This window comes from Suncus etruscus, chromosome 16, assembly GCF_024139225.1.
Source record: "Suncus etruscus isolate mSunEtr1 chromosome 16, mSunEtr1.pri.cur, whole genome shotgun sequence".
Taxonomy (NCBI): Eukaryota; Metazoa; Chordata; class Mammalia; order Eulipotyphla; family Soricidae; genus Suncus; species Suncus etruscus.
In genome coordinates, this window is record NC_064863.1 from 57,092,076 (window position 1) to 57,236,254 (window position 144,179).

Below are 144,179 nucleotides of genomic sequence, written 5' to 3' on the forward strand. Positions count from 1 at the left end.
CCAGTAACGCTCAGGGGTTACTCCTGGCTATGTGCTCAGAAGTTGCTCCTGGCTTGGGGGACCATATGGGACACCGGGGGATCGAACCGCGGTCCGTCCAAGGTTAGCGCAGGCAAGGCAGGCACCTTACCTTTAGCGCCACCGCCCGGCCCCATGATGAGTCGTTTCTATCTCAGCCCAGTATCTAATGTCCTTCCAGGTAGTATCTAGACATTTTGAGAATCCTAAATACTGTGCATTTATGTAGTCTTTATGTCTTTGATAAAATCCTCTCTAGAAGTCTTTCTTACATCCAGTTATATGTTTTAATTTAACTATCTACCTTACCTATCAGTCTGTCTATCATCTATCTATTTATCCATCTGTCTAACACCTTTCTATCATCTATTTATCCATCTGTCTATCACCTTTTTCTCCATTCATCTTAATTTTGCCTGTAGCAACTTAGTCTACAGTGTCTACTAAAATTAAGTTCAGATTTAAAATTTTCTTAATTTTGCTTGGATTAGTTAGTTCTAAATGAATCTAGGATATACTCAATCTCAAAATAAAGGGGAGATTAAATACAACTCATGAAAGGCAATTGTGAGCATAAATGCTTTAGAAATGAAATTTTTCCTCTATAGCAGTAGTTCTCACTTGGGGATAATTTCACCCTCAGGAGAATTTTGTAATGTCTATAAATCTCTCTTTCTATTTCTCTTTCTTTATTTCTCTTTCTCTTCATCAATGTCATACTCAGAAGAACTCAAGGGACCTGGAGGTTACCCTTGAAAACTCAGTTCAGTCATCAGACTTAGTCTGGACTTGGGAGTTGCACCCTAGTAGGGGGTTTGAGAGGGGTATGTGCATGTTAGACATGTGTTTTGCAACTAGAGTTGTATACCTTATGAACTTTTGTGCATTTTTTGTTTCCTACCACTTGGTTATTATTGGCATCTCTTTAGTGTTCACTGTGGAGGAAACATTTGAACATTGAATTTATATGAGATGGCTGATGCCTTTCCATTACCATCCCTTTTAAATAATTATCTCTTAATAAATATGTTTTCCAAGGTTGAGAAATAAAATGGCATAGTGACAAATCTTAGAAAAAGCCAAATTTTATTATTATAAATATATTTTGATGTTTACAATATAATATTTGATGGACAAGTGACATTGATATAAAACTCAAAAGAAAATATTTATTAAAAAAGAAAATTTTAACACAATACTTCATGAAATTAATTGTAAAAGGAGAAAAGAAACAAATAAAGGTTTAAGTGCACAGAAAATTACTTACATTGTTGAATACTACTCCAACGTTATGGACAGAGATGTAAAATATTCATTAAAATACTAAACGTATCTTATTGTGTATGTGTCTCATTCTATTAAACCTGTACCAGGAGTTTTGAGTCCTATATATTAAACTATTTTTCACAGAATGGTTAACATTTCAATAGTAAATTAAATATAGAATACATTATTTCACAAATTTCTCATTAAATCATCTTAAGTGAATACTTAGTTGCATGTTAATTTATTATATAAGTTTTCTATAAATACACAGTTTATATTAACTTCTTTTTCTTTGGATCTCTTAATTGTGCTGGCATTGATTAAAAATCAAACTTTCAAAATTAAATTGCATTAGAAGACAACCAGAAGTAAAAACTCAATTTACAACATTATTGGGGGAGTTGGAAATGGCTCCTTACTAAGCACTTTATTCTTTACATTCCACTTAATTAAAAAAAAACTCATATTTTATAATACCAAGAGACATTTTTACATAATTTAAAACAGAACTCCGCAAGATATAATAGTTCCCGTTCTCCTTGTCTGATCCAAGTATTTATTCATTGAAAAAGGTAAACATCAGTTTAGATATTTAATATTTTAAACCACACTAGATGACATAACAATGATGTTACTTTGCATAGCTTTGAAGGAGAGGTTAAATGCATAGTTAAGGTTATTACTCACTGAAGTCATTATCTAAATTCCATGTTTCTGATTGGTGTCTTTCTATGTTTGCAGTGTGCTGGCTAAAATGAATTATTTTGAATTGTCTAAGGCAGTCAACCTTAGATTCTTAGTGAGGATTGTTCAGTGAGAAAGAGAAAACTAAAACTGTACAGTCAGGGAAGGGCGCATGCTCTGTCAGGAGAAAAAAAGCAGCAGAGAATGCTGAGCTAGTTGCTACCTATCAGATGAAACTTCTATTATTTTACAATTAGAAGTGTGTAGTTAGGACCAGAAGATGAGCAAGATATTGATCAGAGAAACTTTGCTGCAATGCTCTGGAATTGAATGTTATCTCGTATGTTCATTGTAAAACACTTCAGGCATTCATTTTATTTAAGCAGAGAATTGTGCCATTTTCTTCATCTTGAACTCAGTGAAAATATGCTGTAGCACAAAACACTAAACACACTTCCCTGGTGACCACACATGACATTCAAATTTTGGATGTGAAAATTGCTGTTGCTTCAGATGTTAGTTTTAGATTTAATCCAATCACGGTAATGAGTCACTTTGGTATAGACTCCAGGCTTGTTTTCTTTTGCGCAGCCTATTCCCCAGCTTACAATTCCAACAACATACCAAATATTTCTGTTATGAGAAATAACCAGTGGTCCTCCAGAATCACCCTGAAAAAAAAGAAAATATATCATTTATATAAAACAGGAGAATCAATATGCATGAATATAATAGAAATGTCAAAGCTTGCTATACTATGGGGCACAATGAGAGGAACAATGGTATAGTCCAGTTATAAATGTGGATTCAATTTTAATGTCTGTGTTTTCTTATGTAATTTCCACAATATAATTTACATACACAAAAAGGGGTGAGGAGGCTGAGAGTATAGATATTTATTGACAATCAATAGTGGTGTATTTTCATAAAATAAAATTATTTACTATGTGAAAATTATTAAATCATCAAAATTATTCTTTTATCCTCCAAGAATTGTCTAGTTGTTGGACCTTGTTTCAAATGTTACTGGTAAAATTTGTAAAATATTTTATTACTTTATATAACAAAACTTATGGCCAGATGTAATAGAGATAATACAGGTCCTTGCCTATATTATTATATATTAGCACTGTACATGTTCCTCTAAGAACCACCAGAAATACTCCCTAAGCACAGATCCAAGAGTAAACTCTCACCACCATCAATAATAGCTTCAAAACTAAAACAAAATAACCAAATAGGCAAATTTTAAAATTGGTATTCTCCTTAAATGTTTAAAATTAATGTATTATATAATGAGATTATATTATTTAACTGGTTTATAGGCATGATTCATGAGGTAAATTTTATTATAGATAAGTTTATAAATACATTCTGCTTCCTAGAAGTATAACTAATATTCTATCTGAATATATGCCAATTGTAGTAATAGTTCAAAGACTTTTGTAATGATACTTGCCTATGGAGATACCTGCAATCCCATTTCACAATATTTTATATCTAGGAGAGATTAGATTGCTAACTAGTGATTTATGCCTCTGTCTTGAAGAAATAATTGTGTAGCTCCATTACTTAATTTTTTGTGTTTGCTTCCATTTGTTTAATCTATTCAGATTCCTAATTGCAACAGTGATGATTTTTTTATTTGCCATTATGGGCAATAATAGGATATGGGTGAGAAGTTTTCCATAATTTTTTCACTCTTCTTTTTTATACCCCCTCCTTCACATGTTCTTTGCTTAGCATCATGTGAAGCGACATTTATTCATGGTTAGTATGATATGCTTATTTTTTATGAGCCAGTTCTTACCTCACAGGCATCATGGTTTCCTGTTAGGAATCCAGCACATAACATTCCTGATGACACAGCACCACCATATACATCAACTTGATTACATTTATCATTACTTATAATTTTTAGTTCAACCTCTCGCAGAGAATTGGGGTAAAAACCTAAAGAAGAAGTAAATAGATGGACAGTTTTCACATTTTAGGATATGACCATTTGTTGTATCTTAGAAAAAATGAATCAGTGGTAAAATATGTCACTAAGTTGTAGTATTCTGTGTTTGATGACATGTCATAATTTAAGCTATAATTTTTGGTTCTGTTTCACTTCAGTTTTTGAAAATTTATTATATTATTCTTTTTTAAAACTAATATCTTTAGTTAAGCACCATGATTACAAACATGTTTGTTGTTAGGTACTTATACTATTCTTAAGCCATACAATAATCACTAAGGATAGTTAAAATTTTGAAAAATGGGAACTTGGGAAATAACTCAAAGGTCCATAGCACATGATTGATGTGGAAGTGCCAAGTTTAAGTCTAGCAACTCATGGTTCTTTGAGCACTGCTGAAATGGTCCTGAAGAGCAGTTACTCTATATTGAGACTATGTACAGAACCATCATGCCCACAGGATAGGGTTAATTACCAATGGGAGTGACCTCCATGATACTCTGAAGACTGCCTAGGAAACCCCCATATACTTATATTTTATATGAGAAGATCAAAAGTCACCTTTATTAATCCTGTCATGATTGCATAGTTAAGTAGAATATTTTGTATATCCTAAGATGTTTGGATTAAAATTAAATTAATATAAATAGTCATGATAGAATCTCATTTTAAATTCTGTTTTCAGTCAATGAAAACATAATAAATTATAGAGTTTAGGATAATATATATTTAAAATCCCCAAGGTCTCAGATCTGCATTTTACTGTTTCTAGGGATTGTTAATCAGGGTAAAAGACCCACAATATATTTTTCTGTAATGATTATTCTACTAAAAATAAATCCAACATTCCAATAGTCATTAAAGAGCATGGTCTTTCTTGGGCCAAAGATATAGTAAAGGGGTAAATATCTCTAGGGTATTTACTTCCCACAGCCAGCCCAGTTTGATCCCAATAACCACAGGAGTTATCTTTTAGTATAGAGTCAGAAGTAATCTTTGAGCACTGCTGGGAATATCCCCCAAACAAAAAATATATAAATAAAGACTTCACCTAATTATTTTTCTTTAAAGTGTCAACTATTTTGAATTAGAGAGATATGATGAGAAGCAGACACAAGGAGTGGGATGTGAGAACAATTTCTTTTTCCTAAAAACACTAGTTAAAATTCTCATGTGAAATATAATTTTCCATGTAACAAAATTAATGAAATTTTCATTGAGTATATTATAGGTTGAGATCAATATGAAGTGCATATTAAAAAAAAGAAAATTTTTGTAAAATATCAACTGAAAGGCTTGCTCTTTGAGTTCATGTTCTACCCTGAACACATATCTTGCTTGCTTGTCTCAATGTTTCTTTGCTTGCCCGTTTCCACACTGGAGAAGTCTGTGTTGTCACTCAAACATGTATTTATCCTTTTCTTTCTCCTAATATTTTTCTAAAAAAATTTCAATAAAAAATATTTTGTTTCACACATAACACACCCAACTAATAAATGTTCAGTAAAGTCTTTGTACTTAGCATGTACATAAATAAGGTGATGAATGCATAATAAAAATTTGAAGCAACACCACAAAGAGTGATGAGTGCAGTTAGAGAAATAACTACATTGAGAACTATGATAACAATGTGAATGAATGAGGGAAGTAGAAAGCCTGTCTAGACTACAGGTGCGGGTGAGCTGGGGAGGAGGGAGATTTGGGACATTGGTGATGGAAATGTTGCACTGGTGAAGGGGGGTGTTCTTTACATGACTGAAACCCAACCACAATCATGTTTGTAATCAAGGTGTTTAAATAAAGATATAAAAAATTAGTATAAAAATTTGAAGCAAGATTAAAAAATTCAAGTCTATCACCATACATAAAATATAGCTACATGTAAAAAGTTCAAGAAGAGGCAGAAGAACTGAAGACTCAGATCGGGATCTAAAGATCTATCTTTGCAGGTTTTTTCCTGCATTGTAGTAAATGTTTGGCTATTGATTTTTAATAAATTCTCCTCTTAAACTCTTTTCCATAAATAAGTGGATGAGATAGATCTATTTAATATTTTACAGCAAGAAGTTCACATAAATTATTTGCTGAAGGCTGTTTGTTCGTTCGTTTGTTTGTTTTTAAGAAAAGAAATAGAATATGTTGAAGAGCTGGAGTGGTGGTGCAAGCCATAAGGCATCTGCTTTGTGTGCACTTGTATGCACAGTTCGATCCCTCGTCATCCTATATGGTCCCCCAAGCCAGGACCGATTTCTGAGCACATAGCCTGGAGTAACCCCTGAGCGTCACCAGGTGTGGCCCCCTAACCAAAAACCAAAAATAATAATCATAATATGTTGAATGATAACAACCATTGGCATTTCTGTGGTGCATAGGTGCATAAAGAAACAAAACAATGACAAAGTCTTCCCTTTGATTACAAAACTCATTACCAAGTAGCGCTGGAAGGGAAGGAAAATGAAAAGATACATAGATTGGGTGGTGAGGAAAACGCAGTAAGAATGCCATAAGTATAATAAAGTTTAACATTATTGTAAACATGTGACCTAAACTATGATAAAATAATGATAAAAAGTTATATAAATTTTAAAACATAACCAAAATTGGCAAGAAACAAAAGACAACGGGAAAATAAAGGGTCAATTAGAAGTCACATGAAGACATGCCTGAGGTGGAGAGCCTCAGGCACTTTGGTGGTAATGATAAATATCAAAGCCATAAACGTTAACATTTTTGCAACTATAAAACACAAACTATCGAATTATTATAACAACACAAAAAATTTGAGGGAAAATAAAAGCCAAAAATGGCTAGATTTATATAGTTGAATGACAACATTATAGAATTTAATCATTAGTATGATTCATAAATAGTACAGTTATTATCATAGAATCTACATTTGAAAAGAACAAATAAAAAATTTTGGAAATTACTTTAATAATTTTTGAAAATAAATGTATAGCTCATTTTCAAAATAAACCATAAAAAGACAATATATAGAGACTGTAACCCTAGTACAGCCTATAGGGTGTTTGCCTTGCATACAGCTGACCTAATCTTAATCTCTGGCATTTCATATAGTCACCCAAGTGCATCAGGAATGAGTCCTGAGCACAGATCCAGGAGTAATTCTGAGGGCTTTGGGTGTGGCCCCAAAACCAAAAAAAAAAATAAATAAAAAAAGACAATATATGTAAACATGATGTAAAAGTAATTATAAAATTATCGTGGCCGGGCGGTGGCGCTAGAGGTAAGGTGCCTGCCTTGTCTGTGCTAGCCTTGGACAAACCGTGGTTCGATCCCCCTATGTTCCATATGGTCCCCCAAGCCAGGAGCGACTTCTGAGCGCATAGCCAGGAGTAACCCCTGAGCATCACTGGGTGTGGCCCAAAAATAAAAAAAAAATTATCATTAGACAATATGTCTGTTTTTTAACCTCTTCTTGCCAAATTTTTTTGGGTGGCCACAAAGTACTCAAGGTTCACTCCTGGCTTTGTGCTAAGGGATTCCACCTGGCAAGTGCTGGAAACTCTTTGGGTGCCTAGAATCGATCTGATTGGCTGCATCCAAGGCAAGCACCCTAATCTCTCTATACTATATCCCCAGCCCAGTTTTTGTCATATTTTTATGTGGCATCTCTATTTTTTAATCTTTTATTTAATTTATCTTTTCATTTGCAGCATTTTTATATTTGTTCAAGTAGAAACAAGTTACTAAGTATTTGCTTGGATGTTCTACTGAGATACTCACCATCTGGTGACAATGCTCCCCATCCAGTGACAAACACTTTATTTTCAGGCATGACTTCAAAATTAGTATCCGGGAGACAAACTCTGTGCACATTACTTGAAAATGTCACGGGGGTGGAGAGCTTCACCACAGCAATATCACCATCATGCTTATGAGGAGCATATTTTTCATGGAGGACAATTGACTGTACTTCTCTTCGCATTAGTGCAGGACTGAGAGTTGTTCCAAAACTAACTGTCCATACTCTTGGGTTTTTGTTTCTGGTCAGAGATGAAAGAGAAAAAATTGGCTATATTTTTTTGTTGATGTTGTTGTTTTAGGTTTTTGGTTGTGGTGCCATACTCGGCAGTGCTCATGGGTTACTCCTGGCTCTGTGTTCAGAAATTACTTCTGGCAGATTTGGGAGACCATGATGCCAGGGATCAAAACTGAATCTTGGGGCCCAGAGAGATAGCACAGTGGCGTTTGCCTTGCAAACAGCCGATCCAGGACCAAAGGTGGTTGGTTCGAATCCCGATGTCCCATATGGTCCCCCGTGCCTGCCAGGAGCTATTTCTGAGCAGACAGCCAGGAGTAACCCCTGAGCACCGCCGGGTGTGGCCCAAAAACCAAAACAAAAAACCTGAATCTTGGCTGCTTGTGCAAGGCAAGCTCCCTACCCTCTGTGATATCTCTCCAGTCCTGTAAATGGCTTGTTTCTAATCTGAAGTTTTCCAGAATTTTGAGTGAGCATAAACATGAGGGTGAGTAGGTGAAGGGTAAATTGATGAGGGTGATAGTTGAGTACACTTTTAGACACTGACCCATTTGATATTTCTCTCTCAGCAATGCCTTGTTTTATTTTTATTAAAAGCAAATGTTCCCAAATTAAGATATTTTACATAGTGCTCACTTCGGCAGCACATATACATACTAAAGTTGGAATGATACAGAGAAGATTAGCATGGCCCCTTTGCAAAGATGGCAACCAAATTCGTGAAGCATTCCATATTAAAAAATAAAAATATATTTACACCACTCTCTTAGAGGGAGAGGTTTTGTAATTTAAAGAAATGCTGTGTTATTGTCATTTTAATGTAGAAGTGATGCAGATTTGAAAGAAAATTTATAAGTAAAATTTAGTATATATATATACACACACACATTCACATATGCATTCCTATTTCTGAACAGGCTATAAATACCTGCATATCTATCTATCTATCTATCTATCTATCTATTATCTATCTATCTATCTACATTAAAGATATAAATACATCTATGTAAAAAGTGGTAGAATGAAGGAAGAAATAAAGATATAAAATTAGAGCTATATAAAATATAATATATTATATATGTATATATATATATATATATATATATATATATATATATATACGTTTTGGGGAAGGGTTTAGGCACAGCCAGAAATACTTGGTGATTATCCCTGACTTTATGCCCAGGGATCACTCCTGGTGGATTCAGGACACCATATGGGGTATTAGGAATCAAACACGACCAAATACAAGTAAATAATCTACTCATTGTACTATCACTACAGTTCCTGGGACCATATTTTTGTATGTTTGTTTGTTTGTTTGTTTTTGTGGTGGTGGTGGGGTAGTGGTAGTGGTGGGGCTATATTTTATATATTATTATTTTATCTTTCTTCTTTGTTGAAATCTTGTAGAAAATATTTTCCATTTCAAATCATTTTCACTAGGGGTCGGAGACATAGCATAGAGGTAGGGTATTTGTCTTGCATGCAGAAAGATGGTGGTTCGAATGCCGGCATCCCATATGGTATATGTTTCCTGAGCCTGCCAGGTGTGATTTCTGAGCATAGAGCCAGGAGTAACCCCTGAGCACTGCCAGTGTGACCCAAAAACGAAAAAAACAAACAAACAAAAAAAACAAACAAAAAAACCCCAGATAGTTGTTACTAAAATTACCATATATGTTTAATATCTCATATAAAATATATATGTCACATGAAGTCTCATGTAAAATGTTAAAAACACGTAAAGGTCTACATATGGAATATTATTTAAGATAATTATGTACAGATTTGTGAGTTGAACTATTATTAAACAGAGACTTTTAAAAAATACACAATATATTTCAAGAAAATTTGAGTATGTTTAAATTCTGACAGTGTAGATATGCTTTTTTAGATAATCATGAATGCTTGTGGGAAGCCTAAGATAATTATGGAAAAAGGGCTGAATTGCAAGAAGGAAAAAAAGAGAAAAAAAGAGATGAAATTGGTGATTTTATTGGTGGAAAGTGGTTTGTAGATGGATGACTCACATGTCAAAACAGTGAGCAGCAGTGAGGAGCCACTTTTCACTAATCAAAGATGCTCCACAGAAATGAGTGCCATCTATTTGCAGGCTGGCTTGCCATGGCCAATCAGCTTTCTTTGAAATTTTACCATCAGCAATCCTATCCATGGATGGAAGCTCCTTTCCTAAGCCACAACCTGTTTGAAGAAAATCAGGTGGTTATTTCCAGTACCATAGGTATGTTGACATGCTTAATACATAAAGATGGAATGTTTATGGGTTTACCCTGTCATAAAAAAATCAGTCAAATTATATAGTAGGATAATGATTATACACATTAAAATTATCATTTATTTAATACTTCCCTTGGTATATTATAATTTACTTTTGGTGTTTTTTGTTTTTGTTTATTTATTTTTTGGTTTTGGGGCCACACCCGGTGACACTCAGGGGTTACTCTTGGCTATGCCCTCAGAGGTCACTCTTGGCTTGGGGGACCATATGAGATGCTGGGTATTAAACCAAGGTCCATCCTAGGTTAGCACGTTCAAGGCAAATGCCCTACTGCTTGCACTACGGCTCTGGCCCCAATAGTGGATATCATTTTAATAAAGTTTTTATTTTAGTAAGTAATGAAATGAAAGGAATAAAATGAAATTAAAGAATTGGTAAGGGCCGGAGAGATAGCATGGAGGTAAGGCGTTTGCCTTTCATGCAGAAGGATGGTCGTTCGAATCCTGGCACCCCATATGGTCCCCTGTGCCTGCCAGGGGCGATTTCAGAACACAGAGCCAGGAGTAACCCCTGAGCGCTGCCGGGTGTGAGAAAAAAATAAAAAAATGAATTGGTAAAATAATATAATTCTTTAGGATATTTTTTCTGGAAGAAATACAAAGCATGCCTATAAAATTTTTTTCCCAATTTTTAGTCATTATTTTCTCTTTTGGATAATGTTAAGTAATATATTCATAGTTTTGTAAAATAGTAAAGATGAATACAGAAATACTCTGAAATTGTCATGAAGTTTTTACTTGGTTTATAAACATTTTGATAATATTTTTTTAAACTTACCACTGTTCAAAATGTGCTCTGCTTGTACTTCACTCACATCTGAAAAAAAAAACAGTCATTTTTAGTGGACATTTATAGTGTAAAATGTCATTTCATATACATGTTTTACATATTTAGGGTAATCTTAACTACTTGGGAAATTTTTAATTTAAAGATAATATAATAAAATCATATAAAGAAAACCCAAGGCCTAGAATAAATTAAATTCTGAGTATATGTTAGTTCTGAGAAAATTATGTTTCATGATATAAGTTCTTTGGCATGGAGAAAATAATTTGCCACTGAAGAGAATTTATCTAATTAGATAATTATGCCATATCAATCAGTTAAACTATTGGTAAAACAGTACATAAAGCCTCCTTACATTTAAATTGTTCATATTTTTGGAAACTTTCTGTCTGTGCTCTTTTATACAGTAGTGCTATGTTTATGATAAAAATTCAAAGTTGCAAAACTTCATTGATATTTGGCACCCCACATTTGTTACCAGTACAACAAAAATTTATTAGCATACTAAAAATTATAAAATGTTAGTTTATTTTCTCAGTGAAGTCAGAGAACATATTATAAATCTCAAAATTGTATAAATTATTTATTATGCTTTCTAGTAAAATAATTAGTTTCTACCTACATTTTGATAAGATTAAAGCTAATAAACATATTATATTAATATCTATAGATGATGTTGGGTTTCGGTATACATGGAGAGTAATGATTCTTTCATTCAAGTCAGAATTTAAATAGGAAAATTTATTTCAGTATTAGAAAAATATGCTGGGAGAGTTAATAAATAACTTAAAATACTATTTTTCCTATGATAGAGACTTGTCTGATCTATAATTAACACTCATATCCTATCTGACTTGGTCCTTAATTATGTCTTTGGTATATTTACTCTTGGTCTTCTTAGTGGCTACGTTGGCCTTCCTCTTCCTTAAATATGTCTGACAATATGTTTCTACCTTTGCTTTAGTTGCTCTTTTTACCAGGAATACTCATTTCTTGACTTTATATGGCTGATTTTCCATTGTCATTAATATTTCATATTAAAAAATATGAACATTGCCAGGTAGAGCTCTGGAGACCAATGAAGCTCAATAGGATGGTTTGAATAATACCTAGATTGAATATCCTGACTACAGAGGTTATTTGGTTCCTGGTTTGACCTGATTTCACACTGGCCAATGGTCCCTATTATAAATTAAATAAGAGAACAGGAGATTTCACTCTCATTGAAGATTAAATGATCTTCAGAGTCTCTTCTTTAGGAAACATTTCCTGGAGATGAATGTCTCAAAGATTTAGAATGAATATATGACCTGAAAATTAATCATCGGCTAGCCCCTAGCCCTTGGCTCAAGATGTAAAACACCAAGACCAAATGAAGATTAGCAGCCCAAATCTTTCATTGAATCCCCCTGATGGCAATTCAGCATGAGCATGAGATTCTGAATAAGAAAAACCACCAGATTAAAATACATTGGCTAATTGGCTCTTAATCTTCCTAGGTCAACTCATCTTTGAAAAACCCTATTGGACCTTATTCCCTAGGTAATTCCATTTTGTAATTTCCCATACTTGTTGGCCCTCCATTCTGGGGTTACCCACATCCAAATTAGGATGTGTAAGGTTTGTCCATTTACTTAAAGCACTATGTTATGAAGTTATCCACACAATCACAACTCTGTAGATGAGAAGATAATGATAATGGTAAATTCTAGCAAGAGAAGAAAATGTTAGTTCTTACCTCTAAGATAAGGTAATGAAGTATTTATCTTCAAGAAGCTTTCATTTAATTCAAAATTCTGATGCAAAATATTATTAACTTGACTTTTTATTGCATTTGCATTACGAGAAACAAAGCGAAATTTTAGCAATACATCTGCTTTCAAGTCATCATTACTTGACCTGAAAAACAAAAACACTAGAGTAAATATGCGAGGTTATATGTAAATTGATCATCATTTTATGCATTTATTAAATATTCGACAACTCTATAGAAAAATGCAGCCAAGATATTTTCTGTAATTTACTGTCATGTATTGTTTCCCTTATTTTTCAATATTTATTTAAGGTTTATAATATCTGGCTATTGCTAAAGAAGATAAAATTTAAGAGGAGCAGTTTGTGATTGTAAGAGTATTTTTTTCTTTTTAGGGCCACACCAGATGGCTCTCAGGAGTTCAAGGGTTACTTCTGGCTCTGAGCTCAGAAATAGCTTCTGACAGGTTTGGGGACTATATGAAATGCTGGGATCGAACACAGGTCTGTCCCAGGTCGGTCGTGTGCAAGGCAAACACCCTACCACTGTGCTATTGCTTTGGCCTTGATTGTAAGAATCTTTAACTGAAATGCAATAGTTTTTCCAAAAACAATTATAAATACTCAAGTTAAACTCTTTTCAAATTGAGGTCTGGAGCAATAGTACAGCAAATAGGGCATCTGCTTTGCCTACATAAAGCTGACCTGGTATATCTTCAACATTTCCTAAGAGCCACCAAAACTGCCAGGAGTCTGGCTGCAGAGCCAGGAATCACACCTGAGTATGGCCAGGCATGACCTCAAATCAAAACTAAAACCAAACAAACTCTAAGTTTAAAAGATAGCTCAGTTGTCAGTAAAATAAGCACCAACCAAATTTGCACTCCTGTACCACATGGACTTCAGAAATCCCTGGGCGTAACTGCAGACTGTTCTGCCAGGTCTTGATGAACAGAGTTTAAGCAGCTCCACACGCGCTGGCCCTTGTATTTGAACTGCCTAGTAGAATTAACTGAGCATCAGTGGCAGTGTACCTCAGATTCACTGAGCACTACCTGGGAGTCCCTCCAAAGAGAAACTATAGAAGTGACAATCACTTTATAAAGGAGAAATACTAATTAAATGTTACAGTATTGTTGGGTTTGCTGTTGAATTATGTAAGACTTTTACGTTCTATTTACTGGTTAATAATATAATAACATAATGTTGAGTTTTAATTATGAAAATTAATTAGTTGTTATTACCTAAGGTTGAAAGCATGAGCACTGGTGTATAGATGACTTAAATCGGAACTTTTAAATACATTATTCACCTGAGAAAAGAGAAACAAAACAATAGCATAGAATCTATTATATATATATTTTAGACATTTTAATATACCACAAAAATGCTTATTTAAAACGTGCAGTTATACAAACATTTATTTCTAAGCTTCTTTGTAGTTGTCAGTTTATACCAGGCACAAATCCAGGATATAGTTTCAAGTAGAACACTTGTCTACCATGTACAAGGTCCTGAATTTATTCCCAGGTACCATATGGCCCTAGTGGTGGAACCATGAGGGTGAACTTGGTGGTCTCTGAACATCACCAGGCTCAACAATGAACCATAGACCCAAGTTACCAGACAGCATTACCTAAGTACATTTGTCTGACATTTGTAAAAGATATGCAAAAAGGTGTCAGAGAGCTAGTACTGGAGTTACAATGTATGTCTTGCATGCTCCTAACCCCAGTTCCACCTCCAGTATAATATTATATGTAACATTGCCAGTGTATAACTCTAAAGGCCCCTATGTGTCACTAAATATCTGAGTACCTCCAATATGAGATAACATATCCTCAGGTCTTCATATTGATCCAGCAGCCCTATCAAGCAAGAATCATTAGATGTGACCCCTGGATCTCTTGAGCAATTGTTGGTAAGATCACTCATTATATATGTGTGTGCGTGTGTGTGTGATATTATATATCTATATATTACACAGAATTGGAGATATACACAATATTTAAAATGTGATAATAGTGAATTTATACAGTATTACTTAAGATTAGTTATAATTTTCACAAATTATTAAGTTACTAAGACTCAGAATTTTAGGCTTTAGTAAAATTTTTTAAGCTAAGCTTTTATCCAGTGGCATATACAAAAGGAATGAATTTCACATTTATTTTTATTTTATAAATGAAATCATTAATCAAGATGAATGCACAGAAATTACTTAGGATAACATGAAATTACATATGTAATTTGAGTATCATTTTAGACTTCCTGTAGCGGGTAATTTCTCTGTGGTATAAATTCCTAGAAGAAATTAGTTATTACTAAAGCCACTCCTTGCTACAGAAACTGTGGTTTCATAAGCCTTTTTATTATCATTGACTCATCAAGCTAGCTTCACAGGAATAAAAAAACTGATCACAGGCCAAACTTTAAGTGAGAATACCTCTTAATTAGTTCCACAAATAAGGGAATAACTACCAAATTGTAAAGATGAGTAATAGGGGACAAGTGCTTCTTCCATTAATCTGACTGAACTTATGAAATTTTTTTTTTTTAATTTAAAGTACGGAATATTTTTTTAATTATGTTGTTGCACTTTATTATTAAATATCAATAGTTAGGTAAAACAAACTATTTTTCCTTTCTAATTCACACTTTGAAGGAAATGAGCTTTAAAAGACATAGTTTTATTTATACATACACATTTATATGATAAACTTAGTGTATAATGTTTTGTAAAGAATTACAAACTGAAAGTAACGAAAATGAAATTATTAAAATAGTTTCAAAATCAATATACAAAACTTCATTTTGGTCATAGGTACTTCAATATTTCCCATATATAATCATGCATTTATAGATGTACTTATAGATATATTTGTACATATATAATAAAAGTTATTATAAAATTTCTTCTTGCCTCTATCAGTTTTATGTTTATTTTTCTTTAAATCAGTTTGTAAACCATGAATTTCCATGGTAAATGATTAACATTTAAATTATTAAATGTCTCTTGAAGTAATTTAAGTACTGGCTTTAATAGTCTAGTTAGAACCCTTATTCATTAAATAACTGGAGTCATTCAGGATGGCAAATTAGGCAACTGTTTGTGTGTATAACTTATATTTTCAAAATAGTATTCAAATTTTGTAAAATTTTTTGAAAATTTCAAAAAAAGAAAAATGTGCCAGAAATTTTTCAATAATTTTACTTTGAGTGTCCATAATAAAGTTATTTTTGACTGGATCCACATATATTTAAGGATATATTTTTATAACTGAGTTTTGTATTACAATAAAATTTTTGAGCAGTTGTAGATGAACAGTATCACCATCAATGTCAATATGTTTTGTTTATTTGTTTATTCGTTTGTTCATTTTTAGTTTTTGGTCTGCACCAGTGGCACTCGGGTCTATCTCCTGGCTGTGCACTCAGAAATTACTCCTGGCAGTTCTTGGAGGATGCTGTGGATAGAACTGGGTTAGCCTCATGCAAGGCAAATGCCCTACCTGCTATTCTATTGATCCAGCCCTGCCAATAATATTTATCTTCTGGTATTTTATAGAAAAGATTTGTTAAGTCCTGGTTTAAATTACTGAAATTTTCTTATGTTTTACCAACTTCAATATTAGAACATCAATATTAATTAAATATTTGTCTCTAACTCCTTGAGGAGCATATTTTTGTCGATGTGTTTGGTAAATTGTATGTGCAACTTTGCTTTGTCTAGATGATTAAATAATGATTAATTTACATATAATATTAATAAAAGCTTTTTACTCAAAATACTTATTTTTTATGTTTTATTATTAATTTCAAATGCATTTGTCCTTTGTCCAATGTAGTTTTCCAATTCTTAAAATATATTAGTTAAAGGATATGTAGCTAAATTTATCCAAAATAACCTGCATTTTCCCTGGAAACCATAACACAGAAATAATTTGTTATCTTCTCTATTTTTTAGGATAGATATATATGTGTACTCTTCTCTTATTTTTTATCTCATATTTACAATCATATTGCTAAGGTGAAATAATTCCAGTAAAGTTTAATCTTACCTCATCATTGATTTTTTGTTCTAGGTCATCCCTAGTTTTTGAATGTTCTAATAAATAATCAGAATTATATTCAATACTGGGGATGCGAAAAGAAGTTTCATAATAGTGAGACTTCTGATCTGAAAGACAGAAAAAAGTCTTTTTAATTTATTTGAATTGTAAGATATTTAGACTTAAATTCAAAATTTTATAATTAGTGAACTTCTAGAAATTAAAGTGCCGTAGCTGTATCCAATCCCTCCCTAAATCATTTTTGAAGATTCCATATTCACAGTTTGATGGGGGTAGTTGTGTTTTGTCACAAATATATATGTCAGTGATAAATCATAAATTTAATATTTCTATTCATAGAAACTAACATTTCTCATACAGTATCTTCAAACTTAGATTTTTTTAAAATTGTTTTTGGGGTCACACCTGGTGCTACTCAAGTGTTACTCCTGCTTCAGAGTTCAGGTATTACTTGTGGACCATATGAGACACGAGGATCGAACCCAGGTAAATTGGGTTTCAGGCAAGAACCTTTTCACTGTACAATTTCTCTGACCCCAAATTTAGAATTTCTATTAAACTTACATTCTGCTTTCAGTAAGATCAATTAATTATTAAACCATAAAAGCATATAGAATATAAATTTATTTCATTGTTCAAGATATAGTAACAGTTTTTATCTAAATAAAATTATAAAATCTTGAAGTGGTTTGTAAAAAAGATGATCATTTCTGAATTGGATATATACTATATAAATACCATAAAAACAAATGATATACATTGTGGAAATTAATGTCACAACAGAAATTGGTCTAAACGACATTATACAATATTAAGAGTTTGAAAGCAATATAGCAATTTCAAATTTTCGAAACATAATGATATAGTTACTTACCAAATACTAAAAAATAAACGAGGAGACCAATAATTATTGCCAAAACCAACACAACTGCTGAAACAATTAGAGCTATCATCCATGGTTTTAATGATTTTGTTCTTCGTATTGCTGGCCTTTGAGAGAGAGAGGGGGAAGGAGTTATATATTAAGAGTAAATAGAATCTGGGCTGAAGAAATAGAAGGTAGGAAGGGCACTTGCCTTGCATGAGACTGATCCAGCTGCAAACCCAGATACCAGTGGTTCAAATATCAGAAAAAAGTAGACACTAGAATTTATATTTTCTATATATATAATAAAGTTTTATTCATGGTTAGTTAAGGTTGGCTTTGGTATCAGTTGACTACTTTTTGTGAAAAATATCAAAAACTGTCAATAAAAATACAATTAAAATTTTACTTTATATTTTCTAAAAGGTAATCATTATTTTGAAATTTACTATTGTTTTACATACTTCCTGAACCATTATACTAAGTTTTTAGATATATTTTTATTTGTAAACAAGTTAAGAGCATAATTTGTCTCATATTTTTCAAACCACTATTTTTCCGAAGGAATGTGGTCACATGGGTCACTCCTGTCATTCCAGCATCAAAAGAGGCTCAGAATAATCATGTAACTTCAAAGTATGAATTTTGGAAACTAGAACTAAGGATTAGATTACTGGGTATCTTTTATATTTCTGTACTTAAATACCTATTCGTCATTCAAAAATTAAGTAATTTTATTATATTTACAAACAATTAAAAAGGGCAGGTTGAGGAAAATAGATGATTATTATGTTGGGTGAATAATAAGTAATAACAAATAGAGATCATTAATATAAGTAGATAAATAAATAATAATGACTCAGTGTTTTGAAACCAGGAAACCATAAGCTGAGATAAATACGTAAATACATTTTATGTTGTTATAATAAAGCTATGTTTTTATAGATAAGACCTTATTTGTGTAAAGAACTAATTTAAAAGAAATATTAAGTTATTAACAGTATGAATTGTGTAAAAATGGCAAAACAAATTCAAATGGAATTTAAGTTTCTAGTCTTGGGAATATATTGGTTAGAAATGAAAAATGGAAATGTGACAAAAGTTTTATTCCCATCCTAGTGTGAGGTAAGTACTCTAGAAAACAAATCAGAATACTTGGAGAGCTGAGGTAGGCTAGAATAAAACAACCGGGAACATGATTCAGAAATTTACGGGTACTGAAGAGAAGTAATTATCTTCCCAATCACTGTAGCTGCTTGAGATAATGTGGAAAGTAAACTACAGCTAAATAGGTGAGGATAATTAATGTGTACTATTTTCATCAATGATCTGGAAAGAGTAATGATATGTTTACATCCTTAATCTGGACAAATAAAAGAAGGCATTTCCTCATATCGGAGCCATCAAACTGTTACAGCTATCTAAAATACCACTCGTTCTAAGTTGTGTGTTTTTGAAAGAATATAGTTATTATAATTTTTTATATTTTGCTTGGCAGCCAGACAAATGTGTCATAATCATCATACTTTTTAAAATTTATTTTTGGGCCACACCTAGCGGTGCTTGGGTTACTCCTGGCTCTGCACTCAGAAGTCGCTCCTGGCTGACTTGGAGGACCATATGGGACGCTGGGGATTGAACTCAGGTATGTAACAGGTCAATCACTTGCAAGGCAAAAGCCTTACCACTGTGCTGTGACTCCAGGTCCAATCATCATACTTTGAAGTGAGAAGAGTTGAGTTCTTGAGTGGGAGAAATGGTGAATCAAGAAGGGCATTTGTCTTGCATGTAATTGACCAGTCCCAGGCATGATTCCTGAAACCCACCAGAAGTGATCAGGAGCACAGTGCCAGTAATAAATCCTGAGCACAGCAGAATGTGCCTCCCAAACCAGAAGAACAATAAGAAAAATAAGAGCTGAGATTTATCTTAGACACATGAGTATATTTATCACCTAAGTTAATTAAAGGTAATGGGCAACCATAAACTCATTCAGTAAACATTAACTGTATTTCTTCTATGTGACAATTTTTTCCTGTTTCTGATTGACAGATAATAATCAAGACATACTCTACCTTCAAGAATGTGAAATCTAGAATAAATTTATTTACTATAACAAAAGGAATACCATTATAAGATTTGTCTAATATGTTATTAAGTGGGATACTTGTTCAAAGGAGAACAAGAGCTTGAAGAACAAGCAAAGTTTAAGGATTTTTTTATGTTCTACTTGAAGAAACAGCTCATCTATGAAAGTAAACTTAATTAGTTAATGTATTCATTAGTTTAGTTCATCTAGTATAAAATAAACAAAATGAACAAGAGTTTTCAATATGTCTCCATATCAAGGAACTCAAAATCTTACAGAGGACTACAAAGAAAAATTACTTGCTACCAGGGTTATAAATTATTTCTAGGACAATTTTGAGAGATATCAATTCTCTCTGGAAAAGTGGTACTATAAAATATGTATCAGTTTTTTAAGAACTTAAAAAAATTAGACTTTTGTCTCCGGTTTAACTTTAAAATAATTCATAAAGACCCAGTTTATTTAGCAATGAAAGTTTCATCTTCAAAGGGTATGTTTTTTTTTTTTAAAACATCCCCTTTCTAAGTAGAAGAAAATAATTGTGATTTAGTCAGTCTTCTGTATACGTTATGGTAAAAAAAAGTTTGAATTTATTTTCTTAATAAAGATATACCCTAGGGGCCAGAGAGATAACATAGCAGTGTTTGCCTTGCAAGCAGCCGACCCAGGACCTAAGGTAAGGTTGGTTCGAATCCCGGCATCCCAAATGGTCCCCCGTGCCTGCTAGGAGCTATTTCTGAGCAGATAGCCAGAAGAAACCCCTGAGCACTACTGGGTGTGGCCCCCCTCTCCCCCCCAAAAAAAGATATACCCTGTAACAATTATTAACAGAAATTTCATCTTTAATCTCCCTAAATTTTCTTTAGAACTAATCTAATTTCAATTTAAATACTGATTAATTTGAACTATTAATTTAGAGATTTATTTCTATGGTGTAAGGAATTTCTTCTAAATTCTTTATCTACTAAATAAAAAAAGAAGTAGGTAGCTCTAAATTTTTATAACTCAAAAGCATTTTTAGTAGAGTTTTGCTAGAAACAAATAACTTCAAGCATAGTAAGAGGAGAAATAAAATTAAACCTTTAGCTAGAATAACCCTGTTTTCTCCCCTTCATGTTTTATATAATACCCAAATTATTTATATTTATTGATTAATATCATCAAGACAGTACAAGAAATTTGAATCTTAGAAAAGGTTTTGATAATTAAAAGAAAATTATAAGTGATCTCACATTTAAATCAAAAATGATCACAGACCTAAACGAACCTTCTATAGTCAAAATATTTTTGAGAAGTTTTATCAGTTTAATACATCCCCTACATTCATTTAATAACTCTGACAGCTGATATCACAGCAGAAAGGGCTTTGGGCTTGCATGTGGTTGATCTGGATTCAATCTCTGGCATCCCACCACCAGAAATGACACCTTTAACTAGAGCCAGTAGTAACCCTTAAGTACCGCTGATGTGCCCCTTCATCCCCCCCCCCAAATAAAAACTCTGCTATCTTATTATTCTGACTCATGGGGGTATTGGACCAAACCTTAGTAAATAAAAATAATTCTCTTGCCTTTTTAAATGTTAGCCATTTTCTTTCAGTATTACAATCTTTTAACAAGGCACAGCTTCAGAATTCTCCCTCTTAGGTAGCTCTACAATCATCATTTACTTTATGTATTTATTTCAAAAGCATTATTTTACCAAAATACTCATGCAAATATTCAAATATTAAGAACAAAGATTTTTTCCCCCTTTCACAGCCACAGCTACTTATTTTAAAATTCTTCTAAACTGAGAAAAGTTACTCAACATAGTTGTTAAGAGTTTGAGTTTAGAAGCTGAGTTGAGTCAAATGCTAGATAATATGCTTGCATTTTGAGGTCTGGTGTTTGATGCTTGGCACTGCATTCCTCCTCTCTCAGTACCTCTAATAGTAGCTCTGTTAACCTTCACCCTGGATCCTTTAATCAGTCACAGGAGTATTCCTCATAATTAACAACAGCAGAGCAACAATAACAACAAAAATGAGTAATGATGGTCATGCTCTCTTAGGTCTTATCCTGATTCTCCTTTGTAGGTTGATCAAAGTCATCCAAACCCTGCATCTCAGAAACTGCGGAAATAAATTAGGGGTGACAATTCCCTCTTTGTGGTTTTATTGCAAAGACAGTATGAGTCAATATATGTAAATGCACTTTGTTTTGGGATTACAGGCTCAGGCCTATTTTACTGTTCCTACTCAGGATTCACAGCTGGTGGTACTTGGGAATTAAGTCTGTGACTCCTGTATAGATTTATGTGCCTTAGACTACTGAACTCTATCTCCAACTTAATAAGAACATTTTGAACAGTATTAAACATAAAATTTACATAATTTTTTATCCAAACTCATTGACGTATGCTCTTATATAAAGTAGAGGGTACTGGTAAAAGTTATGTACTGGATAGTAAGAATATGCTCTAGAAAGAAAATTGTGCTTAGAACTTCATAATATGAATGGAAAAAAATAAACCCAAACTATGAAAAGACTGAGAAGCAATGTGAAAGTATATTAAAGTCGTATTTATCTCCATATTAACAGATATAAGTAATTTTAAACATTAGAGAAGGGGAAACACCAGAAACTTTGAAAGAAACCACTGTATTCAGAAAGTGTCATTATCATACTTTGGAACATTCACAGGGAAAGAATTACTGAGCAAAAATAATGGGTCTAGAAAAATAAAGCAAGTTGGATGATGGATCTAATAGTAGTGGATTTAATGAAATGATAGGAGTGGATCTAATAGAATCTAATCTATTTTTAGAGGAAATAGACTAAGTAAAAGAGCATTGTTTTACAAATACAAGGAGATGAAAGTGTTAGTCAAAATAAGTGATTTATTTAGCAGTGATCATGATCATTTTAATCAGCCCATCAAATATTATAAAACTTTCATATGAATCTGTATGTGAATAAAAAAATTAAATAAAAATGTACTTTTTATATTTCATAATCTGACAAAGTGCATTTTCGTTTAATAACTTTTTATGTAAAAAATAGTATTTCACAAATGGAAAGTTGGTCATGTTTAATACGTAATTAAAATAGTTGGCGTTTTAGTACATGAAGTTCAAAAGGATGCAATTAAGGGGAGAAAGCTGCTATTCAAAGTTCTGCTCTGAAGGTTTCATTTTGGAGAGCCATGAAAATCTGTTCTTTAATAACATTTTAGAATGCTGAGGTAAGTAAAACTCAATTAAAAACCAAATGAAGTGATCTGGACTTCTTAAAATATGACAAGTGTGCATCTTTCTAAGCCAACATACTAAGCCAATTTAATTGTGTTGATACACTCTCCTACCTTTTTATATATGCCTCTAATTATTATTATTTATCCTAATCACATCTCTTTTTACAATTTCCTATGTAATAAAATATAATTTCGTTTGTCACAAGAAAGAGATGGAGACTGGAGTGATAGTATAGCTGGTAGGGAGGGCATTTGCCTTGCATGTTGCTATTATATCTGGATCTGCATTCAGAAATCACTCCTGGCAGGCTCAGGGAAACATATAACGTGCTGGGGTATGAACTGAGGTCGGTCCCAGGTTGGCCACGTGCAAGGCAAATGCCGTAACACTGTACTATATCTCCAGCCCTTTTCTCCGTTTTTTTTTTTTTTTTTTGGTCTTAGCTAATGATCTTGATTTCACTTAACTGAGAAAAATAGAAGAAAAAAGAAATAGATATTTGAGTTTGTGGGGCACTTAACTAAAGATGTAAAGTACTTATACAAAGGAAACTACAAAACCCTTCTTCAAGAAATAAAAAAGGACACGCGGAAATGGAGACACATACCCTGCTCATGGATTGGCAGGATTTCCTTTTCCTAATTCTAAAATGTATTACAAAGCTTTAGTCATTAAAACAGCATGGTTTTGGAATAAAGACAGATCCTCAGATCAGTGGAATAAATTAGATTAATCAGAGAATGCTCCCCAGATAATCTTTGATAAAGGGGCAAGAAATGCAAAATGGAGCAAGAAAGCCTCTTCAACAAATGATGCTGGGATAACTAGGCAGCCACTGGCAAAAACAACAACCTCAGAACTCCATCTAACACCCTGCACAACGGTCAAATGCAAATAGATTAGAAACCTTGATATCAGACCTGAAACCATAAGGTATATAGAATAACACGTAGGTAAAACACTCCATGACACTGAAAGTAAAGGCATCTTCAAGAAAGAAGCAGAAATCTCTGAACAAGTCGAAGCAGAGATTTAAAAAAAGGGGGGGGGGACTATATTAAGCTGAGATGCTTCTGCACTTCAAAGTAAATAATGCCTAGGATACAAAAGCACCACAGAATGGGAGAAGCTATTCACCCAATACCCATCAGATAAGGGGCTAATATCTAAGATATACAAGGTACTGACAAAACTTAAGAGAAAAACATCTAATCCCATCAAAAATGGGGAAAGAAATGAAAAATTTCTTAAGAAATACAAAAGGCCAAAAGGCACATGAAGAAAACACTTCACATTACTCAACTCATCATCAGGGAGATGCAAATCAAAACAACTATCAGGTACGATCTCACACCACAGAGACTTGCACACATCACAAAGAACAAGAACAATCAATGCTGGTGGGAAGGTGGAGAGAAAGGAACTCTTATTCAGTGTTGGTGAGAATGTCATCTAGTCCAGCCCTTATGGAAAACAATATGGAGGTTCCTCAAAAAACTGGAAATTGAGCTCCCATTTGATCCAGCTATACCACTCCTAGGGTTATATCTTAGTAACTCAAAAACGCAATACAATGCTATGTTCTGGTAAGCCTCTCATCATCAATACAAACCCTGTTTTCCAGAGGGTTGCTCTACTGGCTGTATTTGAAAATCACTAATAAACAAATGCAATTCACTCTAAAAAAAATTTCTTCCTCACACCTATATTCATTGCAGAGCTATTTACAATAGTTAGACTCTGGAAACAACCAACATGCCCTTCAACAGATGAATGGCTAAAGAAACTGTGGTACAGATACACAATGGGATATTATGCAGCCGTCAGGCGAGATGAATACATGAATTTTTCCTATATGTGGATGTACATAAAATCTATTATGCTGAGTGAAATAAGTCAGAGGGAGAGAGACACACAGAATAGTCTCACTCATCTATGGGTTTTAAGAAAAATAAAAGACTGAAATAATTCCCGTCTGGAAGGACTGGCTCAAGGTATGAGGTTCACCACAAAGAGTTGTGAGTACAGTTAGAAAAATAACTACTCTGAGAACTATCATAACAATGTCAGTGACTGAGGGATGTAGAAATTCTGTATTGAATACAGGCGAGGGGTGGGGGAGGGAGGAGATTGAGACATCGGCGATGAAAAGGTTGCACCGGTAAAGGGGGGTGTTCTTTTTATGACTAAAACCCAACTACAATCATGTTTGTAATCACGGTGTTTAAATAAAGATATTAAAAAATAAAAAAAGAAAAAAGAAATAAAACTTAGCTTCTACTAAACTATTTGTACTCCCATTGTGTATATATTTATGTCATATTTAGATGTCCATGTTCTTTTATTTTCTTCTTGTTATTACAATAATTTATACATAATTATTGGCCCAGTGCAGGTGATAAATTCTAGTTAGTTCATTGAACTAACATTGCTCGGTTATTTACAGACAATGAAATTTCTATATAGAATATTGAATAAAATAATAAGTTTTATGTTTTAATGGTTGAGAGTTAGACTGATAATCTAGAATGAAATTTCCCACGATATCATTATTAGACTTGATTAAAAAGGAGGTTGTCTCTGGCTAAAACTGTTGAATAAAAAAAGATGGTTTGAAAGCTTAAATGTTTGAGAGTATTTTTGACCAGAGAAGTCAAACCAGTCAGTAGAAATTGCACTCTCTTTTGAGGACTCCTATTTCTATAGTAACTAAGGATCTATGTCCATGTAATTATCTAGTAGTTATCTAGTCCCCAGTTTCCTGTTACACACCTTCACCATCAGGAAAAAATACTTGCCAGAGGATTATTATAGCATATCAAATATAAATGACATCTGTATGTCTATCTGATAAGCTATCTTCATTGCAAGGAACCCTTCCTGTTTTTGTTGGTAAAATTGTGACATAATCAATGGCCTCATGAAATGTGTGCAGAAAGTTTTCAGGCCCTGAAAAGTAGGGAGTGATCCTTTAGTCAGTGTTGCCCCACCTTATTCCAAGCATGTTTGTGAGGACAAAACTTGAATGTCAGGGTGAAGCACAGGTCAACCCAACAATGCTTCTGATAATAACAGCTTTCATTTACATAGAACTTTATATTTCTAAGAACTTTAAAATATCTTGTAACACCTGTTCTACCTGACACATGTCAAATTCACATAATAAAAAAATCATATTTGTCAATTATTTAATAAAACATTTCCCTAAAGAGCATCAAAGTACAAGTGGTCTAAGCCTCCTAGGTCACCTGCATTATGCTAATTTCTTCTATAAAAAACATTCTAACATAAAATTACCACAGAAATGGCAATGTAGCATGCTAAGAAAACAGATCAATATATTTTTATGAATATAAATATTCTAAGCTAGTTAATATTCTATGATTATTGATGTCTAGAAGATTAGCTGAGTAGTACGTGACAGTAGTTAAGAACATTTAGTTCTCAAGTAGGAAGGGAATGCCTAGGTCACACAAAGTGTGTCCTAACAAGGTAAGATCTTTGGCTGCCTCAGCTGTGACTTTCAAGTTACCTCCTTTCAAGCCCAAAGCGGCAGTGGCCCCAAAATTATTATTCTTGTTAAAGATGCCCCCAATCATTTGTGAGGAGAGTTAATTCACTTACAAATGTCACTTAATAAGCTATTTTATTTGGTCTAACCTCAGAAATATAGTAAGAATCTAGATGACAGGCATTTAACAAACCTATAGAAAATCACTGGGTCATTTGTTACACAGATATCTCTGACAAGGTTCATAATCACATACTACTTTAATGTATTGCTCAGTGATACCTCCATGGGGTTCCAAAATAGCAACAGGTATTTGGATTTAAAATCATTTGTCACTGAACATTATTACAAACAATGGGATAAAGAAACATGGCTATTAACTTGAAATATTGGAGGGGGCATTGTTTGGGTCACATCTGGAAGTGCTCAGGTGTTACTATTTATGCTGAGGTAAGAAGTTACTCCTGGGGCCGGAGAGATGGCATGGAGGTAAGGCGTTTACCTTTCATGCAGAAGGTCATCGGTTCGAATCCCGGCGTCCCATATGGTCCCCCGTGCCTGCCAGGAGCAGTTTCTGAGCACAGAGCCAGGAAAAAACCCTGAGCACTGCCGGGTGTGACCCAAAAACCAGAAAAAAAAAAATTACTCCTAGTAGCACTCAGGGAACAATTTGGGCATCTTCAACAAGGATTCTTGAAGTCATTAATATTTTGTGAAGAAATTATTATTTGAACTTTCATTGCAAAAGGTATAGTTTCAGAAATATGGGAAATTTGGCAAATTTAGTGCTTGTTAAAAATGTAATATAGTGGGGCCGGGCGGTGGCGCTGGAGGTAAGGTGCCTGCCTTGCCTGCGCTAGCCTAGGACGGACCGCGGTTCGATCCCCCGGCGTCCCATATGGTCCCCCAAGAAGCCAGGAGCAACTTCTGAGCGCATAGCCAGGAGTAACCCCTGAGCGTCACAGTGTGGGTGTCCAAAAAAAAAAAAAAAAAAAAAAAAAAAAAAAAAAAAAAAAATGTAATATAGTAATATAAAAATAATAATAATTAAATTTAAAATAAATGTATTAAAATGTTCCTGTCTAGTTTTTATAATTACTGAAGCATTAAAGTATCTCTACAATAAACCCAGAACATCATATGAGTTTTATAGAGATATTTTGTAAATTTCAGTTTTCTTGAAGTAATCAAGTAGTCAAAAACCAAACAAAACACCTATGGTATTAAAGAGTTATATATTGTTAATATAATAATTACAGATTGGAATTTTTATACTACCCTACTTATACATTATTCAATATGTGTTATTATATCTCTACCTAAAATAATCTCATATGCCATATACCCTGTTCTTTTAGGTAATGCTGCTAAAAGACATTTATTTAACCTGTGCTGCACTTTTATTAAATTCTAAACTTAATTATATTTGTTACTTCCATATCATTTTATTGATTTTAGTCTCTCTTCAATATACCCAGTTTCAAGTCTTGCCCTTAATATTAACTTTTTGTTATTAATATTTATTTAATCTTACTATATTTATATTCTTTGCTGATATAAGAAATATACCCAATTACCAGAGAGTACAGACTAAGGGAATATAGCAGAAAAAGTGAGTAGAGAAAAATAGATAAAAGAATACCTCTTACATATTTGCATTATTGTCTTATAGCATTATTCAGTGATCTAAAAAAGTGGCTTCATTGTTTAGAAAGTTATATTCTCTATAAAACTTATTCTTGAATGAGTTGATAAAAGAAATAAGAAAAAATATATTTTAAGGAATTTAAGACAATATTGAAAATTTTGTCCAGGTACTACAGTTGTGCCTTTCAAAAGTTACTTTCTATATTTGATTCCTGGAACCACTTAGCCCATTGTATGCCTCATGCCCTCCCTTCTTTTCCACCTCCATCCTCAGCACTGGCTGGAGTAACCCTGGTCCCTGAGCTGGGATCTCTACAGCTAATGAGAAGAAAAAGTTTGCTAAAATGTAATTAAGAAAAGCAAAAATGGAGGCTGGAGCAATAGCAGAGTGATAAGGCATTTGCCTTGCACAAGGCCTACAGGGACAGACCCAGGTTTGATCCTTGGCACCCTGTACGGTCCTCTGAACCTTCCAGGAGCCATTTCTGATCACAGAGCCAGGAGTAACCACTGAGTGCAGTCGTGTGTGGCCCAAAACAGAAACAAACAAACAAACAAACAAATAAAAAGCAAAGATGCATGTGTAGAGTCTGAATAGAAGGTTTGTGCTAGCAGCTGATGGATATAAAGAATTCATACACTGGAAGATCTAAGGTATTAAAAAATACATGAGTTAGATGTTTCTCAGATTATAAGAAATAAAGTTATAATGTCAGTTGTCCAAAACTATGATTCAGAGAAAGTGATTTCAAGTCATGACAAAATTGAGGGTGTGTACATGATGCTAGCTTTTAAAGGAAAGATTCCAAAAATTTCCTTCTGGTCAAGAAAATAAATTATTCATATATTGCATGACTTTTTATTCTGAAGATAAAAGTAGAACTTGAAGTAGAGAAAAACTGTCAGTATATGCTTTGATAAATGGAAGTCATTAAATATGAGTCTTGAGAGATAAAATTAAGAAAGGAACATAGAGAATATAATTATGAGAGCCATAAAAGAAAAAGACAGTTTATATATGGGGGGTGACATTAAAGAATGAGGGACAAAAATACTATATAAATAATAAACTCTTGAAAGAGTTGTAAAAATTATGTGATTTAAATATATCATTTCATTGAATAACTTTTATTTTATTAAACATTTTTTTTTATTTGGGATCACACTTGGTAATACTCAGGGCTTTTCCCTGAAATACTAACTTTGCTTTACTTTCAGGAACATTTACTGTGCTGGCATCAAATTTGTGTCAGATCTGTGCAAGGCAAACAGTACCCATTTGTGTATGCACTTTTATCATTTATACTAATTCTCTATCTCCTTTAAATATTTAAGTATATCATAAAATACATATTTAATATACATGTTCTGATAAAATATTAATTGCCATATTAACTTAAAGTAATGCTATCTTAGAGCTATTAATCACTTTTATTGAATTTGAAGAATAACTTTCTTCTAGGATTTCTGTAATTAATGATAGTCCTGTATTAATAGAGCTGAATTCCTAGAGTCCAAGGTACTTTCCTTGAAAACAACGTGATCCTCTCAATTAACAAGTTGTTTACAATTTAAAATAATTATTTCTCTTATTTACACTTATAAGCTTTCAATTAACCAAATATTTTCATGCCTGTAATTACAAAACTCAACATTGTAACAAATGAGTTGGGAATAACTCAAAATTAATTTATGGGGGCCCGGAGAGATAGCACAGCAGCGTTTGCCTTGCAAGCAGCCGATCCAGGACCAAAGGTGGTTGGTTCGAATCCTGGTGTCCCATATGGTCCCCCGTGCCTGCCAGGAGCAATTTCTGAGCAGACAGCCAGGAGTAACCGCTGAGCAACGCTGGGTGTGGCCCAAAACAAAACAAAAAAAATTAATTTATGGGTATTAACTAAATACAAATATTCCTATTTTGGGTTAAGAGAAACGTACAAGATTAATAACCTCATTGAGGTAGTAAAGTTAATGTAAGGTATCTCATAGTTACTCATTTGAGGAAACTGTTAACAAGATAAAATGTTATCTATGCATTGTTTCTCTTCACATCACTTAGAGAGTAGGTTACTAGGGAAGTAAACAAAATACTTGTGTAAAGAATTAAATGCCACTACACATTTAATGAGATTTGAATCTGTCCTCCTAAAATAGACACACCTCTGTAAACCTACAAATATTACCTCAATTAAAAATTTTATAAATAAATAAAATCACTTAAAAAGGAGCCGGAGAGATAGCACAGTGGTAGAGCGTTTGCCTTGCAAGCAGCTGATCCAGGATGGATGGTGGTTAGAATCCCAGCATCTCATATGGTCCCCAGAGCCAGCCAGAATATATTTCTGAGCACAGAGCCAGGAGTCACTCCTGAGTGTGGCCAAGTGTGACTCAAAAATCAAAATAAAAATTATTTTAAAAAGATACTTCTTTTTAATTTATTTTATTTTATTTTTGGATTTGGAGTCACACATAGCAGCTCTCAGGGGTTACTCCTGGCTCTGCATTCATGGCTGGCTCAGAGGACCATTTTCTATGCCTGGAGAATCGAACCAGATCTATCCCGGTCAGCTGCTTGCAAGGCAAATGTCCTACTGCTGTGCCATCACTTGGGTCTTCAAAATGATAGTTCTAAATGAAAAAGATACTTCTGAGACACACTGCTTTTAAAATTAGCTATAAATAAGAAAAAATTAATCTGTTGGGAAGATTGTAGAATTTTGTATTGCAAAATTCACATATTATCTTTAAATTTAGATTTAATTGAAATTTTCTCTATAACACATTTATCCAAATATAATCAATAAAGAAAAGTATAGGTTAAATGAAATATTATTATAAAACACTTGTAGTCATTTCATTATTTTGAATAATTTGTACTAAATAACTATGTGTACAATATTTCAACACTCAAAATTAAGAAAAATCAGAATGGATTACACAAATAAATGGGCAGAAAAACTTAGGAATTACTTTATATAGGTTTTCTTATAATGAAATGTAGAAAGCTTGATCTATTTATCTGTTGCTTATTGTTTATAGTGTTATGTAGATATTTTGTTAAAACAAACTTTAACTTTTTGTTTTGTAAAGAAGATTAAAATTGCTAATCTCTTTTTAACTTAATTATATTGATAAATTTCAAAAGGTTGTTTAAAGATTTCCATGCAACTTATGTTTTTTCCTCCATATCAATCTATTAAAATATTTTTAGATATCAATTGTCTATATTCTAAGCTAAGTGAAAAAAAAAAGTACATTCTACCTTGTCCCATCCTTCCATCTTACAAATTCATACAATTGAAACCTCAAGCTTGGTTCTCCTTTCTCTGTGTTTACTTTATTTTCACATTTCATGAACGTCTAAAGATTAGTAACTTCCAAATACTAAGCATAAAATTCCTGGCATATTTTCTATTAATATGATCATTTTGTTTATATATTTAAGCACCCTGGTTACAAATTTTTCTTTAAAAATTAACCTTAGTAAAAAATTAATAGTAATTTACTCCCAATTCAAAACTGTAAACTCAGTATAAAATTAATTTTTCAAATAGAAAATTGTACTTACTGATACATCACGTTCTTGTGGAACAATGCAAACTTCTCCGCCTCTGTGTTGCTTGTGACTTCTGGTCAAATGAGTAGCATCCGGGGTATTTTCAGACTAGTAGACTGACAAAAGGAAGAATGCTAAAAAGGATTTAACATAAACTTGTTTAACAAGTTGGGATGGATAAACTTTAGCCAATAGTATGGTTTGTGGTGAAGAACTACTTGATAGGTCTTTGTTGTAGGAAATAAACATTTTCTCGTTCTGGCTACTTAAAATTAAAAGATTGTATACAAAATCTAAGCAATGTACTTGAAATCTTGAATAAGTAGTTTTTCATGTGGTGACACTTCCATCTGAGTCAGTGCAAGTCATGGTCTGCCATTCTTTCAGAGGCAGGAATGAAAAAAAAGATTAAAAGCTTTTCTTTTTAAATGATATGATAGCCCTTAACTTCAATAACCTTTGGTTTGCTTTTCTTAGTGCAATGACATATTTATTTATTCATGTTTGACTTCGGAATTCTTGTGTGTGCTCTAAAACAGTATCCACCTTTAAGATAGGAAAATAAAAATATATTTGTGCTAACTGCTATATTATATTTTTATTGGGCATCCCAAACTGTTCTTAAACTACTTAGCAGGTGATTCAATATGAGAATTAGGTGTATGAATTCACCATGTCTGCTGTACAGTTCTGGCTTTGTGATGCTATGGTGAGGGGTCTCCCGCTAGGGCTGCACTGTGATGTTAAGGCATATTTATCTGAAACCCCTGTAGCATTTGACAAACCAAGATTATTTTAAAGGGCGTTACCAGCCAACTGTTGTCACACCACAGCAAGAGGAATTTCAAGATTTCTAGAGGAGTTTTGTCAGAAGACCCACTAAGATGTTCTTCCCTGTGGGTGGCTGATTAGAAACTCCCGAGAAATATATCATCAGCAGGCCCAATGAGATGTCTTCGTGAGGATAGCTCACTAGAATTCCTGAGAAATATCACATTAGAAAGCTCACTGAGATGTTTCTCTCAGTGCTAAGGGCTAATGAGATTCATATTATGGTACTGACTTTCTGCTACCTTTATAACGAACATTTAATTGGCCTATAGGTGATTCTCCCCTCTGCTGTGTGTATATAATCAAACCTTGTACTTACTAACATAAGGATTTTTACAGGCAAATATAACCTTGATTAAATTTCTCTGTACCTGGAAAAAAACTCAGCACCAAAAAAAGACACTTAGAAACAATTTTTTTCCTCTATCTTTAAGATGTCCTTGCAGTTCCTGCTTTCGGGGACTTCTCTAAAAGGAACTTGATTTCTTGTTAACTAACTTTTACCTCAGAACTTACATCTAAAAGGTTAGGATAGGATGTAGCTTTAAGCTGTTGAACTTTTACCAGGAAAAAACTTTTACCTTTTTGACATAGTCTGTCTCCTTCAATTTTCCCCTTAAAAGTAAAACCTCTCGCCTTAGAAATAGGAAGTATGAAAAAGAAACTCAGCTCCTTGCTAATTCCCTAATTTATATCTGAGGCTAGCCAAACAGGAACTGCGTTGAGATACTAAGATTAACCTTCTCCTTTGTAACTCAGGACGCTGAATACAATATATCATCATTAATACCTTATCATCAGGTCTGCTTACCACTCTAGCCAGGTGAATTGTTTTGTAAATCAAACAATGTTACTATTAATGTTTCTGTTTACTAGAAGATGTCTGTGCTTTGCAAATGGGAGCAATCTTTTCATACTTGGGACTGGCAATATACCTCATTTATAACCCTGGTTCTGACATTAAAATTTTAAATCATGCTGTTTTCCCACATGCATTGTGTGGTCTCTCATCTCTTCATATATTGCTGTTCATGTCATCCACTCTCCTCGAGGGAACTCAGAGAAGTTCTCTAACTTAACTGGACCTAAAAGCTAGATGCAGCAAACTGTCTTTTCTCCATGAATTCCACTTTTTGGCTGGGGAAGTATCTAACTTCTTTGACTTTGCAGAACTCTGTTTTTAGTTGATCCAGTCTTTTCTTTTTCTACCTGTAAGTAGGCCTGAATCACAAAGGTCAGAGCTAACAAATGCTTTTGTGATATAAAGAAAATCTACCCACTACCCATGGGATAGGAAACTGCTTCAGCCTCTAAGTAAAATTGTATCAATTTTTTAATATTAAAAACTGACTTACCATATGATCTAGCAATAACTTTACTAGATATTTGTTGCAGGTGATTTTTGCAAAATGGGGAGAAGACAGGTGGCATCTTTGAAAGAGGTGTCTACTGTTTCTCTCATTATCCAGCTCTGTCACCAGGAGAAATGCTTGAATATTTTTGTATTGATGGAATTTTACTTTGTGCATAGACCTTACATCTCACCAACTTTGTGCCAAAGTAACCAATGAGCTGCACTTGTCACAGGTGTTCTACCTGGCATAGGAAAGTTATCATAGCTACATGATTTCTTGGAAAAGCTGAGCTCAGGTTGGTGCAAGTAATTGTTCTTTATATAAAAAAGAATAGTTAGTCTTAATCTTTGCCCAGAATTTCCAGGAACATAGCTTACCCTGATAAAACATAATTTCAGGAGGACACAAAGTGAAATAAAGCAGTTTTATTTAGAGATTATAAGGAGACAAAGAGAAATAAAGGAGAGAATGTGGGTTTCTCCAGAAATGAGAGTTGAGATTCCTACACATCTCAAGTAGAAATATAAGTGAACAAATCTATACAAAATGGAGCAGCCAAACTTCGTCTCTTTGGAAGCTATATTTAAAGTTTTCTCCCAAACTGCCTTCACCTTATCACAGCCTTTGTTTCTATTAATGTGTATTTGCAGTAGCCTTGATCTGAAACAACCATGGGGCAACCAAATTCCAAAAGCATTTGACAGGGATTCTGTACTATATACTATTTATAATTGGACTTAAAACAAGGAGTTAAATAAATTGTCAAAGGTTTTTCCTAAGATGTGAATTTTGGCTAAAATTATAGTATAGCAAGTAGGGTATATGCCTTGTACATGGCCTATCCAGATATAATTACTAGCATGCTGGGAAGATTTAAGCACTGAAAGTAGTGACCCCTGAATATAGAACCAAACCAGGAGTAAGCCCTGAACAATCCCCTCAAAAGGCGAATTTTACACACACACATATACACACACAACAACACAAAGTGCATATTACCAAAGATCTCAAAATGCAAGAAATAAAGTCAAGATTTTTTATAACCATAGTATATTTGCAAAATTCACAAAGTAATATTGATAAATAAAAATGCCAACACTATAAAAAAAGTTTCTTTACAATCTTACTGTAGTCACAGCATAAGTTTCACTGATTTTAGTTTAAAATAACACACTTTGCAATTTATGGGTAGGTTTTGAATATTCCTTAATTTTTTAACTTTATTTTTTCTTCCAGAAAGCCTCACATTAATGCCATGAGGTAGGTAGCTTAATGTTCCGTGTGGTAGCTGGAAGGCATGAAGGTATAAGGTATGTATGATTCTTACAATAACACTTGATATTTCATATTAATGTAAAAACATAACACATATATCCTGTTTTATAGAATTTTCCTTTTCATTTCTCAGATTATTCTTTGTCTTTATATTAATCCTCTATTTTGCAGTAAAATATTAGTAAATTAAATTAATTTAAATAGACATTCATAGTTTTCAAACATATGCAAAAAGTCACAGTATTATGAAAAACAGAGCTACTCAAAGCACATATTTATTTTTACATTGCAGAAAATTATTTTTGATATATACAAGATGCAGCATTGATTGTACCAAAGTTTATATTTAGATTTCAGAAGCTAGAGTGATAGCACAGAGGTAGGGCATTTGCCTTGCATGTGGCCAGCCAGGACAGACCCAGGTTCAATATCTGCATTCCATTTGGTCCTCCATGCCTGTCAGGAGCGATTTCTGAGCATATAGCCAGGAGTAATCCCAGAGTGTCACTGGGTGTTCCCCCCAAAACAAACAAAAAACAAAAACAATCAAAGTTTATATTTAGATTCCATAGGAAAAATAGCCTATTAGCAAATTGCTAAATATTCTCCCCACAAAATATCTTTGAGAGTCTCTGCATATAAAAAAAGCATAATTTAAGCTTATACTCTGCTTTTTTTCTGGTTATTACTTAGTTTAATATTTACCAATTCATATATTTGGAGACATTTTCTTTTTAAGAGAAAAGTCATGTTTTACACTTTTAAAATAATATCTTACTGATTATATTTAGAGTTTTATATTATTTATTATGTTTACATAAATTCATCTAAATACATAAATGTAAACTAATAAAACTCTGTATTTAAGTTAAAGAGAGCTTTGATTTATTTTTCTGATAATTCAAAGTGAGAAATCTGGCATTTAAAATATTAAAATTCTTACCAAATGTTAGAAATTAATATAGCTGTATCTCCATAATTATAAAATTTAGCTAAAAGTCATCATGCATCCTATGACTGACTACTCATCTCTAAGCTGTCAAAGTTTAAGAAATAAATTATATAATTTTAATTAAGCAAAGAATAATACATCACATCAATGAGTCCATGAAACATAGCAATAACTTAGAACTTACAATGTGCAAATGCTGTTTTAACAACTATATATTAATATCTTTCATCTTCATAACAAACATATGAGGTAGGCAGCACAGAAAAGATAAATTTATGCTTGAGGGTGTTAGAAAATCTGTTCAAGAACACACAACTCCTATACAGCACTCAATACTCAAGTTTGAACAACTAATATTCTTCACCACCAGATTTTGGGATGTGTTTAATAACTTCTATATTAATTCACTCAAAACAAATAAACTACTATTAAAATGAATTTCGTGGAACCGGAGTAATGGAGCAAGCATTAGGGAATCTGCCTTGCACGCACTAACCTAGGATGGACCGCAGTTTATTCCCCTGTTGTCTCATAAGGTCTCCCAAATCAGGACAGATTTCTAAGCGCATAACCAGGAGTAAATTTTGAACTTCACCAGGTGTGCCCCGCACCAAAAAAATAAAACAAAAATGAATAAAATGAAAAAAGCATTCCTTTTCATTTTATCAAATATTTACATAGTGCTCGATATTTATTAACCACTATTCTAAGTGATTTACACAAGTCACTGGCATTCTAATAGATATTGGCCAAAACAGGGAGTTGAAAAATTATTAAAAGCACTAACTTCCAGGCCAGTGCAATAGCACAACAGTAGGGTATTTGCCTTACATATGTCCAACCCTGAAAACACCCCTGTTTGATTCCAGCATCCCAAATGGTCTCCTGTGACTGCCAGGACCGATTTCTGAGCGCAGAACCAGTAGTTACCCCTGAGTGTTGATGGGTGTGACCCAAAATTCCAAAAGAAAAAAAAGCACTAACTTCCAAATATTTCTTAGTTGTTTCTAAATAAATATTTGGATAGTTCAATCTACTAACAATATAAAGAATATTTTTCCTTGTCAGCTGGTGTCCAGATGGTTATGGGGTGTTTTCTCTTTCTTAAGACTCTTATTTGCATCCACTGAGCCCCACCATTGCCCCACTGCACTGTGCTCCAACCACCTCCTCCTCATACTACTACTTCTGTTACTCTATTTCCTCTTCAGTAACTCAGAATGTAGCCCATGTCAAAAGAGATGAGCTGACCCCGCCCCACACATTTCTCCTATTCAAAGAACCCCAGCAAAACAGGTAGGAAACACCAAACTACAAGTGTAAAAATGGAGAAACAACACAGGCCTCCACCATTCATAGAGGCTGAAGGTAGCAGCTCTGATGCCCTGAAAAATGCCAACCACCTCTTTAGCCTCTCAGAAAAGGATGTTAGAGAAGAAATATAGAGGAACCTCATAGAACTCAAAGAAACCATGGAATAAACTGAACAAACCACAAAAAAAGAATCAAGAAGTTTTGAAAATAGAAATGAGAACTTTTTTTTTTTTTTGGTTTTTGGGACCACACTCGTTTAATGCTCAGGGGTTACTCCTGGCTAAGCACTCAGAAATTGCCCTTGGCTTGGGAGGGACCATATGGGATGCTGGGGGATCGAACCACGGTCCTTCCTTGGCTAGCGCTTGCAAGGCAGACATCATACCTCTAGTGCCACCTCACCGGCCCCGAAATGAGAACATTTTAAACTGAAATAAAAGGGCTCAATAACTTGTTAGGTGAAATGAAAAACCAGTGAGCTGAAAAATGAGGTGCTTAATAACACCATAGAACAAAAGAAATTGGAAAAGAACCTTAAAACAAGCAAACAATGGTAAATCCTCAAAGAATGTGACTAAACAAAAATATAAGTCTTTAATAAACTCAACAGAAACAGCATAAGAATCATTGGAGTCCCGGAGACCAAGGAAGAAAATCTCCAAGAAAATTCATGTTCAAGGACATCATTGCAGAGAAACTTGCAGAGCTAAAGAGTGCATGCAATCAAACCCTGCATGTGCGAAGAGTACAAGCTTAAAGAGATCCAAAAAAAAGCTACCTAAGACATATCCTAGTCACAATGAAGAATACCACAAATAGAGAGAGAATACTGAAAGCAGGGAAGTTTCATTCAAAGGAGCACTGTTATGATTTACAGCAGATACGTCATAAGAAACCCTCAAAGCCTGAAGGCAGTGGTGAAATATAGTGACAAAACTCAACGGAATCATTGCTTTGTCAAGAATACTTCACTCAGCCAGACTCACATTCAGGTTTGAAGAAAGGATATATAGCCTCATGGATAAATAACAGCTCAGAAAGTTTACATACTTAAAACCAGACCTAAAAGATGAAATGAAAGGTCTGTTTTACGATAAGACAAACCAACAGACACACCAAACTCCTGCAGAAAGATAACAATAAATCCCATTTCAATTATATCTCTCAAAGACAATGAGCTAAATGCACCAGATAAGAGGTACAGAGTAGCAAAATTAATTTAAAAAATGTGAATCCAATGTTCTACTGCCTACAAGAAACACATCTGAATAGTCAGAACAAAATCAAAATCAAAGGTTGGAGGAAATTATCCAAGCAAACAACTCCCTTAAAGGCTTAAGTGGCCAAATCAATATCAAATAACACAGACCTTAGTCTTAAAATGTTATAAAGTGGGCTGGAGAGATAGCACAGTGGTAGGGCAGTTGCCTTGCATGAAGCCTCTACAGGAGGGAAAGTGGTTCAAAACCTGGAATCTTTTTTGGTTTCCCATACCAGGAATGATTTCTGAGAGCAGAGCCAGGAGTAACTCCTGAGTGCCACCGGGCGTAACTGCTCCCCCCCCAAAAAAAGTTATAAGGGACAAAGATACAAATTCTGTGATAATCAAGCAAAACAGAAAGAAATCACACTCCTAAACATATATACACCCAAGGAGTGACCAGCAAAATATTTATAACATTGGTTAACAAATTTGAAGGAAGACACCAATAGCAACACAATAATAGTGTGAGACCTCAACACTTCCCAGTCACCCCTTGATAGGTCAATTAGGCTGAAACCTAACAAGAATATACAAGCTCTTAAGGAAGAAATGGAATAAATGGTATAATTAATATATATATGGCCCTACATCCACAGAAAACTGGATTAAAATTCTTCTCCAGTGTACATGGGTCATTCTTTAGGATAAACCACAAGCTGGCCCATAAAACTTACCTCCATAAAAATAAGAGGATAGAAATTGTATGAACTACCTTCTCAGATCATAATGCACTGAAATTGGAAGCGAATTACAAAGAGGCACATAGGAAAAATATAACACCTAGAAATTAAACTGAGCAATCAGTGGGTCAGAGATGAAATCAAAGAGGAAATAAAAAAATTCTTGGAAACAAATGAGAACAAAGGCAGAAAATATAAGAATTTGTGGGACACAGCAAACACGAGTGTACTAATAAAAATGTATGGCTTTGCAAGTATTCATCAGGAAGGAAGAAGGGGCCTACATAAATAACAATGTCACAGTTTATAAAATTGGAAAGAGATCAACAAAATGATCCAAAAATAGTCAGGTAGAACAAATAATAAAGCTTAAAGCAGAAGTTAATAAACTGAAAAACCAAAAAAAAAAAATCTAAAAGATCAATAAAAGCAAGGGTTGATCTTCAAAAAAAAAAAAAATAAACAAGATTGATAAACCACTTGCAAAACTCACAAAGAAAAGGAGAGAAATTAAGAAACAAAATTTGAAATGGAAAGGGAATATCACTACATACATAAAAGAAATTTAAAGGGGAATCAGAGATTATTTTGAGAAACTATGCTACAAAACAAGATAATCTGAAAAAAAAAAAAAAGGATAAATTCTTTATCTCTTACATCGTGCCAAGATTGAACCAAGATGATCTTGCATGTCTGAACACAACCATCACTACTAACAAAATAAAAATGGTAATAAATAAAAAGTCTTCCAAAAAAAAAATCCCAGGCCCAGATGGATTCACGAATTCTTTCAAATCTTTCAAGAGGAAAATATTACCAATCCTTTTCAGGCTCTTTTCAGAAACTGAAGAAACAGAAACACTCCCAACTAGTTTTTCACGAAGCTAACATCACCCTGATATTAAAAGCAGACAGAAATGCCACAAAAAATAACTTCAGACTAGTATCCTTGATGAACACAGATGCAAAGATTCTCAACAAAATCCTAATAAATAATAGAATTTAACACCTCATCAGGAAGGTCATATCATGACTGAGTTGGTTTTATTCCAGAGATATATAAATGGTTAAACATATACAAGTCAATCAATGTAATATACCATATCAATTAAAGGAAAATAAAAACAATATGATCATAGATGCAGAGAAAGCATTTGACAAGGTCCAACACCCACTCATGATAAAAACTCTCAACAATATGAAAATGGAAAGAACTTTCCTCAATCTAGTCAAAGACATTTACCTTAAGCCCATGATATATATTATACTCAGTGGAGATAAACTAAATGACTTTTTCTCTAAATTCTGATACAAGAAAATGCTGTCCCCTTTCCCCACTCCTATTTAATATAGTACTGGAATTACTTTCAATAGCAATTAAGCAAGAAAAAGATATCAAGACAATCATATAAGAAAGAAGAAATTCAAGCTCTCACAGTTTTCAAATGACATATTATATTTAGAAACCTAAAGACTCTACCAAAAGCTCCTAGACACAAAACATTTGAAAAGTTGACAGGTTACAAAATTAACTTGCAAAAATCAATGACCTTATTATGCACAAATAATGATAGTGAAGAAATAGATATAAAAAATAATCTCATTCACAATCATGCCACAGAAACTCAAATACCTTGAAGTCAACTTGACTAATGAGTTGAAGGAAATATACAAAAGATTACAAAACACTGCTTCAAGAAATAAAAGACACAAGGAAATGGAGACATATGCATATACTTCATGAATTAGGAGGATTAATATAATTAAAATGACAATACTCCTCAAAGTTTTGTGCAGATTTAATGCATTCCCTCTAAGGGTACCTATTGCATTCTTCAAAGAAGTGGATCAAACACTACTGAAATTCATTTGGAACATTAATTTCCCATAAATAGATAAAGTGACCCTTCAGAAAAAAATGATGGGAGGCATGAATTTCCCAAACTTTAAATGATGTTACAAAACAATGGTCATTAAAACAGCATGGTATTGGAATAAGACAGACTTTCATATCAATGGAATAATGTTGAGTATTCAGGAAATGTCCTCTAGACGTATTATCAATTTTTTGATAAAAGGGAAAGAAACACAAAATGGAGCAGGAAAAGCCTTTTCAACAAATGATGTTGGGACAACTTTTCAGCCAAATGCAATCTAGTGACCTAAGACCTCCATCTAACACTATGCACAAACGTCAAACCAAAATGGATTAAAGACCTTGAAATCTGACCCAAAACCTTAAAATACATAGAAGAAAACGTAGGCAAAACACTGTATGACTAAAGGCATCTTCACAGAAGAAACACCATTGCAAAAATATGTGGAAGCAGAGATAAGTAAATGGGATTACATCAAACTGAGAAGCTTCTGCACCTCAAAGAAAACTAATGAAGACATAGAGGCCATCCATGGAATGGAAGAAACTAGTCACCCCACCTTCATCAGATAGGGTCTAATATCTCAGATATACAAGTTATGACAGAAATCAACAAGAACATAGCATCTAATCCCAGCAAGAAATCCCAGCAAGAAAAAAATGCACAAACATCTCCTAAAAAAAAGAAATACAGATGGCCGAAAGGCAAGCAAAAATATTCCACATCACTTATCATTGGGTATATGCAAATCAAAACAACAATGATATATCAGCACACGGTACAGAGACTGGCACACATCATAAAGAACAAGAACTACCAGTACTGGCAGGTATGTGGGGAGAAAGGAATTCTCATTCACTGCTGGTGGGAATGCCATCTAATTCAGCCTTTCTGGAAAAAATATTGAGCTCCCATATGACCTTGCAATACCATTCCTAGGTATAAACCATAGATTGCCCTCTGCATACCTATCACCTATGTTTATTTCAGCTCTATTATAATAGCCTGTTCTGGAAACAACCCTGGTGCTTGCCAACAGACGAGTGTCTAAAGAAACTTGGGTACATATACACAATGGAATACTATGAATATGAAGCTTTCCACAAAGAGCTGTAAACACAATTAGAAAAATAACCACACTAACAGCTACCATGACAATGATAGTGAGAGAAAATAGTGTACCTGTCTCGAAGACAGGCAGAGGTGGGGGAGAAAGGAAGTGAGGAACTCTGGTAGCAGGAAAGTTGCTCTGGTGAAGAGGAGTGTACTTTGTATTACTGAAACCCAACTACAAGAATGTCACCATAGTGCTTAAATAAATTCTTTTAAAAAACATTGTATTTAAATTAAAAATATTTTCCTGTTATTACATATTTTAAATAACCCTTTATGCTAATTTCCATTAGTTCATTTTATTATCTGCTGCCCAATGAAAAATAGGACCAAGATATCACCTTTCTTTATCACAGGGTAACTGCAATTAGTCTATTGTATTGAGGTATGTGCTGAGATGGCAAAATTATATCAAACAATAAATTAGAAAATGTGCGTCATGTATCAGGAGCTATTATTCTTGTATTACAACATTAAAAGCAAGTCCTAATCTTAAACATCTTCCAAATGATTATTTCTATTGTCAACAATTCAGCATAATTATTTATAACTTCAGTTATGGATTGTGCTGTATTGCAAATTCTCACTTCTCCATTCTGGCCACAATCTCTAATCTTTGATCCTGTAATATTAAAGAATAGAATATCCAAAGAAAACTTCTAGGTTATTTTTTTCCTAGAAAAATCACAGATATATCACAGTGATATTTTGATATTCTTGAAAGTTCTTAATATGCTGTGGAAAATGATGTGTCTTCTGGCTTCCACAGGCAAAAGCATTAATATTCGTCATGTGAACAAATATCACAGTTTCCTTTGTGAGTGAAGATTCAATGCTACAACAATCTTCTGTGTCTTCATTCCTCAGGAAGAGTTTGCTCCCATGTACACAAAGGCCAGCTCATGATCATACATAGGTCTGAGTCAGAAGAATTTCTTCACATCCACATGAGTAAATAAATGAACAATCTGTAGGTGTTTCACATCAATATATATATATATATATATATATATATATATATATATATATAGTCGATTTAACTCATAAATAGTTTGCACTAGATGCCAGTTTTTGAAGCAATCCAGGCTCTATATTGAGTTACTCTTGTGTAGACACCAGGTTTTTTGGGAAGAGCACAAGATTGTCCCCAGCTTACTATACCAACAAGGTACCAGATGTCACGATTATCATAAACCAAAGGTCCACCTGAATCACCCTGGGAATAAAAAAAAAGATATATATTAATAATTAATCACTCATGGGTCCAGAATGATAGCAGAGCAGATAGGTAGTTCCTCTTGCATGCTGCTGACCAGGGTTCTATTCCCAGAATCCTTTATAGTACCCTAAGCCTGCCAGGAGTAATTTCTGAGAGAAGAGTCAGGAAAATACCCTAAGCACTGTCAGCTGTGACCCCCAAACAAACAAACAAACAAACAAAAAATTGTTCATTTTAGGACTAGAAAGATAGTTTAGCCTTATTTCTTTCTGACCCTGGTTCAACTCTGGCACCATAAGGTATCTTGTGTAATATTGGCATGGTCCTGGAGAAACACTACATATCATCAGGTGACTAGAAGAGATCCCATCTCTACAGGACAAAAGCTGCACCTTATTTTCAGGTTTTCACACTGGATCTCTAGCCCAGATGACAAAGATTGACTCAGAGTCCTCTGATATCCTGAGCATTGGTTGTTGAAATCTCCCACATAATTATTCACTCTAATTGAAGTCACCCAAAATACCGCTGCCAATACCACTTTTCTGCAGAAAAAATGATAGGAATTTAAAATTGCTATATAGTGCCTATATAACCAGACTAAAGGTAGATTATATAATGTTTCTATTGAATGCATTAGATTATGTGCATGAGGACAATGGTGGATGATTATAAGCACTTGGGGGAAATATGCAATAATTTTGTACATAATATCCTAAACTTTGGCATAATATATTTTTTTTTGGTTTTGGGGCCACACCTGCTGATGCTCAGGGGTTACTCCTGGTTATGTGCTCAGAAATTGCTCCTGGTTTGGAGGAATATATGGGAATCAGGGATCAAACCCAGGTCAGTGTTGGGTCAGCTTCGTACAAGACAGACACTCTATCACTGTGCTATTGCTCCAGCCCCAAACTAAGCTAGCATAATTTTATTTTATTTTATTTTATTTATTTATTTATTTATTTATTTATTTATTTATTTATTTATTTTTGGTTTTTGGGCCACACCCAGCAGTGCTCAGGGGTTACTCCTATCTCTATGCTCAGAAATGACCCCTGGCTGGCACAGGGGACCATATGGGATGCCGGGATTTGAACCACTGTCCCTCTGCATGAAAGGCAAGCGCCTTACCTCCATGCTATCTCTCCGGCCCCTAAACTAGCATAATTTTAAATGAAAAAATTTGGGCTAAACTTTGGACTAAAAGTTTATAGCAATTTAGAAAGGTTAGCACTCATTCATATGGAATTATTAAGGCATTTTTATTCTGTATGCTTTGGCTTAGAGTATGAAGTATTAACTTTGAGATTAGTGTTTAGTTTGAAATATAAGGTGAGTTTTCTTAAATTGCTAATTTGAACCTATATTTTGCATTTGTCCTTGGTTTCTTTCGCTTGTACTCATACAAGTAATTCATGCTTGCTTGTTCAATTTTATAAACATCTTTAAATCTGTTTTACATAAAGACAATTAAATACACAAAGATATAGAGGTTAAAATGTGGCATTTACATTATAAAGGTTAAGTTCTCCTGTTGCTTCAGGACCAGTAAAATGACAGAGAGGAGAGAGAGATAGTACAGTAGGTACAATCCCACCATCCCACATATTTCCTGAGCATCACCAGGAAAATTACTAGTGGAGAGCCAGAAGTAACCCCTAAGCATCACCGTGTGTCCCCAAAACAAATCTAATACAAAGTAGACAAAGAAAACTGGTCAACTACATTTAAAAAAGTGAACTCAGAACATTCTTTAATACAATGCCCAAAAGTCAAATAAAAGTGAATTAAAGACCTTGATATCAGACCTGAAACCATAAGGTACATAGAAGAAAACAGAGGCAAAACTTTCCATGTTATTGAAACTAAAGGCATCTTCAAGGATGAAATCACTTCTCATCAAACAAGAAGAAGCAAAGATAAACAAAAGGGACTATGTTAAATCAAGAAGTTCTGCGCCCAAAAGGAAATGGTGAATAAATCAATGAAGTATATAAAGGGAAAGTTTGACATGAAAAATTAGTATCTAGTTAGAAATCAGCTGATATTTATTCAACTAATATGCTAAAGGAGTAAAGAATAAATTTACAAAATTAAGCTAGATGATTAATATGGTTGCGGAGACATGAGGAAGGCAATTAGAGAGGAATAATGCTGATATATTTATGCATATAAATTCATGTAATTAGGTATTCAATTAGATATGTTAATTTTGTGCTGATAAGCTAAAACAAAGGGTATCCAGAGTAATAGTTTAGTTAGGTGAGTGATAAAAAGGAGCATTCACTGATATAGGAAACAAAATAAGATAAGGGAAGTGGGAGAAAAATGATGGTAAAATCAGATGTGATATTTTAAATTTAAGAGGTTAGAGATCTGAACAATACTAGAGCATGTAGAGTCCTTGCCTTACACAAGGCTGATCGGGGTTCAATTCCCAGACACCTATAAGGTCCCTTGAGCCTTCTAGGAGTCATTCTTGAGTGCAGAGCCAAGAGTAAACCTTGAGACCCACTGGATGTAGCTCAAAAAACAACTATAAAAAAAGTTTGCCTCATTCAAGTGGTATTATCAGGTAATAAATGAATGCATAGTTCTATATAAAAAAGGGGATGAAAATAAAAGTATGAATTTATTCATAATATACAAAAATGCATCAATGAAACAGGGTATTAGATCTTATATGGAGAAATTATAGAATAAAAAATAAAAGCAAAAACAAAATATGAAAGAAAAAATAAGGGATAAAAGTCACTGCAAGATGAGAACATATTTCAAGAAAGAGGGAATAATATTAAATGTTATTAAATAGTTAAAAGGGAGGCCAGAAAGATGGCCATTTCAAGAAGAGAGGAATAATATTAAATGTTATTAAATAGTTAAAAGGGAGGCCAGGAGAGATGACATGGAGGTAAGGCATTTGCATGCATGCAGAAGGTTGGTGGTTTGAAATCCCCAGCATCCCCATATTGTCCCCCGAGCCCTACCAGGAGTGATTTCTGAGCGTAAGATCCCAGGAGTAACCCCTGAGCGCTGCCGGGTGGTGTGATCAAAAACCCAAAAAAAAAAAAAAAAAAAAGAGGGAAAGAGACTTAAAAATATTGTTTGGAAAGTCATTGGTGGTTCGTTAGAAAGCCCACAAAAAGTTATTTTCATGAAAATAATAAGACAAAAACCATAATAAAATTTAGTTGTTGGTGGGTGTTTCAATAAAATTGAATACAATAAGTATAGCATTATTTTCAAAAAACTGATGAAAAGAAACAAAAATAGGTGTTTGCAAAATATATGTGTTCAGTTTTTTTTTTTTTACCTTTTCTTACTTATCTGGAAAGATCTAATAAAAATATAGTTACAAGAGAAAAGTTGACTATGAAAAAATAAATACTAGTGTAAACTCTCCCTACAAAAATCTGTGGGGAAGAGAGAGGGAAGAGAGGAGCGAGAGAGAGAGAGAGAGAGAGGAGATAGATGAAGAGAGCGAAGAGAGAGAGAGATGAGAGAGAGAGAGGGACAATATAGAGATAGATAATTAGGGATCAGCTTAATAAAGAGATATTTTTTTTTTAATTTTTTTTATTTAAAACACTTTGATTACAATACATGATTGTGTTTGGGTTTCAGTCATAAAAGGAAACACCACCTCATCACCAGTGCAACATTCCACATCGCCCAAGTCCCCAATCTCCCTCCTCCCCCCCCAACCCCCCCCCCGCCTGTACCCTAAACAGGCTCCTACATTTCCCCTCATAACATTCTCAATATTAGGACAGTTCAAAATGTAGTTATTTCTCTAACTAAACTCATCACTCTTTGTGGTGAGCTTCCTGAGGTGAGCTTGGAACTTCCAGCTCTTTTTCTCTTTTGTGTACTTGAAAATTATTATTACAAGGGTTGTCTTTTCATTTTTCTTAAAACCCATAGATGAGTGAGACCATTCTGCGTTTTTTCTCTCTCTCTCTGACTTATTTCACTCAAGCATAATAGGAATTCCATTGTACATTCCATGTATAGGAAAATTATCATGACTCATCTCTCCTGACAGCGCATAATATTCCAATTGTGTATATGTACCACAGTTTCTTTAGCCATTCCGTCTGTTTGAAGGGGCATCTTGGTTGTTTCCAGAGTTCGTGCTATGGTATAATAGGAGGCTGCAATGAATATAGGTGTAAAGGATAGTGGGTTTTTGTATTGTATTATTTGTGTTCCTAGGGTATATTCCTAGGAGTGGTATAGCTGGATCGTATAGGGGACTCGATTTCCAGTTTTGGAGGGAATCTCCATATCGCTTTCCATAAAGGTTGAACTAGACAGCATTCCCACCAGCAGTGGATAAGAGTTCCTTTCTCTCCACATCCCCGCCAACACTGTTTATTCTCATTCTTTGTGATGTGTGCCATTCTCTGGGGTGTGAGGTGGTATCTCATCGTTGTTTTGATTTGCATCTCCCTGATGATTAGTGATGTGGAACATTTTTTCATGTGTCTTTTGGCCATGTGTATTTCTTCTTTGTCAAAGTGTCCTGTTCATTTCTTCTCCCCATTTTTTGATGGGGTTAGATGTTTTTTTCTTGTAAAGTTCTGTCAGTGCCTTGTATATTTTGGAGATTAGCCCCTTATCTGATGGGTATTGGGTGAATAGTTTTCTCCCACTCAGTGGTGGCTCTTGTATCCTGGGCACTATTTCCTTTGAGGTGCAGAAGCTTCTCAGCTTAATATATTCCCATCTGTTAATCTCTGCTTTCACTTGCTTGGAGAGTGCAGTTTCCTCCTTGAAGATGCCTGTAATGTCCTGTAGTGTTTTGCCTATGTGCTGTTCTATATATCTTATGGTTTTGGGGCTGATATCGAGGTCTTTAATCCATTTGGATTTTACCTTTGTACATGATGTTAGCTGGGGGTCTAAGTTTAATTTTGTTGCAAGTGGCTATCCAATTGTGCCAACACCACTTGTTGAAGAGGCTTTCCCTGCTCCATTTAGGATTTCCTGCTCCTTTATCAAAAATTAGATGGTTGTATCTCTGGGGAACATTTTCTGAGTATTCAAGCCTATTCACTGATCTGAGGACCTATCCTTATTCCAATACCATGCTGTTTTGATAATTGTTGCTTTGTAGTACAGTTTAAAGTTGGGAAAAGTAATTCCTCCCATATTCTTTTTCCCAATGATTGCTTTAGCTATTCGAGGGTGTTTATTGTTCCAAATGAATTTCAAAAGTGTCTGATCCACTTCTTTGAAGAATGTCATGGGTATCTTTAGAGGGATGGCATTAAATCTGTATAATGCCTTGGGGAGTATTGACATTTTGATGATGTTAATCCTGCCAATCCATGAGCAGGGTATGTTGTTTCCATTTCCGTGTGTCCTCTCTTATTTCTTGGAGCAGAGTTTTATAGTTTTCTTTGTATAGGTCCTTCACATATTTAGTCAAGTTGATTCCAAGATATTTGAGTTTGTGTGGTACTATTGTGAATGGGGTTGTTTTCTTAATGTCCATTTCATCCTTATTACTATTGGTATATAGAAAGGCCATTGATTTTTGTGTGTTAATTTTGTAGCCTGCCACCTTGCTATATGAGTCTATTGTTTCTAGAAGCTTTTTGATAGAGTCTTTAGGGTTTTCTAAGTAGAGTATCATGTCATCTGCAAACAGTGAGAGCTTGACTTCTTCCTTTCCTATCTGGATTCCCTTGATATCCTTTTCTTGCCTAATCGCTATAGCAAGTACTTCCAGTGCTATGTTGAATAGGAGTGGTGAGAGAGGACAGCCTTGTCTTGTGCCAGAATTTAGAGGGAAGGCTTTCAGTTTTTCTCCATTGAGGATAATATTTTGCCACTGGCTTGTGGTAGATGGCCTTCACTATATTGAGAAAGGTTCCCTCCATTCCATCTTGCTGAGAGTTTTGATCAAGAATGGGTGTTGGACCTTATCAAATGCTTTCTCTGCATCTATTGATATGATCATGTGGTTTTTATTTTTCTTGTTATTGATGTTGTGTATTATGTTGATAGATTTACGGATGTTAAACCAGCCTTGCATTCCTGGGATGAAACCTACTTGATCGTAGTGGATGATCTTCTTAACGAGGCATTGAATCCTATTTGCCAGGATTTTGTTGAGGATCTTTGCATCTGCATTCATCAGTGATATTGGTCTGTAATTTTCTTTTTTGTAGCGTCTCTGTCTGGTTTAGGTATCAAGGTGATGTTGGCTTCATAAAAGCTATTTGGAAGTGTTTCTGTTTGTTCAATTTCATGAAAGAGTCTTGCCAAGATTGGCAGTAGTTCCTCTTGGAAAGTTTGATAGAATTCATTAGTGAATCCATCTGGACCTGGGCTTTTGTTTTTCGGCAGACATTTGATTACTGTTTTAATTTCATCAATGGTGATGGGGGTGTTTAGATATGCTACATCCTCTTCCTTCAACCGTGGAAGATTATAAGAGTCCAAGAATTTATCCATTTCTTCCAGGTTCTCATTTTTAGTGGCGTAGAGTTTTTCAAAGTAGTTTCTGATTACCCTTTGAATCTCTGTCATATCAGTAGTGATCTCTCCTTTTTCATTCCTGATACGAGTTATCAAGTTTCTCTCTCTCTCTTTCTTTGTTAGGTTTGCCAGTGGTCTATCAATCTTGTTTATTTTTTTAAAGAACCAACTTCTGCTTTCGTTGATCTTTCGGATTGTTTTTTTGAGTTTCCACTTCGTTGATTTCTGCTCTCAGCTTTGTTATTTCCTTCTGTCTTCCTATTCTTGGGTCCTTTTGTTGAGCATTTTCTAGTTCTATTAGCTGTGTCATTAAGCTACTCAGGTAAGCTCCTTCTTCCTTCCTGATGTGTGCTTGCAAAGCTATAAATTTTCCTCTCAGTACTGCTTTTGCTGTGTCCCATAAGTTCTGAGAGTTTGTGTCTTTATTGTCATTTGTTTCCAGGAACCTTTTGATTTCCTCCTTGATTTCATCTCGGACCCACTGGTTATTGAGCATGAGGCTGTTTAACTTCCAGGTGTTAAAGTGTTTCTTCTGAGTTCCTTTGGAGTTCACAAATAATTTCAGAGCCTTGTGGTCAGCGAAGGTAGCCTGCAAAATTTCTATCCTCTTGATCTTATGGAGGTATGTTTTATGTGCCAGCATGTAGTCTATCCTGGAGAATGTCCCATGTACATTGGAGAAGAATGTGTATCCAGGTTTCTGGGGATGGAGTGTCCTATATATATCCACTAGGCCTCTTTCTTCCATTTCTCTCCTCAGGTCTAGTATATTCTTGTTGGGTTTCAGTCTGGTTGACCTGTCCAGTGTTGACAAAGCCGTGTTAAGGTCCCCCACAATTATTGTGTTGTTGTTGATATTATTTTTCAGATTTGTCAACAGTTGTATTAAATATTTTGCTGGCCCCTCATTCGGTGCATATATGTTTAGGAGAGTGAATTCTTCCTGCTCTACGTACCCCTTGATTAATATAAAATGCCCGTCTTTGTCCCTTACAACCTTCCTGAGTATAAAGTTTGCATTATCTGATATTAGTATGGCCACTCCAGCTTTTTTATGGGTGTTGTTTGCTTGGATAACTTTTCTCCAGCCTTTTATTTTGAGTCTATGTTTGTTCTGACTATTCAGGTGCGTTTCTTGTAGGCAGCAGAAGGTTGGATTGAGTTTTTTGATCCATTTAGCCACTCTGTGTCTCTTAACTGGTGCATTTAGTCCATTGACGTTGAGAGAAAGAATTGTCCTGGGATTTAACGCCATCTTTATTTCAAAATTTGGTGTGTCTTTTGGGTAGTCTTGTCTTAGATTAGGTCTTTCAGTTTTTCTCTTAAGACTGGTTTTGTGTCTGTGAAGTTTCTGAGCTGTTTTTTGTCTGTGAAACCATGTATTCTTCCATCAAACCGGAAAGTGAGTTTTGCTGGGTATAGTATTCTGGGTGAAGCATTCATTTCATTCAGTCTTGTCACAATATCCCACCACTGCTTTCTGGCATTAAGCGTTTCTGGTGACAGGTCTGCTGTAAATCTCAGGGAAGCTTGCTTGAACATGATTTCCCCTTTTGATCTTGCTGTTTTCAGAATTCTGTCTCATTCTGTGGGATTTGTCATTGTGACTAGGATGTGTCTTGGGGTGGTTTTTCTGGGGTCTCTTTTGGTTGGTACTCTTCGGGCATGCAGGATTTGATCACATATATTCTTTAGCTCTGGAAGTTTCTCTTTAATGATGTTCTTGACCATTGATTCTTCCTGGAAATTTTCTTCCTGGGTCTCTGGGACTCCAATGATTCTTAAGTTGTTTCTGTTGATCTTATCATAGACTTCTATTTTCGTCTGTTCCCATTCTTTGACTAATTTTTCCATTGTCTGCTCATTTGCTTTAAGTTTTTTGTCCAATCTCTCCTGCTGTATGGAATTGTTATGTATCTCATCTTCCACAGCACCAAGTCTATTCTCAGCTTCTGATACCCTGTCCCAGAGCTTATCCATTTTGTCATTCACTTCGTTTACTGACTTTTTCAGTCCTGTTAGTTGACATGTTATTTCAGTTTGGAGTTTTGTCATTTCTGCCTTCATATTTTCTTGGTTCTTATTAGTGTTCTGTTCAACTCGATCCATGGTTTCTTGGAGTCTGTTGAGCACCTTCCATATTGCTAGTCTAAAGTCCTTATCTGAGAGGTTGATTAGTTGTTCAGTCATTATCTGGTCCTCAGAATTGTCATCTTCATTCTCTATGTCTGATGCTGGCCTGCGTTGTTTCCCCATTGTCACACTTGTATTGTGGGTTTTTCTACGTGTTGTGGTGGTATTCATTGTCTATATGATGTAGGCAGCACACTCCTCTGGCTCCTCCCTTTCTGGATGGGCTGACTTGCCTCTAAGGGAGGGGAGTCCTCCGTGGATGAAGCCTCACACTGGGTCAAATCTTAGGCCCGAGCATGCAACAGAGAAGACAGTCCAGAGAGAAATGTTTGCTTCTGTGATATAGCGCCGTTCTTAGTGTGATTTTTCCTTCTTGTTGCAATGGAGTTCTTTCCTTAGAAAGAGTGCACGGCCACGTAGCGAAGCGGAGCGGACGTGCTCCTCTGAGCCTCTTTTTGCCCCACTCGCAAGAGTTTCACGCAAGAGGACAGTAGACAGACATAGACAGGTCACACTCACAGTCTTTCACAGCTGAGCCCCACTGGGCCGGTGTACTTTCGCGGATTTTCCCCGCCTGGTGTCACACACAGGGAGCCAGCTTTTGCAAAGGTTAGCCGGTTTTTATGCTCTGAAGTCCCTCCCTGAAAATGGCGTCTGGGCGAGCGAGGTTTCTGGAGGCTCTTTTTGCCCCACTCGCAAGAGTTTCACGCAAGAGGACAGTAGACAGACATAGACAGGTCACACTCACAGTCTTTCACAGCTGAGCCCCACTGGGCCGGTGTACTTTTGCGGATTTTCCCCGCCTGGTGTCACACACAGGGAGCCAGCTTTTGCAAAGGTTAGCCGGTTTTTATGCTCTGAAGTCCCTCCCTGAAAATGGCGTCTGGGCGAGCGAGGTTTCTGGAGGCTCTTTTTGCCCCACTCGCAAGAGTTTCACGCAAGAGGACAGTAGACAGACATAGACAGGTCACACTCACAGTCTTTCACAGCTGAGCCCCACTGGGCCGGTGTACTTTTGCGGATTTTCCCCGCCTGGTGTCACACACAGGGAGCCAGCTTTTGCAAAGGTTAGCCGGTTTTTATGCTCTGAAGTCCCTCCCTGAAAATGGCGTCTGGGCGAGCGAGGTTTCTGGAGGCTCTTTTTGCCCCACTCGCAAGAGTTTCACGCAAGAGGACAGTAGACAGACATAGACAGGTCACACTCACAGTCTTTCACAGCTGAGCCCCACTGGGCCGGTGTACTTTTGCGGATTTTCCCCGCCTGGTGTCACACACAGGGAGCCAGCTTTTGCAAAGGTTAGCCGGTTTTTTCAATAAAGAGATATTTTAAGGTTCTGAGACAATATGGTAAGTAAAATGCTTTCAGTGCACACGCCCAACTCAAGTTCAACCCCAGTACCACCACATATAGCACACCCAACCCTCCAAGAGAGTTTTATAAGTATCGAGCCAGGAGTAAACCATGAATTATGCTGGGTTTGGCAAATAAATAAATAAATAAATAAATAAATAAATAAATAAATAAAAATAAAAATTGCTGCCACTTAAACTGGAGGTAGAAGAAAAAAACAGTGCATAGAACCAGGTAGCTATGCTTGATATTGGAATAAATAGTAAATTTCCCTATTGTGACATCGCCTTTGAAAATTACTAATAGCAAAATAAATAGGTAGTAGAAAAATTAAAATAAAAGAAAATGGAAGATGTTAATTAAGAATATTTGTAGAAAAGTCGATTTGAAAACAAGCAAGCAACAGAAATTTGTTTGGCTTTCAGAAAACTTTTATGAAACCAATGTTCTATTTAGTTTTTCCAGCAGTATTTGACTCCTCAAAAATAGGCAGAGTGGGTTGGGAAAGGAATTTAATAGTTAAGGTAGTGAAGTTTTGGTAGGTTTGGGATATGTTGGGAAAAACACTGAGTGACTCAAGAGAAATTTAGCTATTAACTCAGTGTTCAAAGGTAGTTACTGACATCTAAGCTGGACAACTGGAAGACAGAAAAAGAGAGAATTAATGGATTGTGAGAAAGTTGAAAAGCATCAGTCTATAAATGACTGTATAAAAATTTTAATGCAGTCAACAAATATTCTTTCCAGGTACTATTTTAAGTATCGATAACACTTGAGGAAATAAAATAGACTCCTATATATATTTATATTCAAATCTAATGAGCGAGGAAGATAATAAATCAGGTAAATCAGATATACTGTATTTATAAGCTGATAAGAGCTAAAGCTAAAAAAGAAATATTAGGGTAACTATGTGGGGATATATTAAGGTTTAGTTGGTTTAAGTTTAAAAGTATGGTCAAGGGAGCTAAACTTGTTAAAAAAGCAGGCAGGAAAGTAATAGGAGTGGTGAAATAGAAATATTTGGAGAATTAGTTTTTGGAAATAGTTTTTTAGTGACAATTTTCAAGGGATGACTTAAGAAGTAGAGAATTGACTAGAAGTAATGATCACTGAGTGTTAGGAGTCTAATAATTAAAAATACTGAATTTAAATGGGTTAATTTTAACAATGCAGATACAGCATTTAGGATAGAAAGCAAACTTGTTTCAGGTGTCAATTGTCATTTAAAAATTAAGAGAAACAAAAAAGAGACTGGTAGGTGGAGTTGAATAAATGCTCTCTAGAAGAGATCAAGAATATATCATTGCTTAAAAAATTTAAATATAGCCATAGAACATAAAACTACTTTTGTACACCAGAAATAAGAAATAAAAAAAATCTTGGGCCGGGTAGGTGGCGCTGGAGGTAAGGTGTCTGCCTTGCAAGCGCTAACCAAGGAAGGACCACGGTTCGATCCCCCGGCGTCCCATATGGTCCCCCCAAGCCAGGGGCGATTTCTGAGCACATAGCCAGGAGTAACCCCTGAGCGTCAAACGGGTGTGGCCCAAAAACCAAAAAAAAAAAAAAAAAGAAATAAAAAAAATCTTAATTTTTAAATTTTCACTTAAAACAGAATTGTTTTGATTTTATACAATAAAATATAATTAAAATGTATAAAAATTTGAAGTACTTGTTTTGAACACACTAAATGAATAATTTTTATTATAAGTATAAAATAAATTGAGACCCTGGTGAAATAGATGTGATCTCTGGTAAAATAAAGAAAATGTAGTTATACAGATAAAATAGAAACATTGCTTTCACATTTTGATACTGATTTTGGACTTACTTTACATGCATCTACTTTTCCTTCCATGAATCCAGCACATAACATTCCTGAAGTTATCATACCATCATACACATCCTTTCTGTTACACACATCAGTGCTTATGGTTTCGACTCTGGCTTGCCGAAGATTATTTTGTATTGGCCCTATTAAAAATAAACATACAATTAAAAATAGCTTCTTTGAAAAGAGCTGTATCTAAGACATAAGACACATAAATTGTATGTGTCTAAGAAGAAAAATACAACATTAATTATTACCATTAGCAAGTTCTGAATCACAAATATCTACCTTTAAGAACCTATAGGGTTCTTTTTCAAAGCTCTAGTCATGATCTTTATTGGCATAAAATTGCTGGGCTATTTGCATATATACTTTATATTCTTTCTATCATCTGAAGTGTTTTACTTATGTAAAAATGTATTTTACTTATTTAGATAAAATCAGTGTACTAAACTCCTATTATAAAAGAGACTCACATGTGTATTTATAGACATATCGATATGTAAAATATTAATATATAAAGTATATTAAATTACATCATTATAATATAGCCAATATAACTATTGAATCCCATTAGTCTGAAGAGTCACAAACTTATAAAATGTATGATCCATTATATATAATATACATATTATGTACTAACCAAAATGGAGGTTCTAAAAGTATTTACAAAACAATTTCATGTTTATGATTATCACAGATTCTCATTGAAACAAGAAAAAATCTAGACAAAAATAAAAAACTGTTATTGTGGTTGTAATACATGCAAATAAGGAATATTAAGATTAGGAAAATGCACAATTTTGAATTATATACACTTTTGTGTTCCCAATATGTGTGTATGTGTGTTTTGTTTTTGTTTTTGTTTTTGTTTTTGTTTTGGGCCATACCCGTTTGATGCTCAGGGGTTACTCCTGGCTAAGCACTCAGAAGTTGCCCCTGGCTTGGGGGGATCATATGGGATGCCGGGGATCAAACTGCGGTCCTTCCTTGTCTAGTGCTTGCAAGGCAGACATTTTATCTCTAGCTCCACCTCTCCGGCCCCATATGTGTGTGTGTTTTAAATTAATTTTGGGCACGGTAGTTTACCACCTGTTATTAGCAGGCTTTCAAAGATGAACTATTCTATCAAAACAGCCTCAACATATGTCCATTTCCTTGCTCCAAAATCTCTGGGTCCCTCATTTATTTCCCCCTGTCCTTTGATGAGAGCTTAAAATTACTCATTCATGTACAATAAACTGAACTTAGATCCCATGTGTTTCATCCTTTTTTGTATAGCATATAAAATAGCATGCTGTTTTCTTCTACATTAGCCTCTCCTGTGAACCCCTCTACAATAAAGATTTGATTTATGTTACAATTTAAATCATAGACCTCTTTTCTCCTCAAAATCATATACATTGAAGTACAGCATTTTATTTATAAAATCTGAAAAGTGATTTCCTAAGACAGCTGTTATAGCTAAAGACAAATTTGTATTAAGTAAATAAGATTGACCACTCACCATCATCTACAATGGACCCAAATCCTGTAACAAATACACTTGTCTTGGGTCGCAATTTTATAGATGAATCTGGTAGGCAAACTCTTTGGACAACATTGGAAAACTCAACTCGGGAAGTCATCTGAACCAAAGCAATATCATGCTCATTGGTTTTATTATCATACTTTTCATGAATGATAATTTTCCCCACATTTCGTTTCACTGCAGGTGGTATTATAGTTGTACCGAAAGTAATTATCCATTGATGACTATTTTTATTCCTGAAAAAGATAATTAAAAGGATAATTTTGTAATGTTTAACTGTAACTCTCTAAAAACATGAAACTGCATTTCTCTGAGATTATTTTCTTTTTTGGTTTATCGGCCACACCTGGTGACGCTCAAGTGTTACTCCTAGCTATGTGCTCAGAAATCACTCCTGGCTTGAGGAACCATATTGGACACCGGGGATTGAACTGCGGTCAGTCCTAGGCTAACGCATGCAAGGCAGACGCCTTACCATTTGAGCAACTGCTCAGGCCCCTGAGATTATTTTCTGAAAAAAATTAATAACTTTTCAGCTGGTTACTTAAGTTTATAAATATTTATAACATTTCTTAAACTATTTTACATTGTCTAAGATTTAAGAAAAGACAAACTAAATTAAATTTTATGCTTTATTTGGCCAATAATAAATTATTTTATAACTGCAAAAAATAAATTAATTTCTTCTTTGTTATAAACTCTTAAGATTCTCTATCTTTTATAATTTAATCAGTTTTACACATAATTAGGCATCTTTCATCTTTGTCAAATAAGTATCTACTCTATATAATTACTTATTTGTTGATTCACATTTACTAAGTCCAAGATAATTTTTGAAATAGTAAGATATGTCTGCTTCATAAATCCCCATAAATTTTATTATATGCATAAAATTGTGTTTTCAACCATATATATTGTGATGATATATATTGATATATAGATATATACCTTGCTGTCATCAAGGCTCAATCAGTTCAGCCAAATCTGAATTTGTTAGTACTCTCATTTCTCTTTACTTTTGCTATTTTTGGGGCTTTGTCTTAGCTCATGTGCTTTGCTATCTCAAGAGCAACCAAAATTGTTTATTCCATCATGTCTTTATGTTCCTGTTTTTCTCCAAATCCTAGGATCCTTTCATAAATTTCTCTCTATAAGGAATAAATAAAAGTATACCAAAAAAGTTCACATTTCTCTTTTTTAAAGGGAAATTACATAGAAGGAAGTAACACAAACAACTTAAGGGGGACTTAGCAATGGTGCTGGAGGTAAGACATTTGCCTTGCAAGTGCTATCCTAGGATGGGTCACACCCAGCAGCACTCAGGGGTTATTCCTAGTTCTACACTCAGAAATCACTCCCAGCAGGTTCAGGGGACCATATAGGATGCCAGGATTTGAACCACCGTCCTTCTGCTTGCAAGGCAAATGCCCTACTTGTATGCTATCTCTCCAACCCCTATCTCTTGTTACTTTTACAAAACTTTCCTTTGAGTCCACATCAATGTCAACTGTCAAAATTTTCTGATAAAAATCATAAGTGTTTTACTCTTTTCCTTGTATATGTGGAAGAGTGTAAACTTGCCATATATATCATAATTAGTTTTTACACTTAAATAATTTATGATATAGTTGAAAATATAAAATTGTGAGGCCAGAAAGATAATACAGTGGGTAGGGCACTTTGCATATGATCAACCCAAGTTTATCCATGTCATCCCAAATGATTCCAAACACTGCCAGGAGTGATTCCCAAGAATAGAGCCAAAAGTTATCTCTGAACCTTAATGATGTGACCCCAAAACTAAATACATTATGTGTGGATGTGAGTATAATTCATGTCATGATAATATGGGAAAATATCTAGTAAAATCTACTAGACATTGAAAATACAGAGATGAGGGAGTGGGGAAGGAAAAAAAACCCTGAGATATGGCAATGAGAAAGTAGGGAGTCAGTGGTTGTTCCCGTGACAATATGCTTCAAGAGTGGAGAAACCCTGAATCTCTTAGCCACGGGAATTTCCTTCCTCCCCCAATACTTACTGTGCCTATACAAAAAAAATAAAGTGGGGTAACACCAAACCCTGCCACTCCAGCACATTTTCTGGTTTTGTTTTGTTTTATTTTTTGTTTGTTTTTTTGATATTATTTTCCTTCTCTTTTTTCTTCCACTTTTTTCTTTCTTTTTCACTTTTGTGGATATTATTCGGTGATTTTTTTCTTTTTTAGTATTTGATACCAAATTTTTTCTTCTCTTTTCCTTAACCTTTTTTATCTCCAACAGAATAGCATAACTTGAATCATTCAGCCTCATAAATTTAGGGGGTAAAAGAATGATACCAGGACCAATCATATGAACATGTAGTATAAATAAAAAATGACCAGACTGGAACACCAAACAGAATAGATACCCAACCTATAACAAGCTGTAAGGTGGAGGAGACCAGTTGCACTAGGATTCTGGGGGGTAAAGGAGAGATATGTAGGAGACATGCTGGGAACAGGAGTGGAGGGAGGACAACATTGGTGGTGAGAATGCCCTTCATTCATTGTCACTATGTATCGTAAATAATTCTGTGTAATGAACTTCAGTCATAATAAAAAATAAAAATAAAAAAAACAAAACAAAACAAAAAAAGAAACAGGAAATGCACTAATAGGAAACATAACAGTCCTATTCTAATATAATAAAGGGCAAGCTGGTAAGACTAAATTCCTAAGCACTGAATCAATGGCTGTTGATTTCCCAAACAAAAAGAATAACAATAGACTTGTTGAATTTACCTGCGAAAACAGTGAGCTGCTGTAAGCAGCCAAGTGTTACTTATGAGACTGGCTCCACATTGATGACCTGCCCCAATGAGTTGAAGACTGGCTTGCCATGGCCACTCTCCTTCCATGGCTGTTTGCCTTCCTTGGACAATCCTTTGAGTAGAAGACGATGCTGGTAATGGCATATTTGAAGGTGTCATTCTTATTCCACAACCTGTCCCCCCCAAAATATATATATTAGTATATTTTTTGAGAAGAAGATAGGGGACCCCAGTTAGTTATGTTGGATACAAATTCTTCAGCTACTTTAATATTCTGTTCCTTAGATTATTATTTAAGGGTCATACAAATCCGATTAAGATTCATAAGCAGTATTAGGTAATTTTGGGAGGGGTTGGGCCACATCTGGTGATGCTCAGGGGTTACTCCTGGTTATGAGCTCAGAAATCGCTCCTGGCTTGGGGGACTATATGGGACGCCGGTGGATTGAACCGTGGTAGAGTCCGTCCTAGGCAAGTGCGGGCAAGGCAGACGCCTTACCACTTGTGCCACTGCTTCAGCCCTTAGTATTAACATAAATTTTAAGGTATTCAGTTCAGAAAGTAATTTCTTTCTTTGTATATAAAGGGTTTATATATAAATAAGCAAACAAATAAATGGAGCTGGTCAAATAGTACAGCAGAATGCTGGCCTTGCACCTGGCCAACAAGGTTAAATCCCCAGCATCCCATATAGTCTTTGGAGAATTGCTATGAGTTCAGAACTAGAAACAGCCCCTGAGCATCACTGTGTGTGGTCCTAAACCAAAAATAAGTGAATAAAAAAATAAATTACTAATTGTAATATCAGTTAATGTATGGACCCCCATATACATGTTTTAGTTGTGTTTTCAGCAACACAATTATCAGATGAGAAAACTAGCCTTGGAAAAAGAACTTAAAGTACTAGATATTACAGTCACTAGTTACTGCTAAATGTTACTTCATGCCTCCAGCTGATGGCAGAATTAGATATAGAACTGAGAAAATTCACATTAAAATTTGTATTATTATTATTATTGAATGAAAGTTCAATAGTGAATGAAGGTAATTAATGTCTATAACATAAATTTATACAGTCTTTTCAAGCTCTGAATTTAGTCTTAAACAATAATGAGTAGTTTTTATAAATTTTAATATATATACATATATATATATAATTTTTTATCTTGGCTTGGAGGACCAAACCTGGTAGTATTATATTTTTACTAACAACTTAGAGGTTGAAAGACTCTCCTGTTAGTGCTTATATATCAAGTGAGCTCTGATCAAACTCAGGGATCTTGAAAGCAAAGTATGTACTTACCTGACTACAAAATTATAACATTATTAAAAATTATTTTAACTAAAAGTTTTATTTTTACTAGTGTTTTTGTAATGCGGTCACAATAGTATTTCAGCTTATGAATTAATGCATAATGGTACCTTGCTTTCATTAGAAATGCTCAGAACTCTCTAGGCTGTCATTATGTCACCTGTGTTCTGATGTTTATTTTTCCCCTCACTCTTTACAATATTGTATATTCGACTGATCTTATTCTTTGTATAAAGGAGAGCACTGGGCCACAAATAGCAGTGCTCCGGTTTCACTATTGAAGATAGTGGGATCAGTCTCAGCAAAGCAAATGCTTTAATGTCTGTACTATCTCTTTAATCCCCTGGTTGTTCTTTTGTATTTGTTTTGGTTTTGCCTTTTTTTTTTTAATTTGGGAGGCTACACTCAGATGTACTCAACACTTCTGGCTCTTTCTTCACTCAGGACTTCTTCTTGGCAGGTCCCAAGGCACCATATGTGATGCCAGGGTTTGAACCCAGGTCAGTCATATGCAAAGTAAACACCATACCGACAGTACTATGGTTCTGCCACCTCGTGAATATTTTTCAACAACAGATAAACATGATTCCCTATAAAAGTTCTCAATTTGGGGGCTAAAGCGATAGCACAGCAGTAGGGTATTTGCCTTGCATACAGCTGATCTGAGCTGTATCTAGGTTTGTTATCCGGCAACCCATATGGTCTCCTGAGACTGTCAAGGGTGATGTCTGAGCACAGAGCCAGGAGTAATCCCTAAATGCCTCCAGTGTGGCGCCAACCTCTCCCAAAATTCTCAATTGATATGGCCACAAATGAACCAGAAGGCTTGAAATAATGTTTGCAATATAACTTAAAATTATTTCCATGTACTAAAATATATTTTTACAAAATAATTTTATTCAAAATGGTAAAATTGCACAATTACATGTTAATAATAATTTCCCCCACAATAATTATCTTCAGTTTAATATGGCCACTAAATTAAACAAGTAGAATTTCTGGGTTAATATGGGTTCATATTAGTAGGATCTAATATTTTCTTTCCAACTTTATTTTAAAAATTCATTAAAGAACTGGGTTCTGAACAGAGATAATGTGATAAGTAATGTACCCCTTCATTAACAAAAGTGCAAACCAAAGAGTCTAAAAGAGAGAAAAGGAGGGCTAGAGGGGAAAAAGGGTGAGTGAGAGAGACAGACAGACAGACAGACAGACAGACAGACAGACAGACAGAGAAACAGAGACAGTAATATGCCTGCCCCAAAGGCAGGCATGGGGAGTGTGGGAGTGAAACTGAGGACATTAGTAGCAGAAAATGTTCATAGGTGAAGGGTAGTGTACATTGTAAAGCTGAAACTCAAACATGAGCAACTTTGATGTTAAATAAAATTATGTTTAAATAAAAGAAAAAATGCAAACAAAAAAGTATAGAATTCTTACAGCGAACATAAGCTTCACAGAGAAGAGACAGTAAAATCAGATAACGAGAAAAGTGAATTTTAGGAATTCAGAATTTAAAGAGAGAAAAATACTCTGAACCAGAACTAGAAATAGTGGTTGATAGGTACAATAGAAAATAAAAGTCAGGGCTGGAGTGATATTGCAGCAGTAAAGCGCTTGCCTTGCACGCAGCTGACCCAGGACAGATCTTGGTTCTGTCTCAGGCATCCTTTATGGTTCCCCAACCAGGAGAGATTTCTGAGCACATAGCCAGGAGTAACCCCTGAGTGTCATTGGGTGTGGCCCAAAAACAAACAAAAATCAAGAAAAGAAAATTCAAATAATGAATTATTTAGGGGCCCGAGGAAAGAAAAAATAGCATCAATCAAAATAGATTTAGTGATGAAATTTAAAATGCAAGAGCATTATTCTATAATAAAAAATAGAAAACACTCACTTTTTCTTAGTCAAAATTCATTGCAATGGATGTACTTGAAACAATATCCCTTGGCAGCAGCTTTGGAATAAAATTGTTTTATAGTCATCCAATAACAAAAGAGAAATCTATATAAAAGAATAAAAATCAGGAACCAGAGAAATAGTACAGAGGTTAAGGTGCTTGCCTTGTATATGGTCAATTTGGATTCAATCCATGACACTGCATTTAATCCTGTGAGCACTGCCAGGAGTAATCCCTGAACTAGAAGTAGCCCTGAGTTACATGGGGTGTTGTTCCCCAAACAAAGAAAAACAAAAATAAAAAGGCAAAATGAATCAAAATTAAACCAGCTTAGGCATCAATTCAGAAAAAAAAATTAAAAACAAATAGAATAGTATATATAGAAGTTATGAAAGGAAATCTATGATCCAAATAACCTACAAAATGTTGAAATACTAAATAATATCAAAATTGCAAAATATCAATAATATTAATAAGAAAATCCTAGTGTAACTTCAGAAAATGTTTGCCAGGGGACAAAGAAACAGTATAGTGGCCACAATGTTTTTCTTGCACATTCCCAACCTGGCTTCAATCCCCAGCACTACATACGAACCCCTGAGCAGTTCTAATATTTACACTAATGCAGAGATAGCAGTAAGTCATCAGATTTGCTCCTCTCAAAATACAAACAAAAAAATCTGTCTTACATAGGGAAAATAATAAAATATTAATATTTAGAGGAATATTAAAATAGATTATTATAAATATAGTACCATGTAGTAATGAGACTACAATGTAAATTCAACTATGCTATTACTATATATACTTTTGTCATAAAACTTAACATTGTTTTTTTGACATTGAAACTAAAGGCATCTCCTTTTATTTATTTTCTAACATTTTTATTTAAACACCACATTACAAATATGATTGTAGTTGGGTTTCAGTCATATAAAGAACATCCGCCTTCACCAATGCAATATTCCCACCACCAATGTCCCAAATCTCCCTCCTCCCAACCCCCTCCCCCTGGCCTGAATTTGAGACAGGTTTTCTACTTCCCTCATTCATTCACATTCTATTTGATGGGAGCATATACATTTAATTTAATAAAAATAACTATAAGTGGCTTACAAAATTCAAAATAATTTTGGTAAATTCCATTTCTAAATTTTTTCAACCTTATTCATTATATTCACTACAAAACTGGTAGTCATATGGAACTTACGGCTGTTAAGAAGATTTCTCATCTTTTTGCTATCGATAGCTAGAAGAAATAAGGCATGAATTAATTCATAAAACAATATTTTCTCTTCTTAGTATAATGTTCAAATGGCAACTTTAGAAATGCCTTTTATTCAAAGCATACTTATTTATGAGAAAATGAAACATTTTTATAATAAAGTAGTATATACATAACTATTAAATCTTATTTTATCCAGAATAAAAGATAATTTTATTTGCTTCATGATTTTTTCCATGAATTTAGAAAATAAAAAATGAGGAGGGAAATGGTGAAAATAAATGTTTGTGATTGTTTTCTTTAAGAGATTTAGTATAATTTGAGGCCGGAGCAATGGCACAGCGGTAGGGCATTTGCCTTGCTGACCCAGGCTGGACCGTGGTTCAATCCCCAGCATCCCATATGGTCCCTTGAGCCTGCCAGGGGCTATTTCTAAATGCAGAGCCAGGAGTAACCCCAGAATGCTGCCTGGTGTGGCCCCCCCAAAAAATTTAGTATAATTTAAGGAAACAATATTTAAATTTTATTATATTGGATTTTAGCTATATCATATGCATCCAATGTCTTTTAGGCACACTCTAGTGACTAGTTTAAAAAGGCTTTTCTCCAAGGAACTAAATACACTGGAGAATCTTCACAGACAAATTTCTCTGCCTTGCTTCGAAAGTCAGTCAATGCAGTTTCTTAGTTCTTTCTCACTAAGAATTGTCCTTCATCTTGATACCGGAAGAAGGTGTAGTTCAAATAATAAGCATAAGAGAAAAATGCTCTTTCACTAACAGTCCTGGGACTCCCTAGTACCAAATCTCTCCTTAATGCCTTCCTTTTCCTTTTAAATTTACTTTCACTTTCTTGGCTCTAAATAAGAGCTGAGCAGTAACTCAGTTTCATTGTATTATTGGCTTCATGTCTTTTTGTTTTGGTTTTTAGGTTTTGGTCTTTTTTTGTTATTTGACAAGGAGAAAATAAAAAAATATGTGAAAATTTCCTCAAGACCAACTACTTCACCCAAGAGGGATGTGAGCCCCAAACCATACCAGAGATTTCTTAGATTTTTTGCTTCTTACTTAATGAAAGATGCATATATAGTATAAGAAAGACACAATTTAATTCTGGCTATGAACATGTTCATTGAATTCAATCATTTGACATTAAAACAATCTTTGGGCCAAAGACATAGTACAGAGCTTAGTACACTTGCCTTTTATTTTATTCAATACCTGGCACTCAGCACCACAAGGAAGTGATTTCTGAGCACATAGTTAGGAGTAAGCCCCGAGTACCACTAGGTGTAGCCCAAAGATAAAAACTAAAACAATTTCCATAATAAAAAATAATATGCATGATCAATAAAAATAAAACCTGAGAAAATACTGCATCTGTAACAACATGTATTTTATTACATGTATTTTATTTTAACATATTATCAGGCAGTAAGAAAAATGAGTTATCAAAAATGTATTATTAATTTGAGATTACCATTTACAGAATTCTAGAAAATATCGTTTTATTTTGAAATATAATAAAAAATTAAGGTAGGTATGATCATTCTATTACTTCTACCTATTTCATAAACACATTTTCATTGATGTGTATAAATATTCTATTCCTAAAGTATTTAATTTTTTTCTATAAAGCAAACATTTATTTCCAATATCAAAAGCAGACAAAGATAGCACAGCAAAGAAATACAGACTGATATGCCTGATGAACATAAGTGCAAATATTTTAAACAAAATATTAGAAAACTAAAGGGCTAGAGCAATAGCACAGCAGTAGGTTGTTTGCCTTGCACGTGGCTGACCCAGGTGGACCTGGGTTCGATACCCAGCGTCCCAAATGGTCCCCTAGCCAAGAGTAACCTCTGAGCATCACCGGGTGTGGCCCAATTAATCTGATTTTGAGGACTAGGGATGTAGTACAGCTGATAAGGTACTTGCCAATCCCAGTTAGATCACTTGCACCACCTATGGTCTCCAAGTACTGCCAGGAGTGATTGCTGAGCGTAGACCCAGAAATAAACCCTGCACACTGCCAGGTATGGCTCAAACCTCTGCCTCCAAAAAAGAATTTCTTCAATTTCTCACCACAGATTAATTAATTTTCATGTTGTGAAGCTTGGGGATAGCCCCAAATAATGCTCATTGGCAAAGAGAAACACTACCAAACCAAACAAAACCAGATCAATACACGAGTCTGATAATGTGATGCTTTTCCAAACCTGTAGTGAAAGAAGCCACTTACACAACATCCAGACTTTTCAGGGTTTCTGGAAATGCCTTGGAGATCATGAGATACTGAGGATTAAATTGAGGTTTGGTGCATCAAAGCAGATGCCTTAACCTCTGTATATAATTTGGGATTTTAAACTTAATGTAATTGAATATTGGAATAGAAAGACTGTTAGGTCCAAAGGGCAAGCCCCTCATTTTTTATAATAATAAACCAGTACAAGATTCATTTGTAAATACTTAGAATCAACTTTATAATAATTTAGAACAGCTATAGTTTGTGGGAACCACGCTAGAGGGAGAGGAAATAAAACAAGCAGGCACAACCCCAGATATTGCTACTTATAATTTTTTTGTTTGGTTGGTTTTTTTGGAGGGGTCACACCAGGCAGCTCTCAGTGATTACTCCTGGCTCTACGATCAAAAATTGCTCCTGGCAGGCTCAGGGGACCATATAGGATGCAGGGATTCGAACCACCATCCTTTTGCATGCAAGGCAAACACCCTACCTCCATGCCATCTCTCCGGCCCCTTGCCACTTACAATCTTATGTAATTCATTCTAGAGCACTAGCTCTGGGGTATCAAGCCCAGAGACACAAAACAATCTACTATCCTTTATTTTGTAATGGTATAGAAGTAAGGAGATGCCTCTCTACTTAGATTCTAACTAGCTGGGAGAAAGAAGTAATTTCTTAATATTTTTCAACTTCGGTTCCTTTCACTTTGGTGGTCAAACACCTTTCCTGACTTTGTATTATAAGAAATAAATAAATGAGGGGGGCCGGAGTGGTGGTGCTAGAGGTAAGGCGTCTGCCTTGCAAGCGATAGCCTAAGAAGGACTGCAGTTCGATCCTCCGGCGTCCCATATACCCACCCCCCACGTCAGGAGCAATTCTGAGCACATAGCCAGGAGTAACCCCCTGAGCATCAAATGAGTATGCCCCGCAAAAAAAGAAAAAAATAAAGGAAAATAAGGCAAAATATATAAGAAATAATGGAAATTAGCTAGAGAATTTCTTCAGTCAATTTTTATTTCTACATAGGCAAAACTACACAAAATATGCTTTTTATGATATTACATAATAACCCCAACAGATCAATAAAGACCTGTATTCTAATTATGACCCTAAGGCTGGCTAGTCTCATCATCTATATCTTTCTTTAATATAAATTTACCTTGGGAAAATAATGCTTACCCTTTCCTCCTTTTGAAAAGATCTAACATAATAGCATATAGAAAGAATTTATATATATTCAAAAAAGCTTAGTCATATATTATTATTTTAGATGTATTTCATATTGATATGAGTATTTTAGTGCCAACTTCTTAAAATAGGAGATCCATTGCTCTAGATTCTCATAAAAATAAACAATTTTTAGAGATTCACAAAGATGATATAAGGACTTACATGTAAGTGTAAATGATGGTTTGCTTATAGTCAAAGGCAACTGTTTTATCTTCAGACTTTGATAAAAAGTGTTTTCAATAATTTTCTTAATTTGTGCAGTACTAGAAGTAGATGGGTATCGAAACATGAGCACCACAAGAATATTCACGCCATGTTCATCTGGGCTGAAGAGTAATAAAACAGGTAAATAGAAATAATGATAACAAATATAAAATGAAATCATTAACTATGTTTGCTTATAAATATTATTCTGATTTTAAAGAGAAATAAAAGGCATACATAGCTATAGAATTTATTGAGGGTGAGGGATTGATTACAAACCCACTGTGCTTATTACTTATTCTGAACTCTGCTAAGGTTGCTCTCATTCCTGCATTCCTGGCAGTGCTCATGGATCCTTTGTGGTGAAGGTATCAAAGATTAAATTGGATTAATCACATGCAAAGCCAGTCCCCTATCCCTGTACTAAGATTCCTACATCAACTGTCTAAATTATGTCTATAAACAGTAAAAAAAAAAAAAAGTCATTGAAAAATATTGCTTGTTCTCTTACTTTCTCATTGTCGATAGGGGACTGTGATTAGATCCAATGTTCATGAAATTATGCTTCATATTTTATTAAGTACCTTGCTTTTTAAAGAATGATGAAACAAAATTGTAATAAAAAATCACTATTTTTCAAAAATGGTAGCTGGAGAAAGGTTTTTGCTCCCCAAAGTCAGTTGACTTTGTCTCCTGAACAGAGAGCTAGATCTCATTTTCTAGGTCCTTTTGTAGTTTTTAAAACTCTTTAGTATTTAGTCTGAGTGCATACTCTATTAATTGAACTTGAACAGAAATGGCAATTCAGTTCTTAGCTTGCTCCCTAAATACTTTAGATGCCATCTTCAGGCTTTTACCCTTCTTATACTTGCCAACCACATGTAGAAATGGGTGGGAAATTGCATCTTACAAGCCCCCAAAGTATTCAACATTACTGGCTGTCACTGATGATTCCTTACAGTGCACCACAAAACTGAAATAACATTTTATTATATTTAATTATTGATATTTGAGGATTTATTCTGTTAAGAGCATATATTTGATTTATGAACATTACAAGAAATCAATTAAAATAATTTGATATAGAGATTTATATATTATAAATTAACATTATTAGCAAGTAGTTCTAGAAAATATTTCTGGTTTTTGAGGATTATTAATATTATTTAATTTTTATTGCTTTATTTAAGCACAGTGGTTTCAAAATTATTTATTGTTGGGTTTCAGCCATACAGTGCACACCATCCTTCACCAGTGCATCCTTCCCATCACCTATGTCTCTCATTTTTCCCACCCATCCACACATCTGCCTTGCTCTAGGACAAGCAAATTGCTTCTCTCTCTCTCCTCTCTCTCTCTTTCTCTCTCTCCTTCTCTCTTTCTCTTTCTCTCTCTCCTTCTCTCGCTCTCTCTGTCCTTTTTGACACTGGGATTTGCACTACTATTAATGGTGAGTGTCTTTCCAGTTAATTTTCCACTTTCTAAAGCCTATTCTTATACAAAACAATCAGTTCCTACTATTATCCTCGTAGACCCTTTTCTATTCTAGCTACACTCTCCATTCTTTGTGGAGAGCAAATCAAATCCTGGTCTGGATTTCCTGATCTGTGTCTCAATTTTCTCTGAGGATTATTATCATACTATCTCTTGTTTTCCATATAGCTCACAAATGAGTAAGATTATTCTGTCTATCTATTTCCCTCTGGCTAATTTCACTCAGCATAATAGTCTCCATGTCCATTCATGTGTAAATTAATTTCATGACTTCATTTTTCCTAATGACTGCATAGTATTCCATTATATAGATGTACAATTTTTTCTATAGCTACTCATCTATTGTCAAACACCTGGGTTGTTTCAAAATTCTGATTATCGTAAATAGTGCTGAGCTGAACATAAGAGTGCAGAGGACATTTTTGTGGTTTTGTGTTCCTGGATACATCCCTAGGAATGGTATTGCTAAATCATTTGAAGCTCAATTTCTAGCTTTTTGAGGCCTGTTCATATTGTTTTACAAAACGTCTGGAATTTCTACATTCCTACTAGAAATGAACAAGATTCCCTTTCTCCCTGCATCCACACCTGCACTGGTTGTTCTTGGTTTTTTTTGTTTGTTTGTTTGTTTTATTTTGTTTTATGTGATATGATCCAGTCTCTGTGGTGTGAGATGATTTCTCGTTGTTTGACTTGCATCTTCCTGATGTTTAGTGATGAGTAGCATTTTTTTTTCATGTGCCTTTTGGCCATCTGTATTTCTTCTTTGAGAAAATGTTCCCCCCCCCCCCCCGTTTTTGATGGGTTCAGATGTTTTTAATCTTGTAAAGTTCAATCAGTGATTTGTATATTGGAGATATAAACCACTTATATTATGAGAATTGGGTGGGATGCTTCCCCCATTCCATGGATAGTCTTTATATTCTAGTCACTATTTCCTTTGAAGTACACAAACTTCTAAGTTTAATGTAGTCCCATTTGTTTGTCCTTGTTTCCACTTGCTTGGCCAGTAGTGTTTTATCCTCAAAGATGCATTTAGCTTCAATGTCATGGAGTATTCTGCCTAAATTTACCTATATATACTTTCTAGTTTCAGATATGATATTAAAGTTTTTAATCCCTTTTGATTTTACCTTTGTGTATGGTTTTAAGAAGAGGTCTGGCTTCATTATTTTGCATGTAGTTGACCATTTTTCCCAGAACCACTTGTTGAAGAGGTTTCCTTGTTCCACTTTATGTTTGTTGCTCCCCCTCTTTTTTTAAATTTTCTTTCTATTTTTTGGGGGGGTTTGGGCCACCCCCCGTTGATGTTCAGGAGTTACTCCTGACTATGCACTCAGAAATCGCTCCTGGCTTGGAGGACCATATGGGACACCAGAGGATTGCAGTCTGTCCTAGGTTAGCACGTACAAGGCAAATGCCACAGCTCTAATCCCTGTGTGTGGCCCGTTTATCAAAAATTAATTTTCATAAATCAGAGATCTATCTCCAGATATTCAAGTATATTTCATTAATTAAGGTTATTTCTTTATTCCAAGACCATGCTCTTTTAATGACTACTATGTGATTCCTTCCATCTATTTTCCCCGAAGGATTGATTTAGCTATTCATGGACATTTATTTCTCCATATAAGTTTTAGGAGCATCTGATCTACTTTGGAAAATGTCTTGGGTATTTCTATAGGGATTGCATTAAATCTGTATAATACTTAAGAAAATATTGACTTTGGTTTTTGGGCCACAGCCGGTGACACACAGAGGTTACTCATGGCTATGCGCTCAGAAATCGCTCATGGCTTGGGGGACCATATGGGACACCAGGGATTGGACCAAGGTCCATCCTGGGCCAGCTGCGTGCAAGGCATACCCCCTACTGCTGTGCCACCGCTATGGCCCCAGGAAGTATTGGCATTTTAATAATGTTAATTCTCCCAATCCATGTGCAGGCTATGTCTTCATTTCCTGTGTACTCTCTCATATCTTGAAGCAGTGTTTTGTCACTTTCTTTATATAGTTTTTCACGTCTTTAGTTAAATTGACTCTAAGGTACTTGATTTTCTGAGGCATAATTAGAATAGGATTGTTTTTTAATATCTTTTTTTAACTTTTCATTATTTCTATAGGAAAGTCATGGAATTTTGCATATTAACTTTGTAGCCAGCCACTTTACTAATAAGTCTATAGTTTATAAAAGGTTTTTGGTAAAATCTTTAGAATTTTTCTATGTACAGTCATGTCATCTGCAAACAATGAGAACTTCACTTCTTCCTTTTCTATGTGGATGCCTTTGATGTCTCTTTCATGCATAATTGCTACTACAAGTACTTCCAGTATAATATTGAATTGTACTTCCAGTACAATATTGAAGTGATGAGAGGGGAAAAACTTGCTTTGTATCAGATCTCAGTGGAAAGGCTTTTAGTTTTTTTTCTCCATTGAGCATATTTGCGATGGGTTTGTGATAAATGGCTTTGACAATATTTAGGAACGTTCATTCAGCTCCTATCTTATTTATTTATGTTTCTCTTTGTTTTTGTTTTTTGGACCACACCCAGTGACACTCAGGGTTTATTCCCAGCTATGCACTCCTGGCTTGGGGAACCATATGGGATACTGGGGATCAAACGAGGTCCGTCCTAGATCAGCCTCGTGCAAGGTAAGCACCCTACCACTGCCCTACCACTCTGGCCAGGGTTGCTATCTTATTGAGAGTTTTTATCATCCATGGATTCTGGACTTTGTCAAATGCTTTCTCAGCATCTATTAATATGATCATATGGTTTTTGTTTGTCCTTTTTCTGATACGGTGTATTATATTGATTGACTTGAGTATGTTAAACCATTCTTACATACCTATAGTGAATCCTGCCTGCTTGGTTGTTGGATTCTGTTTCAAGTATTTTGTTAAGGATCTTTTTTGTTTTTGTTTTTTGTTTATTGTTTTTCGGGCCACACCAGTTTGATGCTCAGGGGTTACTTCTGGCTAAGCACTCAGAAATTGCCCCTGGCTTGGGGACGCCGGGGATCGAACCGCGGTCCTTCCTTGACTAGCGCTTGCAAGGCAGACACCTTACCTCTAGTGACACCTTGCCGGCCCCAAGGATCTTTATATCCATGTTCATTATAGATATGGGCCTATAATTCTCTTTTAAGTGTGATGTCTGTCTACTTTTTTTTTGGGGGGGGGGACACACTGGCAGTGCTCAGGGGTTATTCCTGGCTCCATGCTCAGAAATTGCTCCTGGCAGGCACCGGGGACCATATGGGACGCCGGGATTCGAACCGATGACCTCCTGCATGAAAGGCAAACACCTTGCCTCCATGCTATCTCTCCGGCCCCGTCTGTCTACTTTTGTTGTCAGAGTGATGTTGATTTCATAGGAAGAAGTGGATTAGCAGTAGATCCTCTTTAAAGGTTTAAAAGAATTCACTAGTGGGCCCGGAGAGATAGCACAGCGGCGTTTGCCTTGCAAACAGCCGATCCAGGACCAAAGGTGGTTGGTTTGAATCCCGGTGTCCCATATGGTCTCCCGTGCCTGCCAGGAGCTATTTCTGAGCCGACAGCCAGGAGTAACCCCTGAGCAATGCCGGGTGTGACCCAAAAAAAAAAAAAATAAATAAATAAAAATAAAAGAATTCACTAGTAAATACATCTGGACCTGGGTTTTTGTTTGAGGGGAAGGCTTTTCATTGCTCTTTTAACTTTCCCAACAGTGATAGGTCTGTTCAGGTATTTCATACCATCTTGGTTCAAACTTGGAAGGCTGTAGTATTCAAAAAAAGTTTTCATTTCTTCCTGATTCTTTTGTTTTTGTGGCATAGAGATTTTCAGTGTAATTTCTGATTGCCTTTTAAATTTTTCTAGTGTCCGTAGTGACCCCTTTTTTTACTTCTGTTTTTCTTATCATGTCTCTCTCTCCCATTCTTTGTGAGTCTTGCTAATGGTATATCAATCTTGTTTACTTTCTCAAAGAATCAACTCTTCCTTTATTGGTCTTTTGGATTGTTTTTTTCTTTTTTTGGTGTCCAGTTCATCATTAATTTCTGCTCTATTTTATTATTTCTATCTGGCTTCTTACTTTCAACTCATTTCATTGGTCATTTCTCAATTTTCTTAGCTGTGCCATTAAGTTATTTAAGTATGTAGGCCTTTTCTTCCTTTCTGATGGATGTTTGTAAAGCTATAAGTCTTCCTCTTAATACTGCTTTTGCTGTGTCCCATGATTCTGATAATTCGTGTCTTCATTACCATTTGTTTCCTGGAATCTTATAATTTTCTTTTTTGAATTTGTCTCTGTCACATTGTCTATTCAATAGTAAACTGTTTAATTTCCAGGTTTTAAAGTAATTTATCCACACCAGATTCTAATTCATCTCTATTTTCAGTGCTTTATGTTCTCAGAAGATAGCAGATACAATTTTTTCAGCCACACCCAGTGATGCTCAGGGGTTACTCCTGGCTATGTGCTCAGAAATCACTCCTGGCTTGGAGGACCATCTGGAACATCGGGGGATCAAACTATGGTCCATCCTAGGCTAGAGTGTGCAAGGCAAATGCTTTACAGTTTGCACCACCACTTCAGCCCCAGCAGAAACAATTTTTATACTCTTGCTTTATGGAGGTATGTCTTATGGCCCAGCATATTTCTATCTTGGAAAATACCCCATGTACATTGGAGAAGAATATGTATCCATTTTTTCTGCGGATAAAGTGCTCTTTCTCTCTCTTTTCTATATATAACATATATCTGACATATGTTGAAGTATCCCACTAGTATTGTGTTGCTACTGATATCTTTTTTTAAGTTTATCAGCAGCTATTTTAACTATTTTGCTCGCCTATCATTGAGTGCATATATGTTTAGAAGTGTGATCTATTCTTGATGTCCTTATCCATTGATTAGTAAGAAATGCCCATCTCTGTCTTTTATAACCTTTGTAAGCCTAAATTCTGTGTTGTCTGATATTAGTATGGCTATCCAGCCTTTTTATGAAAGTTGTTTACTTAAATGATTTTTCTTCAGTCTTTGACTTTGAGTCAATATTTGCTCTGACTGTTCAGGTGTGTTTCTTGTAGGCAGTGAAATTATTAAATTAAAATTTTAATTCATTTTGCCACTCTATGTCTCTTAATTGGTGCATTTATTCCATTGACTTTGAGAGATATCATTATCATGGGATTAGGTATCAACTTTTTTATAGGAGTTTGGTGTATTTGTTGGGTCTACCTTGAAGTTAGAACCTTCATTTCTTATTTTAAGATTTATTTTAGTCTGTAAAGTTTCTGAGCTATTTTTTTTTTATCCATAAAACTGTGCATCTTTCAGTCAAACCTGAATGTAAGGTGGCTGATGAAGTATTATTGGTGAAGTGCATTCATTTCACTAGATCCCACCCCTGCTTTGGTCCTTGAGATTTACTTGTAATAAATCTGCGGTAACTCTTTTTTTTTTTGGTTTTTCGGGCCACATCCGTTTGATGCTCAGGGGTTACTCCTGGCTAAGCGCTCAGAAATTGTCCCTGGCTTGGGGGGACCATATGGGACGCCAGGGGATCGAACCGCGGTCCTTCCTTGGCTAGCGGCTAGCGCTTGCAAGGCAGACACCTTACGTCTAGTGCCACCTCGCCGGCCCCTGCTGTAACTCTTAAGGATGCTTCTTCTATGAAATTCCTTTTTTGATCTTGCTGCTTCAGTATTCTATCCCTATCTGTAGTATTCATTAATCTGACGAAATGTGCCTTGGGGTACTTTTCTTTGTATCTCTTTTAGCTGATACTCTTCCAACATTCAGGATGTGGTGCATGCACTTTTTAGCTCTGGGAACTTCTTGGCAATCATGCCCTTGACTGTTTTTTGTTTTTTGTTTTTTTTTTTTAAGGATTTTCTTTCTGGTTCTTTGGTACTTCAAAGATTCTTATGCTGTTTTTGTTGAATTTATTCCAGAATTCTATTCTAATTTGTTCATGTTTTTTGAGACTTTTTCCATTGTCTGGTCATTTATTTTAAGGCTCTTTTCCAACCTCTTCTGCTTTCTGGAGTTGCTCTACAGCTCATCTTTCAGCTCTTTGATTCTCTTTGATTCTGTCCTCAGCAGCTGTTACACTATTTTCATTTAATTTACAAAATTTCCAACCCTCTTATTTCGATTTGAATTTTTCTCATTTCTGCTCTCATATCTTCTTGAGTCTTGCTTGTGGTTTGTTCATTTTGTTCCATGCTTTCTTTGAGTTCTTTGCACATTTTCTCTATTTCTTCTCTAAATTCCATATCTGAGAGTAATTAATATATGTATGTATGTATGTATATGTGTGTGTGGTTACTACTTTATTTATTCTTTAAGCATGGTGGAAGTCTGTATTGCTTTTCCATTATCACGCTAGAGTGGCCAAGCTCTTTTGGCTCTTTCCCTCAGATCAAGGCCAACTCATCTGGTCAGTGACAGGATCATGGTTACAACGAGGATGAGGTTTTTCCCTCTTATTCTTCCACAGGGTAGAGTCAGTTCACCTGGCCTGTGACTAGGTCAAATGATTATTATTTTAAACATAAATAATAGAACAAAGGAATGAAGACATGAAGAAATACATACAAGAAGGTGGACAGGTTAAAGAAATATGGGACCCTTTAACATTTGTAAAGCAGAAATATTTAGATTATAGGTACATCTTTTGTTGATCATAAATATTTAGAGAAAATAGTTTTAAAACATTAATCATAATAGAGATTAAATAAAATAACGTTTCTATTAATATCAAAATACTCTTAATTTTAGTTACTGACCCAAAGTATAGATTCAGTTTTACATTCTACTTTAATCAAAATATAAAGGCATTAAAATTATAGAATGCAATGGGTGCTTGTTTTGCCTACAGCCATTTCAGTTTTAATCCCAAGCAAATATTATTGTGCCCTACTCCCCAACAGGAGTAATTTCTGAGCACAAAGCCAGAAGAAGGCCTCAGCACTGCAGATGTGGCTGCAAAACAAAACAAAAGATACAATCTATAGAATAGACCTAAATTTTACTTACCCCTAGAATAAAAAACAGCATATTACAGCATTACATCATTGAACTTTCTGTAATTTGTATTCTTTTTTGATAATAAACTTTTTGTTCATTTTAAAGCTAATAATTGCCATTTCATCATGTCATAAAGCACTTTACATATTTCTGTATTGACTAAAACATTACTAGACAGGATAAACTGAATAACTCTAGTTTTTATTTTTTAATTCTCATGTTACTACAAAACTTTGCTTAGGGAGCAGTTATATTTCTCAGTGCTTCTCAGCAGAATGGATTTAATGCAGTAAACCAAGTTTACATACCTTATTTTTATAACATGAGATTTGATAAAACGACTGCTTCCAGGAAAATCACGTCGAAATATCCTTGACATCTAATTAGAAAGGAATTACAAAGAAGAATTATTATAAGAAAAATATTTCCCCTTATTTTACCTAAAATTGAGGAAAACAAAATGATTCATTTGATTTCCAAATAGGTTAACTTGTTTATCTAGAGAGAGATACCCTTTTTGTTGGTTTATTTAAAAGTCATAGACAAGTTGACATAATATTTAACATCGTCTGTCAAACAAATTTTCTCACTCATATTCCTGTGCCAGGAAGATTTTCACAGCTGGTTTCAACAATTTTTTTTTTTTTTTGGGTTTTTGGGCCACACCCGGTAACGCTCAGGGGTTACTCCTGGCTATGTGCTCAGAAGTTGCTCCTGGCTTGGGGGACCATATGGGACGCCGGGGGATCGAACCGCGGTCCGTCCAAGGCTAGCGCAGGCAAGGCAGGCACCTTACCTCCAGCGCCACCGCCCGGCCCCTTCAACAAGTTTTAAGAATAAGTTTACCATATTCTATATCACCAGTATTTTATTACTCAAATGTTCCAATCTAAGCAACTGAAGGATTTTAGATTAATTATTGAAATGATTTCCTAAAGTAAACTTATTTTCCCCAAGACTTTTTGGACACTTACATAGAGTCAAAAATACCCCTCTAGACAGAATATGCAAAATCATAAATTATAGATCTATAGAAATTTACGTAAGGCCTCCTTCTAAATTTTGAGCTATAACTATATAACCTCTGTGAAAAGAAAGACCTGTCTCCCTCCTAAATTAATAATCCTTCTTTTAACTCCTCTATGGCAATAACAGCACTCACAGAAATTACCACATAAAACATTTGATAGTTTTAAAGAATCAGACATAGGATCAAAATTTAGCCATATCATTTATGAAATGATGAGTTTCTCTTAAAAATGTATTATTAGTCAATCTATGGTCCTTAGAGAAATTGACTTCTGTTTGACAAATTGCTTAGATTTCACTGTAATATGTAATTGTCATGACCATTGACAATAACTTACATGTACTAAATCCATATCTATGGTATGACATGATAGGCATGAATGACTAAATTGTTGATATTATTAATTCCACTTATAAAGAAAATTCAACTTTATAAAAAATATTTCCATCATTACAATTTAAAGAAAAAGAAACATATCCTAATGATAATCAAACAAAACTTTTTAAGGTGTCAAAGGAAATTGAGCACTGGCATATTCGTCTAGGGACAGTGACTCCATCTGAGTTCTTTGGAGCTCATTAAATGAGTGATTAATCTTGAATTAATTACATACTTGATGATGCAAGCAGAAAAGTACTAGTTCCAAAATACCTTAAAAAGTTTCCAGAGAGGCAATAGAACATTTAGCTTATGCTGTACATGGAAAAAGCACCAAATATTTGAAATTTCATAGATCTCATTCTGGAGTGTCCCAAGGGACCTTAGTATCACTTAGGTCTGAACAATGACTATCAACCTGGTTAGTCAAATACTGCTATGAGTTGCCTTTAGATACTCAAATATTTCTTGAGGGTCTGCCCTATAAAAAACTCATCAGACACATTTGTATTCCATATATGCAAACCTCATAAAAGATAATCTTGGGAAACTGTTATTTTTTTTAATTGGAGCATAATAGGGTTAAGGAAATAGCTCAAAACTAAGTAATTACTAAAAAAGTCTAACTTATATTTGTATTTTTCTTTTGAGAGCTCAAAATAATATTATATAGAGTGCAATATAAGTTAATTTTAACAGACACTTTTTTAGACTTGAAATAGATTTTTTAATTCTGTTGAAAGCAAGATAGAGTCTAAGTGCAGAACAAATGGAAAAAAATAGTTTAACTGAAAATACATTCAAGGGATCCTGATATAGTTCAGATATTGAGGCACAGGCCTTGCAAGTGGTGTAATACAGTTAATTCTCCAGCAATCCATAGTCCCCTCATTGCTTAGGCATAGCCCTGGAGGACCCCAACTACAGTCACATTGTCCCAGGTTGTTTCAGAACTGTAGAAAAATCAAAGCAGCAGACCATACATTGATCCTGTGTTAAATTTTTAGGCAGGTTAGCAAAGACCCACCCAGAGGCAGCCTAGGGCACTAGAACAACATGACACCCTCAAAAAAAAAAAATTTAGTTACAAGACCCAAGAGATTGACAGTGGTTAAGAAGTTTGCCTTGAAAGCTAATCTCTCAGATTCAATCCCCAGAACCATATAAAGTGCTCAGAGTATCATCAGGAATAATTCCTCAGCACAGACAGATGTGGCCCGAGAGGAAAAGGAAAAAAAAAGGTACAAAATGTAGGCCTTGGTTTGAACTCCAGTATTGCAAAAATATGCTTGAAGAACTACTTGTAGATCTGACTAATAGTACATCCAGTAACTATCTTCAGCAAGCTTAAGCTTGCACTTAATCTTGCACTATCTGGTAAATTCAGTAGGTTTCCTTTTTTGTTTGGTTTGGGATCACACATGGCATTATTCAGGCATTACTCCGTGCTCATAAATCACTCCTGGTGGGGCTCAGGCAGCCTTATGTGCTGGGATTAAACCTGAGTCAAATGTGTGAAAAGCATGTGTTTTACCTGCTGTATTATCCCTTTATCCCAGCAGTCGATTGTCTTAAAGGAAGGTAATCAGTTTCCTGATGTTAACTGAAACCCTTCGAGTTACACTCATAAAATAAAGATTCCCTGTATCTGTCATATAAAATATATCCACTTGTAAAGTGATACCAGCTACAACCCTAAACAAAGGTGTTCCCCAACTTCCTCTTCCTTCCTGATAACCTCTTCTGCTGATATGTAAAAGCCCACAGGTTAGTTACTTTTGTGTTTCCGGGAGTCAGTCCGCATTTGCTTCATTCATGACATCTCTGCCATCAGCCCCAAGCCAGAACTGCTCTTATTTTAGTCAAAGCAATTTCCCCACCCAGGAGTGGGGCAGAGAAACACAAAACTATCCAGTAGGCTTTTACATATCAAAAGAAGAGGTTACCAGTTTTCGGGAAGAGGATATAGGGGAACACCTTTGTTTAGGGTTGTAGTTAATCTCATTTTACACCACAGATGTGAGTGACTTCAAAATCACCAGTGACTTCATCTTTCTTTTCTCTCTCCAATAAAGCTTCCTGCTTCATTTACTTCCTCTGAACTTCTAAGATACTCATCGTTCAAGTCACGTATTTGACAATTATATACTATATTGTGAGATCTTTTTTGTTAAACTCATTTTTTTAATCTAAGCTTTCAGTCTATTTTTTCTATGCACAAACTTTCACATGTTAACTATATTATAAACCCCAATCAGAAAGAAAATACAGATGGTGGTACTTAATAGCACCTTCTTTAATAGAATCTAGTTATATTTTATTTCACACCACAGAGTAGAAAATAATGCTTATTTTTTGGTAAACTCTCGGGCTATTTCTATGTTTACTTGGGTTTTTATTTTTTCTTTTATATTTATTTATTTATTTATTTATTTATTTATTTAACATACTTGTGTAAGGATGACTTATGTCTCAAGTTAAACCAACACAATTACCAACACTGGTAATTTGTGCTGAACAAAAGTTTTTGTGTCTGGATTCACAGAATATAGGGACAGACAATAATAAATAAAAAGAAATCTACCACAGATAATGACTAGTTTAATAAAGCAATGTTGAGTGATCATTTGGAGATATAAAATAATGAAGGAGTTTTGGGAGATAAGACATAAGTAATAATTGAAGAATCAGAAAGAAAAAAAGTGTGTGATTGTGTGGTGTTAGGGTGAGGGGATGGGATACAAACATAGAGAACAGAAAACTAGATGTAGAGTATGGAAATAAAATAGTCATTAAAAATAAAACTTTTAGGAACGTGGAGGAATTCATGTAAAAGTTGGATTTTATTGTAAGTACATTTGGAAGCCACTTGTGAAATTTTAACAAAATTTTAACAAAATTAACACATTGTATTATTTATTTTAGCTTTAGGGTGTCATTCCTGGCAATTCTGTAATACCTGGCAAGCACCTTCCACTGGCTGCATATTTGGGAGATATTCCTTGTATTTCTCAGAGTACCATGTGATAATGAGAATCCAACCTTGTCTAACACCACACAATCACACACTTTTTTTAATTCTCTGTTAATCCCTTCTACCTGAATGATTATTCGACAGTCCTGTTCTTTTTATTGCTTACTCTTTCTCATTCTTCAGTTATTACTTATTTGCTTATCTCCCAAAACTCCTTCATTATTTTATTACTCCAAATGATCACTGAGCTATCTCCTAGAAGACTCCATACAGTATTTTTAATGGGACCACATTCATGGAGTGAAGGGTAGATATAACCTGGCAGTAGAGTGCTGCAGTACCCATCAGAGTACGGGAGTCATAAAGACACACTCAGACGTTCTTTGGGAGTTCTGTGGTGCCAAGGATCTAGGATAGTGCTTCTTACATGCTACTCATGTACTCTATGATTTGAGTTACATCTAAATTCATAATGTATTTTAAAAATATTATTTTGTTTGTATCAAGTAAGTCTGAAGTAGAAACAGTCAAAACCACGCTGCCCTTATATAGAAATATATTAGTGAAATATAAGATAGTGAAAATGAATAATAAGTGAAATATTCCTTGTGAAAAGATTAGATGAGGATAAGGGTTAATAGATATTCTAATAATCAGGTAGGAAGTGATATCATTTGTTAAGTGGGAAAATGATAGAGAATATCATATGGGAATGGAACAATTTTCAAGAATTTGGCTTTTCTATATCATTTTAATATGATTGTCACAGATCAAGTACAAATGACACATTATTGAATGTGTATGTATAGAATCCAAAGAAATCTGGTTATAGGTAAATATTTTGGAACAGGAGTTAATGATTACCCAACAATTAGTATCCTTCCCTATTTCCTTGCTACCAGCCCCCTTTTCTTTATAAGGAACCCACTTTTATTGGAGATACACACACAAGTAGAGGAATTCTATTTTTATTGGCCACATTGCTTAGAATAAAATTGTGAACATATTTTATATCTGATTATAAAAGGTATTTTATATCTATTTATATACTCAAGCTTTCCTTCAAGGACTACAGTGAAAAGCTGTTTTTCCTCATGCTTAAGCTAATAATATGAGAAAGGTGAATCTGGAATATAGAATATCCAAATGCCATGACAAGAATGGATTATAAAATAAGCCTAAGCATATCATTTCCTTTTCTGTTAAACTATCTAATCTTTATGCATGGGGCTGTGAGGTTTTGAGAATGGAGACTGACAGGAAGAAAAGTTGCCAGCGATTTCCCCAAGCCATTCCCCAAGGCATTCAGACCCTCATACCGGTCAAAGCCTCTAACTTCCCAGACAACAAAAAAGGTTGGCATTGAGGTGAGAGCCGGAAGTTCACCATCCCCTTCCCCAAACCCGCCCCTCCTGTGCTTGATCGGGAGTGGGGAAGGCCTGGGGTCTCCTTTAAAGTCTTCCCCAGGCAACCACCTCACTGACTTCCCTGGGTGGGGGCCGAGAACAATATTTCATATTATAAACTCTACATATAGGGCCTACTATCATATTACTTAGCTTTCTAGACTTGAAAATTATGATTGTTTTAAAAAAACGCTCTATACACAATCTAACCCATGAAACCTTTCTTCATTAAAGTTTACCATCACTAACCATGTTTGATCTAGAAAATGGAAAAACATTACACCAGACTAAACATATATATGTTGGGACCTAAATTCTGAATAAGGAGGAATGACATTTTGTAAAAGCCACATGGCAGGCTTCTTCTTTAGGTTCTGAGCAAGGAGAAACAACATTTTGTAAGGACCACATGTTGTGAGCCTATTTCCATAGACTCCGCTTCAGTCTACCTGGCTGTACCAGGTAGGCTATCAGGGAAGGACAAGGGAGTAGTAGGAAGATACTCCTAGACAAAAGCCAATTATTTTAAGGATTATCAGAAAGTTGGAACCTCCCTATATCCCTTCCCTATATAATCCTTATCATGACCTTGGGCGGGGCTCATCTCCTTCAGGGGATGGCCCCTGGCTGGCCAGGCTGGGGAATCTTGTTGGCAGATGGATTAAAGTGTTAAAAAACTTTATTCCAGCTGTATGGTCTTGTCCTTCTACTCTGGATCCATATATATATATATGGTTCTTTTTATTTTATTTTATTCTTTTTATTTTATTTTAGTATACCTTATTTACTCTTTTAAAAATGTCTTTTCTCACAATATCTGGGTCAGTTTTTCAACTGTAATTTATGGATTTATCCTTAGTGGATGCCAATATAAGTGCATGTGTTTGCCATATGTCCAATGTCTCTGTGACATATGTCTATTTCATGGTATTGACTCCACATAAGTGCTCATTACCATTTCACTGAGCTTTATAGACTCAAATACTATGTTTTTTTTTCTAGAAAGGCACTATACACAATTCAATTCAATCTAATTCAATCCAATATACAATCTAATTCTTCAGTATAGTCTACCCTTACCATGCATGACTGGCCTAGAACATGGAAAACTTCTATATTAGACTTATGGTCTTTATCTTATTTTATTTTATTTTTAAGCATTCTGTCTCATTTCATTGGGGTCAGCTTTTTGAATGTAATCCATGGGTTGATCTTTTAGTCTCTGGTGATGTATGCTCATGAGAGTAGAGGTCTGCCATACCTATGTTTAATGTATGTTTGCAATATACAGAATGCCTATGCTGTTTACTGTCCTTCCCCTCTTTGCTCACCACCTTACAAACTCATTTCTAGTCCTTCACTCCCTCACCTCCACCTACTATTACCCCACATTTAACCCTTTTTTAACCCTCAGTTCTTGGCTCTTCACAAAGCAGATCATTATTCCCATTCAAGCCAGCTGCCAACCAGCTCCCAAAATGAAAAGATTGACTCTCAGCCTGAGAAGAACCAATACTCTGTTGCTATTGATCTACTCTCAGAAGCTGCCTTTCTTCCACCTCCCTTCACTGTGGACCTTTGCTTGCCACCAGACTCAGTTTCTGAGAAGACCCTGCTCAAGGACATTTCCTGATCTGGGGCAGCTGGGAGCCATTTTTCAGACTCCACAAGGCCAAATCACAAATCAGAGTGGTGCCCCAGATTTTGCACACACACCCCAACTATTTCTAAAGACTAAAAAGGGACAGTTATATCTCTTTTGAAAATCTTAGATGTATTTCTTAACAGCTGAAACCCTTATTAAATAGCCTCTTATATAGTGATAATTTCCACCACTGTTCTTTTTGTTGTTTGTTTATTTTTTGCAATCTGTTCAATAAGGAATTTGGGTAGAAAAGTATCTCTGTTTAGAGTTCATATTAGAACCAAGTTACAGGGATTGTTGGACTTGTTCCCTCAGCCCCATATGCACCAATACCTTGCAGCATTGTTCCTCTTTTGCATAGGCACATTAAAATGGGAAAATATTACATATGCAAACAAGTTATTATCTAATAGAGTTATGAACACAAATTTTGTAATGCAATGGGGCTTTACACCCTGAACATTGTCATAATGACTTGGCTCAGGCCTCAGGCATTGCCCATACATGCCTGAATCATGGATACCATCTACTGAAACAACCACGGTTGTCTATTACATCATCAGGAAGCAAACCTCTACCAGGGAAGACCCTACTGCTGCCCTGGCATCGACTTACTTCAAATAGTATTCTTTTAATATCCAGATGACTTAGCAACATCAAAAACCTGCTTTCAGGGCAGGGCTTTCCGCATTGCCCTCTAATGGTGAGGTGAAACTAGAGGGCGCTCCATATCATACTAACTTCTATATAGGATATGCACAGAAACCAGGATCTCTAAATACAGAAATCTGACACCAATAACAGTGATTGTGCGAAAAAAATTTTACTGGGACCCAGAGAATGACTCAGGGATTGGGCAACCTAGTATACCTGGAGCCCAGAGTTGGTCTTATGCCAGAAAACGTCAGGGGTAAGGTCTCCTTGTATTTAGGCCAAGGCTTTTCCTTTCCATTTCTCCCATATTTTGCTGGGCCTATGCAAACAACAATTGCCACTCTCACACCGTTTTAATTGTATTTCTTTAACTCTTATCCTTAACAACAACAACAACAAAAAAAAGAGCTTACTAAATCGTCTACTAGTGCTTTAATGAGTTAATTGGTGATTCAATAATCTTCAAAAATATGCTTGCTACTGAACTTTTTCTTCTTTATTTTCTCTTCCATCTCTTTAGTTTTTCTATTTTCTTTTCTTTTCTTTTTTTTTAGATAACTTCGCTTTTGGTCATCTTGAAACAAATTTATTTATTTATTTATTTATTTATTTTTTTTGGTTTTTGGGCCACACCCTGTGACGCTCAGGGGTTACTCCTGGCTATGCGCTCAGAAGTTGCTCCTGGCTTCTTGGGGGACCATATGGGATGCCGGGGGATCGAACCGCGGTCCGTCCTAGGCTAGCGCAGGCAAGGCAGGCACCTTACCTCCAGCGCCACCGCCCGGCCCCTTGAAACAAATTTATTATGACCAGTTATATCAACTATGTGATGCATTTTCCTTAAATAAATTTAATAATAATATAAAAAAGATAAGCCTAAGAGGTTCAGAGAGAGTACACCAGGTAAGGTGCTTGCAATTGATCTGCCTGGATTCAATCTCCAGCACTTCATATGATATATCCCTGCAAATTTCCAGAAGTGATCCATGAGCACGGAGCCATTAGTAATCCTGACTACCACCAGGAAAGGCCCACAAGTTTTTTGAAACAGTGAAAGTCTGAGTAATTGTTTTAGTTTCTAAATTCATCAAAACTAAAGCTATATGAAGAGCTAGACTTTCCTCCCTCCCTCCCTGAACCTTCTTTTTCTTCCCCTTTAATTTTATGACTAGCTATTGATTTATGTTATTTTCTATAAAATTACATTACTAATTATGAAGTGGACAAGAGGGAGGTATCATATCTTAAATTATGGGAAATTGGGAAATGAACATTATTGTCTATAATCAAAGCAAGTTAAATTTGTCTTTTTTTCTTAAGAAATTTCTTATACCCAAAATGATAGGAAAAGAGTTAAGTACATGCTTTGCATGCTGCCAACACCTATTATGGTTAGATTTCCAAATCACCTGGTCCTTCAGAGTACTTTTGGGAGAGACCCTGAGCACAAAGCTGCAGTAGTCAGCCCCAGCAACAGTGTGTGTAGACCAAAACTGCCAAGGGGGAAATAAAGACATTTTTAAGGAGTTGCATTGGTTAAGTAACAATGTTAAAAACAAACAAACAAATAAAACCAAAAAAAAAAAAGCACAACAAACTTCTGTGTAATCTACTCAAACTATTTTTGGCCTGGTGAACCAGTCTCTGAATTTTAGGTGTGTAATTGGTAAAAATGCACTTCTGCACACCTCCAGCTCTTGCCCTTGTCTGATCCAGGCACCTTACCCAGGGACCTTAAGGAGCATATGCTCCACATTTTTCTAGGAAATTTTTGTTGGTATAATACAAACAGCCCAACCCTCTTCTTATTGTAAGCACATCTTACAATAGTAAGTAATTTAGGTTCTTTATCTCCCAGAGAAATCAGACAAAGGCTGCACTTTTGAAACCACACCTTTGTCTAGTTTCTTCTTTGCCCTTTCCTGTTTCTCATTCTCTTGAAAGATTTTTTTTTCCTCTTGAATTGTTGGTCAATAAGTCATTGAACTAAGAACCCCTATCAAAGACTAAATTTATTGACTTCATGTTAAACCAGAATAAATTAAGCCTTTTTCAGTTCCAATATATGCATTCTTTGCCAAGATAAGTGACCACATATTTTCAATTTCCATAACATAGCCACAGGGAAAAAAATTGACAAAATTATATGAAAAAGTGTTTTTGAGAATACAGTGTTATATTTCCAATGGTGATATTTGTGTATAAATTACTGTAGTTTTATTAAAATTAAGAGAAAAAAACTATAATAAATAAACAGTTGTTGATATTTGAAATTCAAATGGTTTGGGAGACACCCTGGGGTGCTTCGGGCTTCATTCTGGCTCTGAACTCAGAGATTACTTCTGGAGCTCAGAACATCATATTGGGTACCAGACATCAGACTTTGTGCTAGCACATACTAGGCAATCTCCCTATGCTCACTACTATGGTTTTGTTCCCAAAAAGATTTCTACTAGAAAATTATATCAAGATTAGTTGAAATAGGTATGAAGTTAATGTTTTGTTTTGATATTAAAAATTATAAAAATTTAGTGCATAAATATTGTCAGTATATTGCAGTCACCATTTTAAAAATGAACTTATATTTAACAGTAATTAATAAAATTTTATAAAAATATACAATTATAAAGGTACATAATATCTAATTATCTCACAAAATCTAATAATATCTATATCATTTGTAGAATAGGAGAGAAAGACAATATTGGAGGACCACACTCATCTGTGGAATATAATAAAAATAAGGAAATAAACAGTCCACAGTGGAAACAAATACTGAGATATTATCAATGAAACAGTAAACTGAAGTTGTAAAATATTTTTGGTTGGTATTGTTCCCTGGAATAGTGGGAGAGAGTTATTAACACCATGGTGATAGTTAATTAAATTTTATAAATTTATACACTCTTTTTGTTTTTTTTGTTTTGGGGCCACACCTGATGATGCTCAGGGGTTACTCCTGACTATGTGCTCAGAAATTGCTCCTGACTTGAGGGACCATATGGGATGCCAGGGGATCAAACTGTGGTATGTGTAAGGCCACTGCTCTGACCCAAATTTATACACTCTTGAAAGTAAAAAAAAAGAAAAAACCCATAATATGTGATCTTAATAAAATTGATTAAAAATGCATAAGAATTCCTAACATTGATTACAAAAATTTGTATAATAAACTTTAAATAAATATAGGGAAAATAGAAAATAATTCAATGGTAGTAGAATGATTTCAATATCCCATCTTTAGTAATGAATAGATATAGATAGAGAATCAATGAATAGGAGACTTAAACATTATAGTTGGGTCTAAAAGGACATGGATAGGACATTTCATTTCATTAAATAGGGCCATCATACATGTTATTCTCAAGGGTTCATATAACATCTTCTATGACAGACCCCATGTCTAGCTTAAAATAAGTCCTAAGAAATTTAAGAATATCAATATATAGCAAGTTTTTTTCTGACCACAATGATAGCAAATGAAAATTAAAATATTTATTTATTTATAAAATATTTTTGAACAACCAATGAATATAATTTAAAACTAGAATGTAAAATACCAAGCCATGCAGAAAAAGCAGTTCTATGTAGGAAATTTAAAATTTAATAAAAAAAGAAAATTCATGGTGCTAAAAACTACATTGTGAAAAAATTAAAATTCTCAAATAAATAGCTTAAAATTATATCCCAAAGAAGTAAAAAAAGAATACTAAAATGAGGAATAATAATAAGTAATACTATAAATAAGGAAAATTAGGGTAAATTAGAAAATGGAGGAAAACAACTAATATAGTAGAACTAATAAGACTAGAAAAAGTTTCTAAAGCTTTGATGACACAGTGTTTCAATTATAAACACTTAAACAACTTTGGAAATAAAAGTGCTATTTACCGGTTTTTAACCTACCTAAATGTCATTATTTTTCTATTGTCAATTCAGAAAATAAATAGTACAATGAGTTAAGTTTCATAGTGCTCTCATCATCTTTTAATTGTGTGTTTGGGGGGGGGGGTGTTGCCCAAACCCAGTAGCAAGCTGCGGAGGTTACTCTTGTCTCTTGTGCTTAGAAATTACTCCTGTTATGTCAGACTCAGAGAACTGTATGGAATGTCGGGATTCGAACCAGAGTCAGCCACTTGAAAGGCAAATTTATCCTACCTGCTGTACTATTTCTCCAGTCCCACATCTTTTTTTTTTGTTTGTTTTTTGGGGGGGACACACCCAGTAACCAGGGGTTACTCCTGGCTATGCACTCAAAAATTGCCCCTGGCTTGGGGGGATCATATGGGACGCTGGGGGATCGAACTGCGGTCTGTCCTACGCTAGTGCTTGCAAGGCAGACACCTTACCTCTAGCGCCACCTTCCCGGCCCCCAGTCCCACATCTTTTTTGTTTTGTTTTGTTTTTTTTGGGTCACACCCGGTGACGCTCAGGGGTTACTCTAGGCTATGTGCTCAGAAGTCGCTCCTGGCTCGGGGGACCATATGGGACACCGGGAGATCGAACCGCGGTCCATCCAAGGTTAGCACAGGCAAGGCAGGCACCTTACCTCTAGCGCCACCGCCCGGTCCAGTCCCACATCTTTTAATTAAAATATAATATCCATAACTAGCTATAAATAATTACATTAAGTACCTTTTCTTTTTTTCCAGAATAACTTTCAAATATTAAGGAACATATTCTAGGCTAATACATTTTATTGGGCTTTACTAAAAAAATACATCTATTCCTGGATGTAATTTTTATAAAAAAAATTACACACAAAAACAATTAGATTCTTTGCTTTTACTTTCTGTTATAAAAAAATTTATCTTGTCTAATAAACATTAAAAAATTAGAAACAACTTGAGAAATATATGTTTTCAAGGGAAATAAAAATATTAGAGAAATTGAGACTGGAGCAATAGAGCAGTGGTATGGTATTTGCCTTGCATGTGGCTGACCCAGGACAGACAGCAGTTCACTCCCTATGTCCAAATGGTCCCCCAACCCAGGAGCAATTTCTGAGCACATAGCCAGGAGCATCACTGGGTGTGACCCAAAATAAAAAAAATTAGAGAAATAAATAAATTTGAGATTATCAAAAAATGTACATATACACCCTTGTATATGAATCTTTATCATATACAATATGATGTAAAACAATATATGTAAAGAAAATATTTTAAACCTAATTTTGTGTCAAATAATATTAAAAAAATAACCTAGGGGTACAAATCAAAAATTAAAAGAAGGCATAATATTTCTTTCTTTTTTTTTTTTGTTTTGTTTTTTGGACCACACCCGGTGACGCTCAGGGGTTACTCCTGGCTATGCGCTCAGAAGTTCCTCCTGGCTTGGGGGACCATATTGGATGCCAGGGGATTGAACCGCGGTCGGTCCAAGGCCAGCGCAGGCAAGGCAGGCACCTTACCTCTAGCGCCACCGCCCGGCCCCTATTTATTTCATATATATATATACTTTTAATTTAGTCACTGTTAAATTACAAAATTAGTCATTATTGGGTTTCAGATATACACAAAGTTTTAACAGTAATTCCTTCATCATTGTCCAGTTCCCTCCCCCAATCTCCCTTATACATATTTGCCTCCCACTTATCAGTCTGTTTCTACAAGAACTATTCTTTTTTTTTATATATTTAAATTTTTTTCAGTATGGTTTTTAGGACTTTACTGATAGGGTTTTATACATAATACTTTACCAGCTTTCAGCACAAACTCCTCCACCCTGTTAAATGTTTCCCTCCACTATAGACATTGTTCCCTTGCTGTCCTATCCTTCAGCTCCCTCAAATGGCTTGTTACCTACTGAATAACAATTCATTTCCAGAACACATGTTCCTTATAGTACTATATACAGTAACTAAAATTTGGAAACAATTCAAGTATACAAGACACTATCCTACCTATACACAATGAATTATTAGTTGGTCATACGGAAATCCTGAAATTTGCTCCTCCATGGAGATATGTAGAAAGTATCATGCTGAGTAAAGTTAGTTAGGAGAGATACTATCACAGAATGATCCATCTCATATGTGTGATATAAGGAAATAGAATGGTGAAATAAAGAATACTCAAAGACAATGCAAACAAGGTTTGTTGTTTTGTCTGGGGGACACATATAGCTAGGGTTAGAGCTCACTCTTAAATTGGTGCTCACGAGTCACACCTGGCTGAGCTCTGGGGACTCCAGGTCAGCTACATGCATTGCAGTTGCTTGCCTGTTAGACTATCTATCTGATCCATCTACATTCTATTGAACATGGCATTATTCTAAAATATTACAAAAATTACATTGTTAAACTCTTACAATAACATAACTTATATTCTATATTATCCTCATTTTACAGAAGAAACTGAGGCTTGATGATGTTAAGTCCCTATAACAATCCCACTCAAAGTGCAGTAGGAAAAATTTTTATAAACTCAAGACTTTCATCAGCTTACCATTCTCTCAATTTGATGACTTCTTTCTGCAAATTCTCTGGAGGTTCTTATCCCATAATTTTCTCTGTACTTTATATTGGTGACTTTATAAGATGCAAGAAAATAGAATGATTTGTCATCTAAAAGGTAAAGATAAACAGAAAATCCATGTTGAAATGATTGTCTAATTCTTCACCATCATATCACCATATGGTGATATGATCTAGTTTATTTCTTTTTATTATCAAAAATGTATTGCAGATATTTCTTTTTTTTTCTTTTCTTATTTATTTATTTTGGTTTTTGGTCACACCTGGTGGCTTTCAGGGGTTACACTTGGCTCTGCACTCAGAAATCGCACTTGGCAGGCACTAGGGACCATATAGGATGCTGGGATTCGAATCACTGTCTGTTCTGAATTGGTTTCTTGCAAGGCAAGCACCCTACCTCTGTGCTATATCTCTCTGGTCCTATTGCAGATATTCCTAAAACATTTTACAAGTCCACATTGCATTCAGCTAAATTGTAAAAGTTAGAACCTAAAAGATTTTCTCAAAATACATTACAACAAAAATTTTGTGTAATTAGACATGCAAAGTTAAGTGTGATGTAACTGATAAAAGTTATTGCCAAAAATCATGTAACTTCCTTGGAACAGCAAGATAATATAGAGGAATGACAATGACACTAGTTTGCAAGTGGCTGACCTGAGTTTGATCCCCAGAACCACAAGAACCTGAGCGTAAAGCCTATTTTCTTCTATTCCTAGTATACTATTGAAATTATGAATACCAAGGGCAATATTTCTAATGTCTAATGACTTTTATTGAAGCCTTTTTACCTTGATTTCTTTACACTCATAACCATGTTCATTGAAATTTCTTTTACTGTACGAAAATATCAGTTGTCTCAGAGAAAAAATAATATTTCTACTTCTATCCCTAGCCATCCAGACCTATTCTTGGCCTTATTACATTAAATAATAAATTCTAGATAAGACTAATTTTGATAACTTCAATCATGAACTATTTATAATACAAGATAAGCTAAGGCACATTTACATTTTTCAGCCTCATTGCTTATTTGTAATTTATTGCTCTTAAGTTTATTTGTATCAACTTCTAGTGAATTTAAATAGTTGTAAGTTTTAACTTATTGGCATATACTATCAAGATATTGGAGCCATTTAAGCTTTATAACGTTTAATAATTAATGAATGACTATTAATGTTTATCTCCAGATCATATAGTTATGATGAGATTCAATTCTCTTTAGGGATTTAAAGGTACTATATATTGAATAGGCATCTTAAACAGAAATAATAATCATTTACCTCTTCATATTTCATGGTCTGTCTACTTCCTATAATTTTTTGAACAGATTCATAATCTATAGTTAGCCACGTTTAGCATCATATTTCTAGGGCTCAATATTTTTTGGGGGGGTTTTGGGCCACACCCGTTTGATGCTCAGGGGTTACTTCTGGCTAAGCACTCAGAAATTGCCCCTGGCTTGGGGGGACCATATGGGACGCGGGGGAATCGAACCACGGTCCTTCCTTGGTTAGTGCTTGCAAAACAGACACCTTACCTCTAGTGCCACCTCTCTGGCCCCTTGACCCTCATTTTTAACCACAACAACTTATTAATCGTTTTGATCTCTCTTGAGAATACATATCCTTTAAGATTCAATTTACTAGTTGTCTCTCCTCCTACCTAGACCATAAGAATTTAATAGCAGTGTATATTTAATTTGATGTTCATTAAATAAATTTTAGAACCCAATACATTGGCATTGTATATGAAATAATTATTTGTTGATGGTTGATAGCTTATATGTTAGCTTTGTAACAAAAGCTGTCATTAGTATTTCTTTGAATTAGTATCTTCTCTTTATGTAAGCTCTCATTTTTATAGTTCTCTCCAGGAAGACTTTTTTTGTTTTGTTTTGTTTTTGTTTTGTTTTTTGTTTTTGGGTCACACCTGGCTGCGCTCAGGGATCACTCCTGGCTCTACGCTCAGAAATTGCTCCTGGCAGGCCTAGGGGACCATATGGGATGCCGGGATTTGAACCACGGTCCTTCTGGATGCAAGGCAAATGCCTCACCTCCGCACCATCTCTCCAGCCCCTCCAGGAAGTAAACATTTTAATAACTATTATTTTGGACTTTATTTTATTCATTATTTGGTCATAACAGCAGTGTGCAGAACTTTGGCTCAAGAATTACTCCTGGAAATGCCCCAATTTTTAACTTATATATTTTATAGAACATTCTATTAAGCAGATATAGAAGAGGTAAAAATGTATAACTATCTGGGTATGTAGAGAGGTCCTTCTAAATTAAAAATGACAGGTTAGTGTTCTTAGTAACATGCGTCTAAAATATGGTGTCAAATTGGGACAGATTTGAGAAATTTCTGTATTCCACTCATGGCCCTAAAGCTTTATTTAGCGAGGACCAGTGGGGACTTTTCCTCAGCAGTAGGTCCAACTCTTCTTGTGAAAAGAGAAAAGTTAAGAAAATCTCTAGACCCCTACTAATGATCATCACTAGGCCTATCTCCCAGCTATCTATCTTAAGTGGTTTCTATCCTACCTTTGCCCTTTACTGTTTGCTTCAATATGGAATTCCTCTAAATTTCTATTGTAATTATGACTCATAAATCAAAATCTGTACACATAAAGGTGGCACTCAGTTCTCAAGAATAAACCTGTTATTATACTTTTATCTTTTGCCTAAAATGCCCTTTCTTGTAATGCTTTGTGTTTGTTTCTACAAAGGTTTCTATATGTTCTAATCCTTTCTAAGGCATTCCTTTTTACTGGGGAAATAATCTATGAACCATTTAGACTTATAAGAATTTCATAACTTGGGGCTGGAGAGATAGCATGGAGGTAAGGCATTTGCCTTGCATGCAGAAGGTCGGTGGTTCGGATCCCGGCATCCCATATGGTCCTCCGAGCCTGCCAGGAGTGATTCTGAGCTTAGAGCCAGGAGTAACCCCTGAGTGCTGCTGGATGTGACCCCCTCAAAAAAACCCCAAGAATTTCATAACTTGCTACTAGACTAACTCATGAAGAGCTCTATTTTACATATGTCACATTATAATAATAACCTGTATGTTTTAGTAAGCCAGAAAGTCAACTATTTAAGAGAAAGTGCTGATGAACTTTTTTTTTTAATTACCCAGGCCACCCTAGAGGTGCTTAGAGGCCTACAGTACTTTATGCACTGATTCTCAGGAACATAAGTACTTCACCTAATGATACCTTGGAACACATAGTTCTAGGAATGGAACAGTATTCAACTGTTTTCATGGCAGTTGTATTATCTCACTAGTCCCAAAAATATATATTTATTTACTGTATGAAGTAAGCTTCATGAGATGAAAGATGTAGCACAGAGTTCAATAATTAATGTAACTATAATTTAATGTCACCAAAATATTAGTAATTAGAATGTCAATATCATGCAAATGACATTTTTATATAACAGAATTTCAAGATATTAAGTCATGGCACATTTAGGCAATAGAAATATGACCTGAATACTTACCCTCAACAACAAAATGAGCAACGATACCAATTGCAATTCCTATGATTGCTACAATTGCTAAAGTGAAAATAGCAAGCCGAATGGAGTCCCAATATTGCTGCTGTTTTCTTTGATATTCAATTTGTGAGTAGTGAGCGTCTTCAAATTCAAGTGGTCTGTGACAACAGAAATAAAAAGGAAAGACATTTAAAAAAATGTCCTTCTAGGGGCCAGAGAGATAGCACAGTGGTAGAGTATTTGCCTTGCATGCAGAATCCCGGTATCCCATATGGTCCCCTGAGCCTGCCAGGAGCACTACACAGGAGTGTAGAGCCCCTGAATACTGCTAGATGTGACCCAAAAACAAAAACAAACAAAAAAATGTCGTTCTATTCCCTCCACTTGTTGTTTCTCTATGCAAATAGTACATATACTAAACAAAAATACAGTTTTGGATCTTGAAAGGATCTTGAAAGGAACATAAGTCACCTATTGTATACATTTACCCAAGACACTAGCTACAGTATAAATTTTGGTTAACTTTTATTGACATTCAAATAAGAATGTTAATGTTCAGTTAATTCAGTTAACAATATCTTCCTTCTACTTTTTTTTTTTTTATTGCTTTTTGGACTACACCCATTGACGCTCAGGGGTTACTCCTGGCTATGTGACCAGAAATCACTCCTGGTTAGGGGTACCATATGGGACATCGGGGATCGAACTACAGTACATCCTAGGTTAATGCATCCAAGACAAATGCCCTACCACTTGCGCCACTGCTCCGGCTTCAACCCTTCTACATTTTGTATGATATTTTTCACCATTTGAAATTTGGTTGGTAAAATAAAAATTCAATTTTAAAAAGTTTGTTTTTAAAACTTAAATAAGAGAGTTTAATAAGAAAATTTTAAAGTCATATAATAATATCTGGTTTTACTTAATTAGAAGTACTGTATTTTCCGGCGTGTAAGATGACTTTTGAAACAAAAAATAGTCAACTGAAAATCGGGGGTCATCTTATATGCCGAGTATATCCCGAAAAATGTTTCAATATGCTGCTAAACAAAAATTATCTGAATATTGCCACAAAACAAATTTTCCAACTCAATCCTGCACCAATCACTGCAAGGCTGCTCGGACTGCCTCTCTAACTCAGCCAATCCAAGCAGGTTTTTTATGCATGCAAATTAGACAATGTTCTGGACCCGAATCTACACTGTCAAAAGCCTGCTCAGATTGGCCAGAGTCAAAGTGGAAATCTATTACAGTATAACCTTTGAACCTTTCCTTGTTGTGATTGGCTCACTGTGGTACATACAGTTGCAGCACAGGAACGTTCTGTCTGATACAGTGAATATAGGCCTAATCCTATGTTTTAACTGCAAAATTAGGGGGTCGTCTTATACACCCAGTCATCTTATACGCCGGCAAATACGGTATAATATTTTAATATGATACTATATAAGTCACCTATTTTCTCTTAGTTAATTTAAAAGCAGTGATATTACTTTTGAAGAATTAATAATATTATTTGCATTTTATTGGGATCCCCCAATGGTAACACAAATTGTGAACTGTATTTGATAAGAGTCAGGTCTTATTACTGCTTCTAGTTGACTCTTGCCCTGTCTTACTTCTGTTCTCGCCACCTATAATATCTTCAGTCAATTTAATTATCTTTTTCCAGTTTGAAAGTTGGTATTTACTTTATTTTCCTAACTTTTATATAAAATACAAAGTCTGTAGAAAGATGCTAGTAAGATAGTTTTGTATGTTTTTTTGTTATGTTTTGGTTTGGTTTTTGGGCCACACGGCAGCGCTCAGAGGTTATTCATGGCTTTCTGCTCAGAAAACGCTTCTGGCAGGCTCTGGAGACCACATGAAATGCTGGAATTTGAACCGCTGTCCCTTTGCATACAAGGCAAACAAACACCTTACCTCCATGCTATCTCTCCGGCCCAGTTTGCTATGTTTTTTTTATTTGTTTACTTATTTATTTATATTCAGTACCACACAAGACTATTCAGAAATCACAACTGGCTCTGCTTTTAGGGATGACTTCTGGTGGGGCTTAAGGGACATAGGCAGTATTGGAAATCAAACATGGTTTGACTGCATACAACCAACATAGGTGCTCTATCTTTCATCCCAACTTTTTGGGTCAATTTTTATTTTAGTTTTATCTAACAGATATTTCTAATGAATTTATTTATTAAATGTAGTCATAGAAAGCAACTGGATTAGTTCAAACTACGTTATAATGTTCATAAAATTTTCTAGAATAATTTAGGTATAAATAACAGAGACTTTGCACTTAGGACACAATTTAAATGGGGGTTTAGACAGATACATGTGGCTACAGTTATTAATATAAAATGCAATTTATATCTTGGGGCTGGAGAGATAGCATGGAGGAAGGGTATTTGCCTTGTATGCAGAAGGACGGTGGTTTGAATCCCGGCATCCCTGGGCCTGCCAGGAGCGGTTTCTTAGCGTAGAGCCAGGAATAACCCCTAAGTACTGCCGGGTGTGACCCCTAAATCAAAAAAACAAAAAACTAAAAAAATGCAATTTATATCCAATGGAACAAATTTATTAAAAAGAGAAATGGGGCTGGAGAGAAAGCATATGAGTAGGGCTTTTTCCTTGCATATGGCCAATTTAGGTTCGATCCTTGATACCCTATATATTTTCCTATGCTTCTCCAGCAGTAATCCCTAATGCAGAGCAAGGAAAAAGCCCTGCTTTACAGTCAGGTGTGGCCCAAAGACAAAATTAAAAGATTTAAAGAGAAAACAATTAATGTGGAGGAAGGCAATGAGTGTCAGGAGATTTTATCAAGAAGTTTACATGAATAAACTTGAGTAATAATTCACTAGGTATTGGAAGTCAGGAATGAAGTATTAGGTCATCTGTTCTGCATATATGAGGCCCCAGGGGCCTTCATGCATACATAGAGTTTTCACTAAAAGAAAGTTTTTTTTTTTAAGTAGAGATTTCATGTGTTTCTTTTTCCCACGTCAAGAAGGGAGGGAGGGAGGGAGGAAGGAAGGAAGGAAGGAAGGAAGGAAGGAAGGAAGGAAGGAAGGAAGGAAGGAAGGAAGGAAGGGAGGGAGGGAGGGAGGGAGGGAGGGAGGGAGGGAGGGAGGGAGGGAGGGAGGAAGGAATAAAAAAGGAAGTAAGGGAGGAAGGAAGAAAAAAAGGAAGGGAGGAAGGAAGGAAGGGAGGAAGGAAGGAAGGAAGGAAGGGAGGGAGGGAGGGAGGAAGGAAGAATGGAAGGAAGGAAGGTAAAATTTGTGAAACAGCAGCAATCATTACTGATAATTAGTACTAAAAATATGGTATTTGCCCTCAGAACTTAGTCTTTTAAGCATTGTTCTCCATAGAACTCTTTAACATCAGTTGCTTGAAAGAGAATGTGATCATGCTTGTTGGGCTGGACACGTACAAAAAGCTGGCATTAACTTTGTAAGATATGGGACTTTCAGTAAATGTTTTAAAATTGAGAACTTAGGGTCCAGAGTGGTGGCACAAGTGGTAAGGCACATGCCTTGCTTGTGCTACTAGAATGGACCAGGGTTCAATCCCCTGGGGTCTCACATGGTTCCCCAAGCCAGGAGCAATTTCTGAGTTAATATCCAGGTGTAATCCCTGAGCATCACTGGGTGTGGGCCAACAAACAAACAAATAAAAAAATAAAAGAGAGAGATAACTTAAATAATCAAGGATATATAGATAAGGTATAACTCTTCCTCTGAGTTAAGAATTCTTTAAACTTAGAATTCATTTTGAAGATTCACCAGAGAGATAGTAAGCCTGTTAAAGCTAAAGTAGGGGCCGGAGTGTTGGCGCAAGTGGTAAGGAATCTGCCTTGCCCACAGTAGCCTAGGACTGACGTGGTTCCATCCCCCAGTCCCATATGGTACCCCAAGGCAGGAATGATTTCTGAGTGCATTGCCAAGAGTAACCCCTGAGTGTCAATGGGTGTGGCACAAAACAAAACAAAACAAAAAAGCCAAAGTAATAGAGTAGCGAGGAAGAGGTGAATTTGGCAGCAATTCTTATTTGTTATTAATTTTTAAATTAATATCTTTATTTAAGCACCAGGGTCACAAACATGTTGTAGCTGAGTTTCAGTCATAAAAAGTACACTCCCCTTTACCAGTCAGCTTTCCCACCACCAATGCCCCCCATCATTTATCTGATTGCTTAACAGTGAGTGGGACAAGGCAAGAATTTTATGTTCCCAGGTAGACGAGTGATTCTAGGCACCTGACATGGATTTGACTTCCAGAACTATATTGTTCCCTTGTCACCAGCAAGGGAAGTTTCCAAGTAGTCCCTTAGTACTGCTAAAGCCTAGGCAATCCTTATTCTGCATAGTTGGAATAATATTTAATTCTAAAGCCTTGCATCAAACTTTCTGCCTTATAGACTAAGGACTGCTGATTGAGGGTCTAAGTTTTCTGTACATTTTTTGGAAGCACCCACCAAACTCTACCCCCAAAATACACAAAATAGAAAACTTAGTCACAAAATTTTGTGAAGAAAACAACAGTAAGAGCTGAATGAGAATCTTTTACACACTTTCTACAATTTATATATACACACAGTTCTTAAATATACTTAAGCACTTTATTTTATTTTCCTTCAAGAGTAGGAAGGATACTTATTTGATTTAACATACAGTTGACAATGCTTAAGCAAAACAAAGGAACAGAAGAACTATTCCAAATAAAGATTTAGATTAAAAACTCCTGGAGAAAAAAATGATCACTAATCTAATAGATAAAAATGATTTGCTATTAAAATAGTCATTGCTATTAAGATAGTACAAGTGCTAATGTGCTTTCTTTGGACTCAGTTCAACCCAATTTGATTCCCATCATTGCAAATGGTCCCCTAAGCATTTCCAGGAATAATTCCTGAGCCAAAGTTCTGCACACTGCTGTTATGACCAAATAATAAATAAAACCAAGTCCAAAGTAATAGTTATTAAAATGTTTACTGTTCTTAGAATAAAAATACTTCCTAGAGGGGCTGGAGAGATGGTGCGGAGGTGGGGCGTTTGCCTTGCATGCAGAAGGACGGTGGTTCAAATCCCGGCATCCCATATGGTCCCCTAGGCCTGCCAGGAGCAATTTCTGAGCGTAGAGCCAGGAGTGATCCCTGAGCGCAGCCAGGTGTGATCCAAAAACCAAAACCAAAACAAAACAAAAAAAAATCTTTCTGGAGAGAACTATAAAAATGAGAACTTACATAAAGAGAAGACACTAATTCAAAGAAATACTAATGACAGCTTTTGTTACAAAGCTAACATATAAGTTATCAACCATCAACAAATAATTATTTCATATACATTGCCAATGTATTGGGTTCTAACATTTATTTAATGAACATCAAATCAAATATACACTGCTATTAAATTCTTATGGTCTAGGAGGAGAGACAACTAGTAAATTGAATCTTAAAGGATATGTATTCTCAAGAGAGATCAAAATGATTAATAAGTTGCTGTGGTTAAAAATGAGGGTCAAGGGGCCAGAGAGGTGGTGCTAGAGGTAAGGTGTCTGCTTTGCAAGCACTAACCAAGGAAGGACGCGGTTCGATCCCCCGGCATCCCATATGGTCCCCCCCAACCCAGGGGCAATTTCTGAGTGCTTAGCCAGGAGTAACTCCTGAGCATCAAATTGGTGTCCCCCCCCCCCCAAAAAAAAGAAAAATGAGGGTCTATGTATTGGGTGAGAAGAAAAGGACTGCTTGGAAGAGAAAAGAAATCCTCTCTATGAAGGAAACAAAAAAAAGGGATGACAAAAAATGTATTATGGATAGAATGAATGTATCTCTGTTTTCTGCTGATACAAAAGGTATAAATCACTTGTCTTGGAGAATAAAATTTCCACTTTGTCATTTAAAAATTTATTATGGAGAAGCAATAGTAAATCAAAGAATATTTTCTGGTTTAAACTTCCATTAATAAAATAATATTTTAGTTTCTTTAGCACAAAATAATTCCTTTTATATCCCTAGAGATAACTCCTGTTATATTTTGCTTAAATCTGAGCATATGCTGCCATTTCATTCTTGTTACCTAGTTATGAAAATTACTAAAATGTATAAAAAGGCATGTATTTAGAAAGCCAGTCTTAACCTTTTTATATAGTTTCACAAAAGTTCCATTCAAAAGAGCAAGTGTGACATGAAATAAACTCCCAATCTCCAAAATGCTTCTCATATAGGTGGAAAATTAAGTCTAAAGTTGTGTACTCTTTCAGAGGTGGGCTGTTTGATAGTAAGTAATTTTAGTAAGTACATAAATGCTTGACTCTTCTGAATAATTACTATTCATGACCACTACTTGTTGTATGAGCCATATGGTTAATATAATAAAGATGACCGACTATTAAAATATGATACTCAGACATTCATGGAGGGCCAGAGAGATAGTATGGCTAGTAAGGCCATTGCCTTGCATGCCTTGCATGTGGCCAAACCTGGTTTAATCTTCAGCATCCCATATGGCCCTCAGAGTGCCACCATTCATAGATAGATAGATAGATAGATAGATAGATAGATAGATAGATAGATAGATAGATATATCACAGTATATTTTGTTTTCATAAAAAAGATATTTGATATATATGTGACAGATATTTGTTGTTACTTCTCAAAATTAATAAGGCTAATAAAAGAAAATTTAAAAAAATATTTCACATATTTTGGATGGAGACTGGGAAGTAAGAAGCGGTTAAGAAAATATTAATGGGCTGAGTGATAGCACAGCGGTAAGGCTTTTGCCTTTCATGTGGCCAACACTGGATAGATGGATGGTGATTTGAATCCTGGCATCCCATATGGTCCCCCGAACCTGCTAGGAGCGACTTCTCAACACAGAGCCAGGAATAACTCTTGAGTGCCACCAGGCATAACCAAAAAAAGCAAGAAGAAAAAAAAAAGCTATATTGATGGATTAAGTAGCCAAATTAGTTTTGTTTATTGCAGTAAACATTTGTATATGCTTTTATTTTATGGGAAGGCTATAGCCATTTGAATAAACAAGACTCAGAAACATTGTAGTGATAGCACTGGTATTTTTATTGATGGAGGGATTTCATTGGATTTAAAACAATTTCAAAGAATAAATATGTAAATCAAAATACTCTGAAAAAAGTACCTTCGTTTTGATCCAAGGTATATGAGGGCAGAGTTAAAATATGTCATGATTATGAATGACTATAGACGCATAAAGAATAAGCGAAGTGGCATGAATATTGGGAAATTCTAAGTATGAGTTAGTCATCAGATCTATCTTCCTTATCATCAAGAAGTGACTCATTTGACTAGCAATGGATAAGAACTAAATTGAATTGTGTGATCAGAAATTTCACAGTGTTCTACTCCTTTATAAGAACATATGATAGCTCTATACATTGGTGTTGGAATAATAACTTTGTTAAACTCAATTTACATAATGTAATATTGTGTAAAATATGTAGAAAATTTCAGGATACTTTTAATAAATATTAAAGGTGTTTTTAATCACTTAAATTTTTGGAGTTGGAGAAATAATACAAGATGTTAAAGGAATTGCCATGCATGCACTGAACTCTCGTTCAATCCCATTCAACACATATAGTTCCCAGTGCACTGACAGGATGTTCCCTTAACACAGAGCCAAAAATAAGCCCCGAGTATAACATGTTGACCCAAAACAACAACAAAAAATAAATTTTAGAAAGCTTTTAGGCTGTGAAGACGAGATCTAGTGCCAAATCCATCCCTCTTTTTGAATAGTTGATCTTTGAAAGCATATTGTAAACACTCAGAAACAACTTTATGTTATGGTACCAGAGCAGTGGCTCTAGCGGTAAGGCATCTGTCTTTCAAGCTCTAGTCTAGGACGGACCACAGTTTGATCCCTCAGCAGCCCATATGGTGCCCCAAGCCAGGAGCGATTTCTGAGCGCATAGCCAGGAGTAACCTCTGAGCGTCAATGGATGTAGTCCCAAAACAAAAACAAACAACTTTATGTTATGATGTCAATTTCATCTTTATCTTTCCAAAACTTTATTGATTGATTGATTGATTGTTTTTTGGGCAACACCCAGTGGTGCTGAAGGGTTACTCCTGGCTCTGCACTCAGAAATTACCCCTGGCAGGCTGGGATGGAATGCAGGGAATGGAACGGGTCAGCCGTATGCAAGGCAAATGCCCTACAGCTGTGCTATCTCTTGACCCTCATCTTTGAAATAAGTTATAAAACTAAAAATATTTAGCATTAAGAATATTTGTTCATAAAATGTAATAATCATTCTATATTTTAAATGCCTTTCAAAATTATATACCATTATCTTAAAAATCTTTTGCTTGTTGATGACTACAAAATTTTTCTTAGAATATTCCACTGTCTAAAGAAAATTCAGTGGGTTATATATCCAAGTGTATCAATAATAAAATATATTAGGTTGAGTATCTACATTTTGACATTTTAACAATTATTTGTATAGAAATTTCGAACCTATTCCCTGTCTCAAGATTTCTGTTGTCATCAGGAAGAATTGAGCAAGAAAAATCTAAATCCAATTATAAAGTGTAAATAAGATAATGAATAAAATTTAAATAAAAAGAAAACAATATAATCAAAGAAAGTATCTCTACTTTTCTAAGCTATGAGCTTGGAAAGGAAAAAGAAAGATATTTGAGAAAAAGTACTATAAGCAATGTGAAATAGGAGTAAATTTTGTATTTGCAAAATAAGAAGGTCAATGTGGCCAGCATGAAGTATGCAACCAGAGACAAAATATGACAAGGTCAGAAAAAGATACCAATTCATAACATAGAGTTATGAAGTTCTTGTGAACACCACAAGAAGTTCTATATAATGAATGAGAATAGAAATAAATTATACGTGAAGTCATCATTATTAGAGTTTTGGCCAATGATGAGATAATTCTTTTAAAAGGAGCTGGGGGACATGAGAGAAGTCTGGGAAACTGGTTAAAAGTGTTACTATAAACGTTCAGGTGAATATTATAGTGGCTTACTAATAAGTACTAACTTATTAGCAATGAGAGTTGTGTAATTAGATTCAAAATGCATTTTGAAGTTTCTGCTTACAGAGTTGCTAAGAGTTGTTGAAGAATGTAAAAATATGTGAACCGTCTCAAAATAATATCTATGGAACTTTAACATATAAAAACTCTTTAAAATAGATATGTACTGTGATAGAGAGGCTGTAACTCTCCTAGTATGTAATATTCCCCAACTGACACACCTTGAGATTACCAGCAGGCAAGTTTGCCCAAAGAGTCTTAGTGACACTTTCAAGAGTTTCACCATGAACTGCTTTATATTAACATACAAATTCTTTGGCATATCCCCTAAGATTCCTGGTAATTGTGTCTTCAAGCCAATCTTTACACATCTATCACATTGCATTTTCCAGCATTAGATGCCTTTCATCCAGTTGGAACATTTTCTAATAACCACTATAGAGATTTTTAGCCTTTCAGCAGGCTGAGATTCTAGTGATAGATTCGCAGAGAGATTCAACTACTGAGATTTTAGTGGTAGATGTTAGATCTTTAGATGGATAATCTATGACAAAGTAGTTGTGTGCATGAAGAGGAATGCCATGAAATGAAGCAAGTTGAAGCCTCTTTAACGAATAGTATTGAGAAAACTAAATTTGTAAAAATAATGTAAAAATAATTAAACGGAATCCATATATGATAGCAAACAATAAACTGAATGTAGATAAAAACTTATAGATTAGACCAAAACCATAAAATATATTGAGAAAAACATAGGCATAATGATCTGAAAATAAGCGGAGTCTTCAACCTTTATCTTAATTATGGAATTTGCACAATCTGAAACATCACAATTCTGGAACTGTACAACATTAATTTAATGTAAAAGAAAATTAGGATGAAAAAATTTCATAAATATTCATGAGCAACCAATCCCTGGAATGCCATGCATAAACATAACAATTGTACTAAGGAAAAATACAAATAGACAAAATGAGTTCAAAGAAAACTTAAATTGATTGCCCCTAAATTTTTATATCGACGCAGAAGTATTATAAATGATAAAAAAGAGAAAATATACTTATTAGAAAGACAAAAGATTTTTATATAAATATAGATGGAATACTCAGCATGGTATTGGAATAAAGAAAGACCCTCAGATCAGTGGAATAGGCTTGAGTACTCAGAGAATGTTCCCCAGACATACAATCACCGAATTTTTGATAAAGGAGCAAGAAATCCTAAATGGAGCAAAGAAAGCCTCTTCAACAATTGGTGTTGGCACAACTGGCTAGCCACTTGCAAAAAGCGAACTTAGACCCCCAGATAACATCATGTACAAAGGTAAAATTCAAAAAGATTAAAGACCTCGATATCAGAACTGATACCATAAGGTATATAGAACAACACGTAGGTAAAACACTCCATGATATTTACACTAAAGGCATCTTCAAGGAAGAAACTGCACTCTCCAAACAAGTGGAAGCACAGATTAACAGATGGGAATATATTAAGCTGAGAAGCTTCTGCACCTCGAGGAAAATTGTGCCCAGGATACAAGAGCCACCCACTGAATGGGAGAAACTATTCACCCAATACCCATCAGATAAGGGGCTAATTTCCAAAATATACAAGGCACTGACAGAACTTTACAAGAAAAAAACATCTAATCTCATCAAAAATGGGAGAAGAAATGGACAGACACTTTGACAAAGAAGAAATTCAAATGGCCAAAAGGCACATGAAAAAATGCTCCACATCAATAATCATCAGGGAGATGCAAATCAAAACAACTGTGAGGTACCACCTCACACCCCAGAGATTGGCACACATCACAAAAAATGGAACAAGCAGTGTTGGCGGGGATGTGGAGAGAAAGGAACTCATATCCACTGCTGGTGGGAATGCCGTCTAGTTCAACCTTTCTGGAAAGTGATATGAGATTCCTCCAAAAACTGGAAATTGAGCTCCCATACGATCCAGCTATGCCACTCCTAGGAATATATCCTAGGAGCACAAAAATACAATACAAAAATCCCTTCCTTACACCTATATTTATTGCAGCATTATTTACCATAGCAAGACTCTGGAAACAGCCAAGATATCCTTCAACAGATAAATGGCTAAAGAAACTGTGGCATATATACACAATGGAATATTATGCAGCTGTCAGGAGAGATGAAGTCATGAAATTTTCCTATACACGGATGTACATGAAATCTGTTATGCTGAGTGAAATAAGTCATAGATAGAGAAAGACACAGAATGGTCTCACTCATCTATGGGTTTTAAGAAAAATGAAAGACATTCTTGCAATAATTTTCAGAGACAAATAGAGGAGGGCTGGAAATTACAGCCCACTTCATGAACCTCACCACAAAGAGTGATGAGTTTAGTTAGAGAAGTAACTACATTGCGATCTATCCTAACAATGAGAATGTATGAGGGAATAGAAAGCCTGTCTAGAGTACGGGTTCGGGCGGGGTGGGGAGGAGGGATATTTGGGACATTGGTGGTGGAAATGTTGCTCTGGTGATGGGGTGTATCCTTTTATATGACTGAAACCCAACCACAATCATGTTTCTAATCAAGGTGTTTAAATAAAAAATATTATTAAAAATATAACATACTTGCTGTTTGACCATTAAAAAATGAAAAAAAAATTAAACAAGCAAAAAACAGGAGGAGTCCTTCTAGAGGTTATAAAAATCAGTTTAGGAAAAGAGGAAAAAAGGAAGGAAAACATAAAAATAATACAAAAATATCAACCCCTCAAATTTTTTTGATTATTAATATAAAATATGGATATTACCACATTAAACCTCTGATTCACAAATTTCCAATATTATCTAAACATAAGTACATAACTTTATGTCGAACTGCAGTAATTAATAAGAAGTATAATAAATTTCTAAAATAAAATATAAGAAAAACCTCTGATCTGATGTTTTCTTTAGTTCCCTGAAACTAAAAACAATGTACTTATACTATCTAACAGTAATAATATTTTTTTGCTAGGCTTTAAGGTGATAGGGCACTTAATTGACTCAATTATGAGCCAGGAACTTCTATTAAATATAGAAAAGGAAACTTGAAAAGAATATGCTAAATTACAGATCACTATGCCTTCCATATGCCATTTAGTTGAATGATTCCATACTGAATCCATCCTTCCTTGTTAATTTTTTATTTTCTTTTGTTTTTTATTTTATATATTTTCCAAAAGCTACTCAGAAAATGTCTTCATTAATTCATCAGTTTATTTAAACCAAATATTTTTATTCATACTCATTTAAAAGCACAAAAAATTCTTAAAATTCATATTTTGCTACTTATATCTAGATCTGGTTGAATAACTTAGGGAAACAAAAGTGAATTAAAATAGACTTACTAACTACTAAATAATCATAAGATGCTAAGCACATATATTCATGATAAATATGTTGTATATTTATTATTATTAAACATTTTACTACACCATTTTAAAAAAATCACTATTTTTCTCTGTTAAAGACCAAATAGCAATGTAAATACCATTAGTTAAAATAAATCTAAATTTTGGGGGACCAGGATTATTGTTTGGTTGTTGTCTTTATTGCTGTGGTGCTTTTTGGGTTTTTAGTTTGAAGTTTTTTTTTTTGTATTGTTGTTATGTTTTTCTTCCTTTTTTTCTTTCTTCTCTTAAACCGATATTTATAGCCTCTAGAAGGACTCCTCCCATTTTTTGCTTGTTTGATTTTGCCCCCCACCCTTTTCTTCTTTCCTTCAAACAGAACCACATAACTTGAACCATTTTGATCTGCCTCGCAAATTGAGGGGGAAATAATGGCAGGTCCCAAGACCACACAGTCGTATGAACATTGAGTAGAAATAAAAAATGATCAGACTTAGGTACCAAATCCAAAGCCAATAACAGGATGGATACTCAATCTACAACAAGCTAGACAAGAGAGGACCACTTATACTAGCAGCTAAGGGGGCAAGGGAGGAGGGATATGGGACGCAATTTGGGATTGGGAGAGAGGGAGGACAACATTGGTGGTGGGAATGCCCCTGATTCAATGTCACTATATACCTAAACTTTTATTGTGAATGATTTGTAATCCACTTTGGTCAAAATGAAAATTATTATAAAAAATAAATCTGAATTTTCATTAAATACCAGCTTTGTATGATATATAGCATTTATATATAGATGCATGTTGCATAGGAAATAGAACATATGATTGCCATGGGATTTCTAGTTAATTAAATAGCTAAATATATATATATATATATGTATCTTAAAATCATAATTGTTTTCGCATAGCAAGTAGGCGTTTGCCTTGCCTGCAGGGAATCCAGATTCAAACCTAGGCATCCCATATGGTCTTAAGAGTGATTCCTGAGGGCAGAGCCAGGAGTAACCCCTTAGCACTGCTGAATGTGGCCCAAAAATAAAATATAAAATAAAATAAACTCATAATTGTTTTTGATAATAGACCATTCTTCATTAAGACTTTTGTTTGACTAGTATAAAAATTTACATTATAGTGCTGTTTTGCAATTCAGTTCAGAGGGAGGAGCTATGATTAAGATATAAATGTCCTAGATAAAAGAGATCAACAATGGTCTCATTTGCAACTAATATAATTTACATACTAAATAAACAAGATTAACATGTCCTGGAATCTTTGCCACATATTTGAAGGCCCTATATGAAAGAAGTAATGAGTAGGTTACTGTGCTACATGCCAAGAAGTTTGAGAGCATTTAATTCTTAGAATTTCCATGTCAAATGCTGAGTTGCTATATCTTTTCCAAATTAAAGTCTCAAATGACCCAAATGCTATTAAATTTATTTTATTAAATTTTTCAAATAGCAATTATTTTTACTTTGTAGTTACAAGTTATATTATTGCTCCTCAGCCTTTTGACTAAGATCAACTGAAGTTACAAGTATATATTAAGGGGCCATTGAAACTTAATTGTTACAGTTAGATCATCTCATTCACAGAAGATGCCATATACAAACCATGGAATCACATATAGTAATTGAATTAAACTTCTATACATTACAAAAATAATTTACAGATTGCATTTAAACAATGCAAATATTATATTTTTCTACAAAATACCTAAATTACTCAAGTTTTAGTTGCTTAATAAATGCCATTTATATTTGTATTTGTTATATACAATATAATTTTCAGTTGGTATAACAACATGGGTACATAAATATAATTGGCTTGCTAAATATATTATTGCTATTAATTTGCTATGTACAATTTTTATTGTTCTATTTTAGAGATTTTTTTGTTTGTTTGAGGGTCCTACCTTGTGATGTTTAGGAGACTACTTTCATCTCAGTGCTCAGGGGTCACTCACAGTGGTCCTAAATGGGTTGAAGGGGTATTCATTTTATGAATTCAACCCAAGGCTCTTTATTTTATTTTATTTATTCTTTTTTATTTTGGGGCCACACCTGTTGACACTCAGGGGTTATTCCTGGCTATGTGCTCAGAAATCGCACCTGACTTGGAGACACCAACCATATGGGATGCCCGGGGATCAAACCACGGTCTGTCCTAGGCTAGTGCTTGCAAGGCAGATGTCTTACCTCTAGCGTCACCACTCTGGCCCCAATCCAAGGCTCTTTAAATTATAGCTGTTTGAGTTAACTTCCCACTCATATTTGCTAAATTATAAAGTAATTTATAGGACCAGAAATATAGTGCAAGAGGTTGTTAGTGTGCCATGAATATAAAAGACCTGGATTCAATACCTGGCAATGCATATATATGGTTGGTTATCTAAACACCACCAGTACACCAGGAGTGATGCCTGAGTACAAAGTCAAAAGTAAGTCCAAGAATTATCATATGTAGCCAACCCCCTATTAATAATAATAATAATAAATATATAAATAATGTATATAACTATTAGAGAAATATATAAATAGTTTATAAAATTTTACATAGATAAAGAAATTCTGGATATGCTTATTGCATTTCAATTAGATTTCATACTTCTTCATTCCATAAACATCAGAAATTTACTGATATATTTTTTTTTTGGTTTTTGGGTCACACCCGGCAGTGCTCAGGGGTTATTCCTGGCTCCAGGCTCAGAAATTGCTCCTGGCAGGCACGGGGGACCATATGGGGCGCCGGGATTCGAACCGATGACCTCCTGCGTGAAAGGCAAACGCCTTACCTCCATGCTATCTCTCCGGCCCCTAAGAAATTTACTGATATTTTTAAGAAAACTTATTTCTTAGCAGCACACAATATAATCTAAAGACATTAGACTTATGTAACTCCTTAAACATTGAGGGCAAAGTACATTTATCTAGTTCCATGCACATGCTTACTAGTTTAAGTTAACCTCAAAAGTTTTAGTGGGTTGTTTTTCTTAAGGATTGGAGTCAAGGGAACATAGTAAAAAACGGTGTTAAGTGGCATTTGTTTGCATAGGCCCACTAAAATATAGGGATTTGAGGGACAAAGTAATTGTATTGTACATGGGTTTAGTTTTGTTTTTCTTAATGTTCTTTGGCTGAAAGTTCAAGGCTGGGATATCATAGATGGGACTACCGAGAATTCTGTTTATGGATGATTGTGCTTCCACTGTAACTTTACCCTGTCCTCTTTCTTTTTATCTTTGTTGCCATAATTAAAATAAAAAAAAGAAAACTTATTAACTTAATATTGTATTACTAGCATTAGATTACAAATAGAACACTAAAAATGAATAATAGTAAGAAAAAAAGTTCCTTTTATAGGTCTTTGTATTTGGTCATCCTTTATTAAGTATGTTGTGAACTTGCAATTTAATATTTACTTTTCCCATCTATACAATTAAGCAAGTTTTTTTTTGTTTGTTTGTTTGTTTGGGCCACACCCAGTGATGCTCAGGGAGCTCAGAAATCGCTCCTGGCTTGGGAGACTATATGGAACCCCGGGGGATTGAACTGCGGTCAGTCCTAGGTTAAGGCAGACACCTTACGGCTCAACACCACTGCTCCGGCCCCCAGTTAAGCAAGTATTTTAAGAGTAACATTAGCATATGCATAAAATATAACTCTGATAGATAGATTTTATTCTAAATATTGAGTTTTCTTTGATTCTAATAAATAATATAGAGTTAAAGTTGATACATACATGAAGTTGATGCATACATAAAGTTGATGCATACAAGTTGTATGCATCTAGATTTAGTCCTAAATATCATTGAATGAAAATATAATAATTTAAAATTCATTAAATCATTTAGAGATATAATAAATCTAGCAACAATGATAAACATTGAGTTCTCCATGGATCTCTAATATTTAAAAGTTTTTAAGTTTCTGTAACTGTAACAGTAAAGTCTTTAGGGCAATTGTCTCGCATGTGGTTGACTTTGGTTTGATCCTTAACATCACGTAAGATCCCCTAAGTCCTTCAGGAGTGATTCCTAAGCTCAAAGCCAGGAGTAAACCCTAAGCATATCCAGATGTGTGGCCCAAAAACATACAAATAAAATTTTTTGAGTGATTTGGGTTAATTTTTAAATACAAACTCTGGTTTATAAATATCAGAAGTAATAAGTTTTAAACTAAATAGAATTGTATAGTAAAGTAGGAATAAATAATGGTTGATTTTATTATGCTTCTTGTCAGGAAGCTGTGATTTTATTTTAACCATCAAAATTTCCAACTAATAAAGAGCCAAGAGGTACTCAGGACAGATTCTACAATCCAAAAAGATATACAACACACTAAACAAAATAGTTGTTCAAATTCCACAAGTTTGTGAAGTTCTTTGCTAATAAGTCATAGCTTTCATGTTGGTACAACTTAGTTATAAGTTATTTTTTAAAAGCTCTTTTAGCAAAAAGACACATGATATTTGATCAGTTACATAAAATAAAATAAAGAAAAATTAATTTAAAAATTGGGAAATACTGACTAATTTTGGGCTACTATTTGTTAATCTAAGGGTTAAAGAATTTAGTAACAGCCTAAAACAAATAACTGACCAAAAAGATAAATTATAAAAGTCAAGGATTACAAATTTAAAAAGGGCATATTTGGTAAAGGCTGAATTAACATTATGGAAAAGGTAATGAATGGTACTTCTCACAATCTTCTCACAATTTTTCTGATAATATACCAAATATCCAGTCAAATGAGTTAAGATTCTCTTAAAAGTTATAGGATATGTGAAAAAAATCTTTAAAAGTGAATGTTTTTCTTTTATCTTTATAAAACCAGGAAAGTAGTCAGAATTAAATCTAGAACACCTGGAATCTAAGCTTAAAATGAAGGAAGAACCAAGGATTAGTATTAATTAAAGGAAAGATGATTACAGAATGATGAATGATAAGAGGGAGGAGAAGTAGTAAGAGAATCATAATGAGGAAGGACATGCCTCACACACTTAGTACAGAGGGGCTAAATTGATAACACTGAGATAATTTTGGGGCGTTGCCTATGCTAATATGCTATGCATAGTATTTAAGAGATCTGCACAGTTTTTTCAGACCTAAACATGAAACCAAAATTATGAATTAACTTTGGAAGGTAGGAGTAACACGAAAGGCCCATTTTATCCTATTTTAAATACTTTTATGATAGCAATGAACTGTATAATCTTGCTTTGCATAGTGTCTCATCATTAGAGAATGAAGTACGCATGAGTTACCTTATTTTGCTTCATCCTGCCTGTTTGACATTATTTACTGATTATTCAAAAGGAATGAAGTAAATCATTATCTGCCCTAGTATTAGAAGGGGAAATACAAGACAGGGCAATTTTCAAACACACTGTAGATCACAAAACTAAACTCCCTTACCTTTAACACAGAATAGTCTACAGTGTTTTATGTTAAATTTCCCCCTCTACTTTTAGAAATAAATGCTTACCAGCTTGCTTTATCTTATATCACCTATTGGAATGAGTGTATTCAGAACTGCTTGAAAATATGGTGTCTAAAGCAATGTTTCATTTTGAATAATATTTCTTCAAATATTGCCTTGACAAATTAAAAATCATAAAATTTAAAAGAACTATATTTCCCGGAGAGATAGCACAGCGGCGTTTGCCTTGCAAGCAGCCGATCCAGGAGCAAAGGTGGGTTCGAATCCCGGTGTCCCATATGGTCCCCCGTGCCTGCCAGGAGCTATCTGAGCAGACAGCCAGGAAAAACCCCTGAGGACCACCGGGTGTGGCCCAAAAACAAAAACAAAAACAAAACAAACAAAAAAACAAAAACAAAAACAAAAAAAGAATTATATTAGTAATTTCATACTGTAAGCTAGGATAAATAAAAAAACTAATTCTGAATGAATTTGATAAATTAGAAAATGTGAACTTTCTGATGTCCAGGCATTTTTTTTTTTTTTATGTCTAGGCATTTTTAACTTAAAAAAAAAAGAAAAGTTACTCAATTCCTACTAGTAAATCAAACGTCTTTATATTTTCTACATTACATTTTTAATTAATCAACTATTCAGCAAATCAAACAAACTCAACTATCCTAGAGTATTTAGGTGATGCATATGATGATATAACATTTATAGCTCACATTTATTTGTTACTTCTTTAGATTAAAAGATCAAAAATAATATTTTATTGATAACTGTATATATGTGTTAATGTGATGTGTGTATATACACACATGTATCATATATAAGTATATATATCAGAGCTATATGTAATGTAAGTTGATATATATGTATGCATTCATAGAATGAGTCTACTACATTGTATGTTAGCTAGCAGGCATTTGTTATTTTAAAATCTAGTCTATAGATGCCTGTCTGATACTTTTCTCTACCCCAATAAATCTAAGGAAATACAATGCTACTTTAAATAAACTATTTCCCCTATTAACTTTTCATTTTCTTTTGAATACTTTATTTCATAGAATTCATACGATTTGTTAATTAAATTCATTATAAAAGGCAATTTTTGAATTTTCATTTCCTCTTAATATTTCTCCTTTCCTTTATATCTATTCTTTAGTCTTAAGCATATATTATATTAAATCAACACACAGATGTTTACTATCTACTTGAAATCCTACAATACACCAAGAAATATTGACATGGGCAACAGATGACTCTGTTTAGCTGGAAAGACATACTTGAAAGAAGAAAAAAAATGTGTGATCATGACACACTATTAGGCACCCTTGGCATCTCTATCTTTGATATGTATCCAGCTGTGTGCAAACACAGTAACTGAAGAGTTCAGCCTCTCCCACATACCCCCATCATTACATCAGCTGTAACAATAGCCAGACTCTGGAAACAACCAAGATGCCCTTCAACAGATAAATGGCTAAAGAAACCATGTTACATGTACACAATGGAATATTATGCAGCCTTCAGGAGAGATGAAGTCATGACTTTTTCTTTTTTTTTTTTTTTTTGTGGTTTTTGGGTCACACCCAGCAGTGCTCAGGGGTTACTCCTGGCTCCATGCTCAGAAATTGCTCCTGGCAGGCACGGGGGACCATATGGGACGCCGGGATTCGAACCGATGACCTTCTGCATGAAAGGCAAATGCCTTACCTCCATGCTATCTCTCCGGCCCCCATGACTTTTTCCTATATGTGGATGTACATGGAATCTATTATGTTGAGTGAAATATGTCAGAGGGAGGGAGATAGACACAGAATTGTCACTCTCATCTATGGGTTTTTAGAAAAATTAAGGACATTACTGTACTAAGGCCCAGAATTAAGGGCTGGAAGGGCCCGAAGGACTAGCTCACAACTTGAAGCTCACCACAAAGAGTGGTGAATGCTGTTAGGGAAATAACTACACTAACAACTAGCATGACAATGTTAAATAATAAGAGAAGTTGAATGCCTGTCATGAATACAGGCATGGGTAGGGGAGGGACACTGGTGGTGGGAATATTGCACTGGTTAAGGGGGGTATTCTGATTATGCCTGAGACCCAACTACAAACATGCTTGTAATCATGGTGCTTAAATAAAGATTTATATAAAAAGATTATAAATAAGTAAATAAATAAACAAAATGTATACAATATGTAACAACATGCATTATGCATATAATTTTATTATTCACTCAATTATTTCCAGCCCATTGAATTATTATTAAATTAAATTCATCTTCAATACTTTGTGAAAAAAAATGGAAAAATAAGGAAGGGGAAAATGGGGTTGGGGATTCAACTGACCACTTTAGTTTCATCTGCTAATTTCCAACATCTCAATTCTCAAGTCTCAAGTAATTCTCAAGTCTCATGACTTTTTGTACAAAGAGAGATTGAAAGGAGAGAGGGAGAGAGAGAAAAGTGAGAGAAAGAGAAAAAAAACTGTGTGCCACGGAGGCAAACAGTAGAGAATGCAGGAAGGAAAATGGTTACACTAGTAGCAGGTTATGCACTGTTGAAGGAATGGTGTCAGTGACTGAAACTCAATCATGTACAACTTTGTAACTGTGCATCTCATGTGATTCACTCAAAAAATTTATTTAAAAATTTTCTCATAAATTTGCAGGACCATGTACTCAGCCCATGGCCCCTTTCTTGTTTCTCCTGCTAATTTCTTCTATTTTTCTAAGACTAATTTTAATCATTATATGTTCAGAGAAGCCTTTATGAGATTGAGTGAGCACTGTCATGCATCCTGATAGATCATTTTTTTTACATTAAATGATTGTGTTATCAGGGTGATTCCTCTACCACTGAGGTGTAAACTTGCTAATAACCATATCTCTTATCTTGGCCTTACTTGAGGAGGACATCAGGTATAGGGACTACTGAAAAACATATTGGGTTTGTTTGCATTTTAGTGTTTGTGGGTAATTTAAATGGTTCTCTGATGCCTTAAAGTTAATATTTTTATATTGAGTGGAGATTTAATTATTTTGAAATTACATAATTGTACTGCTTTACAAGACTTTTAAGTGATTTAATAAACTGCTTTTGAAAGTGTTTTGATCATTCACCCATTGTACAGCTTGGCAACACATACATAATCAGATAACTAAAACAAAAGTTCTGTAATTACTCTACAACTAATTATGCAGTAAAAGTATAATAAAATGAATGTGTATATTAATTTATTACTATTTCAATATAAAAATAAAACCAAAATAAATAGAGACAAAGGAATCCAAAGACATTGCATTGCTTATCACAATAATAATTTCAAATTTAATTAATGGTGACTATTCTTTTCTATATATTTTAATACAAACTTCTCCACACTTTATAGAGAAGAGTGTAGTCTTGAGAGGTAACTTGTGCAAAAGTAATATATATTTGCTTCTAATATATTAATATAACATAAGATATAAAATGATATGATATAATTAATATAATATAACAATATAAATAATATAATACATCACACAGTTATTACTCTTTTCAATTTACAACATTTAGTGAGAAAAACTTCTAAGAAACTGTAGTATATTTCACTCATTTTTTTTATTGAGACTAGATCTCTTGGGCAAAATACCTTTACCACAGAAAGTAGTAAATTACTAAATCTACTACCTAGTCGTTTTAATTCTGACATTTTGTACTAAATAGAACATATTTTCTTACAAAATATATATTCTGAGGGGCCGGTGAGGTGGCACTAGAGGTAAGGTGTCTGCCTTGCATGCACTAGCCAAGGAAGGACCGCAGTTCTATCCCCAGGCATCCCATATGATCCCCCCAAGCCAGAGGCAATTTCTGAGCGCTTAGCCAGGAGTAACCCCTGAGCATCAAACGGGTGTGGCCCCCCAAAAAACAAAAAAATATATATAAATACTCATTTGAAATCCAATTACAAATTTTACTTAAAATTGCAGAACTGTAACATATGGATCAAAAATAACTGGCTTTATTACAGAAACTTCATGCTGGTATTGTAAAGGATAAGAGGGAATGGAAATGAGACTTATCCCATAAATTGTAAAAAGAAGAATAAAGTTGACAACATGGCATAAAATTCTGAGTAGAATGAGAATAAAAGAACTTTAAGGTCTTTGTGAATTTTTAAAAATTGAAATTGTGGGGCCGGAGAGATAGCATGGAGGTAAGGCATTTGCCTTTCATGCAGGAGGTCATCGGTTCGAATCTAGGCATCCCATATGGTCCCCCGTGCCTGCCAGGAGAAATTTCTGAGCCTGGAGTCAGGAATAACCCCTGAGCACTGCCGGGTGTGACCCAAAAACCACAAAAAAAAAAAAAAAAATTGAAATTGTTTGCTATATAAGAAAGTAAAGCTTTTTCCCTACTATAAATTCTGTCTTACTTTGGCCTTACCATGATAAACAAAACAATATTTTCAATATTTAATACAAAATATAAATAATATAATAGCATTAAAGTTCTTATAAGATAAAATTTATGAAATAAATGCCATGCATCTGCTATTGTATGAGAGTAAATTATAAAATAAGAGTATTATCATTTAGGTGTTAGAGCCTAAAGATTTAGGTATTTTATGTAATTGAAGACAAAACCAAATGACTCTACAATTATTGTCATCACAAAAGCATGATTATGTTTTAAACATTAGTCTACTGAACATGTGGAAAATAAATATATATTAAAAGGTCAAGAGTTTCTGAAAAGGAAGAAAAGTGAGTGACTAAAATAACTTCAAATATCAGTTATTAATTTCTGAATATGTATAGCAATAGCTTCTAATTGTCAAAATATAATGTATTTACAAATTTGTTTTCTTTTAACTTGTTAATCAAATTTCTTGTAGTTTAATTTGATAAATGTGACATAGATATTGTATTTTAAAATATGATTATGTAATTTCCTTCATTCATTTTATATACAAAATAATATATTGCTACCATACATTGCTATTTAAAATTAAACAAATAAGTCTTATGGCTTCTATTATATTTTTATTTCATTTTTCCAGAATATACTTTATTAAGCAACAAAAACCTGAAACTATGTTATTTGCCATACTAGATCATAAATTATTATTTAATTATAGGTTTTCCTAAATATTTATATAATATAACATATGACTAATATGTTATTCCATGCCATTTTTTATTATTTATAAAACACCACTTCATTGCTCCTCACTTTTTAACATTAGTCACATTTGAAAAATAGCACACACACACACACACACACACACACACACACACACACACACACAGAGTTTAGGAACTCAGCATCAAAGAACCAGAAAAAGTGTGAAAGTATGTCTTGCCTATGCCAAAAATAAACCCGTCTCCACTGATAACTCTGTATAAAAAAAAGCTGAGAACTTACGCGTACATCATGGACCCAGGACTCTTAGCTTCTTCTCTGTCACCATCTGATCCACATCAGCCAGGTCAGGACTGATGGGAGGCTGGAAAATTATGAGAGTAGTTAGCAACAATTAAAAAAAGAATAAAACAAGTCAGACGGGTTCAGTGACTGAGCTCTACAGACCTGATACAACCTGATAACATAATCAATCTTGAACTAGCTGCTTTCACATAGTGAAGTAATTGTTCTACTTACATAGAGAAGCTCCAAGTGGTGAAGGGCATACAGGGTGCAACTCATGATGATTCCAAAGAATATCCTATTCCGGTTTTGAGATACGATTACTATTGTAATATGCCCAGAATGTATTTAGCAAATAAATAAATCAATAAACACAACCAAACACTCACATACATTGATGGTACTTCTTAGCTACTCATAGAATCATTCTATTTCCACTGAGGGAACCATGAGGTTTGGTGGTTAGAAAGATGATTTGTGCTATAGTAAACTGTTAATGTCTGATATGATCAAAAATTGGCAGATTGCTTATCTTGCTGTGATTTATGTTTCTCAAAGCAGGACTGTGTTAGATTTTTCTAATACAGTGCATAGAAACTCAAAAGTTAACAGACAGTATTGAAATTGTTTATTTGCCCCCCCCCACAAAAGCAAAATGGGAGCCAGAACAAAAGTACAGAAGGTAGGGTGTTTGCCTCGCATGCAGCTGACCCAGGTTTGATCTCCAGCATCCCATATGGTCCCCAAGCCTAGCGGAAGTGATTCCTCAATGAAAAAGCCTGGAGTAACCCTGAGCACCACAGATGTGGCCCACAATGAAAAAATTTGAAAAATTAAATTTAAAAGCAAAACAAGAAGTTTTTATTTCTTTGTTTATTTGGTTTTTGGGCCCACATCCTGTGACGCTCAGGGATTAACTCCTGGCTATGCGCTCTGAAATCTCTCCTGGTTTGGAAGACCATATGGGATGCTGGGGGATCGAACTGCTGTCTATTCTAGGTCTGCCGCATGTAAGGCAAACACCCTACTGCTGCTCCTCTGCTTCAGACCCAAAATAGAAATTTTTAAACTCCCCTTTCATCATTTTTATCATGATTCATCTTAGTGTGTGCAAATTTTCCTCAAATACATTGTTATTTCAGAAATTGCCGTTATCAGGTCTTGTTCTGAATATATAGTGCTCTAATTAGAATCAGTACATTTGTAAAAATTCATATTGTGATTTTAAGATATACTTTCAAGGAGCCGGAGTGGTGGTGCAAGCAGTAAGGCATCTGTCTGCCTTGCGCGCAAGAGCCTAGGACTGACTCTGGTTTGATATCTGGGCGCCCTGTAATGGTCCCCCAAACTAGGAGCAATTTCTGAGCACATAGTCAGGAGTAACCCCTGAGCGTCACTGGGTGTGGTCCAAAAACAATATATATATATATATATATATATATATATATATATATATAAAACCTTTCAAAACATATTTTAGTTACATATCTTTATGTAAATAAACAAGTGCAAATACATAATGAGTCAAGTTATATATTTTTAGATATAATTTCAACTAGGGATTAACATAAAAAATGAAAAAAACTGAAGTAGTGTCAGTTCAATATGAAAAAAATACTTCAATTTAATTTTGAGGAATATAAATTTTTGGAATAAGTATTTTACAAAAGCTACCAATTCATTCTAACTGCATTACAAGTTAGAGTGATAGTACAGAGGGTAGGATATTTGCTTTCTTGTGGTTGACCTGGGTTCCATCCCTTGCATCCTATATGGTTCCTCATGCCCTCCTGGAGTGATTTCTGAGCACAGAACTGGTAGTAACCCCTGAGCACAGCCAGGTGTGGCCCCCCAAAAAGAAAAAATGTTATGTCTAAGGATTGGAGAAATAGTACAAAGGATAAGGCACTTGCCTTGCATGAAGCCAACTGAGGATTAATCTCTGTCACTTTATACCCTTACTCAAAATCCAGGAATAATCCCTGAGTACAAAGTTAGGAAAAAATTCTAAACACTGATTGGTGTGATTCAAAATAACACAAACAGGTGCCGGACAAATAGCACAGCAGTAGGGCGTTTGCCTTGCACGCGGCTGACACAGGACGAACATGGGTTCGATCCTCAGAGTACCATATGGTCCCCTGAGCCATGAGAGATTTCTAAGCTCATAGCCAGGAGTAACCCCTTAGCATCACCGGGTGTGGCCCAAAAAAAAAAACAATAAATAACCAGATAAATAAATAAAATAAAAAAATACACAAAAATGTTATCACTAAATGTAGCAAAACTAAATTGTTGCCTAGAAGTTGTATTTCAACAATAAAAATATAAAGCTGTTTCTGTTTCTAGAATGCTAATTCTAATATATTATGGTAGCCTATTAGTTTCTTTTTAGTTTTGTTTTGTGCTATTGAATAAATGTGTCATCCTTTTGAGTCCTCTCCTAAGGCTCCTCAATTTTTTGTTTGATTTGTGTGGGGGTCACACCAGTGGTGTTTGGGAGTTACTTCCACTGTGCTTGGGGACCATGTGATGTTAGGCATTAGATCCAGGCCCCCTACATGCACCTGATGTACTTAGACCATTGAGTTGTTCTTTCTCCCCACTATTATTATTTTTATTTTGATAATTTAGTCCACACTCAGAGATATTCAGAACTCACTTCTGGGTTTATACTCAAATATCACACCTGGTGGGGCATGGGAAACTGTATGTGGTTTTCCATGTCCCAGGGATTGAACCTGGAACAGCTGTGTGCAAGGCAAAGGGCCTACTTGGTGTACTATCTACCTGGTCCCTTTCTCAAGTATTCTTTTTCTTTAAATATAATTTTATTTTTTAATAATGTCTTTATTTAAACACCGTGGTTACAAACATGATTTTAATTGAGTTTCAGTCATACAAAGAACACCCCCCTTCACCAGTGCAACATTCCCATCACCAATGCCCCCAACCTCCCTACTTCTCCACCACTGCCTGTAGAACAAAGAGGCATTTTACTTCTCGCACTCATTAACATTGTCATGGTAGTTGATAGTGTAGTTATTTATATAATAGTACTTGTGCTAACTTAAAATTCTAGTTGTACAAATATGCTTCATAATAGTTTCATTGTTTACATTAATATTTTTCTCACTAACAAATTATTACTCTAATAATTGTCAAAATCTTCAAAACTGGATTCAATTCTTCAAATTATTAAGTAATATTACAGTAAAAAATAAAATACAGGGTTTAAGTATGGAAAATTATGTTATACAACCCAAGTCCAAGGACAAGATTCAATTTTAATGGTCTGAAATGAGACTAATATATATAAACATTTCTTATGTAGGTTAAAAAATCAAATTTGGGGGGGGATCGGAGCTATAGCACAAGAGGTAAGGCATTTGTTTTGCATGTGGCTGACCCAGGTTCAATCCCCAACATCCTATGTGGTTACACCAAGTCATCTACATGATCACCAGGAATGACCCTTGAGTATAGAGCCAGGAGTAACCCCTGAATGCCACCAGGAGTTTCCCCCCACCCTACCTCCAAAAAAAAAAAAAAAAAAAAAAACTAATAATTTTTTCTATTTTTCAAAATTTTAAAAATACAGCAAAATCTAATTTGTAGTCTCTAACAGGTTATTTACACCTTCATTATTTAAATATTGTAATTTAATTATGTTGTCAAATTTACAGTCATTAGCAAATAATTGACTCATACGAATAATAATTAACTAATAATCAAAAGCTTGATGACTGACCTTCTGTTTTAACTATCACTTATTAAGGAAACCAGTATAATGCCTTTCCTCAGAAGAAGTAAAAGTTATGGGTTGTGAATGGAATGTCATACTTTCCATCTGTGAGCACAATTGATTTGGAAGGAGACCACTCACAAGTATAATGGGTATTTCACTGGCTTAAGGAAATGGAGACTAAAATTGCCAAGCTTGAATATAAAAATTAATCATTTGTATTTGTCCTAAATACTTAGAAAATAAAAACTTGAGACATTCACTACAAAACCAACTCATCTCCTTAGATCATTTTCCATGTGTTCATTAAGTTATGAAGCTGAGGTGATGAGTGCAGAATTTTCTTTCTTTTTTTTTTTTTAATTTGGGAGCCACATTCAGCAATGCTCTGGGCTTACTCTTTTATCTCTGCTGGAAGATCACTTCTGCCAATACTCTAGGTGAGTATTTGGATTTAACTAATCAAAAAAAAAAGTGCAACTAACAAGAAAACATAAACACAAATAGTTCACTAAAAAATTACAGAAAAACTATGTCAGTCATATATAAAAACAAAATAAAGGATAAAATTACTAAAAATATAGCAGTTTCTTTAATAATTAATCAACAATACAACAATATACAACAATATAAAGATACAAAATGAAATATTTAAAATAATTAAATGTTTGGAAGCAGCAAAATACAAAGTTTAGGGTTACAGTTAAGTGAATGTAACTATCAACTTAAAATCAAATGTATACAGTATTAAGTTGCATCTTACAGAATTAGTACACAAAATGTATAATTACCTTTTTATACAAGACCAACAAACTGAAAGAAAAAGTGCCAAAAATAACATGTAAAATTTTGTCAGTAAATTTTCCTATACATGGATGTACATGGAATCTATCATGCTGAGTGAAATAAGTCAGAGGGAGAGAGAGAGAGACGCAGAATAGTCTCACTCATCTATGGGTTTTAAGAAAAATAAAAGTCATTTTTGCAACAATCCTCAGAGACAATGAGAGGAGGGCTGGAACTTCCAGATCACTTCATGAAGCTCACCACAAAGAGTGGTGAGTGCAGCTATAGGAATAACTACACAGAGAACTACCCTAATCATGTGAATGAATGAGGGAACTGGAAAGCCTGTCTGGAGTAGGTGGGGTTGGTGTGGGATGAAGGGAGATTTGGGACATTGATGGTGGAAATGTTGCACTGGTGAAGGGGTGTTTTCTTTACACGACTGAAACCTAATCACAATCATTTATGTAATCAAGATGTTTAAATAAAGAAAAAAAAAGATGGAAAAAAAAAGAAATTTAAAAAAATTGTGTCAGTGACTGGAAAAAATAGAACATGGAGTTAAGGCTTGTCCTGCACATAGCTCACCATTGTTTGATTTATGGCACTGCATATAGTGTCCTGATCATCAACAGTAGTGATCCCTGAGCATAAAACCAGTAGTAGTCCTTGACTACTGCTTGATTTACACAAAACCCCACCAAAAATAATAATAGTAAAATAGAATATTATCCAAAACAAAAGCATTTGATAATTATGACTAGATCAAATGAACAAAGATGTGAAAGACTCATTAAAAACTAAATTATAAGCACCAAAGGCAGAGTAAATGAACAGACAAGGAATCTACAGACAGTCCCATGACAGCATACTTCAAGGGGGTAGAAACCTTGTATATCCTAGGCCAAGGGAATTCCCTCCCAAATACCCCCAACATTTACTATGCCTATGCTGGGGGGGTGGAGAAAAATCCCCGTTTTTTCTTTTCTTTTTCTTTTTCTCTTTCTTTTTTTCTCATTTTTTCCTTTTTTTCTTTTTCTTCTTTTTTTCTTTCTTCTTCTTTTTTATCTATTTATTTTTTATTTTATACTATCTTTTTTATTTCTGTGTTTCGGTGTAGATATTGAAGTTGATATCTCCAATGTCATCTAATGTTATTTTATCTTTCTCTTTATTTTTGCATTCTGGCATGGTCTTACTGCAGGACCAAGACTATTATGTGGTGCTTGCCTTTAGTGCTGTAGTGCTCACTGGATATTTTATTTGATATTTCTTCTTGTATTGTTGTGGTCCTTCAATTCCTTTTTTCCTGTCCTCTCTCAAACCGAGATTGAGAGCTTCTTAGAAGGACTACACCCATTTTCGGCTTATCTTATTTTTACCCCACTTTTTTGTTGTTCTTTTCTTTAAACAAAACCATATAACTTGAACTATCTAGTTCTGCCTCTCAAATAGAGGGGGCAATAAAGGAGGATACCAGGACCAAAAAGATATATGATCAATAAGTAGTAAACTGGACACAGAGGGGACCACCTGTTCTGGCGGCCGGGGGGAGGTGAGGGGGGATATGGGAGGCAGGATGGGAAAGGGGTTGAGGGGGAGGGAGGACAAACTTGGTGACGGAAATTCCCCTGATTCAATGTTAATATGTACCTAAAATATTATTGTGAAAGTTAAGTAAACCAATATGGTCAAAATAAAAATTGTATATTAAAAAACTTATAATTGAAAGAAATAGAAGACACCAAGAAATTAACACTTTCAAAATGACCATTCTATACAAAGCATTATACAAACTCAGTCCAATTTCCAATGCCATCTTTCAAAAAATTAGAACAAAGTCTACTAAAATCTGTATGGAATCACAAAACTCTCTAAATAACTAAGGCGATTCAGAATGAACAAGAAGATAGGAGATACTGAATTTCCTGACTTCCATATTGTAAAGTTGAGTTTATGGTGAGGAGGAATCCGTGAGGCATTAATGGGGGAAAGCAAACAATTGGTATTGGGTGTGGTGTTGGAATAACATAGTTATAAAATTATCATTAACAGTATTGTAAATAGTATAATTCAGTGAAAAATTTGGAGGAAACTGCATGGTACTTTAAAAAATACAGATTTATTTAATCTGTCAGTTAACCTATACATAAAGGTTGAATGAATATGTAGAAAAAGAAAATCTTCTCTAATATATATGTTGGGAAAACAGAATTACCAAATGCAAAAATAAGTAAAGGAACTGGAACCATGTATTAACCCATACACTAAAGTTAGTTCAGTGATTGAAGGCCTCAAGATAAAACTAGAATTCATAAAGTACACTGAAAAAAACATAAACAGGACTTTGGCCTCAGATGTTGCTTCAAATAGATTCTTTCTCAAAGAAAATAAATGTTGGCCATTATATATATGGAAATTGGTCATCATTACTCACTAGTTATCAGGAAAATTCAAATCAAAATGACAATATGATAAGTAGAAACAAAGATGAATGTTTCAGTGCATAAAAACAGCTTCGTTAGGGGCCAGAGCAATAGGGCGCTTGCCTTGCATGGGGCTGCTCAGGACGGAATGAGTTAGATCCCTGGCGTCCCATATGGCTCCAAGCCAAGAGCCATTTCTGAGCACTTAGCCAGGAGTAACCCCTGAGCGTCACCGGGTGTGGCCCTAAAACCAAAAATTAAAAAAAAAAAAAAAGAGCCTCATTAGTTCTGTTGGTTTTTTTGTTTTGTTTTGTTTTGGGTTTTTTTCTGGCCACACCCTTTGACGCTCAGGGGTTACTCCTGTCTATGTGCTCAGAAATCGCTCCTGGCTTGGGGGACCATATAGAACTCAGGGATCGAACCGTGTTCTGACCTAGGCTAGCCCGGGCAAGGCAGTCGCCTTACCACTTGCTCCACCGCTCCAGTCCCTAGCTTTCCAGATTTTTTAGAAACACATTCTTCCTTAACTTCTAAGAAAAACAAAATCTTCAAGTAAATTATATTTTAAATAAAATCAAACTAGTAACTTTCTTTAAGCACTTTTCTGCCTTTATTTGATAATTAAATTATCTTCTGTTATGGCTTATATTTTACTCATAAAAACATAAATTTTATTAATAACTTTATTAAAAATAATGTACTTGGAATTTCTATGGCTGCTCTAAAGTTTAGAGTTAGTGCTTGTAGAAATATATCATACCACTAAAAATTACAAAAGATACTGTCTGAAAAAAAGTTTAGAACAAAAAGGCTGATTAAAGATAGTACGGTTATCATTGCCACTATGCACCAAGAATTCAAAACGTCATTCACAAAATATTCCTCCTGGGGCCGGAGAGGTGGCGCTAGAGGTAAAGCATCTTTCTTTCAAGTGCTAGCCTAGGACAGACTACGGCTTGATCTCCCAGCATCCCATATGATCCTCCAAGCCAGGAGCGAATTCTGAACACATAACCAGGAGTACCCTGGTCAATGTCAATGGGTGTGACCCAAAAACAAAAACAGAAACAAAATATTCCTCCTACGTCAGGAGAGATGAAGTCATGAAACTTTCCTATACATGGATGTATATGGAATCTATTATGCTGAGTGAAATAAGTCAGAGGGAGAGAGAAAGACACAGAATAGTTTCACTCATCTATGGGTTTTAAGAAAAATGAAAGATATGTTTGCAATAATTCTCAGAGACAAGAGAGATGAGGGCTGGAATGTGCAGCTCATGACATGAAGCTCACCACATAAAGTGCAGTTAGAGAAATAACTATATTAAGAACTATCCTAACACTGAGAATGAATGAAGTAGAAAGCCTGTCTCCAGAACAGGTGTGGGTGGGGTGGGGAGGAGGGAGATCTGGGAACTTGGTGGTGGGAATGTTGCACTGGTGAAGGGGGCTGTTCTTTACATGACTGTAATTATACAACTACAATCATATTTGTAATCACTGTGTTTAAATACAGATAATTTAACAATAAAAAATTTAAATTCACAAATCCTATATAAAAAAATATTCCTCCTATTTTGGAGTATACTGATTCTAGTAATGCTCCACCCCACCCCACTCCACTCCCTTACATCAAGCTCTAGAGTTTTCCCTGAGCATATTGTATCATTGATGATCAGTATTAGGTATTCTGATACATTTCATTGCAACATTTTCTTCAAAATTTTTATTGTTTCAGTAAAAATACATTTGTATAAGTATAGCATGCACACATAATTGTATTATATTTCAGTCAATTTTACCAATAAAAATAATAATTTAAAAATATTTTAATATAACCTTTAATCATTTAAATTATTGTTACTAAACAACTTTCCTATAATTAAATTGATTTTCCTTGAAAACCTATGAACTATATATAATTTAAAACTAGAACTAAATTATATTCTGAGAACAGAAGCCTACAAAGATGGCTTACTTTCTTTGACCTTTACCTTAGACAACGTAGATAACAAGAGATAGAACTTCAAATCCAATAGCCAAATTGAAGGGTGAGTGACTTTCAAAAAACCACTTTGAAGTTTCTATTCCCAAATCTTTCAAATTTTATGCCTCATCTACAAGTACATTTATTATTTTCATTTAATTCTTGGCCATTTTTATTCCATCCAAAATAACATGAATTTGAAGTTTGATTATTTCTAATACTTTAGTAATGTTTTTTTCATTCATCTACAATGAATGTTCTGATTCCATAGTCATCTCTATTACTATCTGTGCATAACTGAAGTATGCATGGCAGAAGTTTCTTGGTCAGTAATTTATGAATCAAACCATTTATTATGAAATTTTATCTGGTAATTTCTTTATGAAAGCTATAGTTAGATGCTTAATAGCAAGATTAGTTTACTTTATGAATTGTTTCAAATACTACAAATTATTTTATCTTATCTATTCCTTGGCATAGGAGGCCTGTTGTAAATAGCCATTCAATCATTATTAAACAACTTGTAGATATTTACTATAAATAACTAAAAGTTTATCAAATATACTTAGGCAAATATTTAATGGAGGGTAATTTATTTCTAGTGCTATATAAATAATTTTAGTCATTTTCTGTCAAATATAAAGACGATCCTAATTCTGTTTAATTAGGGAATGTAGGACCTGATAGATATTCTTATATTTTTACTAGATTTATTTCTGTAATGATTATTTTCTTTGAATTTTGCTTTACTAATTGTTAAATGTGGAATTTAAATATTATTCTACAATTTTTGATGATACAAAATAGCAGGAATTCTAAAAGAAGCTTTAACTGCTGAAAAGTCAGTAATTAAAAATACTCTTAGAAATAATGTAATTTCTTTTTTTTTTTCCTTTCACAGGGGCCATGCTAATCTTCTCTGTATCGTTCCAATCTTTTAGTATATGTGCTGCTGAAGCGAGAACGGAATAATGTAATTTCTAAATAGAAAACAAAAGCTAATTATTGACTAGTTAGTTAAACTAATAAAGTATTTGGAAGCAAATTTATTTAAAAAGTAAGCATAGGCCAGGAAGATAGTGTACTACAGGCAAGGCACTTGCATGCAGTTAATCTGAGTTCTATACTCAGCATCTTATACTCAGCTCTACCAGGAGTTATCCCTAGGCACAGAGTTAGGTATAAGCCCTGACACTTCTAAATAAATAAATAAATAAAAGTAAATATAAACAAGCAATTATTTTAGATTATTAATCACCTCATAATAATTATGGTGTTTCTATCATGAAAGAAAAAAGCAATCTAGTAATAATCATAAGAAATGCTTAAGACACACATAGAGAAAACATACATACTTTAAAGGAATAAAAGTTAAATATTTCAATAGAAAAGCTAACCTTATATATGTCTAAGTGGATCCTTTTATATGGAAAAACTCACAATATGCAATTATTTAAATAAGGAATACTTAAATATGTGAAAAGACTAAAAATACTAAGTTTAAAGGTGAGAGGATAAATCAATGAGAAAATGAACAAAAAATATTTACAATGAAAGAAAATCAAGTGAGATGTAAAACAAGCCAGAAAGATCACGGGTACACACAGCAGAAAGCTGCCCATCTAGGAAGAAGATGATGGGACAGAATGGATAGTTAACATAAAGATCTTACTAAACCTGCTATTGTATTAATGACTATTGGAGATAAAAATAATTTTCACATATGTATTTGCTACTGTACTTTTACTTTTTTTCTTTCTTTTTTTAAAACTTTATTTTATTTCTATTTTTTCAATAACTTTGCTTTCACTTATCTAGAAACAAATGTATTATGGTCAACTATGTGATGCATTTTCTTTAATCACCTTTTTTTTCAAAAGATATTTTTTAAAAATGGGGCCAGAGCGGTGGCGCAAAGCGATAAAGCATCTGCCTTGCGCATGCTAGCCTAGGACAGAACGCGGTTCAATCCCCGGCGTCCCATATGGTCCCCCAAGCTAGGAGCAACTTCTGAGCGTACATCCAGGAGTAACCCCTGAGCGTCACTGGGTGTGACCAGAAACCAAAAACCAAAACAAAACTAAAAACCCAACAACAACGACAAACCAACCAAAACAAAACAAAGAAAAATACAACTTGATTTCTGACTAAATAATTATGATTTAATAATTTTATGTATGAACTTTATAATGAATCTGGTTTAATTGTATGGGGGCCAAAATTCTGATCATAAAAATGATAGATGAGATATGTTCAATGTGGTTGTGAAAATAATTGTAATAGATACCTACAGCCAGGAAACAAACATCAATTAAAAAGACAAAGTTAGCCAGAGAACTAGTATTATCTTGATAATATTTTTAAACTTCTTATCTACACAGTCTGAATGCATAAACTCTACATAAGCTGCTGTTAACTGGATCACTCAATAGAAAGAGAAGAGATAAGATATTTATAGTTATATATATTTTTGAAATCTAGATTTAAAGTTAACAAATTCACATCTATGATTACCTAGTTTTATTTTGCCTAACCTCACTACTGAAGAATGTAAGCAGAAACATAAAGACATTGTAATTTCAGGATCATTTCAGATTCTTAAAAAATTAGTGATGTTAACAAATTTATGGGATCATGTATGTGGCTCAGTGCTGGAACACATGCTTTGCATATTTGAGAACATGGTTTGATCCCTGTCATGATATGCAAATAAAATTTCTAAGAACCCTATTAAGCACTGGTTTATATAGGCCTTTTAAAATATTTACTTTATTAGGAATGAAAATTAGGGACTACAAAATTATCTATTTAAATATTTAAAAACAAACCATTTAAAATAACATGTTATTTAAAAATGTGATTAAAGATCCTAATTTTTCTCCATGGTATTGCTATAGTCTGCCAAGCACTTCCAGATGTGACATAGGTGACACCCTGTACTGCATATTGTGATCTCCAACCATCATTAATATGAATACCTCTAGCCAATGTCTAAACAAGGATTCTTGACAATTATCCATAATATTGTTCCCCATACGTAGCTGTGGGTGTGACCCCTATAAAACATCAATTCCATTGTATGTGTTTGCCATATTTGTCATACAGTATCTTAAAAAACCAACAGTCCTGGGTTAGAATGATATCACAAAGGCTAATACGCATTCTATATATGTAGGAGACTCAAACACTATGTGATCTTCCAAGCACTCTGTGAATGAATGGCCCCTGAGCACAGAACCAGAAGGGGTCTACCAAACATTAACAGATGTGGCCTCAAAATACAAAAAGCGATAACAAAACTCCACATTATTTAATAACACCATTATAAAAATTGGCAATGATAAACTGTCAAGTTTCTAGGAGTTGCATAAATATTCCCAAATTGCAATATTCACAGATATATGACTTTTTATCATAATAACAAATGGTTCTTTCTTTGAAGATATGATCACCGTTGATTTGTTCTCAATTGTCGATCAAAGAGTAAGTGTAAATAATTATTATTTCTGTCAGTTCTCTTTCCAGTAAAAATTATGTTCTATGTTAGATAGTAGCTATTTCAGCTATTTTAGCTCTTATCTCAAAAATCCAAGAACTTAAAATATGATGATTATATTTCAGCTTGCAACAGAAATGTTTATGCATGCTATTTTTTATCACTATTGAAAAATAGGATCTGAACTAGTGGTTAAAAATTAATAAAATAAACTTTTTTACTCCTTCACTGAGAATATCCTTAAGTGAAACTGGAAATCATTTTTATTGGAGTATTTGAACTCAAATAAATATGACCTCTTTTGTGGTTCAGTACTACTGCCTTGTGTTGTATAGAATACAAGCAGTTTTACTCAATACTTATTTTGCATCATCAGTACAAATGTTAACACACCACACTCACAAATCATACTTCAATCTTGATGTCACAACTTGTAAGATTCACAGGGAATCCCAGAGTCAACACTTTGGAAAAATACTGAATCAATTTTTTAAAACAAAACTAGCCTTCTTTTTATTAACTGGAAGTATATTTCCAAGGAATACATTGAAATATATAATAATTCATTTGAAGTGTAAATAATAAAATTTGAACAGTTCAAGTTTAAAATTTAAATACAAAAGTCAATATTTTAAACATTCCATATGGAACTTCAAAAGGAAATAAAAACAAATTACATTTAATATACATGCTATATATTTATCCTTCCCACAGTTCTTCTTACCTTATTTATGTAGTTCTGTCATGAGATAGAATCTTGCAGCTGTTAGAAATAGAATGGAAGTTTTTCTTTGAGATACAAAATATATGAAAAACACTGCAGAAATAATTTCTCTCTTCTAGATTTAACCTCTTAAAACTGAATCAAGTATGGGTTGTGGTTTCAAATAATTCTTTGCTATCTGAAGTTAGTCACATGTCAGTTTTCATCAGCCAATGGTAGGGATATACTAATAACAACAGCAGGTTAATTAAGACATTGTCTAACACACCTATAACCAGTACTGTCATTATCTCTGGTTATCTTCCAGGGTGTTTTGAGGATAGCCAACATCCCATCAGGTATTACAACTTAAAACTTGTACAAAGAAACAAAATTCTCAGAAATAAGTTTCTCAATATTTTTCTAGGATGATACAGTTTGACCCATACCTTGCTATAATTAAAAGTAAAATTTTTTCATTTAAAAGCTGATATGGAAGCCTTATTTCAAGAAATATTTTATTTTTATTCATTTTAACCAATTAAGAAAGTGCAATATATTTCCCAGAATAATTTTAAAGTAATGATAGAATACTGTTATTTTACAAAATGGCTTATATTAAAATACGTAATAGTCCCCCGAGTCTGCCAGGAGCGATTTCTGAGTGTAGAGCTAGAAGTAACCTCTGAGCACTGCCGGGTGTGACCCAAAAACCAAAAACCAAAACCAAAAACAAACAAAAAAAACACATAATAATGATTAAATATATTCAGTGAAAAATAATAGCATGGAACACAATTTTATTTTGTTTTCTCTCATCTGTAAAGCACAAGTTTAATATTACAAAAGACGTGATTAATCAGGAACTGTTATATAAATTACTTACAGTACTTTAAAATTTTGATTTAAATATCTAATTCAAAGGATAGTTGATATCCATGAATTTTATAGTGATAAAGGGAAAAAACTTATGAAATAAAAATGACTCAAAATTATGTGTCATTGCACTTTTGTTTTAAATTATTTTAATCACAAAGTATATGAAAACTACTATACTATATGCTATTTGTGCATATTTGGTAGTAACAGATTTCACTGAATTCTTGATCTATGAATCAACTAAGAGTTATAGGCCTCCCTAATATCTACTCATTAAATGATAACAATTCAATTTTTTTGCTGAATTCTTTTTTTCTTTTTTTTTTTTTTTTTTTTTTTTTTTGGTTTTTGGGCCACACCCTGTGACGCTCAGGGGTTACTCCTGGCTATGCGCTCAGAAGTTGCTCCTGGCTTCTTGGGGGACCATATGGGACGCCGGGGGATCGAACCGTGGTCCGTCCTAGGCTAGCGCAGGCAAGGCAGGCACCTTACCTCCAGCGCCACCGCCCGGCCCCTGAATTCTTTATCTTTTCCTAATCACTACATTTTGCAAATTGTCAGGATTCAGACTTTAGACATAGTCTCTATGACATTTACTCTTTAACTCCCATCCACTTTCTTTGTTTAATATATATTCTTTATAAATTCATGATTCTCAATCCTGGTCTCTTCTCTAAAATCATTTCAATTTTTACATATCTAAATTTCTATTTAGCATACTTCTTTAAAATTTCACATACACTATTAAACATATCCCCAAATGCCATAATTTTCTCTAATCTACATAACTACTTCATTATATTCAATTTCAATACATTGTACTACTTTTTACCCATCTGGCCATAGCAAAAACCTTGAAAATATCCTAGACACTTCTCCATATCCAGCTTATTAGAAAAATTTTAGTCTTTATCTTCAATTTTTACTCAAATCTGACCATTTGACATCATTATCAACAGTACCACTCTAATAAATTTTTTATATTTTTTTATCTAAAATATTGCGTTACTTCTTAACTTGCATCATTACCTCCCATTAAATCTACCCTTTTTATCAGGTGGTAGAGGGGTATAGGAACACACCCAGTGGTAGTATTCTCATCCGACTCAGAGAATCCTTTGGGGTTGCCCTAAAGCTTCACTATCCCTCCAGCTCAACAATGTCTCCCCTTAATCAGCACTAAAAAGGTTACCGTTAAAATCACTTATCAAATTACAGAAAACTATTATGTAGTCTTGCCTTTTACTTCTATGATTTTATTTTCTTTTTTCTGCTTTTGATATGCTTTGGTTTTCATTAATAATATGAAAACAAATGCCTTTTGAGTGCTTGGCATGCAGTACAAATAGATATGAAGTAGTAAATCAATCATTCATTCATAAGGACTTTTTTTTTTTTTTTTTTTTGGTTTTTGGTTTTTGGGCCACACCCGGCTGCACTCAGGGGTTACTCCTGGCTGTCTGCTCAGAAATAGCTCCTGGCAGGCACGGGGGATCATATGGGACTCCAGGATTCGAACCAACCACCTTAGGTCCTGGATCAATTGCTTGCAAGGCAAATACCGCTGTGCTATCTCCCTGGCCCCTCATAAGGACTTCTTACATAAACAATATATATAATCTTTCTCTGTTCTATCCTTGGGCACTTGCGTTGTTACATTTCTTGGCTATTGTAAATGGTGCTGCAATCTGCAATGACATAGGTATGCCCAATTATTTTATTGTTGTTTTTGTATTATTTGGTTATATATCCAGGACTTTAAATGTTGTTTGACATGATAGATATAGTTTCAATATTATCATGATGCTTTATGGACAGGAGTGATAGCACAGTGGGTAGGAAGTTTGCCTTACACACGGCCTATCCAGATTAGATTCCTGGCATCCCATATGGTCCCCAAGCCTACCACGAGTGAATTCTGAATACAGGGTCAGAATTAACCCCTGAGAGCCACCAGATGTGCCCTCCCCAACAAAAACCCAAATTTAATGCTTTCTATAGAGGCCACACCCTTAAACATCTTAATAAACTAAATACAGAGGTTTCTTTTATGCCACATTCTTAACAACAGCTCCTTAAGAACATTTTTAAAAATGATTAGTCTGTTGTTGCTCATTGCTTCCCTTGATTTATTTGTACATTGTCCCAAAGTTAAATGAATTTCATGTATAAAGTAAAGTGAAGGTGGCAAGGGAGAGAATGTGATTTGAAAATATACTATAAATATTTTTCTATACTCTTAATTTATGCATATTGTATATAGATGTTTACGTATATATGTATGTATGTATGCATGCATATTTAAGCACTCACACAGATAATAGAGGACTATAGTTCTTTCCTTTTTCTGTCAAGGATTCCATCTTCTGCAAGCTGAATTAGAGCTTGGTGGATAGGGCATTTGCCTTGCACATCCTAACACAGGTTTGATCTCGGTATCCTATATAGTTCCCTAAGCCCACCATGAGTGATCTCTGAGTACAGAGCAAGTAGGAAGCCCTGAAAACCACTAGATGTTTTACCAAAAAACCAAACAACAGCAAAATCAACAACAGCAAAATCATAATGTGTGACTACGGTAGAGAACCACTAGAAAAAAATACTAAAGCAATTTTCCATATTCTCTTTAATAATATTTTGATGGTGGGCCACAGAGATAGCACAGTGGTAGGGCATTTGCCTTGCAAGCAGCTGACCCAGGACGAATGGTGGTTCGAATGCCGGCATCCCATATGATCCTCTGTGCCTGCCAGGAGCAATTTCTGAGCACAAAGCCAGGAATAACTTCCGAAGGCATCCAGGTGTGACCCCCCCACCACCAAATTTTTGATGGTAAGCAGGAGGATTTGAATGGCTATGCTACATTTAAGTTCTTTCAACTTTTTACTTCTAATAACAGAGATGATTTTAAAGTTCAACTTCTCTTTTATATTTTCTGAAGATGAATATGATCACTTTCTCCTTCTCCCTCTGACTCATTTTACTCAGCATGGCATTCTCCATGTCTAATCTTGTATAAGCAAATTGCATGACTTCACTTTTCCTAACAAGTAGTACAGTATTTCATTATGTAGATGTACCATAGTTACTTTATCTACTCAATTGTTCTCACATACTTGAGTTGTTTCCATATTTTGGCTGTTGCGAATAATACTATGAATAAATGCTGTGAGTTAAAAAAAAATCAAAATCTGAGAACAATAGCCAAAGGCAATATAATTGGTGGGAAGTTCAGTTAAGACAGAGAAAAAGAATACCATGACGGGAGACTTGGAACTAATCTTTGGATAAGAACTGGAAACTGAAAGGCAGTAAAGTGGGATGTACATTATCCTTCAATAACATTATTTCAAATCACTGTGCCTAGAAGGAAAAAGAATCCTAAGCAAAGATTCTTAGTCTAAAATGTAAAATTTTTCTCTATATATTGTATTTTCATAGATTTGTGCATTTCAAAAATGCATGAAGTGCAAAAAAATTAAATCAAAAGCATAATTATTAGCACTATTGTAAACTGTATTACCTAATAATAAAGATTAACCTAATTAAAATGCAGACTTTTCTATTAGTGAAGAATAAAATAATAAAAAGTATTGTGTTAGTTGGTGTGTATATCATTTAATATTTATAAATTGAACAAGTTATTTTTTCCCTAAAAACAAAAAAAAAAAAACAACAAAAGAGAGAGAGACAAGGCAAGTGTCTACCATAAAAGCAGACTGGACTAAGGTTGGAGTAGGTGTAAGATGACAGGAAGGAAACTGAGGAAATTGGTAGCAGAAAGTGAAAGCTGGTGAAGAGATGAGTGTTAAAACATTGTATGACTGAAACTCAACGATAAACAACTAGCTTTTAAGCTCTGTACCTTGTGGTCGTTTAAGTAAAATTATTTAAAGAAAAAAATTAGTAAGGGACCAATAAGTGACAAAATGCTATAGAAGAGACTTAAACTAAGTAACTGAACTAACTTGATTTGGGAACATAAGTGGGACATTAGTGGAGGGATATGGGCATCTGGTTGTTGGTGTGATGTTTGGCCAATATATGCATGAAAGTATCATTAGCTGTACTGTAAATCAGAGTACCTCAATAAAATATAAAAAAGGTACCAGGAAAACAATATAATTCTGTCTCCTTTTAGGAGTTGCCTTAAAAATTAGTTAAGTCTTAATTTTATGCATATTTTTCTAGTATCTTTCTCTTCCTTGCCTCAGTATGTGTATGTGTAAATAGTATTTGTGAACCAAGGCAGTTGAGCAGTAGCCTAAGAGGGGAAGTCAGCTGGCTATTTGCATTTTTCTGGTCTGTTCCTTATAATGGCCAACAGCTTGTCACACTGGCTCTTTGCTTGTAGTCACAAAATCCCTTTCTTCTATACCACTTTGGGTTCTGGCTCACTGTCAGTCCTCATACTCCCTTATTTTATCAATGTAACACATAAAAATAACTTTTATTTTTGGTTTTGGAGCCATGCCTGGCAGAACTCACAAGTTATACTACTGGGTCTTCACTCAGAAATCACTTTGGGCTAGAGGAAACATATGGGATGCTGGAGATTGCACCCCGGCCTGTCTTTGTTCAGCCATATGCAAGGTAAATAAATGCCCTACCATTGTGCTACCACTTAACCTCCAATATAACTTATTTTTATCCATAAATTAAGTCATGGGGATTATGCTAATCTATTCAGTCACCTTCATTCACCAAATATGTGATGTTGTTTTAATAGTCAATTCAGCTAGGCCACATGAAAGGCTTCTCCTAGAATTTCCAGAATTTACCCTAGCTATTAGAGCACCATTGCTCATCAATTTACTACTTTTATATGGCTCCCTACTCACCCTAAATTCCTATCTTGGCTGGAGAAGGAGATATATGCCTCTAACACTTTTTCCACAATTCTATACCTGTCTTTCTGACCACAGCTTACCCAATCAGTAAGAAAAAAGTATTTACATCTACCATTATGCAGTCTGAATTTACTCTACTCCCTAACCTTCTTCTATGTCATTAAGTCTTATGATTTGGCTTAAAGACGGTATTTACAAACCATTCTACATTCTGTTTAATTCTCAAATATATGTTTTTGGAAAGGCGACAGTTACTATTTGTCTAAAAATATAAGCACATGAAAATCTGAATTATCATCTTCAAAACCAGCCTCATTGTCAATTGATAATAACCAATTTCCCCTACTTTGTCCATTGGGTTATTTCTTCAAATCCATTTTGAAAAGGCAATTAGTTGAACAAATTCCACATCCCCAAATGAAAGAATTGTCTCTGTCAGGTACCTCTTAATATCAAAAACATTAAGTCTCGCCTTCCTTCCTGGGAGCTGGGAGGTTTGGCCAGCATGGCGTTTGGCAGCCCTCCGCCATGCCAATGGCCTCTTTAACCAGGCCTAGAAAGGGGGCAGGACATGGGTCACCCCAGCACCCCTCTTCCTCCTTCCTCCGAAATGCCAGGGCTTTTTCTGGCCACATGGCTGTGCAAGCCAGCGAGGTGGGAATAGCAGCACAATAGGTTCTGGCTTTAGGACTTACCAGGGAAGTTTCCTTATTAAATCTGTCCATTGTGAAACCGCGCAGGGGCTATTGCCCTCACGCGGAACATAATGACAAACATTTGGTTATATTGTGTTTCATCTGCTTGTCATAATCTGAAAGCCATCCGGAGCTCATTTTATTCCTTTACTCCCTCACTCCCATCTCTTATTACCCCACATTTAACCATTATTCTGTACTAATGATTTTTGTTTTGGCCAAGGTGGATTACATATCTTTCACAGTAATTTTTTGGGTGGAGTCTGAAGTTTCAGCAGGCAATGCATTATGGCAAAGTTCGATGCTGTAGGCTTTTTGGCCAAGATAAGGTGAAGATGCAGCCTCGGCTGCCCCCCACAGCCTTCTCTCTCCTTCCTCCCCATCCCCAGGGTTATTCCTGGACACCTGCTCAGGGTCCCAGCAAGTGGGTTCCAGAGAGGTGCAATTTAAAAGAGACTCCAGGCTTCCTTGTTCCTGCAAGGAGCTGGGAGGGGACTGGTGAACTTTCAACTTCCAGCAATTAGGAAGCAAAGGCCTCTCGGGGAGTCGGAAGCTTCCACAGGCAACAAGGGGAGGACATGGTTCCATGTGCTCTTCGCTTGTCCAAATCACAGACCAAAGTGGTGTCTCGGAAACACCCCCCTCCCTCTTGGCTATTTCTAAAACATAAAAGGGTCACGTGTATCTCCTTTGTATATCTCAAATGTATTCCCTTAACATCTATAACTCTTTTCAAACATCCTCATATAGTAACAATTTTACCCATTGGATTTGTTATTTGATTGTTTGATTTTTTTTCCCCCTTTGAGATCTGTTTTATAAGCAATACTGGTAGAAGAGAATCTCTGTATAGATTTCATGTTTGAACCAAGTTACAGGGAATGTTAGACTTTATTCGTCGGCCCTCAGATGCACAAACAATATCTTGTGGCATTGCTTCTCTTTTGCATAGGCACATTAAAATGGGAAAATAATACATATGCAAACAAATTCTTATCTAATAAAGATGAGAACACAAATTTGGTAATGTAATTAGGTCTTTTACCCTGAACATTGGCATAATGATTTGGCTTAGGCCTCAGAAGAATGGGCATCACCCCCCACACACCTGAACAATGGATACCATCTATGGAAACAACCACAATTGGCTATAACATTACCAGGATCCAAGCCTTTCCCAGGGAAGACCTACCACTGCTTTGGCATTGACTTACTCCAAAGAGTGCTCCCAACACCCAGACGACTCAGCAGCACTCTGCATGCAGGGCAGATTGCTCCGCATTTAATGGTATGCTGAAACTAGAGGATGCTCCACATCAGCCTGACATCGATAAAAGAAATGCACAGAATCCAGAGTCTTTAAATATAAGAATCTGATAGCAACAATATCTAAAGTGTGAAAAAGTTTCACCGGGACCACGGAGAATGACTTGGGTTGGACGGACTGGTATGCCTGGAACCCAGAGTCGGTCTTATGCCAATAAACTTCTGGGGTGAGGCCTTTTGGTAATCAGGTCAAGGATTTTTTTTTCCATTTTCCCCATTTTTCTGGACCTATGCAAACAATGGCGATTGCCACTATCACACCTTTACTATATTTTTTTACTCTTATCCTTTAAGGAAAAAAATACAACTTACTGTAGTAGAATGCCGGTCTCGAATACAGGCAGGGGATGGGAAGTGGGGAGGGGGTATTGTTACACTGGTGAAGGGGGGTGTTCTGGTTATGACTGTAACCCAACTATGCTCATGTTACAGCAGACAAACTTGAGTTGCCATGTAATGGGTGACTTTGTTGCTTGCACTTTTACTGTAATTGATTCCATTTTTTATCTCCTTAATAATTTCTGACCTATCTTTTATTTTTGTCCTCCTATATGGCATTGTGGTTCTCATTCTTCTCTAAAAATCTCCTGGATGGGAATAAATTGCTTATCTTTTTGGTACAAAGCATATTTGGTACTGCCAAGATATCTTTGAATATTCTTTTTTGGCTTGAAAATAAGGTGTCTTTTTTTGCCGAAAAGCGCCCACATTCATTTTTCTTTCTCCAACTGTACCAGCTGTTCCTTACCACTATGGAAATAATTTATTGTTATCAGATATTATATTAAAAAATCTAGAGGTAAAAGAAATTCTAGTAAACTTTTTTTTGCCAACATAGATTACTTTTTTATAATAATTTTTATTTTGACTAAAGTGAATTACATATATTTTACAGTAATATATTAGGCACATAGTGACATTGAATTATTGCTTCTTGGGGCCAGAGCTGTGGGACAGCAATAGGGAGTTTGCCTTGCACATTGGCTGACCTAGGATGAACCAAGGTTTAATCCCCCACCTTCCTATATGGCCCCTCAAGCCAGAAACAATTTCTGAGTGCATAGCCAGGAGTAACCCCTAAGTTTCACCAGGTGTGGCCCCCAAACCAAAAATAACAAAATTATTGCTTCTTCTTTTTGCATTAACTAAGTATGTTGGGCATATTTGAATCACAAGAATAATTGAAAGTTACAGATGAAATATTATATCCACTTATAGAAAGTAATATTTTATTAACAATCTTAAAACTTATATTCCTAATTAAGAATCCATAATAATCAAATAAAAGCTATTTAATGAGTTTCTATCATGTGTCATATTTCTAATTATATTTAACATAATTTACACAAGACCATTGAAAGTTAAGTAATATCACCTCTTAAAAAAATATAGAAATCAATGTTCAGGAAAGTTAATAATGAACAAGCTCAAAGTTGGACACCCATTAATGGAAGAGCCTAGACTTGTATTTTATTTTTCTTATTATATTATGTTAGCAATTTAGAAATAGGGAGAAGACAAGGTAAAACCTTAGAAGGCAACGACATATTGAGCAATTTAAAAAAAACTGTAGAAGACAGAAAGTTAGCTCAACTGGGTGATTATATACTTTGCATGTTGGACTCCCCCATTTTATGATAGGAAGGAAGGAAGAAAGGAAAGAAGGAAGGAAGGAAGGATAAAGGAAGGAAGGAAAAAGAAAGGAAAGAAGGAAAAAGGAAGGAAGGAAGGAAACAGTAAAGGAATTAAAGATTCTGTTCATGACTAGTTTGACTGAAGAAATGATGTCAGTATAATAACTGATACCAGAGCATTTGCCCAATGACTACATGTGATTCAAGAAGCAAAGGAAGGCCTATGACTCACATAGTAATTTGAAAGACACATCCCAGAGGACAAGAAGAACAGGATGTGTTACTCTGAATCAAAGTTTTATTTTACTTCCTTAGTGAGATCTTTTAAGTTCTATTTTCTTACTCCTTTTAAAAACACACAGGCACATTAAAATGAAGATAGTGAGTAATTATAACAAGAAGGATATGTGGGGGAAGAAAATATGTGGGGTGTGTGGTTTTGTGTGTGTTTGTATAAAATAATCAAAACAGTTGAAGGGGAGAAACAATCATAATGTTGAATTTTGGAGAATTTTATGTGGAGGAATATTGAGTTACCAAAATTTGAAAATTCATTATCCCATTAGGTATATTTATATCAGATAAGGAAGTTGTGCAACCAGCATTAATTAGCAGTAGATCTGTAAAAGATAAGCATGCCAGATAAAAAATACAGAATTCTCAGCTGAAGTTGAACTTTGGATAATCAATATTTTTATGCAAGCATTTTCAATGCAATACTTTCCATTAGTCCTTCCTTCAAAGCTATATACACAGGTGAAACCAAAACGGGCCACTGTCTTTTTGTTAGTAACAAGCAATATTTGGAACATATTTGAGATATATTAAAATTATTTCCCTTCTTAAAATTCAAGTTTACCTTGGTGTTCTTTTTTTTATTTGTGTGTGAATCTGAATAATAGAAACTTGTATTCTATTTATTTTTTATGAAATCCCCATGATTTACAAAGTTACTCATAGTTGAGTTATAGGTATATAATATTCCAGCTGTAGGAATATTACAGCCAGTGGTAACTTTCCTCCACCAGTATTCCCAGGTTTCCTCACATAAGTCCCTCCCCATTGGTTCCTGTATGATTATCAAATCTCAAACCTCTTTTCCAAATTAATAATGGATCTATTAATATATTTCTGTAAATGTGCATTAACATGAGTTAGTGTTTTTATGTACACGTTTAGAGCAAGTAAAATAAAGAGATAATATTTATATATGACTTCAGAGAAAAAATAAAGCTCAGAAAAATTATATTATGTTTCTTTTAACCATAATAATATTAGTACATAAAAGTTACTCAGTGGTTGGAGCAACAGTGCAGATAGTAGAGCACTTATGTTACATGTGACTAACCCAGGTTCCAGTCTTGGCATCATATATGGTCCCCTGAGTAACACCAGGTGTGATTCCTGAGCTCAGAATACCACTGGGTGCATCCCCCAAACCAAAACAAACCAAAATAAGTTACACAAAAATTTATAAAATGCTTACTTTTATCATTTCTTTTATTAATTAAATCACTGTCAATTACAAAGCCATTCATGATTTAATTTCAAATGTACAATGTTCCAACACCCATTTTTCACCAGTGTCCATTTCTCTCTTATTTTTGTTTTTGGGTTGCACCCGGCAGAGCTCAGGGGTTACTCCTGGCTCCACGCTCAGAAATCGCTCTTGGCAGGCTCGGGGGACCATATGGGATGCCAGGATTCGAACCACCATCCTTCTGTGTCTAAAGCAAACACCCTACCTACTGTGCTATCTCTCTGGCCCCCAGTGTCCATATCTCTTCACTAGTGTTCCTAGTTTCTCTCCTGCCTCCCAGATTACCTCAATGGCAGGCACTTTTTTTCTTTTTTTAAATTAACATATATATATATATATATATATATATATATATATATATATATATATATTTTTTTTTTTTTTTTTTTTTTTGGTTTTTGGACCACACCTGGTGACACTCAGGGGTTACTCCTGGCTATGTGCTCAGAAATCGCTCCTGGCTTGGGAGACCATATGGGAAGCCAGGGGTTTGAACCGTGGTCCATCCTAGGCAAGGCAGACACCTTACTGCTTGCGCCACCACTTTAATTAATAAATTTTAATTGAATCAACATGAGATACACAGGTACAAAGCTGTTCATGATTGAGTTTCAGTCATGCATCACCAGTGTATTAGTTTTTTTTCCTGACCTCACCCTGTCAATGGCAGACATTTTTTGTCTCTCTCCTCCTTCTCCTCTCTCTCTCTCTCTCTCTCTCTCTCACTCTCTCTCTCTAAATAGGTAATATGGTTTACAATACTGTTACTTATATACTATAATGAATATCATTTTCAAAACTTTCAGCACCCAGTCATCCTCCAGAGAAATCACTTCCTTCTACCATTGTCATAGTGTTACAGTACCTGACCTATCCCACCTCTCCTGCCCATTCCTACACTACAAAGGATTTTCTTTGTAGGGTGAATTTTCTACAAAGGATCATCAGTTTCTTGCTCTAGTTTCTATTGCCTTCAGGCATCAGTTATTCCTCTGCTGTGTTTCTTTATATCCTGTATATGAGTGAGATCATTCTGTGTCTGTGCCTCTCTTCTGACTCATTTCACTCAGTGTGATACACAACAGAACCATCCATATATCAGGAAATTGCATGACTTCCCCCTCTCTTTTTTTTACAGCCCAGTAGTATTTCATTGTGTATACATATCATAGTTTTCTTATCCAGTCATCTGTCCATGGACATTTGGGTTATTTCCAGATTTTGGCTATTGTGAATACAGCTGCCATGAACACAAGAGTACAGATACTTTTTCTTCTTTGTGTTTTTTGGGGCTCTTGGTATATATTCATTCCCAGGAGTAGAATTGCTGGAAGCTTAATTACTAGTTATTGGGAGGGTAGGGCACACTCAACAGTGTTCAAAAGTTACTCCCTGTTCTGTGCTCAGAAGCTACTCCTAGCAGGCTCAGGGGATCATATAGGATGCAGGAGCTTGAACCCAGGTCAACTGCATGCAAGTAAAATGACCTACCAGCTTTGTTATTGCTCTGACCCAGAACAATTCCTTGTTCCTTAAGGAATGTTCATGTTGTCATCCAAAAATTGGTGTACCAACCAGTAATTCCCACCTCCTCCTGCATTCATTCCAACACTGGCTATCATTGTTCTTTATGATAAGTGCCATTCTCTCTGGTGTGAGGAGATATCTCATTGTTTTGATTTGCATTTCCCTGATGATTAATGTTGTAAAGCATTTTTCATACATCTTTAAGCTATTTGCATTTCTTCTTTGAGGAAGTTTCTATTTATCTCTTCTTTCCATCTTTTCTAGTAATGCTTACCATATTTTGGTAAATATCAGATCAGTTGGTAAGAAAGTAACTTCAGTAAACCTGTGGGCTATTTTTGTATTCTGATCATTGGTTTTTTTGTTTGTTTTATTGTTTGTTTTAGGTAGGAAGGCTCTTCATTTAGTGTAGTTTCATTTGTTGATCTTTACTCACACTTGCATGGCCAATGCCATTTCATCCTTAAAGATGCTTGTAGTTTAAATGTCATGAATGGTTCTGCCTATATTTTCCTCTATTTACTTTTTGGATTTAGGTCTGATTTAGAGGTCTTTAAACCATTTTATTTAATTTTTTGTGCATGATATTAAACAGAACACTATAAAGTTCATTTTTTTGCATGTAGCCAACCAGCTTTTCCAACATCATTGGTTTAAAAGGCTTTATTAGCTCCACTCTATATATTTTGTTCTTTATCTAAAATTAAATGACTATATAACTTAGGGTGTATTTCTAAATTTTTAATTCTATTCAATTGATCTGAAGGTCTGACTTTATTCCAGTATCACACTGTTTTAATTACTACTGCTTTCTAGTAAAGTTTGAAGTTGGGGAAA

The 144,179-nt window shown here is 34.7% G+C and overlaps 2 protein-coding genes, 1 non-coding gene and 1 pseudogene across 3 annotated transcripts; 1 reads left to right on the forward strand and 3 right to left on the reverse strand.

The window, feature by feature from the left end:
• Nucleotides 1-2,477: 2,477 nt before the first annotated feature.
• On the reverse strand, nt 2,478-17,804 carry LOC126032158 (transmembrane protease serine 11G-like). Its single transcript, XM_049789852.1, has 7 exons — nt 17,722-17,804; nt 12,761-12,921; nt 11,014-11,052; nt 9,968-10,139; nt 7,679-7,938; nt 3,779-3,921; nt 2,478-2,639 (listed from the first exon to the last, which is right to left on the reverse strand). The coding sequence occupies exons 1-7, from the start codon at nt 17,802-17,804 to the stop codon at nt 2,478-2,480; spliced, it is 1,020 nt and encodes a 339-aa protein (XP_049645809.1).
• On the forward strand, nt 8,563-8,673 carry LOC126033167 (U6 spliceosomal RNA). The gene has a single exon (XR_007504313.1). It is a non-coding gene; the product is annotated as a U6 spliceosomal RNA (small nuclear RNA).
• Nucleotides 17,805-43,468: 25,664 nt separating the features above from the next.
• LOC126032159 (transmembrane protease serine 11F-like) lies at nt 43,469-117,751 on the reverse strand. The gene is made up of 10 exons (XM_049789853.1): nt 117,744-117,751; nt 94,488-94,642; nt 90,953-91,071; nt 76,725-76,795; nt 67,859-68,022; nt 64,202-64,240; nt 59,751-59,952; nt 56,945-57,204; nt 55,438-55,580; nt 43,469-43,627 (listed from the first exon to the last, which is right to left on the reverse strand). The coding sequence occupies exons 1-10, from the start codon at nt 117,749-117,751 to the stop codon at nt 43,469-43,471; spliced, it is 1,320 nt and encodes a 439-aa protein (XP_049645810.1).
• A 9,805-nt stretch (nt 117,752-127,556) lies between these two features.
• Nucleotides 127,557-127,657, reverse strand: LOC126033189 (uncharacterized; annotated as a pseudogene).
• Nucleotides 127,658-144,179: the final 16,522 nt, after the last annotated feature.

Coding starts and splice junctions, on each gene's coding strand:
- LOC126032158 (XM_049789852.1), bottom strand. CDS start 17,804: ATGGATGATAGCTCTAATTGTTTCAGCAGTTGTGTTGGTTTTGGCAAT. Junction 12,922..17,721: donor CGTTTATTTTTTAGTATTTG/GTAAGTAACTAT, acceptor TTTGTTTTTCAG/GTCAAGTAATGATGACTTGA. Junction 3,922..7,678: donor GGGAGCATTGTCACCAGATG/GTGAGTATCTCA, acceptor CTTCTTCTTTAG/GTTTTTACCCCAATTCTCTG.
- LOC126032159 (XM_049789853.1), bottom strand. Junction 59,953..64,201: donor GAGAAATCTTCTTAACAGCC/GTAAGTTCCATA, acceptor TGGGGGGGACAG/GTTGTGGAATAAGAATGACA. Junction 43,628..55,437: donor GAAAAGTAGATGCATGTAAA/GTAAGTCCAAAA, acceptor TTTTATTCCCAG/GGTGATTCAGGTGGACCTTT.